This window comes from Megalops cyprinoides, chromosome 2, assembly GCF_013368585.1.
Source record: "Megalops cyprinoides isolate fMegCyp1 chromosome 2, fMegCyp1.pri, whole genome shotgun sequence".
Lineage (NCBI taxonomy): Eukaryota > Metazoa > Chordata > Actinopteri > Elopiformes > Megalopidae > Megalops > Megalops cyprinoides.
Genome location: NC_050584.1, coordinates 2,965,379 through 3,106,581, shown reverse-complemented (window position 1 = coordinate 3,106,581; position 141,203 = coordinate 2,965,379). Strand labels below are relative to the sequence as shown.

General features: G+C 45.6%; 4 protein-coding genes across 8 annotated transcripts; 2 read left to right on the top strand and 2 right to left on the bottom strand.

The window, feature by feature from the left end:
- Window positions 1–45,416: 45,416 nt before the first annotated feature.
- clocka (clock circadian regulator a) lies at window positions 45,417–68,011 on the top strand. 5 transcript variants are annotated; one of them, XM_036554175.1, is made up of 24 exons: window positions 45,417–45,496; window positions 51,833–51,908; window positions 58,317–58,384; window positions 58,708–58,913; window positions 59,166–59,257; window positions 60,078–60,137; window positions 60,568–60,716; window positions 61,014–61,105; window positions 61,347–61,436; window positions 62,750–62,870; window positions 62,998–63,111; window positions 63,261–63,379; window positions 64,146–64,228; window positions 64,390–64,496; window positions 64,599–64,746; window positions 64,870–64,945; window positions 65,035–65,179; window positions 65,389–65,489; window positions 65,592–65,681; window positions 66,145–66,291; window positions 66,501–66,734; window positions 66,832–66,992; window positions 67,083–67,341; window positions 67,779–68,011. In XM_036554175.1, the coding sequence occupies exons 5-24, from the start codon at window positions 59,238–59,240 to the stop codon at window positions 67,953–67,955; spliced, it is 2,493 nt and encodes an 830-aa protein (XP_036410068.1). In that variant the 5' UTR covers window positions 45,417–45,496; window positions 51,833–51,908; window positions 58,317–58,384; window positions 58,708–58,913; window positions 59,166–59,237; the 3' UTR covers window positions 67,956–68,011. The 5 variants fall into 5 exon arrangements, with proteins under 5 accessions (XP_036410068.1, XP_036410042.1, XP_036410059.1 ...); XM_036554149.1 differs by having other exon boundaries at window positions 65,589–65,681; XM_036554166.1 differs by having other exon boundaries at window positions 65,032–65,179.
- A 5,904-nt stretch (window positions 68,012–73,915) lies between these two features.
- Window positions 73,916–80,725, bottom strand: tmem165 (transmembrane protein 165). Its single transcript, XM_036554188.1, has 6 exons — window positions 80,398–80,725; window positions 77,212–77,437; window positions 75,428–75,603; window positions 75,134–75,313; window positions 74,819–74,924; window positions 73,916–74,637 (listed from the first exon to the last, which is right to left on the bottom strand). Exons 1-6 carry the CDS (start codon window positions 80,527–80,529, stop codon window positions 74,561–74,563), a joined length of 897 nt encoding a protein of 298 aa, XP_036410081.1. The 5' UTR covers window positions 80,530–80,725; the 3' UTR covers window positions 73,916–74,560.
- Window positions 80,726–83,155: 2,430 nt separating this feature from the next.
- On the bottom strand, window positions 83,156–94,567 carry srd5a3 (steroid 5 alpha-reductase 3). The gene is made up of 7 exons (XM_036522785.1): window positions 94,443–94,567; window positions 86,779–86,785; window positions 86,113–86,195; window positions 85,783–85,826; window positions 84,758–84,949; window positions 84,425–84,571; window positions 83,156–83,415 (listed from the first exon to the last, which is right to left on the bottom strand). The coding sequence occupies exons 1-7, from the start codon at window positions 94,565–94,567 to the stop codon at window positions 83,156–83,158; spliced, it is 858 nt and encodes a 285-aa protein (XP_036378678.1).
- A 4,911-nt stretch (window positions 94,568–99,478) lies between these two features.
- kdr (kinase insert domain receptor (a type III receptor tyrosine kinase)) lies at window positions 99,479–127,139 on the top strand. Its single transcript, XM_036521829.1, has 30 exons — window positions 99,479–99,649; window positions 101,545–101,641; window positions 102,089–102,303; window positions 102,815–102,936; window positions 103,228–103,396; window positions 103,891–104,027; window positions 104,482–104,656; window positions 108,019–108,136; window positions 108,512–108,687; window positions 108,913–109,069; window positions 113,858–113,978; window positions 114,507–114,615; window positions 114,841–115,188; window positions 115,702–115,848; window positions 116,086–116,217; window positions 118,249–118,355; window positions 118,556–118,691; window positions 118,944–119,048; window positions 119,132–119,245; window positions 120,628–120,716; window positions 121,249–121,402; window positions 121,728–121,825; window positions 122,282–122,404; window positions 122,571–122,682; window positions 123,338–123,437; window positions 124,304–124,409; window positions 125,022–125,149; window positions 126,010–126,094; window positions 126,390–126,475; window positions 126,878–127,139. The coding sequence occupies exons 1-30, from the start codon at window positions 99,556–99,558 to the stop codon at window positions 127,089–127,091; spliced, it is 4,074 nt and encodes a 1,357-aa protein (XP_036377722.1). The 5' UTR covers window positions 99,479–99,555; the 3' UTR covers window positions 127,092–127,139.
- Window positions 127,140–141,203: the final 14,064 nt, after the last annotated feature.

Genomic DNA, 141,203 nt, shown 5'->3' with positions numbered 1-141,203 from the left:
AAAAATACACTGTTCCATTCTCTGCTGGACTGGAATCTGGTAAACAAGCTGGTGATGTCAGGACGTGACTACAGAGGAGCAGGAAAAGGGAGGGGGGAGGAGGAAAAACTGAATAACTCCTGTCCTGCTGCTAAAGCCAGTGCAAAGCAGAAAAGGGAGAGAACAAGAGAGAAAGAAAGAATAAGAGAGAAGGAGAGCGGGTCTTTGTGCTTTACAGGATGGTCCCACCTGTGATCAAAGAGAGGTAAAGTGAAGCAGAGAGAGGGGTGCGGAGGGAAAGAGGGAGAGAAGAGAGAGGGGTGCGGAGGGAAAGAGGGAGAGAAGCAGAGAGAGGCGTGTGGAAGGAAAGAGGGAGAAAAGAGAGAGAGGGGTGCGGAGGTAAAGAGGGAGCGAAGCAGAGAGAGGGGTTTGGAGGTAAAGAGGGAGAGAATGAATTTGTAGAAAGAAGCACTCGAGCAGAGAGAGGCTGGTGCTTATGCTGGCCCTGGCCTGTCCTCCCCTTAGAGACCTGCACGCTGCCCTCTCTGCGATGGCAGGGAGAGGAGCTGCGCGGGTGTCACACATGATAATGATGTTTACTGTGTCAGTTTTGAGAGTCCCTCACTGATACCACTGCCGCTGGGAATCATGGGAGCTTTTTTATCTGAAGTACAAAGGGGTCACAGCTGTGAAGTGAGTGTTTGATTAACTCTGAACAGAGAGGGGGAGAGAGAGCACCCCTCTGGAGATTTACATCCACCCCAAGAAAAAAGCCTTTTTCGCAGGATGTTTGTTTTCTCAATATAAATTTAAATAAAAACGGTGCACGTATGAATTTGTTGTCTTGTCAGTTTTGTAACTCCGAAATGATCAGATTTATAACGTCATATTAGGGAAGACGTAGTCTTTGGAAAATAATGACGTGTTATTACGGCTATAAGTCCTCTATTCTTTCCAGGAACGAGGCAGTTATTTCTAAATGAAAAAAAAAAATGTGCCGCATTGTCAGATAAAATATCTGAACATGGATTTCTTCAAATAAAGGCCACGTGCAGGCCAATGATGGATTCATTCTATAAACCCCTCATAAAGGTTCCCATTTAGTGTGACACATTGTTCCAGGTGTGCTGCCGGATTCGGAACATCCCAAGCTTATCGCTTCATGTCAGGTCATTCCTACATGCAGAAATCGCTTTGTGTTCAGACGCAACCGCAGGCTGTCAGCCGCCGTGATTCACTTCACCCGGGCTTCTATTTCTGTGTTTAATTTCGTTCGACGTCCATCCCCTGCTGTTTAACGAAAAATAATAAAACATATTTTGAGAATGTCAGAGGGAAGCCGTCGGAATCCGTGTTGACACTCTTTCGATGCGATGAGGTGCCGTGATGACACGGACGGTAACCCGGCGGTTTTAATTGCGATCGATGTGTGAAGCGCTGTCCGCCAACGACGTGTGAAGATGCGTGTCACAGCCCGCCCGGCGCGGCCATGGTGCGCGGAGCCGCCAGGGCTAAGGGGAGCGCATCCACTGAGTGACGGGGGCCTGAGATTTCACACCTCAGCCGGCGAGGGGGCCCCTCGACACGCCCCGTAAGGGCAGGCAGACCTGAGTCACTGACAGGAGAGCTTCATTTTCACACGGGATGCGGGACACGGAGACAGAGATGGCAACATCTGTGTAATCTGCAGTGACATTCACAGTGCTGATGGCTGCGCTGACATAAATTCGATTTTATAAGAAAAGAAAAGGCTGCAACTATTATGTTGGGTGCTGATAAGTATTCCTCTCTCAGATGCCTCCTGAGATGGCCTTTACCTGGTCTGTAAGACATGGTGGAAAGTTCACTCGCATGATTGAGATAATAAAAAATATAAAATGTAATGACTGTTTTACATATAGCCTATTGAGGTAAAGTATGACTGGATTTGGGTGTAAATTCAGTCCTTTCGCCCTGTTCTGTCATGGTCTAAACTCCAGGTGGAAACCATATCAACAATAAAACAAAAACTGAGTTTAAATGAAACAATTTTGATAAATGCTCACTATTATCTATGCTGTCCAAACTCCCCCGTTTGTAGCAAGCTTAGAGTCCGGTGCTCTGTGTGTACATCCTAGTTTCTCCTTAATTTAACAGAAAAATAAAGTTAGAGGACAATCCAGCCCACATAGAGAGGAAACACTGCAGCAGCTGCAATGACCTCGGCAAGCATGTAGTGATGTGGTGCTCAGAGCTGAAAACAGTTCGCTGTATGTTGTCTAAAGCATTGTATAATGTTAGCATAGCCTTATATAATTTTAATCTGTGCTTTTTGCTATAAAATAAACTGTACAATTCTCCCTGCCTTTTTCACTGTTCAGTACAAAGCCAAGACCCTGCCTGAAATAAACGTACTCCATCTGTGTTTAATCACACGGCCTTTTGCTCTTGGCCTTTTTCACATTGTATGCACTCTGACTTTGCTCCCTCACAGAACAACCGTTGCCTTTTATTTTACACATCTGATAGTATTAATTTTAATGTGTCAGTTGGCTTCCAGTCTCTACACCTTATTGAAATCTTGTGTTATTTAAGGAAATTCCTTGATGTTGTTATGATCAGAAAGCAGATCCCCGAGGGAGGGCAGGAGCAGACAACCCCCCACTCTTAATGCCTGCACTGTACTCTCAGCAAACCAGTAATTTGGACAAAACCCTTTGGTTCCCACAGAATGGCCTATTTATGTGGCACACTCTCAGTGTTTTGCTGTTATAGTATGATGTGACGCAAATTGGGTGAATCTGGGTGTAAGGTCAGTGATTCATCAGTGAAACTGGGTGTAAGATCAGTGATTCAGCAGTGAAACTGGGTTTAAGATCAGGGATGGGAATCAGAGTGCACCCTGTTTGCCAATAGCTTCTTTTGCAGCTGTTTGGGTCTTACATAAGGCAAGGGCTAAGATCTGATTGTCAGGGTTTCAGGGACGGCTTCCTGCAACGACCAGCAGGCGTCCTCATGACAGCCTGTCTCTCCCAGTTGCCTGCTGCTTCCTTGAACATCCATCAGAGGGACTTTACTTCCTGTTTGTGTTTGCACTGTGTATGTCTAATCATTGTCTGATTGTTCACACCTGTTTGTAATAAGTTTTGAATGTTTGCTGTATTTAAACCTTGCCTGTTGTGGTGTTCCTTGCTCAGTCTTGAGCTTGCCTGCGTTCTGTGCCTTCCTGTGCCAAAGTTTGCGTGTTTTAGTTAAAAAGTCTTGCTGTAACCCTCCTGTGTTCTTTGAGTTATCTCTACATCTGGGTCCTTCCTGCTCACCGTTACACTGATATATTAACATATGATCTCAGTTGAGTGCATGCTGCTGTCAGATTGTACGTACTGCATAATGTTGTTTGGTTCACCATATTCTATTTCTCATGACATGTTTCTTTACTCATCTAACACATGCAAAAGGAAACTGAGATATTTCATGTACCTGTCAGTGTACCCTACCGAGAGCATTATGGGTGATTGCAATTCAGCGCTGTGCATTTTGAAGGGATGTTGCAGACTTGGAAGTTTTTAGTTTAAACTTTTGCTTTCTTGTATTCGTATTCATATTCATTTATTATCTCCATAATGCATGGGGCCCTGCAAGGCTGTGACTGGCCCTGAGGGTATATCCCCAGTTTATGGCCTTTGACCTCATGCTGCATGCTGGTGCTGTAGTGGAGAGGTTGGAGGACCATAATAATCATAAGCTTCCTGCTGTGTTACCTGGCAACATAACCTCTGACAAACCTGCCCTGCTAATCTTGTACACACACACATTACATTACATTACATTACATGCATTTAGCAGACACATAAGTGTATCCATTCAGTTTAAATGAGCAACAGTGTCAGACCAGGCTCACAACACTCCCAGACCAGTGAGTGTGAGCATAACACTATTCAAGCCCTACCACAAGTTAACTTGTGCACTCTGACAAAAGCCAAGTGTACTACAATACAACAGTCCCTAGAACACAAATTCATAATACATCATAATACTGCACATAAAATCAACATCAAATGCAAGAAGTAGCAGGAGTTAGGGGGTGGGGATGGAATTGGAATCTAGATGCAGTCTGAAGAGGTGGGTCCTCAGTCTGCGTCGGAAGACGGCCAGTGATTCTGCTGTCCTAACCACTGTGGGGAGTTAACCACTGAGGACCAGTACAGGCAGGGACTGTGTCTGAAAAGAGCGACCCTGTCAGGTTGGGACAGTAAGTTGCGCTGTGAATGCAGAGCGCAGCGATCCTACGGGATCGTAGGATTCGAAGAGGGGTCGTAGGTATGAGGGGGCTATCCCATTCACTGTCCTGTATGCCAGCGTCAAGGTTTTGAACTTGATGTGAACAATAACAGGAAGCCAGTGAAGAGAGATGAGGAGGGGAGTAGCTTGACTATGTTCAGGGATATTGTAGAAAAGTCATGCAGCTGCATTTTGGATTAGTTTTAGAGGTTTGATTGCACACACAGGAAGGCAAGCAGACAGAGCTGAGAGATTACATGTGAAGGGAGAAGAGGAGGGGGGCGAGTACAGAGCCGTGAAGGACACCCGTAGACAGGCTGTGGGGTGTGGACAACCCACGGTTCCAGGATACCCTGAAGGAACATCCAGAGAGGTAGGATTTAACCTAATGTAAAGTGGTGTCAGTAATCCTCAATGTAGCCAGGGTAGATAGAAGTAGAGAGTGATCCACTGTGTCAAAGGCTGCAGAGAGGTCTAGAAGAATCAAGACCGAGGAGTGGGAGGAAGCCTGGCTGTTTGAAGAGCCTCAATAATGGAGGATAGGGCAGTCCCCGTGAAATGACCAGCCCTGAAGGTGGGCTGTCATTCCACTCCACACACACATAGAAAAACAGAAAAACACATTGTTAGCCATTAAAATACTACAGTGAGCCTGCACTGCAATAAGGAAAGATATCACTGTCACAAACCCTCACCTGTCCCTCATCAAAAATGTGATGTTATTCTATGACTGCAGTCTGGATCCTGCCTTTGATAGATAGAAGTACAGCACCTGCATACCTCAGCGAGTTACTCACACACCAAACCACTGAGCATCTGAACCAGTTACTCACACACCAAACCACTGCTCATCTCAACCAGTTACTCACACACCAAACCACTGAGCATCTCAACCAGTTACTCACACACCAAACCACTGCTCAGCTCAACCAGTTACTCACACATCAAACCACTGCCCTTGGTATGTAAACAGTGATGAGCAATTAACAGAGCATAAGATAAGATTAGAAAAACACACAGAGAATATGAAAACACCAGTAATCATTTCACCTGAGTTAGAGCTCCAGGACTCTGAGGGTGTTAAATTTCATTTTGGATGTATGAGTGCAGAAGATTGTAGCTAGGTGTTATAGTGACTGATGAAGAGGCTGAGCACAGTCATCCTCACATCCTTCACTGTGCTGTTACTCTTCCCTCCTCTCTACACACTCAATGTAATGTGTCTGTGTGTGTGTGGGTGTATGTATGTGTGTATATGTGTCCACATGAGAATGTGTGACTGTAACTGTGTATACATGCAGGCATTTGCCCTTGGCTACATGTGTGTGTGTTTCTCAGTAAATGAAGCATTAGCATTTTTCAGTTTGGCTCTGTGAATCTGAAAGAGAGAATTTGTGTGGAAACCCTTGATAACCCCCTTTCAACTGAGAGAGATGCATAATATAATCATCAGGCTGAAATATCCACATCTGTTTCCTCTCTGATGGGCTAATGGGCGTGTCTCTCCCTCTCTGCCACAGAGCACCACTTTCTGTGTGCTAATTACAGCAGTATCAGCTCTTGTGCTTGTGCGGATAAGTGTGCTTTGTGTACAGCTGCTTTCTAATAATTGATTTTCCTGATTTGTGAGATTTGTAAATGTGATAATGTCAGTGACTTGCCATATTGATAAGGTTAACAACCCTCCCCAGCGCTTAACCCCCCTGATGTGTGTGTGAGAATCACACTCTGTGTTTATCTAGTCCTGTCTGTTCTCTGTGTGCATCTAATCATGTCTCTGTGCACATCTGCTTTTACTGTATTGAGCCACAAAATTTGACATCTAATGTGAGTCTATTCCTATTATGTACAGACTCTGTGGTTCATACCTGAATTTTAATGCAATCGTTTTCTCAGAGAAAGCTGTTTTCCTGGTGGTCAGACAGAATAAAAGTGCAGGGACTACTGTTACACTGCAGTTACACAGCAGAGTCAGTATTTATAAGCAAAATTCATAAATAAAAACAGGGAGTACAAACTGTTTGAGACACTGATGCCCAAGAACAGCACTCCTCAGCTTGTTGAGACTATAGCAGAGTCTGTGTAGCCTGTGTGTCATTGTTTCTGGCTGTGAAGTGCACTGGAAAATGATCACTGGCACTACAAGGAAGGAGGACTGTGTCTGTAAGCTGTATTACTGAGAGAAATATCTCCATATGAATTAACCGTAAGAATCATTTCACAATAATGCAATTTAACTCGTTTCAGTTACAAATTCATCTGCAGCCTGTGTGTGCAGCGTGGAGCTGAGCACTTTAGATCAGGTTCTGCATAGCTTATATTCATTATTAAAAACTTGAAGGTAATTTCTTAAAAGATGATAAGCATAAATGATGTGTTTATCATTATATTCAAACGGAATACACATTCATCATTATTAAAGAACCTCTTACTGACAGCTGTGTCAACACCTGAGAGAAGTGATACATCAGAGAGCAGAATTTGCCATAAACTCTGACTGCATACACTGGATATTATGATGTAAAAGATTAGAAAAATATGATTTTTCCTTGTATTAAAATTGCCCTTTCAGTGAAGCTGACACTGAAATCTGTTATTTTTCTTTGTTGAATTGTGTAAAAAATGTTTAAAAATGAGTATGGATTATTGGGAGACAGTGTTTTTTTTTTTCACCCGTTGTTTTTCTTGGCCGGGATTTCAATGACTGTCCTGGATATCAAGTGTGTTTCAGCTCTTGGTCGAGCTCTCACACAACACTCTGATTCACCCTATCCCACCACACTCTGTCTGATTCACCCTCTCACTCCACGCTCTGATTCACCCGCTCATACTACACTCTTTTTCACCCTCTCACGCCACACTCTTTTTCACCCTTTCATGCCGCACTCTGTCTGATTCACCCTCTCTTTCAGGACAAAGTAAAGCACAGCACAGCCAGATCAAAACATCAGTTGCAATATACTTGTATGAGGTGCTGAGAAAAGTGAATACTGTTATTGTCATTGTTATCCAGCATACTGAATACAGACCAAATGCTATAATTACCAATTTTGAGCAGCTAATGCCAAAGTGCAGTAATAACCCAAGGTTTTATACAAAAAGGCAAGCTTTAAGTGTAGCACACAGCTCGCTAAAGCCGTGAGTACCTCGCCAAGCTGAAGTCAAGGGGCCCCAGCTGAGGGAACAGATTTTTCTTTTGTTTTGACTCCATGTCACCTTCTGTAGCAGATGTTAGCGGGCTCTGCTGCACAGCAACCGGCCCCACACCAGAGGAAGAGGCCCACAGACAACATGCATGGGGATGCAGCAGGAAATGCCATCGCCTGCAGCCAAGTGTTAACCTGTGCGAGGCAGGAAGTATGATGCAAGGAAGACTGTGTCTGTGTCTCCAGGAGGAAGGGTGTGTGGTTTAACCCTGTTTCTCTCACTAAGGGACGTGCATGGCCTGTTCACATTTATGAATATGTCTGAGTTAAATATATGGCATTCCACAATACATACTACAACATATGCATCCAGTTGCACTGACTGTATTACATGACAATAATTCATGTGACAACAATTCATGTACTTCAAATATATGACACACATGTATTCCTCAAAGGCGTTCCCACTCATCAGTGAGAAATATGCATGCACTTCACAAATTCCCATACAGTAAACATGTATTTACATATTTACAGAGTGAAATATGCGGCACAGTACCAGCCATGGCTTTCTCACAGCCTTCTTTTGTCCCCAAAGAGGCCTACCTACAGACAGTGATGTTAAACTGAGGCCTGAGAGAGCTTCAGGATTTATATTACCTTCAGGGATTATATTACATAAGGCTGCAGGTGTAAGCTACAGGCCTCCACACCACCTCCATGCAGGGGAGCCCCTCAGGAAAGGAAGGGGGCCTGGGTCATAGTCTGATGTCCCATCATCCCACTGTCTCAGCATTTGAACATGGACCACACTTTTGAATCAGCATGGCAATAGCAATACATGAACATGAACTTAGCCTGGCTGTGCTGTTCATTACTCACTTGGTGCTGTTCATTACCTGCCTGGTACTGTTCATTATTCACCTGGTCCTGTTAATTGTCCACCTTGTGCTGTTCATTACCTGCCTGCTTCCTTTCATTACCCTCCTAGTCACACAGCTTTTAATAGCAGTGTGTGGGTGCTTTGTGTACAATGTTAGTGTATTAGTCATGAGCAGCATTTCAGAGTAAATAATGTTTCTGAACTGGTGAAGATCAAAAGCTCAAGAAGGCACTTGTGATGTTGTTAGTAGCCAGTATATTATATGAATTTTAATCTCTCTCCACCTGTCTGCATTCTCCAAATCAAAATGAAGAGAGATCATATCCTCTGAAATCTCGACAGTATTGACCCACTCAAGTCACTTAACAACATTCACTGCTCCCCACAACAACAGCCTCACTGTGTCAGTCCATACGCCTGATAGTACTGCAACAGCTACTGCTGCTGCCTGCACTACGACTATACTACAACCACTACTCCCAGAGTTAATGCTACTACAACCACTACTCCCAGAGTTAATGCTGCTACCACAACCACTGCTCCTAGAGGTAATGCTACTACGACCACTACTCCCAGAATTCGAGCTGCTACTACAACCACTACTCCCAGAGTTAATACTGCTACTATAACCACTACTCCCAGAATTAATGCTACTGCAACTACAACCACTACTACTAGAGCTAATGCTAATGCTCCGAGAGGTAATGCTACTACGACCACTACTCCCAGAATTCGAGCTGCTACTACAACCACTACTCCCAGAATTAGTGCTGCTACTACAACCACTACTCCCAGAGTTAATACTGCTACTATAACCACTACTCCCAGAATTAATGCTACTGCAACTACAACCACTACTACTAGAGCTAATGCTACCACCACAGATTACATTACATATCTTATTGTTATTTAGCAGATGCTTTACTCCGGGGGGATTTATACAGCCTATCTAATTGTGACGGGACGGCGAGCGGCAAACAGGTGACAACAACAGAGATTGGGGTGAACGAAGACAAGATGTTTAATTGTGCTACACAATAAACAAAAGCTAAACTATCTACAATAATAAACAAACAAAACATTTATTCCCAGGTGCCTCCTTCCTTCATAGGCTCACAGAGTTTATACTCTCCTACAGCCTTCTGCCCCAAATGACAGAACTTGGGTGCTTAAATAGCCTGAGCCCCGCCCTGGACTAACCATTACCTGGGTCAAAATATTAAAATCAATTTACAGAAATAAAATGACAAAGTTATAACAACAATTCATCCCACAATGAAATACACACGTTCCATTGACAAACCCACATGTTTTGTTCCAAATAAACAGATTCCTGCATAAAATTTACATTGGCAGCACATTCTCCCCCTTCCACGTTTCAACACATGGGAACTACGCTACCCATAATACTATATAATTCCCCTGCTCCGTGTACGCACTCCTTTTGCCTGTTCCTGGTCGCAGCTCTAACCCACAGGTGAGTCATTTCAAACTTAATTGCATTTATCACATTTGTTCCAAAGTGACAATAATAATTTCTATCTGTCAAATTAGCAAACCCGATCGCCTGTTTCGTGTGCACCCGAAACAACGCTTGTGTTCGCTACCTTAAAGTTTTAACAAATCCAAACAACAAACAAACAATCCAAACATATATGGCTGTAGCAATCCTGTATATAATGGTAACAGTCTTCTTTCCTCTTGCAGGACTGAACACATCTCACTAGCTGAAGAAATAAACCGAAGCCATTTAAACCGAGTCCGCGTATATTTAAACATTGCACAAAACACATGTATTGTCGCAGCCCCCCGCTTCCTCATAGCGAGGCGGATGCGCCCATTTGTGCGGAGAATTCTTTCTCCGTCACACTAATACAGTGGCACGAGAAGCTGCACAAACAGGACACCACTAACCACACATGAACGAGTGTCAGTGCCATGTAGTGCTGGGATCCCAAACATGAACCTAGGCTTACATGTAAGTGCAAAACAGCCGAAAGACTGTACCGTACAACCACAATGCTAACACATACACCGATGAGCCAAAACATTATGACCACTCACAGGTGAACCAAATAATGTTGATCATCTCCAAACAAGGGCACATGGCAAGGTCTGGGTAGATTAGATGGTAAGCGAACAATCAGTTCTCGTAGTCAACGTGTTGGATGCAGGAGAAATGGGCAGGAGTAAAGACCTGAGCGACTTTGACAAGGGCCAAATTGTTATAGCCAGACAACTGGGTCAGAGCATCTCTGAAATGGCAAGGCTTGTGGGGTGCTCCCGGTCAGCAGTGGTGAGTACTTACCGACAGTGGTCCAAGGAGGGACAAACCACAAACCGGCGACAGGGTGTTGGGTGCCCAAGGCTCATCGATGCGCGAGGGCAACGAAGGCTATCCCGTCTGGTCCGAACCGACAGAAGGTCTACCGTGGTACAAGTCACCGAAAATTTTAATGATGGTCACGGGAGGAATGTGTCACAACACACAGTGCATCACACCCTGCTGCATATGGGGCTGCGTAGCCGCTGACAGGTCAGAATGCCCATGATGACCCCTGTCCACCGTCGAAAGCGCCTACAATGGGCACGCGAGCATCGGAACTAGACCTTGGAGCAGTGGAAGAAGGTCGTCTGGTCCGATGAGTCCCGTTTTCTTTTAGATCACATGGATGGCCGTGTACGTGTGTGCCGTTTATCTGGGGAACTGATGGCACCCGGATGCACTGTGGGAAGACGACAAGCTGGTGGAGGGAGTGTGATGCTCTGTGCAATGTTCTGCTGGGAAACCCTGGGTCCGGCCATTCATGTGGACGTCAATTTGACACATGCTACCTAAACATCATTGCAGACCAGGTAACCTTCATGGCAATGGTATTCCCTGATGGCAGTGGCCTCTTTCAGCAGGATAATGCGCCCTGCCACACTGCATGCATTGTTCAGGAATGGTTTGAGGAACATGATGAAGTGTTCAAGGTGTTGCTCTGGCCTCAAATTCTCCAGATCTCAATCCGATTGAGCATCTATGGGATGTGCTGAACCAAAAAGTCTGATCTACGGCGGCTCCACCTCGCAACTTACAGGACTGGAAGGATCTGCTGCTAATGTTTTGGTGCCAGATACCACAGCACACCTTCAGGGGTCTTGCAGTGTCCATGCCTTGGCGGGTTGGCGCTGTTTTGGCGGCACATGGAGGACCAACAGCATATTAGGCAGGTGGTCATAATGTTTTGGCTCATTGGTATACTACACACATACAAGTAAACTCCACATATCTGATTAGATAAACCCTGCAGTACTCTTCCATATGAGGGGAGGGAAAGATCATGTTTGGGTAGCGGGGCTAAGGAGTAGCCTGAGGAGGTGGATCTTCAGTCTGTGATGAGAGATGACCAGTGTTTCAGTTGTTCTGACTGAAACAGGAAGCTCGTTCCACCACGTAGGGGCCAAGATGGACAGTTGACTTGACCGGGACGTGAGGTTGGGGGGGAGGGGACAGCCAAGCACACTGAAGAAGAAGGGGTAGGGCCATCATCTGACGAGAGCGCCATCCCCCTCACGGCTCAGGAGGCTAACAGCAGCTAATGCAGAAGCTGATCATGCAACCACTAGCTCTGCCGCTTCCGTCCCGCATTGCAGGCTGCAGCCCGACAGCCTTTCCACAGGCACCCGAGAGGAGGACACCTCCCATCATGCACTGCTTCCCACTGCCTAATTAGCCTCCATAAACAAATGCCAACCCACACCCTCACCTCCAACCCAACAAAACCCACCAAGGCACCTGCCCTTGTCTGTAAAGGTCATGGCATTTTGCAGCTTTTACCAGAGAAGAGTCAGCCCTCTCTCACATCTGTGAACAGACAGGTTTAACCCATCTCTGTCACACTGTGGAAACAGACAAGGCCCATCCCTATTACACTGTAAGCTTGCAGCATTTATCGTAAATAGAGTGGACACAGAAATTCTCAGATTAGATTACAAACACTCTACACTGACAGGATTCCACTGTAAATGGCCAGTTTGGGATTACTGTAGAAAGATGATGCATATGATGACCCTGTGGGTTAAACACTTGCTTTTAAATTAATTTGTTGTAGATTTAGTGGTGTTGTGGTGCATTGGACACAAGAAGATAGAGAAATGCTGTAACAGGCTTCTTTCTGGTAACAATTTAGACATGCTCTCTGAGACTTATAAACCCCATACTCCCTTTCTGTACCCTGGGCATCAGCACTGATAGATAGAGACCCTGTTGGTATAGTGTGAACGTGATTAGGGATTGGATCTGGGTTTGGTAAAATGGACTGGCACTTCTAGACATTATCTCCGCAGGGTTCTCAAGTCCTCCAAACCCTGCATCTGCTGGATGCTGTAATCTTGGCTGTGAGCTTGATAATGTTTTACTGGGAGCTGGGTACAGTTTTATTGAAGGAGTGAAAAATCCCTTCCTCTGGTATAAGGCATTCTGGCATTTGAGCAGAAGTGGTGCATTAATGTTACAGAAATATGTGTCTCACAGAAGGTTTCCCCCATTGGATCATATCCCAAATGCAGCTGCTGTGTGCAGAAACAAGAATGACATAGAGAGAGAGGTAGAGAGAAAATAAGACAAGGAGAGTGAGAGAGGGAGAGAGAGGGGAGTTAGAGAGACAGAGGGAGGGAGAGAGGGAGGGAGAGGGAGAGAGAAAAAGAGAGAGAGAGATGAGAGGCGTGCACTGACAGGAAACGCTCCCTCATTACCGTGCTGCACCCACTTCTCTCACAGCTGTCAATCACAGGTCACTCTGAGGTCACAATCAGAGCAGTTTAACATCACTGTGATGGAGACCGAACCATGCTATCCCTGACCATGGTGTCCCAGCACTCCTGTTCAGAGAACAGTGTCAATACTCAATAAGACTCAGACGGTCTCAATATGTAAATGGCCCTCCAACACCTGAAGACTGACAACAGAACTCTGCAGTGGTTGAAGTTCTGTTTTAGACAGCATCAAACCTCAGAGTGCAACATGAAACCAATCAGAGAGCCTCTCTCCTATATCTGACTAACACCAGTCATTTAGTCACCACTGAAATTGGTGCCAATAACAATATTTAATAGAATGTAATAAATATAATACAATTATCTAATATAATTCAATCAAATCAAATCTTCTTTTAGTCTTTCATCCCGATGTCTCTGCGCGATGACAGCTAATCTTCTTCCTCCTCTCCCTCCTCTTCCTCTTTTCTGTATCTCTGTCCGTCTGTGTCTCTCTCATGCTCTTACAGATCGGCTTGCTGTTCATGATTTTTCAGTGGTGATAGCTGTATCGAGAAGTTGTTGCTTTTTACACAAAAACCCATCATTCAAACCCACCCCCCAAACACACACTCACCCACAGTTTATTGTCTAAGCAATAACCAGGTTATACTGAGTATTCTAGATTTATTAGCTTTATTTCATGTCTTAAAGATGTGTCCTCCTGAGATTCGGCGGCCTGTATCTTGTCATCTTTTGCATCATGTAGAATGATGTAGTGAGTGTGATGCAGAGAAACTGCTTGGCAAGATGCTTCAGCCTTTCAGCATTCCCCTTTATTATACATCAGAGGAAAAGTGTGATAATTGTGTGATGAAGGGTTATCATAACAATTATAACGTAAGAATATTACATAGTAATGTGTCTGGAAAGTGAAAAGGTTTTGTACAATCCTCCCAAAAATGTAAAAGTCTACCATAATTCAATTGCAAATATTGAGAAATTGCATCTTGTGAAATATACTGTGGCCTAACAGTGCACACATAAAAATGTGCTCTTCTGAGTTAATTTAAAAAATGGACACAATCTCACTGCTGGAAGTTTCTTTATAAGGTGTCCTGCATCTCAGCTGACATTTGCTGGTCTTTTGGAAATTTCTGGAACTTTCGGACCTGGGACTCGGGTTTAGGGCCACAGGATCTTCACATGGTTTCATGCTCTCAGTTCTGTGAACTTCAACCCTAGTTCCAGCCCAGAGGAATATTGGTCATGGCCTATACTGTATTTTATTTTCTTATTCGATTATCTATGTTATAATTAATTAAGGATATTACTGAAATTTATTAAAAAATTCAAAATACATTATGATATTGAATCATACTGATCTATATTTGTACTAAATATGTATCTGCTGCAGACTTATTGTGTAAATGCTCAGAAAAGTATTAGCTCAGAAGAGTATTAACCCATCTCTCATGTGTAACAACCACAAACGTGTAAAGTGACAGAATGCTGAAAAATGTATTTCCTTTTCAATAATGTTTTCAGGTAAATCAAAGTGCTCTGTTTTCTCTGCAGTAAAATCAGAGGGATGTACAGCACAAAACATCAGCTTGAAATATAAGACCAATTAAAGATGTAGAGTTTCATTTAGATAAACAGCTACCGACATACAAATATTCACATATATTTTCCCAAAGTCCACTGATATGACATCAGCATTGATTTCATATCTTTTAAGGCCCTGAGCCAGCTTTTTGCATGGCTCAGACTGCCATCAATGAGGCCTGTATGCTCACAGAGCTGGATTATAAACTTACTCAAGGGAATGAAAGCAAATTGGTTCATCTGATCTCTGGAAAATATCGTGAAAGAGTTCATTTGTGTCTGTGATTACTGACCCCGGGCTTTATAGGACTACTGTGTTATATAATAGTTACACAGACAACTGGCAAAGATGTGTGTCTTTACTTAGGTTATATAATGTGTTTCAGCATTATTTCTCCTAATGTAGTTATCATAATATGATACCAATACCATAATACCTTCAAATAAAGTCTTTAATGATACTTTCCATGCAGAATCTACACTATAACAGTGAAGAGAAAAAGCTGTTTCAGCTATTATTCAGAGGAAGTCTGATCTATTGCAATGTTCTCATTTTGTGCTCCTAGAATGTTTTTTTTTTTAATGTGCTGTTTCATTATCCATCCAGGACAGCAGTCAGATCCACTGTGTGACGGGTGACTGATCAGTCCTCCTGGAATGTTTCGTCCTGAATTGAATTCAACCCATGTATTAATAGTATGTAAATTTTAATTAAACAGTCATATATTAAAATTTACACACTATTAATACATGGGTTGAATGGGTTCTCCATTAAAACCGGTACTTGCTGAACTGAAACAGGTACAGGAGCTCTAGCAATGAGATATTAGTGATGCTGCTTCTCTGCCAAAACCTTTGGAACCATGTGAGCCCTGTTTTTAACCAAGTTATATATATATATATATATATATATATATATATATATATATATATATATATATATATATTTATATATAACAACAAAATTAATAGAGGTTGTATTCATACAGTGTTTGTCTAGGTTATGAAAGCAAGTGTATGAAAGTTTCTCTCTCTCCTGCTCAGATGGTATATCTGAGCAACAATTTTGAACAACGAAATTGATTTCTTCTAATTAATTAATTAATTCACTGCTCACCTGCTGCTTAACCTGACTGTTTTCAGTCCGTATCTGCCCTTGATTCAGCTGGGTGTGGAAGCAGGGGAAAGGGCTAACTGAACATCAGCATAGGGAAGGGAGAGAGGCGAGATAGTGGGGCAGCTGACTGGGTAACCAGGCTGATTGCTGGCAGAGGAGTGGTGCCTGTAGAGTGGTCTGCAGCACACCTCTGTCCCCTGGACACATGGTGCTGTGTCGCTCTTTGTGTTATATCGCCTGTCAGAATTCAGCAGGGTCAGTGAAACTGTCAGTCTTTTAACGACTGCTTCAGGATAATTTAATTTAATGGAATCATTCATTTTAATATTTCATATTTAGACACCTGGCTGTTTAGTCCATTCTGCAGATTGTGAACAGGACTTTCACAAAAAGTTGCAAAACAAAACCAAACATAAGTGCTGCTGGACTCAGCATGACCCTTTGCAGCATGTGGACCCACACAGCAGAGATTTAAGTTTCCCCTGCGGCTGACTGCATCCTGAGGATGTGGGCTAATTCAAACTTCTCTCTGAAAGAATTCAGTCAAACCCACACGTAAATCTGGCTGCATGCACCCCAGTTACACACCCAGCGCTCAGGGCAGAAGAGACGTTCAGCTGAGGTGGTTACAAACCCTGTTTAAAACATCGCAGCTCATTTTCAGCATCAGAGAAACTCCTCTGTGCACAGCATCATACCCTAAAACAAGATAGAACAATAGATCAAGGAGCCGCTGTTTACAACCGTTATTCATGCGAAGTGTGGTGTAATTGCATCTGCTGTGCTGAGCCGCTGGCAGGATGACACACGCTTTTGCTGCACAGCTCTGTGAGGCACACGGTGCTGTATCTGCTCTGAGGAGCCATTATTTCCTGTACATTAAGCTTTTCGCTCTCTCACCCTCTCCACTCACTCTGTGCTGAGGGTCACTCCGCCGCCTCCTCACGCTGACGGTGCACCAGTCAGGAGAGACTGGGTGGCCCCCAAGGGGGTCTCAGTAAAGTCCGAATTTAATTGCATTCGACACCTAACTGCAGTGAGTACTACACTATGTTCAGTACCTAACTGCAGTCAATACTATATTGCATTCCGTATATAACTGCAACCAACATTTCATGGACTTACTGCCTTTATTTTTATCCGACTTCATCCATAATTAATTTGTGGTCAGTAGTGTTGAATGGTTTTCTATATTTTTTGTTTTAATGTTCAGTATTTATCTGTTTACTATTTTGGTGTGGCCATATTTAAACATTTAAAACATATTTAAACATTAGTATTATTTTGTGTTAGTATTTATGTGTAACACATATTGTAACACAGTGTAACAGTAACAGCAGTAGGTATCTTACTGTGTGTAGTATTTAATTTATTTCAGTAATTTTCTTCTTCATGGTTTTCAGTACACAGTTGTAATCTACATTTACACAGAGATGTGAAAATATAACAAAATGAAACCCTTATTCCTGAAAATAAAAGTCTGGACTGACCTGTAGCCACAGGATGCAAAGAGATCTGTCTGGCTGGTGTTTTAACCTACACCGTATACCAGTGTCTTTTAAAACTGGTGTCCAGTAAATAACTGCATATGTTTGAGTGTCCTGCCTCACACACCACACGATCTATGCAGAATCTGTTATTTTCTACAGCAATCTTGGCATTCTGGAGTCAGGCTGGCAGATGTTTACAGAAACTTTACTGTCACGGAATCTCTTAGTGAAGTGGTATACCTGCATGTGGAGAACCTGCTGACACTGAAACAGAAGGAACACAACCTACAAAAACAAATAATTTATTTTAAATCCACAGCCAAACCAACCCAGTCAGCTTCCAGCCACATCTGTATTTCAGATAGCTAGGTCTAGTTAAGCAGGTGTTAGTGCGAAATACAAAGACAAACAGACAATTACAAACTGACACTTAACATGTTAGGATTAAATTGATTGACAAGAACTCAAATATTGAAAAGGATGGAATAAAACAAGGATCCTATTAATATTCATTTAAGAAACTGACAAATAGCTAACAGTTGTGGGAGAAAGGAGAAGACTATCCTCCACACTGAACCAGTGGTGTAGTCTAGTTTGCAGTAGTGGGAATACTGTGATGATTCCCTCCACCCCCTCCCAACACACACAAGCACACCCCAGTGCAACACCCAACAACACCATAACCACCACCATAATCACCAACGTATACTGTACATGCATGCACACACAATTGAGGCCATTCCAAAGGACTGGGTATGTATTTTCAGAGGATGAAACCTATTTATTTCAAGCAACATTACATGTTTAAAGTAGTATAGTGTCTGTGGGGATGGGGTAAGGGGGAGTATCCAGACTACAAAGCTTTCCAGATGTGTTTGTACTCTGGCATCTTCACTTTGCTTTGCCTCCTTGCATCCATGGCAGAGCGATGGCAGAACTGTGTAGGAACACCAGAGTTTTTTTGAGCACACATAGGCCTACACAATGGACTGCCAGAGGACTGTGAGGAGAAATTAGCTGTTTGACAAAAAGTGCATTGGATTAGAATCGCGCAGCTTTAAAGTCCGTATTTAACCACCTGAACACTAACATTCACGGTTCAAAGGCTGGTCAATTGAATGCCTCCTAACAATAAAAAATCACAGCTATAGCAGACAGTGGGTAACAATCATACTTAGCAGTTACTTTAACTTAACTACACCTTGAAATTAAGTAGCCTACTTTTGCATTTACCAGCGTACAGTGTATATCTGAATAGTTATACTTTGACTAAAACAAAGTTCCCTACTTCATCCATCCACCCGTATCAATATCACGTGCAAGACTGATGTTAACCAGGCATGCCAAAGCTTTTCAACTCTGAGCACCGTCATTTGATTATTTATTTATCTAGCTACGTTTTCTTATGGTGATATTTAGTAGCCCAAAAGAGGAAGGTTGGGCGAACACGGGGGAAGAGGGAGATACTGCTATTGTGCTAATTTAGGTACTTGTTGGCTAGCTAGCCAATTTAATTAGCAAGACAGCTAGATTTTGTGGTTAAAACTATGACAACCATTGCTCACTAGCTAGCTTAAGGCACACACTAGACATGGCAGCAAATATAATTCAACACACGTATCGCACATCCCCTGCTGTTAGAGTAATATATACTAGCTAATCAGATAATGTTAATCTGTAAGAGATTTTCACTTAGGTCCTAAAAGTTGTAATGTTATCAGGCTCCTTCTCTGCAATCTCAGGTGCCAGTCTGCCAGTATCAGAAACTTCAGCTTCTGGCTTTTGATAATGTGTTTTTATACATTGCAAGTGTTACTTGTTTTTGTTTCATTTCGTTTTGTTTTATTTCATTTAACTTTATTTCAATATCCAAATTTTATTTTAAAATCCTGAAATCACACAGCTGCAGCATTCGCATGTGTACGCACTCTAGCTTCTGAAATGTGATTGTTGGTGCTCAGGGTGAGTGAGGTGGGGGATGGGGGGAGGGCTATCTGAATGGGCGATATGAAAGTTTTTTGTTTTTTGTTTTCATATTCGGCGATGTTTGCACAGTTTGTTGTCTCCCAATCCAGTGTTTGCGAAAACAATTAGCTCATGTGAAACTTCTGTCACAAAACTAAGGATATGTATACTTGCACATTTTTAAGTGGGTATACAGAAATCCTGGAACTTTCTTAGTGGGTATACGGTGTAGACCTGCGTATCATGTAGATCAATGTTTCTCAACCCTACTCCTGGCGGCCCACTGTCCTGCAAATCTTCTGTCTATCCTTGCTCTACTTACCTGACTGAACTCATCAGTGGCACTTTTGATTAGCTGAGCAGACCTGATTTAATCAAGCAGCAAGGATAGATAGAAGATGAGCAGGACAGTGGGCCTCCAGGAGAGGTTTGAGAAACGCTGACGTAGACTACATCACTGCACTGAATCTACATTCTCATCACCTTCATTGATGTGGGAACATGAATCTGGAATTCAGACGATAAAATGCTCCTTCGGTAAATCTGTGTGTACCGAACACTCCTGATCAGATTGCCTCAATAAGCCTGCTATCCAAACCCACAGGCGTAATGTAATGCTCTAATTACATTTCTTCATTTTGTCATTATCACCAGAATTAGCTTTCATTTTGGTGTTTAGGGGTGGGAATCACAGAGTAACTCAGGATACGTTGCCCACGATAACGATGGTATCACGATACAGCGATTCTGCGATACTCGATATAAAATGCAAGACAACCATCTACGATAAATCACCTGTGTAACTGAATTGGAAAAAATACCCCTAAAAGGGCAAAAAGCAGGAATTATGTATTTATTCACTGCATTGTGGTGTCAGTTTCACAGTATTGGACAATTAATTATCTAAACTTTGCAAATGAAACTCTGGAAGGCATCGGAAAATGCACCCGTTGTGTTACATATTTTGCGGCAATTAAAGTCATTCAAGTTCATTCTATATTTTACATTAGATGTTTTCTGTATGGCCTCCATGTGTATTGAAATACAGTGGTTAGGCTAGGTGTCAAGCTAGATCACATATTTCCCATTGTCAGCTGGCTTGTAGGGACACGTTGATGACAAGCTCCTGTGTGTCATGAATTACCTGGATTGGCTTGTAATGGTTACATCGTTCAGTCTAATTTCCGTATTAGAGCGCTACACAACCCCACACCATCAGTAGGAAACTGTTTTTACCGAATACACCCTTTCTCCGTTCTCGACTGATGTGGTGATGGTGTGTGTGGACGACCCTGAGCGTGAAGAGGCGTTTCCGAAGACAAGCCACAGTTCAAATTAGTTTTAGGAGTTGGGAGGTTGGCTAACCATAAGGGAAGACACAAACCACGGAAAGCCCTAAGCATTGCTGCTCATCCTTGTATAGTGAAAAGTTATCAAAATTCAACGTGACAATCACCGTGTACAACAACCGATATGTGTGGATACATTTTCAACTTCATTCTGGGAAATAGTACCAAGACATTGGATTACATCGTAAGAGGGAGTTAACGTTAGCTAGCACGCTATCTGATGTTTTTTTTAACCAGCTTTGGTAGAATAAAAGAAGTGTGATGACAGACCGGTTGGCTGACTTGACAGCCGTAATTGAAGATATATTTTTCCTCTTTAAATTGCATAACATTACTACTTTGCCAGCTAAGAAACGTTAGCTAACTTATCTCAGTTCAGTCGATGCCCTGTTTTCATAAACCCATGACATTATAGCTAGCCAACTATTTAGTACCACCAATGTGTAGGTGTCAGGCAGCACAGGTAGGACACAGTCGCAGACCCCAAAACGCGAGGGCAGAGAAAAAACACACGGCAGAATCAAAAAACGAGTATACAGGCAGGGTCAAAAACCAGAGAGGCAGTCCGAGGGCAAATCCAAAACGGGAAAGTCAGAACAGGCAGGGTCGGAAAACGGGAAGGCACGATCAGGCAAACAAGCAAAGCGGCAGGCAAAAACGGAGTCAGAAACAGGCAGGTCGAAAAATCACAAAATCAGCGAGCAAAGAAAACGCGGGGACGAAACAGGCAAAAAACACTGAGACGAACTAGCAATGACTGAACAGCGAGCAGGGCATATAAAGGGACAGACCGACGAGGGGATGAGATGCAGGTGCGCAGGTAATCAGGCGGGGAGACAGGGCGGAGAGAAGGGCCGGGCAGAAACACAAGGGAAAAAGGAAAAAAAAAACCCAAAAGCGCAGGGCTAGGAGGCGGGAGTACTGACAGTACCCCCCCCCCTACGAACGCCACCAGGCGTAACAGCAGGTGCACCAGGGTGTCGGCGGTGGAAGTCCCCGGATGAGGGCAGGGTCCAGGATGTCCTCTGGCGGGGACCCAACATCTCTCTTCGGGGCCGTAGCCCTCCCAGTCCACCAGGTATTGGAATCCACGTCCCCGGCGTCGAACCTTGAGCAGACGGCGCACAGTGTACGCCTCTGCTCCGTCGATCAGGCAAGGGTGGCGGCGGAGCCCGGGGAGGCAGGGCAGAGAGGGACTGCGGATGACGGGCTTGATCTTGGAGACGTGGAACGTGGGATGGATGCGACAGAGGGAGAGCGGGAGCTGAGCCGGACCGCTGCAGGACCAATAACCTTGGCGATAGGGAAGGGGCCGATAAAACGAGGAGCCAGCTTTCGGAGTCCACCTCCAAGGGAAGGTCCCGTGTGGAGAGCCACACTCGTTGGCCCTGGCGATAGCGAGGGGCTTTGGAGCGGTGACGATCAGCAAACTGCTTAATCCGGGCTGTGGAACGGAGCAGCGCGAGCCGAGCACGTCTCCAGGTACGGCGGCAGCGTCGTATCAGCGCCGCCGCCGAGGGTACGCCGACCTCCTCCTCCTGGGCCGGGAACAGGGGCGGCTGGTAGCCAACACAGCACTGAAAGGGGGACAGACCCGTGGATGCAGAGGGTAGGGAGTTTATGGCGTATTCCACCCAAGAAAGGTGTTGGCTCCACGCCGTGGGCTCCTTGGATGTCAGACATCGCAGCACCGTCTCCATTTGTTGATTCGCCCGCTCGGTCTGGCCGTTAGACTGGGGGTGGAAGCCGGACGACAGGCTGACAGTGGCGCCCAGTAGCCTGCAAAACGCCCTCCAAAAATGAGAAGTAAACTGGGGACCCCGGTCAGACACGACGTCGGTGGGCAGACCGTGTAAACGGAACACATGGTTCACCATTAGCTGGGCCGTCTCCTTGGCGGAGGGTAGTTTGGGCAGCGGAATAAGGTGAACAGCCTTGGAAAAACGGTCGACGACTGTGAGGATGGTGGTGTTACCGTCAGACAGGGGCAAACCGGTAACGAAGTCGAGGGCGATGTGAGACCAGGGTCGTCTGGGTACAGGCAGGGGTTGCAGCAGGCCGGCGGGTGGTCGGGTGGTAGTCTTATTCTGGGCACAGACCGAGCAGGCGGCTACGAAGTCCCGGATGTCTTTAGCCATGGTGGGCCACCAGAATCGTTGACTGATGAATGCCGTGGTGCGACGAGCACCGGGATGGCAGGCGAGTCTCGAGGAGTGCCCCCACTGCAGGACCTGAGAACGAACAGGACTGGGGAACAAAAAGACAGTTAGGGGGACAGGAGCTGGGACCCGGTTCGGTCCGGAGAGCGGTGCGCACGGTGGTCTCGATGTCCCAATGCGCCGCCCCGACGATACATCGGGCGGGCAGGATGGTGCTGGGCTCCTGGGTCTCATCTGCAGGGGTGAAATGACGGGAAAGAGCGTCTGGCTTACGGTTCTTGGCTCCCGGGCGGTAAGACAGGGTGAAGTGGAATCTGGAGAAAAACAGGGACCAGCGGGCTTGTCGAGGGTTAAGGCGCTTAGCCGACCTGATGTACTCTAGGTTTTTGTGATCCGTCCACACCAGGAACGGCAGGTTCGCCCCCTCTAGCCAGTGCCTCCACTCCTCCAGCGCCAGCTTGATGGCCAACAACTCCCGGTCGCCGATGTCGTAATTACGCTCCGTGGGCGAAAGGCGATGGGAGAAGTAGGCGCAGGGGTGGAGCTTGTTGTCAGCCGATGAGCGTTGCGACAAGACAGCTCCCACACCCACATCCGAAGCGTCCACCTCCACCAAAAACTGCCGGGCAGGGTCAGGCTGAGTCAGAATGGGCGCCGAGGTAAAACGGGTACTTCAGATTGCGGAACGCCCCTTCAGCTTCCGGGGACCAGGCGAACGCTCTGTTGACCGATGTTAGAGCCGTGAGGGGAGCTGCCACCGTGCTGTAGTCGCGAATAAAGCGTCGATAAAAGTTCGCGAATCCCAGAAAGCGTTGCAGCTCCCGACGGGAGGCGGGGCGAGGCCACTCCTCCACAGCCTGGACCTTCTGCCGGTCCATCTGCATGCTCCCTGCCGTGACGATGAAACCCAGGAAGGAGATAGTGCTACGGGTGAATTCGCACTTCTCCGCCTTGACGTACAGGTGGTTCTCCAGCAGGCGCTGGAGAACACGACGGACATGCTGGACATGTTCTGACAGGGAACGGGAAAAAACGAGGATGTCGTCCAGGTAAACGAACACGAACCTATTAAGCATGTCGCGAAGGATGTCATTATCCAGGGACTGGAACATGGCAGGGGCATTAGTTAAACCGAATGGCATAACGAGATATTCATAGTGCCCGGATGGAGTGTTGAAGGCCGTTTTCCACTCATCCCCCTCTCGGATCCTAACCAGATGGTAGGCGCTGCGAAGATCCAGTTTCGTAAAAACGGTAGCCCCCTGCAACGATTCAAATGCAGAAGTCAGAAGCGGCAGGGGATAGCGGTTCCCCTCCGTAATGGCGTTGAGGCCCCGATAATCAATGCAGGGACGGAGGGAGCCGTCTTTCTTGCCCACAAAGAAAAACCCGGCCCCGGCGGGTGAGGAGGACGGACGAATAATGCCGGCGGCGAGGGATTCCCGGATGTATTTATTCATTGCCTCGGTCTCCGGTGCAGACAGGGAATACAGGCGGCCCCTAGGAGGTGACGAACCGGGCAGGAGGTTAATGGCGCAGTCGTAAGGGCGATGCGGGGGCAGCGAGGTAGCGCGGGACTTGCTGAAGACCGGTTTGAGATCCATGTATTCCGGCGGCACAGCCGACAGGTCCGGGAACTCCTCAGGGGCTGGGGCAACCGGCGATACAGGGACCAGAGCGTCGCGAAGGCAGTTGGAGTGACAGAATTGACTCCAGCCCAGGATCTTGTTTCCCTCCCAGTCGATGTGGGGGTTGTGCTGGGCCAGCCATGGGTAACCCAGAACCACGGGAGCTTGAGGGGAGTCAATGATGTGCAGCACGATCGCCTCGCGGTGGTTGCCAGAAATGAGGAAATTCACCGGGGGAGTGGCGTGGGTGATGCGAATCAGCGGGGCTCCGGTGATGGCGTGGGCCTCCAGAGGTGAATGCAGCGGGATGCGGGGGAGACGCAGGCGGGCCACCAGGTCAGCGTCAATGAAGCTCCCGTCGGCCCCTGAATCGATCAAGACAGAGACCGCATGAGGCTGATCCCCGACGAGCAGGGAGGCAGAGAACAGGGGGCGGATTTCAGGGGACTGGCAGATAGGGGTAACGCTCACCTGTAATCCCCTCGCTACGGATGAGCGCCGGCTTTTACCGGACAGGTCGCCACAAAGTGACCAGTCTGCCCGCAGTACAGGCACGACCTGGTGCTGAGTCTCCTCTGACGTTCGGCGGGGGACAGGCGAGTGCGGTCGACCTGCATCGGCTCCGGGGAGGCAGGAAGCGGAGGCGTGGGGCTCGGTGCTGCGAGCGCTAACGGAAGGGCTCGAGAGGGACCAGGCAGTCCACCGACAGCTCTCTCCTTTCGTCGCTGCGTCAGGCGCTGGTCCACACGAACGGCCAGTTCCACCAAAGCGTCGAAGCTGGGGGGTAGCTCCCGGGTGGCCAGCTCATCCTTGATGGTCTCTGCAAGACCGTGGAGGAAGGCGTCGTACTGAGCCTCGGTGTTCCAACCGCTGGTGGCAGCCAGGGTGCGGAAATCGATGGCGTAGTCTGACACCGACCGGCGCCCCTGGCGGATCAGCAGCATCTCCCTGGCGGCCTCGCGCCCGTGCCTGGAGCGGTCGAACACCTTCTTCATCTCCTCGGCGAAGGCGGTGTAGACGTGGCAGAAGGGGGCATCGGCGTCCCAGACCGCAGTGCCCCACTCCCTGGCTCGGCCCGTCAACAAGGTGATGACGTACGCGATCCTCGCTCGGTCATGTAGGGAACGTGGAGGGCTGGAGCTCGAAGACCAAGGAGCACTGGGACAGAAACGATCGACAGGTTCCCGGATCCCCTGCGTACGACTCCGGAGGTGGCAATCGGGGCTCCCGGCTCGGAGGCGCGGGCAGGACAGGCGGGGAGGCTGCTGCGGACGGAGGGGAAGAGGAGCGGCTGCCCAGGTTGAGCTGCAGCTGCTGCAGCTGTGCAGTGACGCCAGCTAGGTTGGTCGCGAAGCTCTCCAGGGATCGACCGATGGCGTCCAACTGGTTCTGATGCCCCCCCAACAACGCACCTTGCAGCTCCAGTGCAGCCTTCAGGTGAGGTAGGTCTGCTGGGTCCATGATGGCTAGTTCGTACTGTCAGGCAGCACAGGTAGGACACAGTCGCAGACCCAAAAAACGCGAGGGCAGAGAAAACGCACGGCAGAATCAAAAACCAGTAATACAGGCAGGGTCAAAAACCAGAGAGGCAGTCCGAGGGCAAATCCAAAACGGGAAAGTCAGAACGGGCAGGGTCGGAAAACGGGAAGGCACGATCAGGCAAACAAAGCAAAGCGGCAGGCAAAAACGGAGTCAGAAACAGGCAGGTCGAAATCACAAGAATCAGCGAAGCAAAGAAAACGCGGGGACGAAACAGGCAAAAAACACTGAGACGAACTAGCAATGACTGCACAGCGAGCAGGGCATATAAAGGGACAGACCGACGAGGGGATGAGATGCAGGTGCGCAGGTAATCAGGCGGAGACAGGGCGGAGAGAAGGGCCGGGCAGAAACACAAGGGAAAAAAGGAAAAAAAAACCAAAAGCGCAGGGCTAGGAGGCGGGAGTCTGGAGCTACGTTCAGGGTGGCCAGGGAAAAGACTAGGTAACGTTAGTTCAGTAATTGCTAACGGGAACCAACGACGGATTCGAGTTGACACTGTGATGCTTCAACCACTTTTTTTTTGATAATGTTAGCTACCTAGCTAAGTTGGCTAACTACACAACTGAAGCTAGCTAGCCTACTTAAACATAAAACAAACTAAAAAACAACAGTTTCTGCCATCAAAACCGGTTAGTCAGCGTTACTTCCTGAAACTGAGTTGGACAGGTCTCATTTCCAGGGAGGACTGAGAACCGCAAGTTTACCCTCACTCATTTGGTAAGCGCCACCAGAGGAGTCATGAAGTTGTGACTCCGGTAACTCAAACTGGCGGGGAACTAGAGCGCCTGCATGTTTTAATAAAAATATCGATATTTGACGCCAATGTATCGATAACGTAAGTAATATGATATATTCCCCTATCGATATTTTGTCCCACCCCTATTGGTGTTATACAGACATTTCTCTAGGATTGAAATAAAAATGATATTTCTACATTAGGCCTATATCATTGTTTAGAGTTTTATACTGCGTAATTTTGCTGTCTAATTTTGTTTAGCAGCCATTTAATCATTTATTTTAATATTTGATATATCTAGATATTGGATTAACTTCTAGATATGACATATATCTAGATATAAGTTCTGTTGAAATTAGTCTTTGTATCTTCATCATCATATTTTTGGTTAGCTATTTCATAACTGAACGTAATGTGATGTATTGATTTTGCGTTTTGAAAACGTACTGTACGGATAAACTTGTTGGATCACCTTGTGAACGTTTACAAAGCACAGACCTTTGAGGTGACATGCTGAATAGGTGCTTTGGACAGTGTTCACAGTTTGTTCAGTAAGTACATTTTCAGTTTTTCCATCACAGTTGCTTTATTGCGTTCTTAGTGCATAAGGAAAACCCAGAGGGAGTTTGTGTGTAATTGCCGTGACGCAATTTAGTGGCACTGATGCAGAGGGAAGGGTGTGACGAACAGCTTTAAATTGTCCCGGTAGCTCGTTTGTCCGCACAGCCTAAGCGAGCAGGAGAGGAACTGGCATCCGCAGAGCAGAAGATCCCCGGGAGCGACGCCATGACCAAGACACCCCACTGCCACCAGGAAGGCACGCGCAGCTGCACAGGCTCGAGCTCCGCATGCAGCAGCGCGCGGAGGAGAGCGCACGGGGCCGCCGCGGTCACGGTCGCGCTCCTGCTCATCTCCGCGGTCTCGGTCTGCACAAGTAAGTCAGACCGGCGCGATTCCTGCTGTTTCTGAAAATCGACCACATCTCTTCGATCAAATATAGCTATTTAAGTTGAGCATGAACAAGAGCACTTTACTTTTGAAAATTGCTGCAAAGGTGATCGCGTTTAAAAGTATCTGAAACTTTCAAAAAGAAATTATTTAATAACGACGTCGCAACAGGTTATTCGCGTGTAAATGTGAAAAGCCTAGCGATCGGGTTTGTCTGAGAAACTCTCAGAATCTATACAGTTTGTGGTATTTTTGTTATTCAGCCCATCTTGTTTGATGGAATATCGATTTGTGCATCAGATGTCGCTTTAAAACACAAGCTGCCTGCTGTTATATCTGCTGCAGATTTTGTATGTTTAAATATCTTACAATCAGTAGAACAACAGCAGTGAGTGGACCTCGTGGAAGAGTATTATTTTTATTCGTCGTATTCCAACAATTTATTTTCGCAACGTTGCAGATTTTGGAATAAAGCGCGGTCATTAATAAATATATTATTATAATTGTTGTATTCAAATTACTTGTGAACAAATTATAATATCATCCATCGACCCGTAGGGCACTGAAGAGTCGCATTTGAATATTTTGACAAATGAGTATATTTATTCATTTTATTTGTTTATTCTATAATTCTGATTTATTATAATTTGGCAGGTGGGTAGACATATGTCTCCACCATGAGTTAATTACCTGATCAGCAGATGTTCCTGTCAACCTGACATATTTTTTTTTATGAATATTTGTCATGAATACATATTGTGACATAATTAATATTCTGGACGTGCTATGTTATGGACTGGTATATAATCTGAATGACAGACCATCTAAAGTTACTCCGAGGACCAGGGGTATAATGTTATTGTATAAACCAGTATCTAACGTTATTCATACAATGACTAAGGTCTACCAAAGTAGGGTCCACCTACTTTCAATCAAAAAATCAAAATCAAATTTTCTTTATTAAAAAGGCATTTTTACAATCATGATTGTCACAAAGTGCTGTACATAGAGCATTTTGTTGATTCACATAGAGTGAAATAAACAAATAGAAAACCCAAGCTACTGGGGTAAAAACTAGAAAATTATTCCCTGACACTGGGAAAAGGTGGTCGAGAGTCATATGGAAAGTAATAATAGAAGTGATGACATTGGTGTAACAAAAGGCATCAGTTCATCTGTTATTTCCATCAGAGTAGTATCATTCTATAGTCAGTGATGTGGACAGGAGGTAGAAATATTGGCAGGTTATGAGTGAGTGAGTGAATGAATAAAGGAATGAATGTAATGAGTGAGGTGAGTGGATGGTGCAGCAATGGTCCAATGTATTCATTGTGGCCAGCCAACATAGCTGCTAGCAGTGCTGGAGAGACGCTTGTTGCCTAGAGAGACAAGAGAGGGAGAGAAGGAAGGGATGAGAGAGAAAGAGAGGGAGAGAATGAAGTGGTTAGAATGGGATGACCAGTGAATTTAGGTGCAGAAAGTTATGAAGCAGTGCGACATTAGGTCACCCCAGCAGAGATAAACTACGACAGCATGCAAAGGGGTGGTGAGCAGAAAGGTTAGGACCCATGGCCATAAAGGGGATCTTAGACTGTCCCGTCCCATTTAGAGCAGGTACTAGACAATAACTCAGCACAGAGGGAATTCTGAGCAGAGTAGGCTACAGCTGGGGTCCCTGGCTGCAATAAAGTCTGAAGAAAGGAGGCTTGGTGGCTGAGGACAGACCTCAGGGAGCCTGGGACTGATTGAAGGCTTTGTTCACTGTTTGCTCATTTCTAATTTTAGAGGTGTTGAACACAGATTAACCAAAACCCCCTGTCCTCCAGTAAGGAGACACTGGTTATCTGCCACCAAGAGAGATGCAGATGAGCAACACAGCAAGTATAGACTAGCTTTTACCCCGCAAGATGATTGCTCCTTTTACAGAAAGCAGAAATGTAGCCATAAGTGATCAAAAATATGTAATTTACAGACAAGGGCCAGATTCAATTTAATTGCAATGTGTGTTTCCCTTATTGTTGAGTCTTTCATTTTGTTCATATTTGTCATCTATTTTGTTGTTTTTCAATTGTTAAAGTCAGAAGCCTCATTCATTTTAATTGCTTAAGATTTATTACATTACCATTAGATTGGTAGCAGTTAAAATATGTAAGTTACAAAAAACAGCAGCTGAAATAGAAAAGGTTATCAAATGAACTAGGTTAATGCTCCAAATAGTAGTCTAAATGATCAACAAGTACTGGACAGTCAAATTGACAAGCAGGGATGACAGCAAGGATGAGTTAATACCACCTTGGGATTTCCATAACCATGAGCCACTCCCCTCCTCAGCATCCAAACGCCTATAACACTTACTGCAAAGGTAGGTTTTTCGCTTAGCCTTAAAAACTGATGGTGCCGATTGTAATTGGATGTGTACAATAGAGCAGGTTAGAGTAATGACCAGCTCTACCTCAATGGCAGGGTCTGTGCTGTATGTATGTCCTCCATGTATAGCTTACCCAGGGCAAAGAGAACTCTCTCAGTAACTGCAGTTTATGTATTTTAGAAGCAGTGAGATACAGGTATTTGTGTTACTGCCAGCACACAGAAACCCTGAGGTGGGGCATCTGGACACCTGGGTCGGGGGGTAGAATCTTGTAAAATGAAATTATACTGGAGCCCAGCAACAGACATTTCAGTCACCTTCTGCCGCTTTGGTCCTGTAAGGGCTATGGGCTCACCATTACCAGCTGCCTCTCAGCTTGGTGCTGCCAGATGGATTGTGGATAACAAGCTTATGGTAGACAGGATGTCCTCTACAGGGGTGGGCATACTGAGACCTGTGCTGTCCATTGCAGTATGTCGTGCTCTGCCTCTCATACCTGCATCCATGGGACCTGCAGGCAGAGCCAGTGGCTCGTACAACCAGCGAGTCACTCTCAGTCACCAGGGAAAACAGTTCCTCCGTGACGGGGACTCAAACCAGACCAGCGGGGTCTAACTCTCAGCTAACAGGCAAGGACGCGCCCACACCTTGAGAAAACACATCAGTGAGGAGATGTTTGAGCAGAGAGGAAGAGAAGCTGCTAACTGCTCCAGGGAAGCACAGGCAGCAGCCCACCTCTACCCTCCCATCCTCACTTGCCCCCCTAGTGGTGGAATGAGAGAACTGCAGAATCACAGTCTCCCCATTCCCTGAGTGAGTCTGAGGCTGTTTTCACACTTGGACCGTTTTGCTAAACTCGAGTGCGAAATGGATATGGCAATATGGAAAGCCACACTATACTGTATTTGTTTTCTTATTCATCTTTTTATTAATATGGTGTCAGCACCAAAATAACCGTGTTCGGCATTTTCACTATGCCATAATTGCTTCCCGCTGTCTGAGAGTGATGCGAGCTGCTCGGATAAGGAGGTTTTTGCGGAGACAGGCGGCAATGCGAAATGAATTTGCAGCTTTGCTTGCAGAGCATACATGCATATTCTCAAGGTGAGCGAACAGTGTGGCTACCTGCAATTCATTTCAGAACAGTTTTTAGATGCGACAAGCGTGAACTGCCACGTAGCGCTTACTTCCTGGTTTTGGATGGGATAGCTTTCACACCAAATGCAAACTGCACTGGAGTTCAGGTGAACCGTACCCCAGACCCCCATTTTCTGGAGGACTTGGGTACGGTCCCTTGGTGCTCACCCAAAAGTCCGAAAACAGCTTTCACATCAACATAACAAACCGGAACGAACCGAAGTAACAGCTCAAGCGGACTCGGGTCCACACCAAAAGCTCTAGTGTGAAAGCACCCTGCGCCAGTGTAACTGCGCTGTCACAGATGACTGGCAGTGGCAGTTATTATTAGTTTGGTTTCCAGTGTCATGCTCTGTCACTGATCTTATAAGTGTAATTGCTGTCCTGATGGTGGAGGCCCCATGTCCCAGCACATGGCTGGACCCCCTGCTGTGGAGGGGAGTTGAAGGAATTGTAGAGGAATCAGAGTCTGTGCTGAGTGTGTGCTTATTGTGTGCTCAATGTGCGTTACCTGGTGTGAGGTTACTGAGGGGCTGAGATCACCCCCTTACACTCAATCACCTCTTTGTGCTGTGACACTCCATTTCTCTGGCAGGAAATGCTGAACTGATATGAGCTGTGAGTGCTGAGGTATCATGTGCGAGTGTTTAGGGGATCTGTCAGTGATGACAAGGGACATTTCAGAGTTTTTAGAGTTAATCATTAATATTAAGTAGGGGAGTGTTATGAAGAGTTCAGGTGTAGCTACCAGTGTGTCTGAATGTTGTGTATGCTGTGCAGTTCAGGTGTAAGTACCTGTGTGTGTGTGTTGTGTTTGTGGTGATGTTCAGGTGTAGTTACCTGTGTGTGTGAGCGTTGTGTATGCAGTGAAGTGTAGTTACCAGTGTCTCTGTGTGTCTGATTGGAAGGTGCCCCAGTGGTCCTGCAGGATCCAGCCATGCAGCAGGAGCTCCAGCTGCTGAACCAGGTAAGATGGGGTGAGAGGAACCGGAGCTAATTTCACTGATGAACAGTATGTTCAGTCACAGACACCAATAAACTATTTCTGTGTCTGATTCACTCAGGAAGAGCTTATACTTCAGTGAGTAGAAACAGTAAACACTTAACCCCCCGTCCATATTGTGAGGTAGTTCTATGACATTTCACTTCTGTTTCCCTGGACAACGGAGGGATTTGTCAGCTATGCTGAAATGCCCCGGAGCCGGGGGGTACGTCAGAGCACTGCCCCACGCCCCCGCCGCCCCCACCGCCATGCCCCCCGCCCTGGCACGCCGCTGATGTATTCACCCTATCCTCTCTTGCAGATAGAGCACCTCTGCTCCTCCATGCTCTCCCTGGGACGTCAGCCTCAGGTGAGCGGTATTCGAGATCAGCTGGTCGCCCCCTCCTGCATGATCCAAGAGGAACCTGCAGATGAGTCTGTAATCCCTCTTTGTGCTCTGACTCTTGTTGCTAGGCATCTGACTCACTTGGCGAGCTTTGCTACCTGATCATGGGAGCTGTGTGGAACTCAAAGGTACGGAAGCTGCCGCTGAATGAACACCTGCTCGGAGATCCCTGCAGGACGACAGGGCCAATTACACACATCCTGTTCCCTCTGCTCCTCTTTTTCATCTAAAATTAATAATCTGGGACTTTATTAGGTCATAATTTGAAAATGTTATGAACAGAAGTAAATCTGTCTTGTGATAATGAAAGGGCAAAAATCCATAAAAGCACTGAAACAGTGAAAAACAACAACAAAATATTTTTGCCCTGCTATTTTATTGTTTTCATTAATGCAAATATATAAATTTTTTCATTTTTCCCTTTTCATTAATTTTAGTATCATCCAATAATGCATTTTAAACTCATCATCAAAGCAGTGACAGCCACTGACCCATGTAGCAATCCCAGAGTTCAACAGCAGGCAAATATCAGCAGTTGCACACACAGCACCCACACAAGTCCCAGGGTGCTGAGGGTGGAGCCACTGCCCTACCCAACCCTAGCCCCAGCTAAACAAAGCCAGTCTGTGCTGCTGATGTGGGCTCTCCATCACTGTTAGCTAAGGAATGCAAGAAGTGTGGTAAAACATTACCCTGCACAGCATGTGTTTGGCGTGTAGGGGATGACGTGGAGACTCCAGGCACCACGTATCCCTGACCATTCACCATCAGCCTCACAGAAATCTCATGACAAAGAACTCCCTGACTTTCTGAGTCCTGCTGGTAAAGGACTCCCTATCAGACCAGTCATATTCTCCATGAGAAGTGTAACCTATCTCTGCGGCCCTTGCTGTGAATAAGGGATGCTGCTTTGGTTATGTCTCCACGCCACCCCTCCACTCAGTTCCTGATTTTTCTCTTTCTACTCTTTTTCAGGATGTGAAAGCGCGGGATGATGCTAAAAGGGTAAGATGCTGAAAGGCTGAGTTGTGGCTCCGTTAAACACTCATGTGCTCATAAAACCCTGTTTCAGCAAATCAAATCTTGTTTTTCGGCAGATAAAGACCCATTTTCAGTGAATAAGATCGCATTTTTCAGCAAATAAAGTGATTTTACATAAATGAAACGGGCATTTTCACAAGCATCATCAGTGTTTCCTGATCTTGTGTTCAGTTTTTATTCCATTACACTAAGCCCCAGGGCCCCACCCCTGCTGACCTGGCGGTAAGTCAGTCTCCCATGCTGCTGTGCCTAGCTGCTTATACACAAGACCCACTGTCCTCATACTTTTACCTGTGTATTTATTTAGTTTGTTTCTTTGGTTGGGGGTGTCAAACTAGTTAATTGCATAAATTGCATTTGGATTCCAGGGTGGAAACATGGAATGCCTTCTTTATTTTGCCATTCACTCACTCACTTACTCATTCACCCACCCACTTATTCACTTACTCACTCACGCACTCACTCACTTATTCACTCACTAAATTGATCAACCCACCAGTCCCACAGATCTCGACATTGTGCTGAATAGTGTGGCCCTTTGCAATAACGGCAGACTCACAGTGCTTTAATGTGTCCTGAAGGCCGGTTGTGGCCTTGATTTCCATTAAATTGTGCAAAGCATTGTAACATCCCGGAGCAGCTCAGACAGTACACCTCATCCTGGAGCAGCCTCCAGCTTCCTGTATTGACAGCACTGGAGTTATAATTATAATGATATAATTCCATTCCATTCAGTACTGCACTGCTCACACACACACCCCACAGCTTTGCCCTGCCCTGTTCCTGTGTGTGCATGCTGCCTGTATCTGTGAGTAAAATGTAATGTAAAATGTCTGTCTGAAGGGGTCAGGACTTCCCTCTCAGGTGTCATTTGTTGTCTCCTCACAGAGTAAATGATTCATCTCCTTTATTATACTCCACTGTGCCTGTTGTGAGGAATAGAGCCAGCAGGACACTGATAGACTATTATCACTCTGTCAATGAAAGGGACTAAATTAACATGCTGCATTACTCTTAGTGGTGAGGCCTCTGGGCAAAACCATATTTTACGAATATGAAAGTTTATTTATTTATTTCCGAATATTTGATTGATTCATTTTTGAATTGCTATAAGATTTGCCACTCATGTTCAACTGTTCATTGAGCAGTTTCAATACTTCAGTGATGGATTCAGAGACAGATGCCTGTGTCATGGTAATCTGTACATACCATGGAGACTACAGAAGGAATAACCACGTTGTAACCTTGTTTTAAACCAGATCTGTGATATTGTACTGTGATATTAAAATGTCTCTGTACAATCATAAACATAGGTGCATTACAGTGCAGAATACAAACATTCTACACAACACACAGCCATTCAGACACAAGTACTTGGACACTCTCGATACTGGAACACTACAGTACAGTATAAAACTCACAGTATAAAACTCACTAACCCAGTGCAATACACTATACCACAATGTACACACTACACATGTTCTACACTTTGGTTTAAGACACAAATACACCTTTAGCTAAGACCTACCCCAGCATGCAGAGGCAGTGTGGCTGTGGATCCTGTTAATCTTTGTATTGATGCACTGTGAACTCTGGGCCGCACTGAGGATCAGCATGTTGTGTGTGTGCGTGTGTGTGTGCTTGTGCGTGTGCTTGTGCGTGTGAGTGTGCGTGTGCGTGTGCGTGTGTGTGCGTGTGTGTGTGTGTGTGTGTTCCTGTCCTGCCCCTCCCTTGCTGGTATCCCTTCTGCGTTCCCAGCTGCAGTGTGGGAGATGCCAGGTCATCTCTGGAAAGAAGCTGATCATTCTCCATGTCTGTTGCCGTTTATTGTTGTCTTTGTGTGATGTTTTCCTGTATTTCTGTGTCTGTTGTTGTGCTGACGTTCTCTGTGTCTCTTTCCCTGTGGCTCTGTGTCTGTTGTTGTGCTGACGTTCTCTGTGTCTCTTTCCCTGTGGCTCTGTGTCTGTTGTTGTCCTGTGGTTGTCCACGTTCCCTTTTTCCTGTGATTCTCCATGTGTGTTGTTGTCCTGTGGTTCTCTGCGTTCGTCAATATTCTGTGGTTGTCCACATTTGTTGTCCTGTGGTTCTCTGTGTTGGTCATTGTTCTGTGGTTCTCTGTTGGCTGTTGTCCTGTGGTTCTCTGTGTTGGTCATTGTTCTGTGGTTCTGTCTGTTTGTTGTTGTCCTGTGGTTCTTGATGTCCGTCAGCCCTCTGTCCTGCACCCTCTGCTGCAGCTGGTCCCCCAGCTCCGTGTGCGAAGACCGAGGAGAATCAGCATTGACGTATGTAACCTTCAGCATGTCTTCATCTCTTTCCTCTAACCTCATCTGTCACTGTCCAGGGTTACAGGGAATCTTTACACTCAAGAGTTAAAAAGGAGACACTGCAATGCAGAATTTTCACATTCATCACATTCATCAGAAATCACAAAGAGCCAAGAGTGAGGTAATACCCATAATGCACTTAGCAGAAGGACTACCAAACACTATGTCTCATTGGAATGCAGCTTACATGTATGTCTCATATTTATATCCTCTACAATGCAAAAAATCCAAATCTCACCAAGCATACTTGTCTCTTTTCAAGTCAAAATATCTCTTTACACTTAATATAAGACACAGTCACCAAACAAGCAAAATGTCCTTGAGCTACAAGGACTTGTTTTTAGACGGTGCATCTTGAATATCTTGTTTGGTGAAACTGTCTTGAAAACATCTGACTTTGAGTGGTATATCAAATTAAGCAAGCCTTTTTGACAAGTCAGAAGGTTTTTAAACTGCATGACACAAAAACACTTCCTAATACCAGTTAAAAATGGATCAAAATTAGTCTTTTTCCACCTAATTTTAAGATCCCTTTCAAGAAATCTTAACAAGTGTATTTCCACTAGTTCCACTGGCAGATTTTTTCACTTATTACTAGCAAAAAACACCTTGTATTAATTATTTTGTTTCTTATTTTTGAAGGGCTATTTTTTGCAGTGTATGCGTTTTGTATTGTTAGGTTTTGAACTCCTTTCTGCTTCGAACGCTGTCACTGTGCGGTGTATGTGTGAAGCCCCTGACAGGGTGCAGAGAGATGGCTGCTCATTCAGAGCGCACTCACGGCAGCACATAGTGTCTTAGTGCCGGAGATGCAGGCGTGCCGCGCCGCTGCCACCGATGTTGCTGTGTGTGTGTGCGCGCATGTGTTTGCGTGTGTGTGTGCGTGTGTGTGCGCGCATGTGTTTGCGTGTGTGTGTGCATGTGTGCGTGTGTGTGTGTGCCTTTGAGTGCGCGCACGTGTTTTCTTACATTTTTACTGGACTCCATTTGCGAGCTGTGCTACATTAGCCGTTCTTTCCATCCCGGCCATAATTATCGGCTAAAATTAGTGGAACTCAGAGCTGCTGCTTTTCCTCCATGACGCTGCGCTCTAGCTTGGCCTGCCACTCTGAGCCCAAGTGAGTGCACATCACGTGGAGTTTCAATGCTCCTGCCAGAGCGCAGAAGCACACGCATAGCAACGCAGTGATACAGCCACGTCCAGCTATATCACAGCATAGCAACACTAGCCATGTCCAGCTATATCATAGCATGGCAGAAGAGTTTGCATGGTCTCTACAGAAACACTGAACAGTTTGCACTGTCTGTACAGATACACTGAATGTAGTTAGCTAGGTGTTCTCACTTCTCCGCTGCATCTTTCCGTCTTCATCCTAATGGAAAACATCAGTAATGTCCACACAGCCAGGCATAGCGGAGAGCCACCTTTGGCTGGCTCACTTGACGTTTCTCAGAGAGCAGGTCAGGTGGGGGAGGGAAGTGGTTCAGTTTTATTTTCATTTGCTTGATGGTTGAGATCATGGCTCTCTCTTTCTGCAGGAGGACCTCCAGGGGCCCGGAGGGATCCAGAGTCGAGGCTATTTCCTGTACCGGGTTGGTTTTCACTGCGTTCCGGCACGGACAGGGCGGGAAACAGCAGGGTTCCTCCACCCTGTCTCTCGGGGGGTCAGCGAGGGGGGACAGGCGGGGCAGTGATGCATACAGGAGTGAACTGAGAGTGATGCATGAAAGGTCATACAGGACTCCTGCTAAAATCCAGCAGCTGGATCTATATCTGGTGTTATGAACAAGCTAGAGAACAATTGATTGCCGTGGGCATCTAAATATGACTTCAGCGTTGTTCCTTGTAGATTTTAAAAGCAATTGAGCATTTGAAATAACACTACATAAAACAGTTATGTAGAAACTAGACCACCTTGTAGTGCACTCTTAAAGTAATAGCTACAGCTAGTAGCTGCAGCAGAAGCACTTCTCTGCAGAACACACCAGGCACTCGACAGCACTGCTGCTGCCATGCTGTTTGCTGCTGGTTGTGTCATTTGTGTAAACGGTTTCATTGGCTGGAGAAGCAAATTCTGCTTATTTGCATAAACAATTCCATTGGCTGGATTACCAAATGAAGGTCCTACTTCACCAGCCTCCCTCCACCTTTTGGCTCTGGGATGGTAACAGAGTGAAGGGAAACAACAGTTTAGACAGATAAACACACATCCAGTCTACTGACTGTCAGACAGTCACAGATACCCTGATTTGAAAATGGGAAAGCGATACTAACATGTCCTGTTTTTCCTTACAGCCGAGAAATGGAAGAAGATCAGCCATTTTTGTGTAAAGGTACGTGTTCATTCCTGATGCAGCCAGTGAGTGCAACTGGTGATGGAAGGGGATGTTGGTATCTTGGTGCAGGTAGCTCATTCCACCACTAGGGGGCAACAGATGAGTGTGAGCAGCCCATAGACTCACCTGTAAGGGGAGTTGGCCAGGGGTGGGGGAGGCGTGTAAGCTGCGGTCAGTAAGCAGTGGAGAGAGAGCAGGGGCAGGTGGCTGATCAGCCTGCAGAGCTGGAGCTGAAGAAGACAGGAGCATTACCAGTCAGGACAGAGGCCAGTGGTGCAGGTGGAGAGAGCACCCAGACCTGGACCAGCAGCTGTGTGCAGCAGGGCAGAGCAGATCCTCTCAGGTGGTAGTTTGAGAGACGAAGTGATGAGAATTATCTCACTGATCTGCATGGAACTGGTGACGATGATGATGATGATGATGATGATGATGATGATGATATTGTCCTATCAGAGCCTTCCTTGCCGAGGACCACTGAGCAGTGAGGGCTGGGACCCACCCAAACCTCCCGCCCGTCCCAACCTGGACCACACTTCCTGTACTGTTCTTTACAGATGTTGTATATTGATGTTGAATGTACACAAATACCAATAAATACATTTTGGTTTAAGTCTTGTTTGTTTAAAAAAAAAAATCTGTCATTTAAATTTAAAAAGTTTCTTGAGATTTGTGACTTTTGGAGTGGTGTAATTTCCCCAGGGCGACCGAGCCGCACTGACGCTCAGAGGTGAGTGGGGGGCGTGTGTGCGCACAGTCGCTCCTCTGACTCAGTGCGCTTGTAGCCAACCGCTGGTAAAGGCTAAAACTCGATTTTACACCAAGAAAAGGCCTTTCTGCGCCTTTAACCCTGTATTCTGCCAGATCGTATTTAGTGAAATCTGCGTGCGTGAATGATCATTCAGGACATTCCGGGTCACGTTGTTCTCACTGGTCATTATTTTTGATTAATTTCACACACAATTTTGAGAAACCAGTTTCTGTATATTTTCATAAACAGATATGTAAGATATATCAGAATATATATTCCATATGGGGAATATGAATTCTTCAGTTCAGCTTCATGACTGATCTGATATTCGGGAGATAGATTAATTTCCAGGGGCATGACACATAATTTATAAACTCTTCCTGTCTCATCATGCAGACACGATTTACAAACACAGCAATTTCACATAGACAAACAGAAGGATATTTTCAAATTCACATGTTTCTAAAAGTCAGTTCCTATATTTGATAAATTCACACAGATCTAAAACTGGTCTTGTACCCGCGCGTTACATTTCGCGAAGATAAAACATTTACTACGGGAGCGTATGGCATGACTTGTAGGGAATTCTTGCCACATCGTCTCAATGTACCGCAACGAGCCTGAAACGAACACATAGGAAGCTTCTCTGAGATGAAAATAATAGTATAGTAATTAATAAAGAAAACAATTTTGTTTGATGAAGTTTATCAAGGGTTTGTATAAATTAACGATGTACTGACACGCTTCACAGTTCAGTAGCCTATTTAAAGCTCACTTTTTTTTTTTTTTAAACATGATGACAGGACACACACTTTAAATATTGTCTTTTTGTTCATTTGTTAGAGATTCGATAACAAACTGTACACAAATCTGAACGATATGTCAATCAGTTATAGAAAAAAAAAGAATGGAGAAAGAACATCATGTCAATCTTTTAACGAGTCAGTCATTTTTTGAAGCACAAGGAAAAGCATAAACGTTCAGATGCATGATAAACATAAGCATGAACGTCTATGTACATAAACCGGAGCACGTGTGAATACGACCATTTACATGGCTACCATACCAAGTCACCGCATCCCGCCAAATTGTAACATCTACAGGCTCACTCCTGCTGGATTTGGGTTCTGAATCACGAATTTTCCATAAATTAGCACACAGCACAAGTCTCTAATGATAGAGGTATCATTTCCCCAAAATAGCAAGATTAAAGATTTTCATGCTCCCTTGATCTGTGTAAACATAGTGTAAATTCTGCGTGATTTGTTGAAGTGTGCAACTGTGTAAGATTTGTTTCTCACCATAAACACTACTGTGAATCAGAGATTTCATGTTTATGGCATGTACGGCTAATGTTTACACTTTAGCACATTTAAGATTAACCTTCCAGAACATTTGAAACTTCCTGCAGAAGGCTTGAAATCTGAGTTTCCAGAGGCAAATGTTACAGCTGGAGCGAGGGTCTTGAAGCAGGAGGAGCAGAGGAGGAGGAGCACTGCTGGAAGAGTTCTGCTGGAGGAAGCTGTTTGAGGTGTGTGTCTGTAAACAGTCAGGCACAGTGGTGTGAAAAGCAACTGGAAGGGACCCAGCCCTGTGAACTGAGTATCCCTCTGACTGAGGACACACACTGTGATTCCACAGATCAGTCCACTGATACACTGAGCTCTGTCACTTATGCAACCTATCTCGTAACACACCTGTGTCTGGACACGCCTGTCTCCTGACACACCGGGATGAGCTGGGATGAATGTACACGTGTGTGTGAATCATGACCTGAGAGTGGGCCTCAGCTGCTGATCCCAGAGCAGTAGAGGACACACAGCCCTCAATGCTGAGGAAGCCGTTGAACACGAACAGGAAGCACAGTCTGGGAGGCAGCGCAGTGCTCAGGAGGTGGAGCAGGGAGCTGTGCCCAGCGTGATCACTCAATACCATATCAGCATGCCACAGAAAAGTTGTAACCAGAGTGCCCTCTAGTGGTGGAATCAGGAATCAGACCTGTGCTTTCAAGAGAGCACTGTGGGGTGTAATGTCACTCTGTTCCCAGGAATGGTAGATGCTACAAACACACTGTCGTACCTGGATCTTAATGGTCTTCACCAGGACCAGCTGCTGTACCACGGGGGGGAGGGGGGGGGCTGGCAGCTGTAAATAAATGGATGTAAATATCCAGTTGTATAAATGGATAAAATTGTAACCTATGTAAGTTACTTTGGATAAGAATGTCTGCCAATTGGCAATAATGCAAAGTATGTGCCTGAGAATATTAAGTTTTATAAGGTGTGCACCATTGTGCAAAATTCAATGGAAATGGCAACATCTCTCTCAGCACTCAGCAGCACTCAACTCTACCTCAAGCACTTCCAACAGCTAAGCTGCAGTAGTTCTTCTAATATGTTAACAAGGTGGCAGGAGTACTTGTCCTTCACTGAATGGCTCCTCGATTGGAGCCACAGAAGTGATGAGCCGCAGTTTATTCTTAAATGAATTTCTTTCCTCATTTGGTTTTCACTCTCAAGCTGAAAGCAGGCATGAGGAGGGGCAGAGATGTGCTGAGGAGACCTACTCGGGCCCTTGAAGTGCATCTCATCACTTTATGGTGGAGTGTCACAAACGCTAGTTTTCACATTGCCGACGTGGTGAAATTCAAAACATGGATTACCTTTCCCAACATGCAAACGCATCCCTATTATGAAGAAGCAGCTCAATGAGGGAACACAGCACCCAGCGAAAGAGAGGAAGGGCAGCCAACACTCTCTGCTCCCTGAGTTTCTACAGGACAAGCTGCATCCCCTGCTTACTGTCAGGAGTTGCAGCTGAGCTCATTGGGCAGCAATAAAATCACCTGCTTGTACATTTCACATTTACAAATGATTAAAGAGCGTAATAACTGTCTGACAAGTAACTTTGCATTTTAATGAGAGCTCATCAGTATTGAAGAAATGGGGAGAAAGTGGACACTAATGGATGTTTACCTTCTTTTACAAAAGTTGTATCATAGGATCTCAAATTTAAAATTGTGTCATCTGTTTACAAGGAGCATACATACAGCGCAAGAGATGCAGTTTGTCTGAAAAAAGCGTATCTGCTCAACTCATGTCATAATAACGTAATGTAAGACAAGGAAAACACTGAACAGAAGAGGGCAGCAGTGAGCCACACAACAATAATGTGATACACTACAAAGATATGAGCAGCAGAGAGCAGCAATGAGCAACAATGAGAAACAGCACACAGTTATGAACAGCAGAGGGCAATGGTGAGCAGTAATGAGAAATATTGAACAGATATGAAACAGCAGAGGGCAGCAGTATGCAGTAATGAGAAACACTGCATAGACATGAACAGGAGAAGGCAACACTGGACAGTAATGAGAAAAAGTGCACAGATGAACAACAGCAGAGGGCAGCGGTGAGCAGTAATAAGAAACAGTGCCAAGATATGAACAGCAGAGGGCAGCAGCACACAGTGATGAGAAACACTGCACAGACAAGAAAGGTGGAAGGCAGCACTGGGCAGACTGTGCCTGCTCTGGTCATTTTCTTGATGGTTTAAGAAAGGATGCCCAAACAATATTCTAACTCAATTCCCCACCACTCTTTCACTTTGTGGGCGGAATCACTTTAACGCATGTGCAGAGAAATATTTGTAGAGAACTGCACAAAGGCAGCGTAATCTACAACATTCCTCACAGCGTTGCATCCAACCGAATGAACAACAGCAGCCAGTTTACCCCAGGCTGTCTCCAACTTCACCAGCAGCAGAAAAGGATGGATTTATTTAGCCAGTAAAAGTTGGGGATGCTAAAGTGGCCATGGCGCCAGGAACAACACCTGATCTTTGCAGTAAGGGATACTACATCTGTGTGGATTTATGACCACAGTAAATCAGGATCTCAGATTAATGTCTTGTGTTGCAGAGGGTATCTCCTACACCACAGTGTCCCCACTGGGATTAACTACACTGGTGGGAAGACTGCCCTTTACTGGCCCACCAACTGCGCCAGTTCCACCTCCGGCAACAGCCTGGCTGCTTGGTGCCACCCAAGCACTGAAGAAGCCTGCTCAGTTTTACTGTGGCTGTTTGCTCAGATAAGACTGCAGACTGCTGGAGTCTTTCCCTCTGCTCCACAGCAGTTCATATCAATGCCCTCTTGAACCTTTCAGTAGCAAACAAACAACGCAGGTCTTCATCTCCATTTTTAAGAAGTACTGATTTCTCACAGGTAGACTGTCCTTTCAACAGGACTCTATATTTATTGCGCTGTGTTATCTCCCACAGAGGAGGAGAGTGGGTCCAGACACACCCACACACCACTGATCTGCAGGCAGACATTTGTCCCATTTGAAACATAAATGGCTGAATGTTCTTCAGTCCATACTAATGAATTCACTGCGTTCAAAAGTCTTTAAACTGATTGATTGTAGCCAACATTAGCTAACATTTACATCAAGGTAAAAGATTCACATTGTTAAAACAGGGTATTATTTGAATAAGAACAGTCCAGACTAGGTTATATTTTAAAAGACCAGTTACCCTTCTACACAGCTAGCCAAAACTGCATACGGGTGTACTTGCATTTGGCTAATGTTTGACCAATTCCCTCTCTTCCTTTCCATAAATAATCGCAGTTGCACATAAAGGCCTGCATGGACCTGAAAGTTAAATCCATATCCGACCTACCCCGGGCCTTTAATACCCGAACCGAACCCAGCTAGAAGATGAAAAGTTTATTTGTTAGCCGATCCGGCCTCAACTGATTAGGCTGCAAAACCGGCTGATATGAAATCAAATCAAAACCCGCTTCAGCAGTTTGTAATAGTCAAAAAATCAATACATCTCAGGGGGCTAATCCGGCTAACATTCAGCAGTTTAAGAAATTGACGCAAGCATGCACAGGCAGATAAAAATCAAACAAATTCTGCTCAACATGTGAACAAAACGAAGTCATTTGGGGGGAAACGGAGGGCACTTAAGCGAAAATAAGTTCTTCTGTTTTTCATGCCGTTTTGTTTGCATGCACTTTGGTTCAGTTCAGTCCCTCTGGATAAGATCTTCTGGTGAATAGCAGCATGTGAATGTACATTTTTACAGTAGAAAACAGATTAATCTTCCGTAAGAGACCCGTATTTCCGGTAGCCATAGAAAAACCTTAATTCCATTTGACCGTATGTCATTCATTCAAATGAGATCTTAGCCCAGATTTTAGACAGTAGTGCATTCTCAACCCGACATCCAGAAACGGGCCTTTCCCGACCCGAACCCGAGCGCTATAAGGCAATCAGAGCCCAAAGCGGACAGATTCCGTCCGGTCTCGTCGGGTTCGGGGCTGAGCCATAGCTTGCTATCCACCATGCAGCCTCCAGCCAATGTGTCCACATAAGACATTTCTGTCGCGATAACTACGTAGGTAAAAGGTAACTGTAACTAGATTAACTAATTAAACCAACTAGTTTACCGATTTCAAAGCATTCGCAAGACAAAGTAAATTACATCGCTAAGTGACTACCGACGCGGTCCCCGTGTCACACAGTTAGAATTAGCTAAACATCCAGCTAGCCAGCTATTTGTTATCTCCCAGAACAATTGGATACCACATGACCAGCTAGCGCTACATGACTTTCTGCATGTGTTAATTAGCTATGAAGGATCAGAAGCGCGTTTATGTACACTCCTCCATGCACATCACTCCCTGTATAATTTATAGACAGAATCCAACGATCGTAGCAGGAATTCGATGATTGGACAACTCATCCGTCAATCATTTAGTCTCACAATAAAACATGTCATTTCATTGTAGAAGTTCTGTGATTGGGCAGTTTATCCGTCAATCATTTAGCTCTTCAACAAAAGACGTGTTTCATTGTAAAAATTCTGTGATTGGACAACTCGCCCATCAATCACTTAGTCCCCTGGCGCGCTCTCTGTGTGAAGTTTGGTTGACGTGCGTGTTTGACCTGATTGGAGTCATGCCAGCCGAGCGAGCGTCACATAAAGGCCAAAGATTTAGAACATTTGTGTAACACGAAATTAAAATGGCACGTATTCATAAAACCAGGTAATATAAACGAAATAAACAATATAGTACAAATTGCACCTAAAATTACGATTCATGTGACTAAATGTTTCAAAATGAAATAACGATAGTATACGCGGACCAAAACATACAACGATGTTTGTGTTGCAATAATAATATAACATGTACTTGTCCTGCAAAAAGTGTGTTACACGCTAATTTAATGTCAAACTCCCTGTTCGACGATGCAAAAAGAAGCTAGAGGTGCGTTTTGATACTTGATGTATGAACAACCATAGTTACAACACTGTAAATTTGACGGCACGCCGTACAGCTCTGTGGCTGTTGATTAAACGCTCAGAAGCAGAAGTTTCTTGGTCTTTTCTTATTGATCCAGCGAATAGTAAAATATTCCATCCGCGCCGCGCTCGCACGCACACTGCCAGATTGTGCGCTGCGCGGCGCCATTGCGCATGCGCACGGAACCCGGGCTCGGCCTGCTGTTTTTCTAAGCCCAGTCCAACCCAACGCAGCCTCCTAATTCAAAACAAGCACAGAAAAACACTGGGAAACGCTTTATTTGTAAGGTAAGGCGTGGATTTCGGCTCGTGAATGTTGCACTTTTCGGCGATCAGGTTGAGCAGTATTGCAGCGGGGGGGGTGGGGGGTTTGCGGCTGCGGTGGGCAGAGAGGGGAAACGGGGCTGTTTTTTCCCCAGCTGGGGCAGACTGGAGGCCCGCTGACCCACATTTATATTCGCTCGGAATTAGAGCCGAGTGCGCACTGTACTGCACCGCAAAAGGTTTGTTAACACCGATACACCAGCGTGGCCTTCGTGTTTAAGGTTTAACATTGGGTCCCGGGGACGGATCCGTGTAGTGTATGATTTTTACACTTTGCTTCTATATTTAGACGAAAGACTAGTTAGTGGAGTGACGGTGCGGGCTTCGCGCAGCGGGTGCGCATATGCAATGACATCAAACTTGCGCTTCTCTTATTCATTTTATCTTCGCAAGGCTAAGTGTGAATTTTCCGCACTTCGAGTCGTATTAAGGGCAGTCAGGCTTTCGGTGATTTTTATAGTTCACTTGGACGTTTTCATTTGGATTGGGATTGTGCGGAGATAATCGTCGGTTTAGTATCTTTACTGGTTTTGAACATCTCGGATCCACAAATGGTCGTATAAGAGCGGAGCAACCTGTGGCTCAGGCTGTATGGATCTGCTAGATCTCGCCAGTGTGTTTGTTAGCCAGCTAAAATAGCTGAATGGCTGCAGATTTCCACCACACTGGATTATTTTACGCAGTTCATCGTGTGCGGAGAACACATGTAGCTAGCCGGATAGCCAGATAGCTACTTTAAGCGAGCTGCTGGTTTTGAATATTTGGACATTTCTGCATTTCTAACGTTAGATTTAAGACAAGCCCAGCTAGCGGTGTGCTAATCGACCATTTTCTTCATCGGCCTTAGCGATAACAGCACATTATGCTGTAGTTAACCAGCATTGCCAGCTCGCTAACACACCTTATACGTTTAAATGAATCGAAAGTTAGCCAGCTAATGATAGCCAGTTGGCAATCTCACCAACTATAGTGAATCATTGCATTTAACTGGCTCGTCAGTTTCATGATTATCCTATTATTTGTAGATGGGTCTCGGAGTTACATCCGGACCCTGATTAGTTTGAATGAAGAATAACTGCAAGAGGGAAGTTAGTTTATGGCGGAAGTTGGCCATTTACACTCGAAGATTTTAATTAGCTGACTGGTGTCATTGTAAATTAGCTGTGTAATGGATAATATTGGCCATTTTCCCTCTCTGACCTTATGTTTTGCCGGAGTGAAATCTCAGCGTTTTGTGTTTTTATTTTACCTCAAACGGCAAATTTAAGAAGTAATCAGTTGTTTATTTGACTGTTCATTTGGATTTGTTTAGGTAGTTATCCGTTATTTAGCCTGCTAGCCCTGGCCGTCTAAGTAATAAACTTTTGTGCTTCCTGGACCGTGCAGACACCAGTGAACCTTAAAACTTCCCTCAAAAGGAGTGTGACATGACTTTCTGCTCATTAACCGGAAGATGTTGTTTAATTTAAATGATGTGTCTGGCTATGCCTTGCAGATTAATTTCAGTAACACCATGTTTACTATGTTAAACTTTGAATCACACCGCCTTGTGGAGTTGCTTCTCCCACTGTCAAATGTCTGATGCACACAGCACATGCTTTAAAAGAGACAGACCTGGACTTTCTACAGAACAGAGGTCAGGGAGGTCAAAGGTCAGATAGCACCAGTGTATTGCTTAAAGAAAATGGCAAGTAATGTGCTGTCACTGGTCTGGGTGTTCAGACGGTCACAGATTTGCAGGCATACGCTCACACTTGTATTCCTTTTTGGAAGCAGACCATTACATTACATTACAGGCATTTAGCAGATGCTCTTATCATCTGCTGATGTACATCAACTACAGTTTTTTTTGCAATGTTATTCATTTGTACAGCTGGATATTTATTGAGGCAATTGCGGGTTAAGTACTTTGCCCAAGGATAGAGCAGCAGTACCCCCCATGGGGAATTGAACCAGCAACGTTACGAGTCCTCCTCCTTAACCACTGTGCTACACTGCCGCCACAAACATTACTGAACTGTATTGATCAAAAGGCACAACAGGGGGCTCAAACCCAACTCTCCATGAAGATAGTGGCTTTAATGCAGCGTGTTATACCGCTTTAACGGGTTAACAGTTAGATCTGTGGCTGTAACCAAATAATAACCAATATAGTAATCGCCTGTCAGCAGGGAATCGCCCACACTACCATCTAACACAGCTGGAGAGGTTTAGTTCAGCTGATGCCCGACCGGGTTTAGAGCCCAAAGCCATATGGTCCCACAGTCCCTGAGCATGAGTTAACATTGATGCCTAAACCATATGGAAAGTGCAGTGTAATGCAGCTGAGACATTGTGTTTGAAAACCTGAACATGCGGGTATGTTATTTAGAGGCTAACATGAACAGTGTGTTGAAGAGTCTGCTGTAGGGAATAAAGAGGATATTAAGAATGGTTTGATTTTAACAGGGTTCCAGGCACCACATGGGAGAGCACAGAGAGGTCTTTTCACTGTTAGTACTCATGCTTTTTAAAATAAAAAAAAAACATGTTGCAACATACGTTTGTTTTTCTGCAGTACTGTAATACTTATACCGTAATACTTTAATACTAATAAGAGTTACTCGACAGTTTATTAAGTGCAATGTTTTCGGTAATCATAATGTACATTGTCTCAGTGTTATCATCTATTAACGTACAGCAGTGTGTTTTAACAGCCTGTCAGCCACTGCACAGTATGTCTCAAAATGATGTTAACTTTGCTGAATCTTAGCTGCAGGATCAGGTCAACAGCAAGTAAAATGCTGCTGTGTATTTATTTCAAGGTAACTAATAACAGACCATTGACCTTGAAAAAAAATAGGTTGACTTTACTGTCTGTAATCAAAGGCACAATAAACGTAGCTCAGAATGATCTAACCTAATGCAATTCCACTCATATAGCTGCTTAAGACACTTTAATTGTTAAAAAGACAAATGAAATGCACTGCTGGACATGCACTCTCAGCTCTCTGAGGGCAGGAAGCGGAAGCTCTCAGGGTTACTGATGAGTGACACTCGTGCCCAGTGAGTCTGCCGCAGTTTTTCCACACCAGCACTGCAGTCATAACCCTGAAAATGGCCAGCGATGCAGCTAGCAGCGCAGCTAGTGACTGTCCCAACTGCTGAGTCTTGACTGGCCTCAGAAAAAAAAAAAAGCGGGAAGTTTGCTTTAAAATGTGTGCGTTGTTGCATCATGCTGAGCGAGAGTATAGCCACAATGAGCCATGTGAAGCTCATTGTACAGGGCCAGTTTAGCTGATGATGTCCTTTGGATGGTCATTCACAACACTGCTGTTTTCAGTGGTCCTACAGCTAAATGTGCCACTGTTGGTTACATCAATTACTTTTAAACAATACACCTGGGCAAAGAAAGTCTAATGGGCTATGCTGAAGATGGCAATCCATAGGTTTCCATTTATAGTTGGTGTCCATAGAAAAGTTTTTTGGGGGGAAAAAAAAAACAAAATGTGGAAATTAAGAGGGTTGGGATATTAAGCACAATGGCCAGGTTCACCTGTATTGTGCAGTTTTGTACATTAAAATGTTTGTATTTCCATTTTGTTTCAAATGATGATCTTCCCAAACTCAGTAACTAGGCATTCATATTATTAAGATTTTATACCTTTGAAAATGAGTGAAAAAACCTTCTTAAAAAGTTTATGGAAGAAATGGCAGAGACAAGTATGTTTTTTCCCATCAAGTTACTTCCTGTTTGTGAAGTGGTGTCTTCTGATTGGCCCAGTGTGTGGGCGTGGTGGAGCGGTTCTGTGACCGGAAGAGGTAGAGCAGCTCTGATTGGTTCTGTGAGGTGTGTGCACATGATTTCAATCAAATTGAAATTAATTAAATTAAAATAATGAGTCCTTATTCTCAGTCTGGAAAAACAATGCGTACACATCTGGGCAATAGCAAAACATTGCTGAAATGAGAAACCCGAAGCCTGCTGTCTGAATTCGTGCCTGATGGGTGTTTCAGCTGGCAGGCCATTCTCGTGCATCAGAATCACACAATGCTTTCACAGTGAGCATGTGTAGTGTTCATGCTGCCAGGAACACTGATAATCACTACCCATTGTATACAATGATGAAAAGCCTGGATTAAATGCTTTCACAGGTATGCACAAATAAGTGTATGTATATATTAGATCAGTATTTTTTTTTTTTTTAGAGCTCAGCAGTTTAAATGCAATATCTAAAGCCCAGGAGGCTGCAGGTTTTATTTATTTAAGTGTGATAAAGATGAGACTCGGATGCAGTTCAACAAGTAGAATGGATGTGGGCAGATGTACAGGACATCAGCAGTTATTTATGGACAAATCATTTTCCATATACAGAGACCCCCCTTCCTGATAGTGTGCCAGGAAACTATGGGACAAGAGCAGTAGTTTGCAATGGCAACATTAACGAGCTTATAAACATGTAATTTGTGGCAATGCACGGAAAATCAGCTAAAGCTGAAAAATCTAAACATCCACACTTATTTTACAGCCCAAGAGACACATTCCCCTCCTTGGGTCTCGTTGTCATCAGTATTGGGGTAGAATCTTGTGCGATCAAAATTATCAGAGCACACTAGGGTGATGCTTACTGCTCTTTGGTAATGTTATTTAAGATTTACTGACGATATCACTGGGAAACAGCAATAAGGAAGTGCAAATAGTAATTTTGGAACTGGAGCAAAATTGGTATGATACACGTTTTTGGGTTGCCTTGTTTTAAACAGCTAGCTTGGGTCTGCATTATAGTGTGTTAAGGTGTTCCCCATTGGCTGTTTCAGACAGGGACTTTTCCATGGCTTTAGATATATGCTCCGTGATGGGGAACCGTCTCCATGACAGCCACCCCCTTATTGACACGCAGCCCATTACCATTTCCATTAAATGAGCTAAAAGGCAACAAAACTGTACATCTTAACGATATTCAGATTTTTTGGAGGTGGGAGTGCAGAGAACTTTTCATTCAGTTCCATTCCATTCTTTTATTTTCCATTCTTTTCTCTCCTAATCTATCCTCTGTTATTCCATTCTGTTCTATTTCATTGTGTTCTGTTCCATTCTGATCCATTTCATTCTATTCTGGTCTATTCCATTTCATTCCCCTCCATTCTCTTCTTTTTGGGTCTGTTCCATTCTGTCCCATTCCATTCTCCTTCCCATTCCATTCTGTTCATTCTCTTCTCTCTTCCATTCCATTCCATGCTCTTCTTGTCCATTCCATTCTATACTATTCCATGATCTGTTCATAATGTGCTTTAATCTGCGGTGATATTTTGTGTGATATGCAGTCCGGTGCTGAGAGAGCCCAAGCAGCTGGAGAGCATTTGTTCAGTCTGAAAAATTGTGTACGGATATACACTCCGCTGAAAGCTGGGTAAATCTGTCCTGAATCCAGTCTGATTAGACAGTGAGGCAGCATGAATCAGTGCTGATTGGGCAGTAAGCCAGTGTGAGTCAGTGCTGATTGGATGTTGATTGGGTTGTGGAGCTGACCCTGTACCCAGGTGAGCTTAATATTTCACTGTTTAGATTCAAACCTCCATGTCACCTCCGAACAGACAAATGCATATCTTTATGAATAAGTAATATTAATCTCAGCATTCCCCAAGTACTGTCAGTGCGGTGTGGTTATTGCTGGGATGTCTCCACCTGCAGGTGGCACCTGGAGCCTTGTGGACAGGGGCATCCAGGTCAGGTGAGGGGGCAGTGCCACCTAGTCTAGTGCCGGGCTGCAGGCTGAACCAAGAGGCAGGAGGGTTGTCTGTTGGTGTGTCCTGTCAGTAACGTGGGTGAACACTCTCTCCTCAGGCTGTTACATCAGCTTACATTTGCTCAGCAGACACTCTTATCCAGAGCAACTCACCTGGAGTACAATTCTTACATTTTGTATATTCATACAGCTGGATATTTACAGAGGCATTGTGGGTAAGCAGCCTGGCTGAGGACACAACAGCAGGCTGCTGAAAGGGAGACACAGGTGTAGAGCTTTACCTGTAGGAGTGACGTACACACAAGTGTAGAGTGCTTTACCTGTATGAGTGAAGTACACACAGGTGAATTGGTGCAGACCCTGAACTCCAGTAGAAACAGGGTGGTTTATATTGATTGCATTATGTTTCACTCATATTGATTACATCAGTGCCTAAATTCTGACACACATGTACACACACTGTGCAAACACTGATGCACAATCACACACTCTTACACACACATATTCTGCACACTTACAACTGTGTTGTATGGAGGCACTTCCCACATGTAAATGTGCTGTATGTCTTCCACAGAGGGCAGTCTCCACCAGCGGACTCTGAGCTGACGTCACTCGCCGCTGCACAGTTTGGCCTCCTGCACAGGGAAAAGGTACGATCACAGCTTTAGTCTTTGTATTTATGCACCCACTTCAGGAGACGCATCAGAGGCCTCTGTCTCTGTTCTGGGATATGTGTGTGAGCGTGTGTGCGCGTGCGTGTGCACGCGTGTGTGTTCGCATGTGTGTGTATGTGCGAGTGAGACTTTAACATCACTGGTAATTAAACATAACGCTTTTGGATAACCTGCTGATTAAGCTGCGCTCTTTTGGATATCATGCTAATTAAACATCACTGCGCGAGATGTCATGGTAATTAAAAATCCACACATTGGGCACTGCACAGCTGATACTGAAGATGCTTTTGAAGCACATTTTAAATGTTTTTACATAAACATTGGGTTTAATTTGTCTAAAATATGTGTTTGATGTTGCTGTGGAGAGTGGGGATTTGGTCTTGAGTGTTCGATGAATAATGTGATCAGTCTTGCAGACTAGGTATAACAGGTAGGTATAGCAGGTGCTGATTACTCTGAGCTGTAGCAGGTGAAGCAGGTGTTGGGGCTGTTCTAAAGAGTGGAAAGATCTCTAGTGAAGGTGTGACTTTAATCCTGTTGAGCAGAAATGTAAATGTGGTGAATTTTAGAATAACAGTGTAATTAAGGGTCTTTGACTGTGGTGTAGCTGTCCCATGGAGGCTGTCAGAGTGCGGGGAGGGGGACACCCCTGTGGGCTGAAGTGTCGATCGCTAAGAGGGCCGCTGTTCTCAGCCTCTCTCTGCTGCCCCCTCCTGTGCAGCAGACTCTCCTGAGGTTATCCCCCACCTCCCCCACCGGGTGATCTCATTATCTGGGCTGCAGACGGCTGTGGAAACTCCCCATGCTGTTCTCCCCAAAATGGTGTTTCCCTGCATTTGAAAAATGAGAAAATTCAATCAAATACATTAACAAATAAAACAGGCTGGAATGAAGAGTGAAGAGTCTCACTCACTGCCCAAACTTCACTTCTGTGTGCTTATAGAATACTCCCTGAAAAGAGGGAGAGAGAGAAGGAAATGGGGGGGACTGAGAGAGAGTGAGAGAGAGTGAGAGAGAGTGAGAGAGAGTGAGAGAGAGTGAGAGTGAGAGAGAGTGAGAGAGAGTGAGAGAGAGTGAGAGAGAGTGAGAGAGAGTGAGAGAGAGTGAGAGAGAGTGAGAGAGAGAGAGCGAGAGAAGGAGGGGGAGTAAGAGAGAGGGAGCAAAGCATGGGGGGAGATGGAGAGGGTGAGAGAGAGGGAGAGCAAGAGAGAGGGTGGGGGGGATCCCCAGCACAGCAACAGAGAGCAGGAGGTCTGTATTGTGCTCCTCCTGGATGTGTACTTCACTGGAGAAAACAGTGCTTTAGTCTCCTAAACTTCTCAGCTGTGATTCTTGCTCATATTAATGAAATATTGCTACACTGTCCACTGTAATACAGGTAAACTTCAGTGGAGCTGAGTTACAAGCTTCTTTATAACGTTTTCAGATTTTTTATTCAAAACTGAATTGTATTGAATTGTATTGTCTTGCACTGTAGAGCATTACTGTATTGTATTGTGAGAATGTTTGATAGTTAACAATTAAAAGTTAACTGGGTGTGTTTTTATTTATCTGTATATGTATACACACACACACACACACACACACACACACACACACACGATTGTTTAGTACTCACCACCACGGTCCAATTGCTGTGTGGAGTAGGGAACAGCGCTCGGGCCTCCCACGCGCGTGCACACACTCGCACACACACACGCACACACACACACTCGCACACATGCGCATACACACACTGAGTCAGACTCTCATATTCTCTCCTACTGAAGCAGACTGACCTACTTGGCATGCTGCTGTTTCCTGTTGCAACGGGGCGGCAGCTCTTTTTATAGAGCAGATTCCAGCCCTGCTAGTGCTGCGCCAGGGACAGCCTGCGCATTCCAGCGCACTCCAACGCAGACTGTGACGCACTCCATCGCAGACTGTAATGCACACTCACGCTCTAACGCGCTCCAGCACACTGTAACGCACACTCACGCTCCAACACACTTCAGTACACTGTAGCACAGATTGTAACTGACTGTAATGCAAACTGTAACACAAACTGTAACATGCGCTCACACTCTAACGCACTCCAGTGCTCTTTAACCCAGCATGTAAAGCACTCCTGTGCCCACACTTGCACACTAACGCACTCTAAAACATTTTAACACACACTAATACAGACTCTCAGTCTAACACACACTCTAACACACTGTAACTTTCTAACACACATTAACAAACCCCAAACCCAAATGCACACTCTAACACACAGTAACACACTTTCTAATGCCCACATGCATTCACACACACACACACACACACACAGTTACAGTTGGATTCCTGTGTAGTGAGGCATAGCTCCATTTGTCAGCGGGATTGTGGACATGTGCATGGGCAGCTTCTGCTATGACTTTGTGTGTGTGTGTGTGAGAGAGAGTGTGAATGAGAGTGTGTGTGTTTGTGTGCATGTGCGCACACTTGATCTTTCAGTACATAAGCAGCTGTATTTGCGGTTGTAAATGTGTGGAGGCTGTTATCTTTGACTGGATTGGGTTCAGGGTGTCTGCAGATTATTATGGGATTGAAGACATCTTTAGGAGTAGGCAGTGAACCCGTCCATAGTGTGCAGAGATTACTGTCTGGGCCTGGATTTTGCCTGTGTGTGTGTGAGAGAGACACTTGTCTGTGTGCCATGCAGTGTTTGTTTATGGTGTGTATGGTGGATGTGTGTGTATGTGTGGTGTGTATGGTCTTACGTAGTGTGTGTGTACTCAGCTGTAAAGCACCATTTATTCTCTCACAGGGTGCAGGGTTGGCATGTGATTGGCTGGAGGGAGCTGGGAGGGGTGCAGGGTTTTCATGTGATTGCCTGGAGGGAGCTGGGAGGGGTGCAGGGTTTTCATGTGATTGCCTGGAGGGAGCTGGGAGGGGTTCAGGACTGTCGTGCGATTGACTGGAGGGAGCTGGGAATGGTGCAGGGCTGGCGTGCAATTGGCTGGAGGGAGCTGGGAATGGTGCAGGGCTGGCGTGCAATTGGCTGGAGGGAGCTGGGAATGGTGCAGGGGTGGCGTGCGATTGGCTGGAGGGAGCTGGGAATGGTGCAGGGCTGGCGTGCAATTGGCTGGAGGGAGCTGGGAATGGTGCAGGGCTGGCGTGCAATTGGCTGGAGGGAGCTGGGTATGGTGCAGGGGTGGCGTGCGATTGGCTGGAGGGAGCTGGGAATGGTGCAGGGGTGGCGTGCGATTGGCTGGAGGGAGCTGGGAATGGTGCAGGGGTGGCGTGCGATTGGCTGGAGGGAGCTGGGAATGGTGCAGGGGTGGCGTGCAATTGGCTGGAGGGAGCTGGGAATGGTGCAGGGGTGGCGTGTGATTGGCTGGAGGGAGCTGGGAATGGTGCAGGGCTGGCGTGCGATTGGCTGGAGGGAGCTGGGAATGGTGCAGGGGTGGCGTGTGATTGGCTGGAGGGAGCTGGGAATGGTGCAGGGGTGGCGTGCGATTGGCTTTGCAGTAAAGAGTGAAGTAGGTCAGTGGGTCATCAGGGCACTGGGACGATGATGACATCACAGTTACACAAGCATTACTGCTGCTGCTGTTTCTCTCTCTCTTTCCCTCTCTCTGTCTCTTCTGTCTTTCTTTCCCTCGCTCTCCTTCTCTCTCTCTATCCCTCTTTCTGTCCCCTTCTCTTTATCCCTCTCTCTATCCCTGTCTCTCTTCTTTCTCTCCCTCTCCCCCCTCCTGCTCTATCGCTCTCTGTCCCTCTCCCTCTCTATTCCTCTCTCTCTTCTCTGTCTTTCTCTCCCTCTGTCAGTTCAGTTCAGTTTGAAATCAAAGTGCTTTATTGGCATGGCACATGTAAACATTGGTATTTCTAGAGCAGTTTACAGCAGTGTAACCAGTGGAAGTAACACAGTAATAGACATGTAAAGAGAGGACATGTGAAGTTTGCATTTCCAGTTTTCATAATGGTAGCAATCAAAATAAAATTAAGATATAATTACATAAATTCCTCCCTCTCCTGTCCTGGTCTGTCCTCTCTCTGCATCTTCTCTGTTCTGCTGTTTAAATTCAAATAAACTTTATTGGCATTACCACTCTGACATGCAGTGTTGCAAAAGCAGTTTTCACAAAAATATGATATTATACAAAAGTACTATTAAACTTCTCAACGTAATTGATTACCAAAACAAGAATTATAGTGGATAAAAATTGAAGAATAGCAAAAAATTCTCCATATTTGAAATTACTGAGTTGATGCTTCCTGCCCAGTGTTGCTCGGGCACTCTGAAGCATGCTGTGCTGTCAGACATGGAGTGGTATCCCTCCCCTAGAATTAATAACTTCTCTTTATAGTTTATTTTTTTTTAAATGCAGGGAGACATTTAAAATATTGAAAGCATTTGTATGCGGTTGTGTGGAATATATGACAGCGCAGGAGTGTGGAATATATGACAGCGCAGCCTCCCTTCCACCTCGCCTGTATCACACTGACCACCAGTTCTCTGATGGCAGTCTTTCTCTGTGGCCAGGTACTCTGGGTGGCAGCAGTGAGCAGTGGACACAGAACTTAACTGCATTTCAGAGACATCTTTTTCTCTCACGGTGGGGCACCAGGCAATACTACACATGTCTGCTGTTTATACTTTGTGCTCAATGTGCAAATACAGTGTAGCTGCTCAGAATTCGTATGGTCGCATTGTTTCAGTGCTGTACTGCATTTCAGTAATATAATCACATGAAACAAGTTTATCATACATAGAGTCCCAATTGTCCCTTTCCTTTATTACCGCTTTCCCCAATCTGATAACATTTAGTAACATTCGTTCTGCAGAGAAGCACTTTTAGTAATAAATGCAAAATTAAATAAATTAGATTGTCCTACTCGTAGCCTTTTGGACAGTGAAAGAGGCTCAGTGTCGCGCGCTCATTGTCTTTATGAAACGTTATAGTTGCATTGGTCCTGAAGAGGGTACACGGTGAACAGAGACACATGCCTCGTGAGCTAGTTAGGTTTGTGCTCTCTGTGGTGTTGATAGAACATCAGTGAGTGCACAGTTAGTGTACATGTTCCGTTATTTAACTGGCGTTCCAAATTTAAATCACTCTGGGCTTATTTAACTGGCATGCAGTAAACTGCTTGTTGAAACTGTAGCAACTGTTAAAATGCTGTTAGAAAGGAAATTCCACTTCAGAGAGTGAATTCCATCAGTGATTTTGCCACGGTGAACATTAGGGCACCCTGCATGTGTTGACCTGATGTTGTTGGGGTCTGGAGTATTCTGATGTGTAGTGGAGACATTCTTACTGTGGTGTGATGCTCCAATTCTACATTTACATTTATTCATTTGGCAGAAGCTTTTATCCAAAGCGACTTACAAGTGAGGCAGACTACAACACAAGCGAAAGTCATACAGGGAGTCACGATATTAGAAGTGCTGCGTGACCAAGTTTCAACATATGGCTAGACAAGTGTAGCGAAGGGCGAGAGCAGTCGCCCCGCCCGGCCTTGAACCCGGGTCTATGGGGTACCAAACTGCAGCTTTGACCGCAACGCTAAAGAGCCAGGCTCGTTGGTATGGCAGTCAGAGCACATACTCAACCGTAGTGACGGCACTCCGTCACACTGCCCTCCCCTTCGGGAAGCGCACCCATACGCTTCACGCACCATGGCGTCCCTCACGCATCCCCCACCGCACTTCTCCCATCCCAGGGTGCCCCACTCACCAGTGCTTCACCTATCTCTGGGGTCCCTCACACCGTGCTTCACCCATCTCTGGGGTCCCTCACACACCGGGGTCAACTGAACCTGGGGGTCCCTCATACGGCTCACACACCGGGCACGCCTCCGATGACCTCGTGGCCAGCCATCCCACTTCTGACACCATTTGTAGCGAAGGGCAAGAGCAGTAGCATGGTTGGTACCCTGTAGACCCGGGTTCAAGGCTGGGTGGGGTGACTGCTCTCGCCCTTCGCTACACAAGGTATAAATGAACTGGTAGAGATAAAGGTGCATGAAATCATAGATTTGGAATATTTTAAGGAAAACAAAGATTAAGACATGAGAAAGTGCTTTAGGTAGTAGTGTTCAGGTGCGAGTGTAAGAGCTGTGTCTTCCGATGTTTCTTGAAGATAGTGCGGGACAAAGGAGAAAGTTCTGGTCAGTGATTTTATGCCGCAGTGTGACGGGACCACCAGAACACCAGCTCCTCGGTAGCAGAACATAGTGGTTGGGAGGGAACATAGGTTTGAGAGAGTGGACCTGATTCTAACCCTGTAGAATTACTCATGAGTGACACTGTGATTGACAAGCATGCCCATTTCATTTTGTTGTACTCAACATGTGTTCTGGTACTGTGTTTTGTTCAGATTTAATGATAAAGTGAATATGTGTGTTGTCCTGTTTTAGGCTGGACAGGGAAGATACTTTGTGAGGAATCTGATCCACAGCTTCTCTAAACAGATCCTGCCACATTGGTGAGTGCCTCCCTCTCCGCTGCACTGTTTCACCCCAAATCCCTAACCCCTAACCCTAACCCCTCTGTGCTGCACTGTTTCAACCCTAATCCTTAACCCATAACCCTAACCCCTCTCTGCTGCACCCTGTTTCAACCCTAACCCCACTCAACTGCTGTGTAAACGTTAGCACGATGTTTCAGTGTTCATGTACAGGTGTTTTAAATGACAGGAGTGATACTTTTCGCATTAATTCTCATTAATGACAGAGCCAAGTGTTTTTTGGTGTGTGTGACAGGTGTGTTTTTGGCTGTGTGCTCATTTGCTGGTGTGTTATCTGACAGGTGTGCTTGCTGCCTGTCATGTGGCACCTTCACACACGGACCCGCAGGAAACTAGAGCGCTGCGCGGGCTCCCGATAACCCGGATTCTGATTGGCTCTTCCAGCCCAAGACTCCGCCCCTCCCAGCACTCCCTGATCTGACCCCGCCCATCTGAGCCAGAACAGCATCTGCTTCGACCCACACACACCACACCGGTTGCACTGCTGGTGAGGACCTGGACAGAACCCAGTGTGTAGTGGGTCAAAACCCCACACAGTGTGCAGTAGGGTAGAGAGGGACCCTATTGGGTCAGAGCCCCACACAGTGTGCAGTAGGGTAGTGAGAGACCCTATTGGGTCAGAACCCCATATAGTGTGCGTTAGGGCACAGAAAGGCTGTATTGGGTCAGAACTGTACACAGTGTTCAATAGGGTGTGGCTCAGCCCTCCAGGTTTACCTGCTTCTCTGTATTCCCGCAGGGCTATTCACAGATGTCTACCTCACGCTTAAAGGGACTTTCACTACCACAGCGACCCTGAACTAGCAACACCATGACCTCCAGCATAGACCGGTAAGTATCTGCCTGGCCTTCCCATCATCCACTGTGAACATCAGGTGCTGTTGACAGTTTCCATGGTGATGCACTAATTAAATTGTTGAAGTTTGCAAAAAACCAGTTGTTGAGAGGGGGTGGTAGCAGAGACGCAGCTATGTTTTATTTTCTAAAGCAAACAGAAAGTGTGCACAATTACCCATAATTCTCCTGATCGTGTGGGGTCAGAATATGATTATTGCCACAGCTCAATGGGCAAACAGTGACTGAAGTAAGCATGTCATTTGGATAGGTGCTTACTTTGTGTGTAGCTTGCAGTGTTACGCAGCCTTCCATTGTTATTCTGTTGGAATACTTGTAGTATTAGTAGCTGAGAGAAGTATTTATAATTATTGTAGTTATTAGTCATCAGCCGGCAGAGAAGGTGCAAGTTTGACCGGCTCAGTGAGGGTGCTTCCTCCACCTGACTGCTGAGTCATGGAACAGTGAGCTGACCAGCACCCCCTGCTGTCCTGGCTCCTATAGTGCAGCCCATTCAATATTTGACCTAGTTTTTTCTGAATACAGTAAGGGTGGTGACGCAGGTTTGCAGCGTGGCCACGGCGTGCTTTGGCTCACATCTGTGGTGTTCAGTGCTACAGACAGCAGAGCAAACTGACCGACAGTGTTCTCTTGGGAATATGTCTGTTTGTGGAGGAACTGATTCCGATTGGATAGTATACGTTGTGATCATCGTTTGTAGAGGAGCCTGAGCTGTGATGTGTCTGATTTGTGAAGTGTGATAATTCTTCACAATTATTCACAATACGTATAACTTGATCTGTGGTGTGTGTTACAGAGATGATAGCAGCATTTTTGATGGGTTGATGGAAGAAGATGAGAAAGATAAAGCTAAACGGTGAGTTGGTGTGTGTGTGTGTGTGTGTGTGTGTGTGTGTGTGTGGTGGGCGGGGGGGGGGGGGGGTGCAGACTTTGTCTGGGGAGTTATCAGCTCCAGGGTAAACGAGGAAAGGATGTGTGGTGAGCCCAGTCACTGACTCACACTCTTTTTTATAGTTTATTATATACTTACATACTTACAGCTGGTGATGATTTTTCACTGTGCTACGTGAACAGAGCTTTGTGATGATCTTGATTGTATAACGTGCTGTAGCAGGTAAAATTTGATGGATTGATTTGGTTTTTAAAATTTGAAAAGGGTTCATGGTAATATTTGGTAGTATTTTTGATACGTTGTCATACAGAAGTGTTGTAAATGTTGTTATTTCTGGGGAGGGGGATGCTGTTTCAGCCCCAGTATGCTTACTGCTGGTGTTCGATCCCTGCAGAGTGTCCAGGAACAAGTCGGAGAAGAAGCGCAGAGACCAGTTTAATGTGCTCATTAAGGAACTGGGCACCATGTTGCCCGGCAACACACGCAAAATGGACAAGTCCACCATCCTGCAGAAAAGCATCGACTTCCTGCGCAAGCACAAAGGTAAGTCTCCACCCCCTATGAGGCCCCGCCCCTATGCGAGACCCTGCCCCTCTGTGAGACTCCATCCCTCTTTAAGGCTTCACTCCCTGTGCTGTCCTTTCTACAGAAGCACACTGTTAAACCCCGCCCCCTCGCTCTGCAGGGTCCCACACAGGCATCCAGTCGGTGCTCTTCCTGATCCAGGCCTGAGCGAAGGCCTAGCTCATACTTGCGTACACACACACACACGGGCGCTTACTGGCCTGCTCTCCATCTGTCCCTGCCCTCCATTATCTCACGCCTCTCTCTGTCCGGCAGAAATTGCTGCGCAGTCTGAGTCCAGTGAGATCAGGCAGGACTGGAAACCCCCGTTCCTTAGCAATGAGGAGTTTACACAGCTGATGCTGGAGGTGAGTGAGTAGAGTTTACAGTGTGTCTGTTCATTTACACAGTGAGTATCACTATTCACACTCTGTGTGTTTACATAGTCAGTGTGTAGAAGTTTACACTCAGTGTTTAGCAGTTTACGCAATTGGTCTGCTGTCAGTAGTCAGACTGTTCTGAAACCTTAACCCATAACCCAAAGCTCTCAGCGAATCAGGGTGAAGTATGACTGCTGTTTTTTTTCCTTTTCTCATTTTAACCCTGCAGGCGCTGGATGGCTTCTTCCTGGCGATAATGACAGATGGGAATATAATCTATGTGTCAGAGAGCGTTACCTCCTTACTGGAACACCTCCCTGTGAGTGTGTTTGTGTGTGTGTGTGTGTGTGTGTGTGTGTGTGCGTGCGCACGCAAGCATGTATTTATATAAATGTAGAAATATATCTTTTGAAATTGAATTGAAATTCACAATACAATTCAGTTTGACTGTATTGTGGTCGGTCTGGTATTTGTGTTTCCATATAGCTGCTAATCAGGCGCTCTTATCCACAGAGACTTACAAAGGTTACAATTTTATCCATTTATACAGCTGGATATTTACTTAAGCAACTGTGGGTTAAGTACCTTGCTCAAGGGTACAACAACAGTATCCCAGCAAGGAATAAAATAGGCAACCTTTCGGCTAGAAGTCCTGCCCCTTAATCACTGCCACCCAGATTTAGGGACAGAAGTCAAGGAGTTGTGTACTAAGGAAAAGCAGATTTCGAAGATGCTGATTGGCTGAGAGGTGAAGCAGGATCTGTCTGAGTTGATTGGTTTGTTGCGCTGTGATCCCTGACCTAGAGGGCGTTCCCTCTTGTCTTTCCGCATGGGGGGGCAAGAGTGTAGCATAGTGGTTAAGGAGCAGGACTTGTAACCGAAAGGTTGCCGTTTCGATTCCCTGTTTGAGCCTACTGCTGTACCCTTTGGCAAGGTACTTAACCCACCATCCACCACCACCGATATTGACTCAGTAAATATCCAGCTGTATAAATGGGTAACATTGTAAAAAATCTCTAACTGATGTAAGTCGCTCTGGATAAGAGCGTCTGCTAAATGCCAATATTAATTAATGTTGCCTGTTAGAATAGCAGCAGGACAGAACCCTCACCTTTCAGATTAATATTAAAAAATCAAATCTGTGGCCAAAAATCATATGTAGCTACATTGTGGAGACTGAGAAGTTTCCCTGAAACAGTCACCATGGTGAAGCTTCCTGAGGTTTTATTGTGTTGTGCTGGACAGCCCTGCCCCTGGCCACGCCCCTTCCCACCCTCCTGGTGGTCTCACATTCCCTCAGGCTGTATTTGCTGTTGTGTAAGATGCAATGTTTCTGCTCTGGAATGCCCTATAGCCCTGAGTAATAATGGAGTTAGTGGAATATGAACATTATTCTGGTAATTACCATATACTGCTGTTCAAATAAATATTTGTTGTCTGCTTCATTGATGTTTGTTTCCAATTTAATAAGGATAAACATTAATAACTACAAGGAATTCATTAAAACCTTTCTTTCCTTATTACTATATTTTATACACATTTATTTATTAGTATATTTTATATACCAGTAAATATTGCTCTTACTCTCTGAGTCACTCACTCGCTACTGTCTGTCTGTGTCTCTGTCTCTAGTCGGACCTGGTGGACCAGAACCTGTTGAATTTTCTCCCACTGGGAGAGCACTCGGAGGTGTACAAAGTCCTCTCCACTCAGATGCTGGAGGGCGAGACCCTAACCCCTGAGTATCTGAAAAGTAAGTACTTTTCCTCCCCTTGGACTCCCATCTCTCTCTCCCTAAGAGCACTGGTTGTTGTGCTGGTTTATGTTTCCTGTAAAGCATGCAGGTGTTCAGCTGTAACTGCATGAGTTGATTTTTGCAGCTAAAAACCAGCTGGAGTTCTGCTGCCACATGCTGAGGGGGACCATCGACCCCAAAGAGCCGCCCGTGTACGAGTATGTCAAGTTCATCGGGAACTTCAAATCCCTCAACAAGGGTGAGTCCTCCCTGACACGCTCTCACAGGATGCTGTGTGACGCTGCCACCTGCAGGGGGTGGTGTGCATTGCAGACTGTGGTGCTGCGTAACACTGCCACCTGCAGGGCATGGTGTGCATAGCAGACGGTCTGCCTCCTGTCCCCGCAGTGTCCAACTCCACGCGAAACGGGCTAGAGGGAGTGATCCAGCGCTCGCTGTGTCCTGCCTTCGAGGACCGCGTCTGCTTCATCGCCACCGTCAGACTTGCCAAGCCGCAGTTCATCAAGGTGCCTATCGCACCACCACGCGTGTGCGCGCACACACACACACACACACACAGACAGACCGTATACATCCACACATCACCACACACACACTTTGACTGTATCTTACCGCATAAAATCACACGTGCACACTCCTCTGACCATGTACAATTTCACATACACACTCCTTTCTGACCATATACAATTTCACATACACACTCCTTTCTGACCATATACAATTTCACATACACACTCCTCTGACCATGTACAATTTCACATACACACTCCTCTGACTATGTACAATTTCACATACACACTCCTCTGACTATGTACAATTTCACATACACACTCCTCTGACCATGTACAATTTCACATACACACTCCTCTGACCATGTACAATTTCACATACACACTCCTTTCTGACCATGTACAATTTCACATACACACTCCTTTCTGACCATGTACAATTTCACATACACACTCCTCTGACCATGTACAATTTCACATACACACTCCTCTGACCATGTACAATTTCACATACACACTCCTCTGACCATGTACAATTTCACATACACACTCCTTTCTGACCATGTACAATTTCACATACACACTCCTCTGACCATGTACAATTTCACATACACACTCCTCTGACCATATACAATCTCACATACACACTCCTTTCTGACTGTATACAATCAGGTGTGTGTGTTGCAGTGTGTTTTCCCTCCTTGCTGAATGTTTTCAGGGTAAATGTGTGACTCTCTGCTCTCTCTCCTCTTTGCTTCTGCAGGAGATGTGCACAGTGGAGGAACCCAATGAAGAATTCACCTCCAGGCACAGCTTAGAATGGAAGTTTCTCTTTCTGGATCACAGGTAAAGCTGTCACTGCGTGTGTGTGTGTGTGTGTGTGTGTGTGTGTGTGTGTGTGTGTGTGGGGGGGGGGGGGGGGGGGTTCTTTCCTCTCTAGCTGAAGGGAAGACAGATGGATGGACAGTGTAATTTGAGTAATGCATTGATGTCATTTTTGTGCACAGGGCTCCCCCGATTATTGGTTACCTGCCGTTCGAGGTTCTGGGCACATCTGGCTATGATTACTACCATGTGGATGACCTGGAAACCCTGGCAAAATGCCACGAGCACTGTGAGTGCCCCACCCACCTCCACAGGGGAGGAGTGTCCGAGTGTGTCCTTGTGTAGAGTCTGTTTGTCGCGCATGTGTGTGACATGTCTCTCTGCCCTGCAGTGATGCAGTATGGGAAAGGGAAGTCCTGCTACTACAGATTCCTCACTAAAGGACAGCAGTGGATCTGGCTGCAGACTCACTACTACATCACCTACCACCAGTGGAACTCGCGCCCCGAATTCATCGTCTGCACCCACACCGTCGTGAGGTAAACGCCCCCTTTATTCTGAAACACCTTTCAGCACTGCTGCTGCACAGTGAGTGTGTGCAGGGCGTGCGCAGGGCGTGCAAGCCGTCCTGATTGGTTGACTGTTTTGCTCTCCTGGTTCAGCTATGCAGAGGTGCGGGCGGAGCAGCGCAGAGAGCTGGGCATTGAGGAGTCTCCCCCTGAAACAGCTGCAGAGAAGGTGAGTGTCTGACTCTTTCTCTCTGTAGTGACTGACTCTCTGGTTTCTGCTGTGACTCACTCTTCATTGACTCTTTCCTCCCTCAGCAGAGTCAGGACTCGGGCTCTGAGTCTCAGCTAAACACCTCCAGCCTGAAGGAGGCGCTGGAGCGCTTTGACCACAGCCGCACCCCCTCCGCTTCATCCCGAAGCTCGAGGAAGTCCTCCTCCCATACAGCTGTGTCTGACCCCGCCTGTACGTATCAAACCCCTCCCCTTCCTGTCAGTAAGCATTAAACCCCTCCCCTTCCTGCCTGTGTGTATGGGTACCTTCCTGTATGCTGTACATAGCTCATAAACACTCGCATAGCTTTTCAGAGATGACAGCTGCTGATTGCGTAGTCTGCCCGTGAGTGCGGTCTCTGCTGTGACTCGTGACTCTGACTCGGTGTTTCTGTTCTGCAGCGACTCAGACGAAGCTGCTGACAGACCAGAGCACGCCGCCGCGGCAGTCCCTGTCGGCGATTGAGATGACCTCACAGCGGAGATCGTCCATAAGCAGCCAGGTGAGTCACTGCGCAGCAGCAGCAGGAAGAAGAGCTGACACCATTCCTGTTCCTGTTGTGTGTGTTTTTACACACCTGTGTGCCGCTTCTGTTTCCCAGCAGTCTATGAGCTCCCAGAACACAGGTCAGAATCTGGCGCAGCCGATGATCTCCCAGCCTCAACCCCAGCAGCAGGTGCAGCCCAGCGTTCAGGTGAGGACCGCGACCGCACTCACTGACCACACACTTTCACTGACCGCACACTCTCACTGCAACCGCACACACACACTCTCGCTGACTGCACACTCTCACAGTCACCGCACGCGCACTCTCATTGACCACACACACTCTCACTGACCGCACACCCTCACAGTGACCACAGACTCTCACTGATGACTCTTCTCGTAAGACTTCACATTGATATGAGTACACCACCACCACATTGTAGTGATTCTACTGTAGTGTATAGCATTGCCTACCGTATTACTGTACTGTAGTGTATTATACTCTGTACTGTAATTCACTATACTGTGTATTAGATTACTATACTGCACTGAGTTCTGTGTTCCTCCACCACGCTGTGTGCTGTATTGCTGCACTATACTCTGCACTGTACTCCGCACTACACTCTGGACTGTAGTATGCTGTACTGATGGGTTGTCCACCTGCGCTGCAGTTCTCCGCCCAGCTGGGCGCCATGCAGCACCTGAAAGACCAGCTGGAGCAGAGGACCAGGATGATCGAGGCCAACATCCAGAGACAGCAGGAGGAGCTGCGCAAGATCCAGGAGCAGCTGCACATGGTGCAGGGCCAGGGCCTCCACGTGAGTTAGCATGTCCCGCATGCACATCAGTGCCGCGTGGGTTTCGCTTACGCGTTCCCGTTTAGCTTCTGATTGGCTGAGGGCAGGGTTTTAAACGCATTGATATAAACGTGCGCATCCTGTCAGTGCTGTTAGAGAGCGCGTGTCTCAGATCTGTTCAGCATTGCCGTGGAGATGGAGCTCCTCCTCACTGTGTGTGATGTGTGCAGATGTTCTCCCAGCAGGCGGGCGGGGCTTTGAGCCTGAGCTCTGCCCTCACCATGCAGGGCCAGGTCCTCCCGGCGGCCGCGCTCGGGGGCAGCCTGGCGCCCGCCCACGTCGGCACGCCGCACACCATACAGCAGCAGCAGCAGGCCCAACCCCAGCAGCAGCAGGCTCCGCCTCAAGCACAGCAGGCCACACCCCAAAACCTCCTGCGAGAACAGAGCTCCACCCATACGCAGGTAAGACACACCCCTCACTCTGATACACACACATATACACACACACACACTCTCTCTCTCTCTCTCTCTGACTGCGCTGTGTGTCTCCTCTGTCCAGCAGTCTCAACGGCCCTCCAGCGCGCTGCCCGCATCTCTCTATAACACCATGATGATCTCCCCTCCCGGCTCGGCCAGCGTGGTCCAGATCGCCACCAGTCTGGCGCAGAGCAACAGCCAGAGTGGTGCTGTGGCAACCTTCACCCAGGACCGGCAGATCCGGTACTCAGCACCCCTCACTGTGTGAGGCTTTCTCCCCCACCCCCCCCCTGTAAATGTCACTGAGTGTCCCTTCTTCCCCCCCCCCCCTAGGTTTCCCGGAGGGCAGCCCCTCCTGACGAAGCTGGTGACCGCTCCGATGGCGTGCGGCGCAGTCATGGTTCCCACAACGATGTTCATGGGGCAGGTGGTGACGGCGTACAACACGTTTGCCCCGCAGCAGGGCCAGGCGCAGGCCATCAGCATCACGCCCCAGCAGCAGCCTGCACAGGGGTCGCAGACGCAGTCCGCAACACCGCAGCCCGGACAGCCGACTGCGCAGATCGCTCAGCAGCCGCAGCAGTTCCTACAGGTAACCAGCAAGGGCAGCACTGTGCTGGCTGTGAGTCCTCTGTGGGTGTTACTCACTCTCTCTCTCTCTCTCTCACTCTGTGACTCTGTCTCTGACTCTGCTCTCTCTCTCTCTCTCTCTTTCTGTCTCTCTCTCTCTCTGTGACTCTGTCTCTGACTCTGCTCTCTCTCTCTGTGTCTCTCTCTCTCTCTCTCTCTCTCTCTCTCTCTCTCTCTCTCTCTGTGACTGTCTCTGACTCTGCTCTCTCTCTCTCTCTGTGACTCTGTCTCTGACTCTGCTCTCTCTCTCTCTCTGTGACTCTGTCTCTGACTCTGCTCTCTCTCTCTGACTCTGTCTCTGACTCTGCTCTCTCTCTCTGACTCTGTCTCTGACTCCGCTCTCTCTCTCTCTGTGACTCTGTCTCTGACTCTGCTCTCTCTCTCTCTGTGACTTGGCAGGCGCCGCGGCTGCTGCAGGGCAGCCAGTCAACACAGCTGATCCTGCAGGCGGCGTTCCCGCTGCACCAGCAGAGCAGCTTCACTGCTACACAGCCGCAGACTCAGCAGCAGCCGCAGCAGCTGGCCTCTCACAGGACTGACAGCCTGTCGGACCGCTCCAGTGCCCAGCCCCAGTAACCCCCCAACCTGGACTAACCCAAACATCAATGCAGTATTGGGACTGTACCTCGGTGGTCACCCCCATCTCAGGTGGTACTCACTATGTGTGTGGGGGGGGTTGGGTGGGGGGTGGGGTGGGGGTTTCGTTGACCTCGCCAGGGCAGCTGGCTGTTTGCACTGAATTCTGGGAAGAAGGAAGGAACTGCCAAGCATCACAAGGACACAACTCACCACCATGGTAACAGTACTGAACTGTTCACCACAGCAGCAGTGGAGAACTCCTCACCATGGTAACGTACAGTACTCTTTCACCGTGGTAACCAGAGAAGCAGCGCTCATATTCCCTCTCCCCTTCGTGTGGTTTTTTTTCTCATGCTGCCTGCGCAGCTGAGACCGTGACTGCAGCTGAGGCCAGCTGACATTCTCACTCTGACTGCGCAGCTGCTTTAGAGGGGTGAAGGATGGGGCTGCTTGTGTCAGATAATTATGGGTCAGGAAATATTTTTAAGAATGTCATGTGGATTCAACGTTATTGTACAGACACCTGTAAGATAATATGTAAATATCTGGACAAAACGAAAGAGAACTAATATTTTATATGATGCATGAAAAGTGTAATCTGTTATTTGCAGCTTTGAATTTTCCTTTTTGTAGGATTCTGAGAAAAAAGAAAACTAAAACGCTAAGACTTCCTTTCCCTCAGGCGTCTTCACCTGTACGGAGCAGATTGTGTCACAGTTTGTTTAATGGGGTGATCTGTCTTTTTGTAGAACTCCTGTCATAAACTTCAGAAAAAAACATATTTTTAAGAAATTTTTTAAATGTGTTCCAAAGAAACACAAAAAAATGGAAATATAAAAATTTAAGCTTAATGTGACAAAGTCAAATTTTAAATGTGTAAATAGGATGATTAGAAAGCTTTGCATGCTAATGTAGAGTTTACGGTAAAACTTTACTTGAAGCGAGTTGTTATGAAGTGGAGTAGCCATTCCTGTCCCTTTCACAGCTTCATCCTAATGATCTATAACACATGCCGTAAGATTCATAAGCATTCATAACTGTTTATCTGCAATGTATGTTTAAGATGAGTGACACTTGTCTCCTGTCTATCTGCCGGCACTGTCAGCGTCGGCTGTTGTGATCAGTTAGGAATGCTTATGATCAGTTATGAGCTTAATGAGGAATGAAGCATTATTGAGGTTATGCTACTGCAGTATGAATGGCTACATAATGCTGAATAACAAAACACTTCAAGTTCTCACCGACTTTATTCATCGGAGTGCCAAGTCAGTAGGATGTTAGTTTTAAGACTTAAAAAGTTTATAGCGGTCTTGATATTTTCAAAGAAAATTACCCTAACAGAGCGTTATATTAAAAGTAGTTTTAAATTTTAAAGTAAACAAGTACCTTGAAATACTAAACAGTATATTCCCTTTTGTAATTTTCAGTACATAATAATGCATTTGCACAATACGTCGTATACATATGCGTACACACACACACACACACACACTCATATCTCTGCTCGGTATGAATGGCCAACATGGCTCTGTATCCAGCATCTCTCCTCAGTGACCACGCCCACCATGCTATCTCCGCTCAGCAAAACTCTGGGACTGCTCATATGCTGCAGGGTGGATACATCTTGTGTTCGTTTTTACGTTAAAAAGTTGAGATTTTGTTAGATGTAGAGAGAATAAACAGATGCTTTCAGACTTATTGGAAGGAAGAAATCTGAAAGACATGGTGAGAAAGTGAGATTAGTTGCTGTGATGTTGAAGGACAGTTTATGCTCTGTCTCAGTGTTTTTCACCTTGATGGTAGACAGGATCTAGAGCCCAAACACAGGGAATTATGGGAGAAAGCTCAGGAGAGGGGGATATAGAGGAGAAACCAAAGCGTCTGGACCCTCAAACACAGGTGATGTGGTCGTACCTTTGGTGGTTTTCTCTGCAGCTGTGAAAGGGGTGGTTTCCCCTGCAGGCATTAGGGAGTGGTTTTATTGGCACTTTTAGAGTCATGATGATTGTGTCAGGAAAAAAAAAAGTCTGTGAGGTAATTATTTTGGCAGGAATTGTTTTGCCTTTTTCCAGTGAGTGACAATCATTTGGTCTGAAGTTGGAAGCACTTCTGTTTTACTCAAAATCTGAAACGTTGTATTTTGCCTTCTGTCTATAGTCTATTTTTGGGGAATTGTTTTTTACATACATAGATATCACCTCTATTGGCAGTGACCATGAGCATAACTAAGTTGTCTTTTTTTATTGTGAATGGATAGTCAGGACATGATGAGTGCTTTTAAGTTCATGTTTGGTGCGGGAAAATGTTTGGTACACAAAATAACACTACATACTCCACCAAGAGGCTTACTTACTTTCACCAGCTAGCGCAGTGCTTCTGGTCTTACCTGATTGCTCAGTAAACGAATTTACCTGACGGAAGGTTGGCAGCCTTCATTCCTGACTAACTCAGAATCGCATCTGTAAGGACAATTCTGCATGTGCACCTACCTCCTTCTGTGGGATGAGATGAGGAGGTCAGTGGATGAGCTTGATTCATTGTATATTATTCGTTTTTTTTTTTTTAATGGGGTCTGTTTATCTTAATGTTAAATTGAAGTGTTTTGTTGGTTGAACTTGAATGACGTAGTGAACCTAGCTGATGAAATTTTATCCATTTTGACTGTCGGGTTTCGGTAAACCGGTCGCCTGGTTTCAGTAACATTCTGGCTACTTCGTGCCGTGTTCCCTGGTGTCTGGCACGAGTCCGCTTACATTCATATCCGTTATGCTCAATCCACTGAGGCCTCTCAGCTCTCTCACCTCAAAGCTGCTTTGCGTTGTTGCTTTTGCAAATCCTGTTTTTCATGTTGCAACAACTGATCACTTGTGGTCAGGAACCCAGTCTTTTCTTCTCTGGAGCCAGGATGAAGAGCCAAAAAAAAAACTAAGAAAAAACAGTTCCCTACAGCACCCCCTGGAGACAGGACAGCAATAGGACATAGAGGAACTATAGCCCCAAAGTGCTTTGACACTCACCAGTCAAATGCGATCTTAGTGTGTCTTCCCTGACCAATTACACGTAATACTCAGATAGCCGAGATCCCTTCAGTTTGATTTGTGGTATGTTCGGTGTGCAGTTGAGGGATAGACTGCTCAGGTCTTGCTTTTATTTAAAAAAAAATATATATATATATATCATTTCAGTCAATTTTTAATGGACCAGTTTTATGAACACGCAGGGATGGATCCCCATGGTTTAGAGTGTGGATGCCCTGTGTCTCTAGCAACTTTAGTGTTGTTTTTTATTGCTGGAATCTATGCCAGTTAGATTACGCGTTGCCTTTCCACTCAGAAAACATACTTCAGTAAAGACAGTGAACTAATTGGCTCCTATTATTACAGAGGGAAAATGCTTCTCATTGAATGTGTACTGGTATGAATCCTGTAGTGTCCCCGAATGCAGTGTGCATGTCCATATTCAGAAACTTCAGAGGATTTCATACTTTTATTTAGAATGAAATATATATAAAAGGTATTTTATTTTTTTATGGCCAAGCCAGAATTATAAAATGAATAGATATATTATTAAATCTTTAGCTGAAAGACAGTCATTTCCGCAGGGAAGGGAGGGCTGTGAGGGTAGATATGTGTGTACGATAAAAACTCGTATCCGATGCTGAAGGAGTTAAACAAACTGTGACACAGAGAGAGGAGGAGCGCAGCCCGTTCCTCCGGAGTCCAGCATGAGTCGTAGATATTTTTATCATCACCTTCACTGCAGGTAGGGGGTGGGGCTAAAGCAGGCTGGGCGGGACGTTTGACACAGACCGTGTGCCGTCAGCATGTTCTCAAAGTTTCTGAGCTCAGCCTTTTCAGATCACAGAAGCGGCAACATGCTGCTGCCTCTCCTCGCATTTTTCAGATGGTTTGCAGATGTTGCAATTCCACAGAAGGTCCCCCTCAGGTTGGACAGTTCAACCACAGATTATCATGAGGAAAATTTATATCCGAATCCAAAGAGTCGTAACTAACGACAGGAAAAACAAACTAATCTTCTGAGAGAAGAAGGTGGAGCCTGAGGAAAGGAGAGTGTTGAATCATGTTATATGTTCTGTAGTTCTGATGTAAGCACTAGAAGTTCTGAATGTTTATCTGTGTTTTTCTGTATCATTTAATCTGTGTATAATGTTCTTCGCTTGGCTTGTGAAACACCAGCCTTTGTGCACATTGACCACAGAGCTGATGAGTCGGTCCCGTTTTCCTGGAATCTGGCAGAATCGGCTGAACAATTGAAATCCCGGCACCTTCTCATTTCAGAAAATGAACGGAGTCCTGGCTGGAAGTTCATTGTTTCATGGTGCTGTACAGTATCGCTCGAGTGTACTAAAGAGCAGTGCTTTCATGAGCTAAGCCCTACTTACATTAACAAAAACATAATGGAACCTTTTTAAGCAAACCTTGGGGTTTGCTCCCCTTATTAAATTTTGAAAATAAATGTAAAAAAATGTTAAAAAGATTTTGTTGTCAGTGTGGGAATTATCTGTTCGGTGTCAGAGAGACTAGAGGTCTGGCACCACTCACAATCCTGTTTATTAATAAACCACATTTTAATGGATTGCATTGATATAGTGCCTTTCGTGGATTTCAGAGTGCCTCTGACTGAGGGAGGAGAAACTCACCTCCGCTGTCCCTTGCCCACAGCACCCACCTGAGTGATGCCAGAACACTGCACACCACTGGAGGTGCTGAATGTGCCATTGTGAAGCTTAGCTTCATGTCATACCTCACAACAGGTCTGGTGACAAGTGATCTCCAAGCTGAGATAATATGCATCACAGCCAACCAGTCACAAGCAGCAAGTGGTCTTCCCTGTCAAATCAGCAGGCAGTGAGCCTTTCTCGTGGAATGTAGGGTTTGTTTCACTGGGTTGTGATCGGTGGTGAAAATGTTCCGCCCTGCGGTTCAGGACGGTATGTGCCTGCTTACAAGCAGCACAAACTCCAGCATCTGAGAAATTCAGCGAATGCCATCAGCTTTTAATGATCGATATATATATATATATTCACCACCCGGTCACTACACAGCTGTGATTTTGTGTAACTGCATACACAGGCTACACGTGTACTGTAGTGCTGTAAGCACACATTCAGGACACACATACGCTGAATGTCCTCTGCTGCTGTGATGTCAGCCAGATCCATGCGAAGGCAGTTTCTGATTTTGAACAAAAAGAGGTGAATAATTACCCTCATTGCCGACAGCCATCACAAACATGGCTGACATGGAGAAACTCCCTTCCCATCCAGAATCACCTGGAAAACTAGTGAGACTGACCTCAGAAGGGGACTGCTAAAAGGTCTGTTAAGTGTTTAGTGGCAAAACATTCACATTTCAGAAACTGAACCATAAAGAAGACATGATGCATGTCTTCTTTATGGTTCAGTGCTGCTAGCCATTCCTTATCTGGACAGGGCACAAACAACCACACAGGAATTTCTCCACAAGACACAGAACCACACAGTCAGCACTCGACCACGTGGTCGTGTTCAGGGTGATCTCCACCAGACACAGAACCACACGGTCATCTCTCCACCCTGAACATGACTGCAGTCATCTCTCCACCAGGCAGAGAAACCGGTGTGATTAGCCCTTTCAGGTGTACTGTCAAACTGGATTGGAACTAGAACTAGATTGGAAAAATTCTAGCTAACGTTAGCTTTGAGGAAACAGTGATTCAAAGTTGCAAAGTATAGCAAATGTGGCAGTGGAAACTATGAGAAGCTTAATAATGCTAATGAAAACATAATGAACCATGTAACGTAACACCCATGCTACATGGCATAAAAGTTACGTGCGAAAGGGTTAAAATGGGTGTTTTGCATAAATGGCCTGTCAGAACCATGCAAGCTCTGAATTGTCCAATCAGTGTTGATTCACACAGAGTGCAGTGGTGTCACGCAGGTACTGAGACTGGAACAGACTTTATTGAGTATTTACATCAATCAGGGCTTACAATCGTCTCTGTTCATTCAGCAAATGGCACACCAGCACACTTCCCGTCAAATACCGACGATGTCGTAACCTTGAACCCAGCAGTGTCGGAGATCCCTGATGTGTACAGTACGTGATCTAAAAACAATCTTAATCCTAAGAAAAATATCAATCTCTGAACTAATGTTAAATAAATACACACCACTGTCAGGGCCATCGCAACCACGGTTGCTTCCTGGAAAAGCCGGTCTGTGAATGATCTTGACGCTGTTGTTCCATCTATGAAACTTCCCGCAGCTTGTGGTCGAGGTGCTGTGGAACCGCAACGTTTAGCCTGTTCCGAGTGGTGTACAGGGAGGGGAAGTGTCTACCCCACAGCACAGGGACCAATAAGAGCGACCGATGGCTCTGAGTGACACGATTCAGATTGAGGAGGAGGGGTGGCTACCATGTCATGAAGACCACACAGAGGCAGTTTTTGCTTGCTCGCGTACATACTCCCTGTCTTCCACAGACACACTCTCTCACACACATACACACACACACGAGCCTGAGAGCATAACCTCCCCTATAATAAAACAGCTGAATTGTACATGTATTTACAAGTGAAACCCAAAGTCTTTTGTCCAATCAGAACCCGGCATCTGGCTTTATGAAGAGAGCAGAGAAGGCAAAGGCCAGGAACACCACGCCGCCGATGATGGTCACTGTGGGCAGGAAAGCACAGTCAGAGCCAGAGTAGCGTATTCACATCGCACCCACACCGTACTCACCATACTCACCACACTCACACCGTACTCACACTGTACTCACACCACACTCACACAGCATGGTTCTGTCTCTCCTAACAGCTTTTCGGCTCTGAGGGGAAGGTGGGGGAAGATTTACCAGTTCTGACGGAAATTTTCTGAGCGATCATCCTCCCTCCAATTACAGCCAGACCTGTGCACAGGCAGTGCCCCAGAGTCCCGCCCACTGCCACGCCAAATGGGTCCTGAGAAAGAGAGAGCTCACTAAACACACAGCCAACCACAGATGAGCAGCCATTCCGGCTCAGTCAGTTACAGACGCAGACGGCCATTCTGGCTCAGTCAGTCACAGATGCATGCAGCCATTCCAATCAGTCACAGACATAAGCAGCCATTCAGGCTCAGTCAGTCAGAGTTTGCGCCGTTTCGGCTGAGGGACAGTTTGGATCTTGACCTCTCTGGCTGCCAGGACGATGGTGGTGAGCTGCGAACGGTCACCCCACTCGGCGAGGAATGTGAGGGTGAGCGCCTGGATGAAGACGGGCGAGATGAAGCTCTGCCACTTCCTCTGGGGGACTGCACCTGACCCCGCCTCCACATCCACCGCCCCGTTCATCAGCTTCGAGCGCTGCAGCTGCAGGAGATAACAAATCAGCCAATCAGAGGAGAGAAGCCTCACAGGAGTGTCAAATGACAGAAACCAGTCTGAGGGTGTGTTTGTGTGTGTGTGCGCGTGGAGACAGTGCACCTCCTCGTCCTTCTTCTTGATTTCGGCCTGCACCTCCTCCAGCTCCTCCTGGCCCTCATCGGGACTCATCTTCAGCCCCTCCCGCAGCATGCGCACACCGAAGATGGCGAAGAGTGCTGTGGAAACGTAGTAGGTGTAGATCCTAGGGATGATGGTGGTGGCGTAGCCAAACAGCACTGCAGGGAGAACGGAGGAGTGAGCGGCACACACCAGCTCTGTCACTCTCAACATACATGCAGCCTCAAACACACACTCTTACACACAAACACAGTCACACACATATGCACACACGCATACACTAACTTTCTCATTCACTCACTTGTTCACCCATTTCACCTGGTCCCTTCAGAACCTCCAAAGTTCAGAGCAGAACAAAGACTTACAAAGAGCTACAGCACTGTCCAATTCTGCAGGTGTAACTGTATATTCCTGTGGCTTTTGCATGCATGAATCACCCACTGAAGGCTGTTTTAGGGTATTGGGGTGGTACTAATTAGTAGGGGTGGGGAAAAAAATTGATTCATGATATTGCGGTTTTTTATAGCACGATACTAAATATTGATACTTCTTCCCAGAATCGATACTTTCTGTGACGTCATATGCATAATAGTGGCGCTGCACTGCTGTATTGCTTTCACTGACAAATGTAAGCCAAGAGTGGCCGAGAATTCCACCAGGCCTGTAGCGGGTGCTTCTAAAAGCTTGGGCTGCTGATTACTGTGAAACGAATAAAAATAGTGCCAGAAAAATTGCAATAATCAATACTATCGAATCGCAATACTTGTAGAATCGCAATATATCGTAATCGCAATACGAATCGAATCGGCACCAAAGTATCGTGATAATATCGTATCGTGACAAAAGCATATTGTCCCAGCCCTACTAATTAGGGATGGGCGATATGGCAAAAATATCACATCATGAATTTTTCAGGCAGGATGACGATCCACAATCTTATCACGATTCTTTTTCATGTTGGTTTTTAAGACTATTTTGCAAGTTACTGAACAGTACAGCCAAACTAATTTCCCTACCATAAATCATGTAGCAAAAACTGGACGTTTTGAATTTTGTGTCGAATCTTGTCGCAGCATTCGGAGTACAGCCGTGGAATGGCTGTGTTGGAAAAATATTTGCAGCTGGGTATCTCGTACCCTGGATCAACTATTTTTAGCAGTCTTTTGAAACCCTCATTTTCCACGGTTTTTATGGGAATCATATCCTTGGGAAGGTAAAATGTCACTGCATCAGTTACCTCTTTCCAGCGCTTACTTGTCCTGTCATACGGAGTGCCCTTCTCAAACGCCTTCGTTATTAAGGTGTGTTTTAACCAAACACGACGCGAAATTTACAAGTGACGCAAATGCATGAAAAGTCAATGGCAGGACGCGAGTGGGCGGAGTTAATTGCAGTTTATTGGTGTGTCGAAACGGATTTGGCTGACAAAACAACTTTGGATGCGTGTATGAGCCATAGAACTACAACTGATAGAATATGCACATAGCATGATACTAACGATCTCTCTGTAAAGGCAGATTGTAGAGACATTTTAATCGTTCACAATCAAATATCGTCATATTGCACACCTCTAGTACTAATCACCCACTGAGGCCGTTCTGCGTGTGGGGTAATGGCTTGCCGCATCTAAATATTCATAAAGAGGAAAAGGCCAAATAAGGCAGATCCATAGCTAGTGAGACAACACAGGAACACTCCAATGCCAGCAGGGATGCCCAAGACTGACCCCCCCCCCCCCGGATGGAGCAGTGCCCAGCGCTACCCACCTGATAGACAGGTCATGAGGGCCAGTGCTAGCATGGCCCCCGCCAGCACGGTCAGTCGGTTGTAGCGCATTGCCATGATGGCGGCAATGAAGAAAGTCTTGTCGCCGAGCTCGGACACAATGATGACGGAGATGGAGGCCACAAAGGCATGGATGAAGCCCAGGTTCCCTGAGACGGGGGCCGTTTCGCTCAGAATGGGGCCCACAGGATGTGCTGAGGGGGCTTTCTGAGGGAGGGAGACACACACACACACACGGCTCACTGGCCAATCCCATCACAGCCTCTACACACTGCACCTTTTTCACAACCCTCATCACAGACCAAGCTAAACGACTGGACAAAGTCAGGGTGTCATAATGCCAGCGTTAAGGGAATGACATTAAGCTTTTATCAGGTTAATCTGTTTAATTATTTACGTTTTCCAAGTGTACCCTCAGATTAGTACAGTGGAACAGCAGCTTTCCTCAGCAGAGTAGGATTGTTGTGGACTTGCTGTATGGGGCCTTACGGACATCTTGCCATTCTGAAGCCTGGACTAACATGCAGATTTTGGGGTTGCTGGAGGTAAACAGGTTTCAGCACAACAAACTAGAGCTGCAATGCCACTGAGGCGGTCACTTACCTGCCCAGATCACTATCACTGTGAGCAAGAACACCTGAGGGTGGCGACTGTGGGAGGGGACAGGTGATTACCTTACTGTTTCAAACATGTCACTTGACCTTCAAACGTAGACAACTTTGTTCTGATGCCTGTTACAAGGAACACACCTCAGGTGTTTAGGGGGGTCTGGGGCGAAGCTGACCCTTTCTGCTGAAAAGTTTAACAAAACCTGAACATTCTTTAGGCCCAATCAGAAAGCTCTGTTCAGTTAGAAAGTGCTGCAGATCCTCTACTCAATTTAAGCACAACACGTTTATTTGCATTCATATTCAAAGCATCTTGAATGTCATGGTCCAACTCTTGTAAACCCAGACTGATTTTTAAGTATTTTACACCAATGAAACTCCAGTGAAAAGCACGGATCTCAAATGCTCAGTAAAGTGTCACCACCTCACAGGACACTCAGGAGGCATCAGAAGAACATTCTGGCAGATGCCTTTTTTTTTTTTTTTTTTTACATTTTTTACATTAGATGTTTTCTGTTTGGCCTCCATGTGCATTGAAATACAGTGGTTAGGCTAGGTGTCAAGCTAGATCACGTATTTCCCATTATCAGCTGGCTTGTAGGGACGTTGATGACAAGCTCCTATGTGTCATGAATTACCTGGATTGGCTTGTAATGGTTACATCGTTAAGTCTATTTTGCATATTAGAGCGCTACACAACCCCACACCATCAGTAGGAAACTGTTTTTACCGAATACACCCTTTCTCCGTTCTCGACTGATGTGGTGATGGTGTGTGTGGACGACCCTGAGCGTGAAGAGGCGTTTCCGAAGACAAGCCACAGTTCAAATTAGTTTTAGGAGTTGGGAGGTTGGCTAACCATAAGGGAAGACACAAACCACGGAAAGCCCTAAGCATTGCTGCTCATCCTTGTATAGTGAAAAGTTATCAAAATTCAACGTGACAATCACCGTATACAACAACCGATATGTGTGGATACATTTTCAACTTCATTCTCGGAAATAGTACCAAGACATTGGATTACATTGTAAGAGGGCGTTAACGTTAGCTAGCACGCTTTTTAAACCAGCTTTGGTAGAAAAAAAAGGAAGTGTGATGACAGACCGGTTGGCCAACTTGACAGCCGTAATTGAAGATATATTTTTCCTCTTTAAATTGCATAACGTTACTACTTCGCCAGCAAAGAAACGAGTCGATACCCTGTTCACATCAACCCATGACATTATAGCTAACCAACTAGCTGGCTAGCTAGTTGATCCTACAGTTGTTACATCTTTATGGCGGTCAGTTGTCCGATAATAACATAACTAAGTAGGTCATCAAATTAACCATAAAGCAAGTTATTAAAATGAACGTCTGCAAGTTTAAGGATTATGCAACGTAACGGTGTAAATTCGCGAGCTAACCGTTAGCTAGCTAGTACCACCAATGTGTAGGTCTGGAGCTACGTTCAGGGTGGTCAGGGAAGACTAGGTAACGTTAGTTAGTAATTGCTAACGGGAACCAACACGAATTCGAGCTGAGACTGATGCTTTAACCACTTTGTTTTTCGGATAATGTTAGGTAGATAAGCTTTTGTTTAAATGCTTAATCACGCAGAATACTAGCGATATAATTGTAAAGTACCTTTCAATTTAGACAATTTTGTAAGTAGGCGCTACCTAGCTAAGTTGGCTAACTACGCAACTGAAGCTAGATACTTAAAAAACACAACACTCTCTGCCATCCAAACCGTCAGCGTTACTTCCTGAAATTGAGTTGGACAGGTCTCATTTCCAGGGAGGACTGGGAACCGCAAGTTTACCCTCATTCATTTGATAAGCGCCATCACGAAGAGTCATGAAGTAATAACTGGTAACTCAAACTGGCGGGGGAATCCGTTTAGAGCGCCTGCATGTTTTAATAAAAATATCGATATTTGACGCCAAGGTATCGATAACGTATCGCAAGAAGTAGTAATAAGATATAATCACGTATCGATGTTTTGTCCCACAACTAATCAACTTATTCTGGAATTACTAAAGAGAGGCGACAAATAAAAGTTACATAGCTAGACAAGCTACCATGAAACAATTTCAACCAAAGACGAAGGCAAGGGGCTCTCAGGATTTCTCGCTTAGCCAGGCAGCTAACGCTAGCAACTAAACATTCGATGAAACCTTGGTGAGGACCTGGGTCGTTGTTTTAGACAGGCTTTGACGGATTTCACGCAGAATGGCCGTAAGTCATAAACACTTCATAAGTTTATTGTATTAAACATTATTAGCACGACGGTAGCAGGGAATCTAAGCACTACATCTACATGCAGCGGAACTGAGGATAAATGTTTAAGCCTGAAATGTTGAGCAAAGTCGGAACAAAACACGACGGATTAGCAGCTAGCGAACTTGCTGAAGGAAAACTGTTAGCTGATAGCCAGTTAGCTCGCCCTACTTGATGCATAGTAGCTAAATTAGGTTAGCTAGCTATATACACAAATTGTGGTCGGCTCCGCGTTGGATAATTAGCCATAACTCTGAGCGATCAGAGTCTAAGCAGGCACTTTCCCGATCTCCGCACCTCATGAGGCGGCTGCTCCGGCGCCGGTTTCTGCTCCTCTTGGATACCAGAGGCTCCGTCCAGCCGCGACGCGACCAGCAGCAGGGCCAGAATCACCGAACCCCGCAGCCTGGTGCTGGCCCGGGCGTTCATCTTACAGCCGGAGCGAGCGCTTCAAGGATCAAATAACACACAGATATCTAAACAGCTAATCAGCTATATGTACAATGCTTATGCGTATGTAAAACTAATTAGTTTGGCTAACTAGCTACGAATGCATGTTTAGCTCCGTAGCTAGTAGCTAGCGTTTCAAACTCCGTTCGTTTCCATAGGAGGGAGTTCGTCTCACATGAACTTGCTATCACAAGAAGTCCCACTTTCCTCTAAAGTTATTGGATAACTTTAGGGAAGACGTGTACATATTTGGTGACGTGATAAAAATACAGTCTTCTATTGGATAATTCGCCCGTCTTTCTAAACGTCATGAAAAATTTTCGGTTTACAGAGTAGGAAACAGGAAGTATCCCACAGGAAAGGGAAGAGAGTGGGTACGTGTGGGTCACGTGGCTGCAGAAGGCGATGGTGCGAGTCAGCAAAAACCTGATATCGTTTACAGTCAGTGTTGTGTTATAGATGTATATGAAAGTATGTAGTGTCACCAGTAATTAAAATAGCGTTACTGTAACTAATATAAAGTGACGCACGCGTGATTATGTCGCTCACTTATGTCTAAGTAGATAGGTTGAATTTATAGCTAAAAGTGACACGTATTAAACCTCACAGAATTTGAGCTTAGTCATTGTTTTCCCCGGTATCTCGATAATAACCATAAACACACCGTGGCCGGTCATGTTATCCGTCTGGGATGTGCCCATGGGGAGCAGGAAATGTTTTATTTATGCATGATGTACTGAAGACACACCCGCAAACGCATTTTAACCATGACAATGGTGGATCATCCTCAAAACCTTTTAAAAGGAAATGCAGCCTATATTTAACTTTAAGACGTAGTAAAAATTGTTTATATAGTTAGTTTCAGGCTGTAATCATCATGATCCCAATTACTGAAATAGTTTCTCTGTGGGGACAAGAGACATGTACCCACTTAACTGGACTAAATTGTAACCCTGTGGCTACAGGAGCATGCATCACTTCATTGCTGACCCCCCCTCCCCTGGATGGCACCCTTCACAGGATCCTCCATACTAGTCTTACTTTTCCTCCTGCCCTTAGTCTCCCATGGAAACAGGAAGCATCCATTCCCCCAGTGTTTCTCAATCCTACTCCTGGAGCCCTCCTGTCCAGCATCTCTTCAGTCTATCCTTGCTCCAAACACACCTGATTGAAATAATTAACATGCTCTTTATTAAATCAGGTGTGTTCGGCTAATCGAAAGTGCCACTGATGAGTTTAGTCAGGTAGGTAGAGCAGGGAAAGATGGAAAACGTGCAGAGCAGGGGGGCCCCAGGAGCAGGATTGAGAATCAGTGCGGCCTAATCTCATAGACGGATTACTGCATGGGCAAAGTGGGCACATGCCCAGGGCCCTGGAGCCAATGGGGGCCCTTGGCCTTAAGATTTATTATCTTTTTTTAATGTGTAAAATATTTTTGTTTTTAAAATATTTGGTTAAATGTGATTTTGAAAATGTAGTATGATTATGAAATTGTTTGAATGTTTTGCAAATTAGCCGATAAATCACCTAATGTCGTAATGATGTAGGCTATAGGTCAAAATTCAATTTTGCGGTCAACATGGAGAAACCTGCGCTTAGGTGTGTGTTTCGCTCCTAAAGATGTACTGTATACACTGTGCTGTACATGGCATTTATAGAACCAAACGGACCTAAAATGGCAGTAATTTAACATGTCAAAATAACGAATATAATTTCAAAGTAATACATGCTGTGTGGTTGTGGGTTGCCCTGTGCTATTGTGTTACCAAACTCTGTGTGCTTGGGGACAGCACATGCAGTGCACGTGTACTATTTGTGTGTGTACGTAGGGGCCCGTGGTCATGATAATCCGACCATGCCTAATCTGCAGGCTAACAGGTCTCCAATGGGTCACTGTCACATGAAGTACATCCAGGTGTGTCGTCATCACCCACTGAGGTTTAACCAGGAAACTTCCACTCTGTCCCAGTGCCCTCCATACTGTATAGCTGCTGATGAGAAATATTACTAATTAGAAGCTGCTCTTACCTGCAGTCACCTGCGCAGCTTACAAATTTTACAACATACCTATGACCAGTTGGATATTGACAGCTGCAGGAGATTCAGGTTATATACCACGGCCAAACCCGGGAACAGAGCCAGCAGTCATTGGGTTATGAGCTGTGCTTCTAACAATTACTCAGAACTGCTGACCCTACCGACCAACAGGACACTCACTGGAGTTTAGGCTGCTAAGTACTGAAACCAGCTGATTAATGCTGAAGTTTCGCTTAAGAACAGCTCTGTGGCACTGAATCCTATACGCCTGCCACAATTGCTGCATTTCTGAAAAACTGTGCATGTGTTGAGTGAGGGCAAGCATAGTAACCTATAAATGCCTTTTGGCACTTGGTAAAAATCCATTTAACAGTTTTAGACTTTTAGTTTGTTTCAAACTGCTGATTGTCTTTGACCTCACAGAAGAACTTGTGTTGTCATTACCAGTCATTTGAGAGGATCATTTTTACAGAAAAAGATGATGGAAAAAAGTGACAAGTGTCATATTTCATGAAATTTAATTTTTGAAATAAAACAATAATTACACAGTGTATAAACAGCAAGGGAATCAGAGGAGGAAGGGAACAAAGGCTTTGCGTTGCTGAGGGTAAGACTGGAACCTGCTGCAGTAGAACTCGTGACAAAGTTGTGCAGCTAACGCCTGGTTGAAGAAGACGTACAGCACCACAAGCCACCAGGTGAGGGCGCCACCCCTGCAGGTGATGCCGAGGGACACGTAGATCAGCAGCTCGGCAAAATAGTGTGGGCAGGACACCACCTCGAACCACCCTCCATGGGGAACCTTATGGCCCAGTGTTACCAACTCACCTGTGAACAGTGGCACAAGTGAAAACACAGCACCATACTGCAACCAGACACACTGCAACCCAACACAACTCAACCAAACACACTGACACGCAACACACTGTGTGCCCACCACACTGCCTCACACTGACACCCAGTAAACAGGCCAATGTGTATGTCATGCAAACATCACTTCTGCCATATGAAGGAGACAATATACACATATTACACACTATATATGGACAGAATTGTGTGCTGTGTGTCAGCAAGTGAAATTCAACTTCAGTTTTCTAAATAAAACATGGAGTTTACTGCACTCAGCTTTACTGCAGTAGCAATGCACACCAAAAAGCCATTATGCATATCACTATGAATTATTAATAATTCAAAATTATCTCATGGTTCAGTTACGAACTCTACAACAGTCAGTCAAATACAGATTCAGAATCCATTCCCCCTCTCTCTCCCTCTCTCTTGAATGAATGACCTTGCTTTGAATGCTGGGAACCGGAGGCAGAGAGGAGTGACATTAAAGGATTCTCTTTCAACTGAAATCTTACAAAATGGTAGCTTTCAGGTAAAAATATAAACAGCTTAACAGCCACCTGAAGAAGCCTTGATGACTCCAACTGAGATAATTAAAATACTGACTTGACTGGGGTTAGAATCAATTCCCTTCTGATTCACTAGAGTGGGGAACTGTAAAGTTCTGACATCAGAGCGAGTCAAAACTGAAACATGAAAGGAAAGGTTTTGCCAGATTACATTTAAAGAAAAGGCACAATACAAAAGGCAAGAGAATAAACCCCCGGGTAAATAAAAAAAATCTTAGCATCTTTTAAGCTCAAACGTCTTTGCATGCTCTTGCTGTCAGTACCTAAAGGAGTAGAACCCCATACTGGGTGGAGTTATCACAAACTGTCAATCACCACTCATGTGGGCCAATCAAAGGGCTTTGCTACACATATCAAAACAATATGATTCAGTTTCATCCCTGTTTTGCTGCTGTGTTTTTTGGGGTTCATTAGAGCACCTGCAGAAGCTTCACCTGAGTTTTCCGTCCGCAGTTGGGCCAGAAGACGCAGGCAGCGGTGCTGGTGCAGTGAGGCCCAGAGAAAGAGCAGAACCCCCGCAGCATGGAACCACTGCAGCTGAGAGAGGAGTGAGGAAGCTGGCCCTCCTGCAGCACGACCACACCTTTGTTAGGAAAGCGCTGACAGAACACAGCACTGACTACTGGTCAGACTGTACCTCAGATGTACTGTTTGCATGACTATTTTATTTTTAGAGTTTAATGCCTTGTGAAAGCACAGAATATTACAGAGTATTTATTGTTTGAAAAGGCGATGCCCGCAGGAGGCCTTGCCTGTTTGGGGGTGCAGAGCGTCTGCACACAGCACTGTCAGCCCCAGGATGACGTAGTAGCCCAGGCCGAAGACGTACTGCACAGCGTGTATGACGCCGTCGGAGAACACGCTGACCCGCACACACTCCCACAGCCGTCTGAGCGAGTGTGTCCACAGCAGTACCTGCACCAGCACGGCTGACGCCGACACACCTGGAGAGGAGACGTGCAGCATGGACAGCGTCAAAGATACACACACACACACACACACACACATCATCTGTACAGGAGCGCTTCCTGAAGCTGAGGCAGCCCTGTCAGAGAGGATTTAGTGTCTCATTCAGCCCTCAGTCATCCGCTCTGTCGGCCAGGGGGAAGGGATCCTACAGTGCTCTGTGCACTGGGCACCAGGTTCACAGGTTGGAGGAGATCAAAGAGAACAGAGTAGAAGAGCCCCCCGCTGATGTTTAATTCAGGCCCTTATGAGGCGGGGTTCAGAACAAACCCAAACGGAGGACAGTCTCTCCTGTTTTACAGTCAATAACAGACTGTCTAGGTTTGTTCAAAGCTATGGGGCTCACTATCCAAAGGCACAGGGGATGAAATTAACCACAGAGACCCTGGGTACAACATGAGCATGTGAGCTGACGAGGCTGTTAAGTGGTGGAGAGGTAACCTTTACCTGCAACGCTCATCATCTGCATAACTATTAGTGCTGCTACTACTATTATATCTGTTATTATGGATAATTCTTTTTTTCTGGGTACATATTCTTGTCCTTACTTCGCTAACATGTATACAAATAGACAACTCCTTTTTTGCTCAAATAAAATATGTAAAATGTTGATATTACCAGCAGTGCAGAGAGCCTTGACGTCTGCACGCGCATGCGCAGAAATACGTCAGATGCTACCGAAGAATCGAATCGTTCCAACGTTTGACTCTTCACTGACAACGAAACATCAAACCCAATACAACGATATACAAATTAGCTACTGTGCCCCAGAGCGGATTAACTGAACACACGAGTAACCCAATAAATGTACCTAAAACCTCGTAGCCCTCCACCCACGCTGGAATAGCACAGCACCTTTAGCAGCAGATCGGGGGTCAGCGGTCAGGAACCGGAGAGTTTCATTCAGCCACACTGGGAGCTCCTGTCCTAGGACCGCCGATCGCAGTGACAGCGCGATTAGCAGCCCGTTCCAAAGCACCGAAACCGCGTAGAAATGCGAGAACCATCTGCAGGGAAAGGAAACAACATGTTCTGTTAGCTGCACGTTTATGGATTAATCACTTACTAAAAATGATCGACGTAACACGATCTAACATACGGCGGTAGAAATGAATCACTGGTTAAGCGGCCAGCTCGCTACCTTTTGGGAACATCAAAAACACGCAGCGCGCCTGGTCGCTGCAGGTTTTTGGTTTTTCCGTATCTGATCAGATCCTGGAACACCTGAAACGCATGAGACCGCGCAGCTTCGGGAGGACAGCGAGAAAAACGTCTGTGAATACAAAAAGCGAGGAAGAAAGATAACGCTAAAGAAAACCACAAAAAATCAATTACACGAAAGTCAAAACGTATCATGATTACATGGTGGTACGCTCTAAAAATATCCGACGGACAGCACTATGTTGAACACAAGAGTTCCGTTGTGCAAATGATTTTCCATCGTTTTTCAGGGATCACAGATGCAAATGGAATTTTTAATGTACTTGAAGTTTATTGTGTAAAACTTGTAAAAGCACATGCAGGACATGGTAATGACCTAATACTTACCTAAAATACTTACCTAAGAATACGCAGGTGCTCACATGTGATCCCACTTCCAGCAGGCGGCAGCACTAAAACAAATTTTTTTATTGGACGTTACACTTCTGCTCTTGCAGCAATTAACACTAAATGACAGAACCAAGTATCAGGGCTTGTTGGGTGTTACTAAAGACGTTTTTCTGGCATTTCTTGAGAGTGGATAAATGTGTGAGCTCAGTAACTGTTTGTTTGGTTTAGGAATGTAGCTGGAGACCTGCAGCCGTACCTTAGTGCTGTGGAAAAAGAAAAGTCACCCGACACCACAGAGCACTAAAGAGCACCTAAAACAGTAAACATCTGATAAATTAGCAAAACGTGATTAACAATTTGAGATTTGGATAATATGAGATTCTCTAATGAGAGAACTTACTGTCATCTGATCTAACACTCTGAAGTCTGACAATGGGGTGTGTCACATCGCCTGTCTGAAAAGCGGTGTGGCACTTGTGCCAAACAGGAAATAGCACCAGAGAACACTGCACATTCTGTTTCAGGCCAAGGGCTCCGTGTTTTTACCTGGATCAGGTGCTCTGTGTTTTTACCTGCACTGGGTGCTCCGTGTTTTTACCTGGGCTGAGGGCAATATTTATGCAGTTTTCCAGTGTATCATTTTCAAAGATCAGATTGCTAATATTTCATAACACATGCATAATACTAATCCTCATTTTTCTTTGGGAAAAGCTCACCAGAGAAATTGTGGGCATCAACTGCCCTATTACCATGGTAGTGTGGGAGGGGCTAGTGGGCATGGCTTGTCTCTGCTTTTACCTCCCCTGTTGTTTCCAAGAAACAGGATGAGATTTTAGCTTGTCGGGAACATAAAAGTTCTTCCTGAGATGATCCCAGGACACGTTTCTGCTCAGAGCTGTATGGAGAGTAGTCCCTCTCTCACAATGGTAACGCTGACTGTGTGGATGCAATTGCATGATACTTGGGGACATTTGTGTAAAGATGGGGCATGACTGGGCTCACACTCAGCCTCACAGCTCAGATCCCCTCTGACTCATGTCTCCTCCTATGGCTGTCTTCATAATACAAAAGGGTGTTTGTGAGAGACAGTTTATGTGAGAGAGAGTGTGAGAGAGGCAGAGTGGGTGTGTGCTCATTTGTGTGTGTGTATGTATGCGTTTGTCTGCATGTGCTTGTTTTTGTGTATGAGTGATGGTGTGTGTGTTTTTGTGTATGTATGTATTTGTGTGTGTGTGTGTATGTGTGTGTGTGTGTGTGTGTGTGTGTGTGTGTGTAATCCAGGATGCGCCTGAAAGATGTGTGGTATCCTGCCTGAGGAAGTGTGTTCTGTTTCCTGCACCCCCTTTCCCCCCTCACCACCCTTGCTCCCCTCACACCCCCATTGCCATACCAACTGCTGGACCCTTATTAGTGCCTGTGTGATAAGAGTCGGCCATTGTCTCTGAGAGCAGCATTAATTACAGCTGACAGTCTGTACCAATCCCAGCTTGCACTGCAGCACTGTGTGCAGGAACACTGAGCCACAGTGGAGACAGATACAGTTTCCACAGTTCCCTGTCTGTCCATAAATCTCCCTCTTCCCACCACCCCCTTCTCTCTCTGTCTCACTTTCTCTGTCTCTCCCTCTCTGTCTTTCTCTCCCTCTCTCCTTCCCTCTCTCCCTTTCTCTCTCCCTCAGTCATGAGTGTTAATACTCTCTCACATAGCACAGTTGTGAAAAAACAGCCGATCAGTGTCTGAGTCCCTTTTGCCAGGCTTTGGGTTTGGTTCATAATGGGCTTCACAGGAAATGAAGTGCGCTGGGAAAGTGTGGCGTAACCTTGCAGTAGCTACAGGCATTGGCACTGTCCTGGAGATTAACACAGGTCAGCGCTCTGATTCTCCACACAGAGTCCTGAAACTTCTCCCATTTTCCATGTCAGGGGCTGAGAAGAACGATGGAGGCTTTTATGTTTCATACCAATAGCTGCCAACTAGCCAGCCAGTTAATAAACTCACCAGAGCAAACAGCAAACTCGTCTACTGAATAGGATACCTGTCCCTGTGCCAGTAAAGCTTGCTATTCTTTGCTGTTGCTGTTCAGAGAGGGAAATAAATATATTGATTAAAGATGGCAGAAGGAGGGATACGTATTGGTAGTTTTAGCTAGGTGGTATGTTTTGAGAACAGCGGTGAAAGGTCTTCTTACTGTAGTCTTGATATTTAGTGCTCTTTGTTTGACACACACATATTTAGCTATTTAGCAAAACCAGTTTGGATGTAGAAGAGATTTCATAATTAGCTAGTTATCTCAATATCCAACCCACCTTCAGCTGACTAGTATGGTTAAGCTCAAATTACATCTGTTTTACAAACACCCAAACTTTGAAATTTTAAATACTTTATCAATTCAATTTGATTCAGTTTTATTTATATAGTGCTTTTTACAACATGAGTTGTCACAAAGCAGATTTACACTGGTACTCCAGGCCTGATAACCCCTCAGAGCAAGCCAAAGGCGACAGTGGCAAGGAAAAACTCCCTGACTAATAGGAAGAAACCTTGAGCAGAACTCGGGTCAGAGGGGGAGCCCATCTGCTTCTGGCTGGCACTGGGTGGACAACTGAGTAGAAAAGAGTTTCTTAAGAAATTCTTAACAGTACTTAAGAATGATGAAACATGTAGGTAGTAAGACACAGCAATATACAGTGTGTAAAACATAATGAGTCTGGTAAATCTTAAATCTTAAAAGTTATACAGCAGAACATGCATAGCATGTAGTCCTGGAGGGTCCAGTTCTTGGTACATGGAGAGCTCCACAGGAATGGATGATTAAAATGGCAGGAATGTACAGCAGAGAGGCAGGAGAGGAGGGGCAGGGAAAAAGGTGCCAGTGTGCAACAAGGAAAAAACCCCAGCAGACTAACATTATGGCAGTATACTTAGGGGACGGGAGGCAAGGGACTGGCATAATCATGAGGACGACCCTAAGGCAGTCAACACCAGATCACGGCACAGAGTCCATGCCATGATAAAGTGGCAACAATGACCACTTTAGTCCACCAGATACTGTATGATCCATGGCAGCACCAGGTCATGTCTCTCAGCTGAAGCATTTACTGTATAGATATGTTTTGAGCCTAGGCTTAAAGGTCAAGAGAGAGTCTGCTCCCCAAACCTCAGTGGCTAATCTGTTCCGCAAGAGAGGGGCTCGATAGGAAAAGGCTCTACTGCCTATAGTAGTTTTGCCCACTCTTGGAATGATGAGAAGCCCGGCATTTTGGGAACGAAGGGCTCTTTGTGGAAGGTATGGGTGAAGAAGGTCCTTAAGATAGGGAAGGGCAAGCCCATTTAAAGCCTTAAAATCAATCCAGTATTTAATGGGTAGCCAATGGAGAGAAGCTAGAACTGGGGTAATGTGCTCAAAGCATTTTCTTCTAGTTAAGATACGAGCAGCTGCATTTTGTACCAGCTGAAGGGGTTTTAGTGAGACATTTGCACATCCTGAGAAGAGGGCATTGCAGTAGTCCAATCTGGATGTTACAAAAGCGTGGATTAGCTTTTCAGCATCATTAATTGATACAATTTTCCTGATTTTTGCTATATTTCTCAAATGAAAGAAGGCTCTTCTAGAAGTGTTAGTTATATGTGTTTCAAAAGAGAGCTCAGGGTCAATAATGACGCCAAGGTTTTTGATAGCTGATTGACTTTGGGCCAACAACAAATATTTCGGTTTTGTCTGAGTTAAGGAGGAAAAAATTTCGGGCCATCCATTTCTTTACATCTGTCAGGCAGGCCTCCATGTTTGATATATTCAAAGGGACATCAGGTTTGACTGATATGTATAACTGAGTGTCATCCATGTAACAGTGGAAGCTAATGCCATATTTACGGATGATATCACCAAGAGGCAACATGTATTACGAGAAGAGCAGAGGCCCAAGCACGGATCCTTGTGGTACATCATATCTTACTCTGGAACGAGTGGAAGATTCATTGTTAATGAAGACAAACTGATATTGTTCTGATAAATAGGACCCAAACCAAGATAGAGCCTGTCCACTTACTCCAACCAGGTTTTTGAGGTGGTCAAGGAGGATACAATGATCGATGGTATCAAAGGCTGTGCTTAAGTCTAGTAACACAAGAAGAGAGATACAGCCATTGCCAGTAGATCGTTGAGCACTTTCAGAAATGTTGTTAGAGTGTAAAAATGCACAGAGTTACTTTGATACTGCTTTTTCCAGGATTTTTGAGAGGAATGGAAGATTCGAGATGGGTCTGTAGTTTGACAGGTCATTGTGATCTAGATTGGGCTTCTTCAGAATAGGCTTGATAACTGCTACTTTCAAGGACTGTGGTACGTGTCCAGACGTAAGGGAGGCGTTGATAAGATTTAATAATGGTGTGCCAATTGCAGGTAGCAGCTGGAGGGAAAGAAGGTAGGAAGCCGGTTGGTATGGGGTGTAGTTGGCTGGTAAGAGTTTTTAGAATAGATGAATTGATAATGGGTATAAAAGAGTCAAAGCACGAGATAGGCCTAATAGACATACCTACATTGTCTGGGAAGGGACTGGCCAGGCAGGAAGCAGAAGTCGATGAAAAATTTTTGTATTGTGTCTCTTATCTTTGTGATTTTCCTATCAAAGAAGTTCATAAAGTCATCACTACTATGAATTGCTGGCATGTTAGAGTTAACTGATGCAGGACTCTTAGTTAATCTGGCAATAGTTCTAAACAGATACCTAGGATCTTTATTTTTCTCTATAAGGGTAGAGAAATATTTGGATCTGGCAGCTTTTTGCCTGTGGTTTTCTTCCTTTTAAGAGGAGCAATGGCATCCAGAGTTTTACGTAGAGTCGATACTGTCTGCAAGTTGATTAATTTCAGTTAAACTAGGGTTTGAACATAGGCTAGAGGAGATTTCATTGTACAGGCTGTATGATGTATGGGATTGAAAGAGTTGAGAAAATGGGATTTTGTGGCATAATTTCTACATGGTTAATATCTGCTCCATATGTGAGGACCAAATCTAGAGTATGGTTACAGTAATGTGTAGTTTTATCCACAGCTTGATAGAGTCCAATAGATTTGATGATAAACAAAAATGCTGTGCTGAATGAATCGTTCATTATCCATATGTACATTAAAATTACCTGCTATCACAGCCTTTTCTGTATTAACAACCAGATCGGATAAAAAGTTGGCAAATTCCGATAAGAAAATAATACAAGGGCCAGGTGGCCTGTAAACTATTACAAGGGTAAATAGCTGAAATGCAGTCTTGTCAGGATGTGCAAAGCTAAGTACTAACAGTTCAAACGAATGAAAGTTATAGCCAGGTTTGAAAGTGGCACAGAGTTTGGAGCTGTGTACAGCAGCAACACTGCCACCTCTGCCAGTAGGTTGAGGGACCTGGTGATTACTGTAACTGGGAGGAGTTGATTCAGTAGGAGCAATAAAGTCATTAATTTTAAGCCAAGTTTAAGTCAGGCATAAGATATCAAATTGATGATCAGTAATCAATTAGTTTACTAACGTAACTTTAGGTTTTAACGGCCTAATATTTATTAACCCAATCTCAAGGACCATTTGTCTGCAAATACTACTTTCAGATTTGTCAAATTTAATTTTTATCAGGTTATCAGCACAAATGTCCCTAGATGTTTTTAAGAAGTTTGGAACCGAAAGTTGGGGAACAGACACTGTCTCTGTGGGAATGAGTTTAAGTGGCGGTTCAATGGAAAAAGCAGACATCTGTGTAGGACAGAAAGTCTGCTGCCTGGCCTTGGCCCTGTGAAGGCCAAGGTTTAGAGTAATTTAGACTATATACTGAATGCTGCACACAATCACTGCATTAGTGAAAATATGTGAAAATGTGAGCAGAACACAGAAAAATCTCTCTGCACATGCAATAAAGCTCATCCCCTCTGAAACCTCACTGAAGGGCTGCTGTGAACTAACAGTGGATGCGGTTTTGTTTGGCCTTGCTGGTACTGACTTCTGTGTGGGTAAAATTGTTACTAGGAAGTGTGAGTGTGTGTGTGTGTACACAAATCACGCACACATACACACACACACGCACATGCACACATAAGCAATGCCAATAAGAAGCAATTGCATTTGCAAGGCAGAAGTTGAGGCATCAGAAACAGCAGTTTTCTTGAGAAATGCATCTCTGAAGTGATAAAAGCTTTGGTCCTGCTCACTCCACCCCTTCTGGGAATGAGGGTTTGTTTACCCTCCCATTATGATTTGCTGGAACAACATGACACAGAAGAACAGAGGACTTCAGAGCAGAGTTTCACGTACGAGATGTTTTAATGGGCCTGTTGCTGCAGCTGCCTTCTCCCTAACCCTAACCCTAACCCTTCACCCGCCCTAACCCTAGCCCTAACCCAAATCCTAACCCTACCCTCCACCCACCCTCACCCTTTGCCTCCCTCCATGAGCCGTAGGCCTAACCCTCCCTCTACCAGCTCTTACCCTAACTGTAACACTAACCCCAACCCTAACCCTAACCTTCTACCCGCCTCTTACAAACATTTGCCTGGGAGGAGACACTGATCCCAACAGCCGTCAGAGTGACCCAGACGCAACCTTCAGAGTGACTCACACCCAGAACACCGCCTGCTTCTTAGGATGTTTCAGTTTCATGCCAACCGGTACAGATTTTACCCTGGTATTTAAAACAGCATTTGGGTGGTCCCTTCCCACTGCAGCTGTCTTTGTGCAGATATTCTGGAAGTATCCTCATTCACACAGAAAGCTGAGCTCTCAGTGATGACAGACTGCAGTGTGCTCCTCCATGACACACAGTGCCTCAGACGGCTCTTACAAGTCGTTGTGTCATAGGTCAATCTCATAGACAGGAGGACACTGAGAGGATGATGGTTTTGTGAAGAAGACATCTGGCTGCATGCCTCTGAACAGCACATACTGTAGTCCTGTTACCCCTCAGAGCCAGACAACATAATGTCCATCTGTGTGTGAGTGTGTGTTCCTGTGTGTGTGTGTGTGTGTTTGTGTGTGTGCGTGTGTGTGTGCCTGTGTGTGTGTGTGTGTCTGCACGCGTGTGTGTCTGTCTGTGTGTGTGAGTGTGTGTCTGCATGTGTGTGTGACTGTGTGTATGTATATGTATGTATATATATATATATATATATATATATATATATATATGTGTGTGTGTGTATGAGAGAGAGAGAGAGAAAGTATCTATGTGTGTTTATGATTGTGTGTGTGTGTGTGTGTGTGTGTGTGAGTATGTTTGTGAGAGTAAGTATGTGTGCATATGATTGTGTGTGTGTGTGTGTGTGTGTGTGTGTGTGTGTGTGTGTGAGACATTAACTTTATCCAAGACCCCCAAACTACAGGTTTTAATCACACCCTGATCAGAACCTGCTGATACCAGGACAGGCAGCAGAAAGAGTCACGTTTAATTAATGGAAAACATGACAATAAATCTGCTAACTGGCTGGCTGCTCCCACCACACCCTCTTGGGGTGTCCCTCTCACCCCTGCTTTCCACTTAAAATGCCAAGCACATCTGTGACCTCTGTCACTGCAAATCTTTCTGCCCCAGTCAAAAACCCAGCTGGATCTGCAAGCCAATTTGGTTTCTCTTTATTTTATTTTTTTTCTGTCTGGACACCTTGCTATCCTTGGTCATGTAGACCCAGATACCTTATCGTGAGGATGGTTGCACTCTGGGAGAGCACTTCCTGTGAGTGTGAGTGCCACTTCCTGTGAGTGTGACGGGTGCTGCAGCACAAAGACCAGGCGCTGCGCAGAAAAACAGGGAAAATGGATCTTTCCAGTGCTGGCACCAGCCGGCAGGAAGCGCATATCAGAGCAGGGCGAGGGGCCAGTGCCGGGGGTCCCAGCAGGGCTGACCAGGACAGGAAACATGTGGAGGAGTGAGAGGCCCCCAGCACGTCTCACCACGAGTAGAGGAAGACCTCGGCCCGTCCTCCGATGGAGATCCACATTGCAGAGGGAGTCTGCTCCATGCCCTTCACAGGGAAAAAGTTCCCAGCAGAGCCAGTCTGGGGCTGGCACTCTGACATGGTCATGTGCTTTAATGAGGACCAATCACAAGGCTGCCCCCACTAAGGCACATCACCATGATGAGAGCTGGGGAAAAGATCCATATGATAACACTCTGTCGTCAAAATGAGTACTTTCAAATCAACCCATGTGATAACACTGTCATCAAAATGAGTACTTTCAAATCAACCCATGTGATAACACTGTCATGAAAATGAGTACTCACAAATCAACCTGTGTGATAACACTGTCATGAAAATGAGTACTTATAAATCAAGCTGTTATGATATATTTTATATGCTGCGTTGCTATAACCATTATGAGTACTCATCATTTAGGTATGTTAAAATTGTCGCTCACCATTATGAGTACTTTGAAATTGGATATGTTGAAAAACTGTCGCTCACCATAATGAGTGCTCATGGATTGGGTGCATCATAACAGTCTCTCATGACTTCTTTGACTTGAATTTTGATCCATTATCATACCATATGCACCAGAACTGAAGCCTACAGTGGCCTTCCCATGTTCACTTTTCCACCTACTTACCAAACAGGCCTTTTAAAAAGGGTTTTTCCTCTTTTCCTCCCAGTTTAAGCACACAGCTGTATCCCAGACATGCTGTTGATTGCCACAGCCCCCAGGATCAGCATGGGAGCACTCAGGCAGACACAAACTCTCCTTTGAAACACATGATACCCAGCACTGCTACTTTTCACATGGCACAGACTGAGTCACATCTGTACAGCTCTGTACAGGCTCACTGTGGGTGCCCCACTGACCAGAGGGAGCTGCAAGTTTGTGCCCCTCTCCCCTGGCTGGCTGAAGCCAGATTGAACCTGAGCCACAGAGCTCAGGCAGGCTCAAAGTGAATGCCTTGACCGCTAAGATATTCCAAAGAAACTGAGCAAACAATTTTTTAAAATTCATCTTTATTCATTTGTCCTTCATTACCAGTTGAGATATAACATTTCTTTTACAAGGGAGACCTGACCAAGAGAGTGGTTCCTATACTGTCCAGACAAAGCAGCATCGATGAAATCTTACCCATAGTGTAAGGGGAAAACAAATATATAAAATGAACATATAAATAATAAAGAATTTTCGATTCTGAGACCGTGAACCGTGAGTTCCAGCAAGGCTACTTGCTTTGTTGTTCCTGAGCTCAGGACGATGTCTGGTCTCAACGACGTCTCCATGATGTACTCGGGGAATTTAAGTTGCTTCCCAAGATTCACCCTCATCTGCCAGTCCTGAGCTGTACTAGGAGGCCTGCTTGGACTTTGGGTCGAGGAATGGGAGGGTCGCCTGCTCGAATAAACGTGATTACACGTCTTGCTGGTTGGAGCCATTTGACCTGGTCGATGGTGCTACAGATGGATTCAGCGATTACCTGGTCATGACGCCACCTATAGCGTCCCTCTGCGAGCGCTTTTGGACAGCTGCTGTGGATGTGTTCCAAGCTCCCTTTTCCTGGGCACAGGGGGCATGATGGTGATTCCGCCCTGCCCCAGCAGAAGAGGTTAGCTGGGCTGGGCAAAACGTCATAGACAGACTGAATGAGGAATTTCACACGGGAGGACTCTGCCTTCCATAGTTCTGACCAAGAGATCTTACGGTCCATCGCCTCTTCCGATCTAGTCCAGGCCCCTTGTTGCTGCAGGCCCACAGACTTGCTCATGCGCAGCTCCTCAACCTGTTGCCACGGGCCCCACCACCACTCTGTGCCTTAATCGCGCTTCCGCTTGGTCCACTGCATGTTCGGCACTCCACTTCCTTCCAGTTCTCACTTCGATCCCTGCCTTCAAGATTTTTGGGTCACTTGACTCCCTGAATAGCAACACCTCCCTAGCACGAGTCACCATGAACTCCTCACTCAGGCTTTTGAAGGGGAGACTCAGCTTGTTCCTGTGGCCATAAAGGGCAATGCTGCTTAAGCTCCTTGGCAACCCCAACCATCTTCGGAGATGGCTGCTGATCTTTCTCTCCATCCCTTCCACGGTTGACAATGGGAACTCATACACCAGCAGTGGCCAGAGGACCCTAGGCGGGATGCCATGCTGGTATATCCAGGACTTTCCTGGCAAACCCAATTTGTCCACGGCTGTCAACCACCCTTCTAGCTCTTTAATTGCTGTTGAAATGGCAGTGGTGTCTCTCAGGGTGGAGTCAAAGTATTTCCCAAAGCTCTTCACTTTCTGTGAACTTCACTGTTCACAGAAACTTCTTTTCTCACATTAGTTGACGAATGTGGTGCTATATGGATCTATCCTTGGGCCCTTTCTTACCTCACTGTGAATTCTGTTCCTTGATAACGTTATCTATCAATATGGAGCAATTACATGTGTGTATAAATCAAGATTAAGTCACACTTTTTGCTGCCTTGCTGCCTTACTTAGTTCCCAAAATCCTGGCCCATCAGTTCCTGAAATTGTCGCACTGGGATGACAGAATAAACGGTGATGGTTGTTTCTGATTCTGCCTCTTCATCTGAAACTCACATTTCCACAGAAGTAAGCTTCCACCCATGAGACGCAGCAAAGCACAGTCAGCCTGATGGTCAGTTTCAGGCCAATCTGTCAAAAAACACAGCAAAACTGAACTGACAGGTCCTTGAACCTCACGAATTATTAAAGGTGGGCATCTGAGAGCGATGGGTTTGTGTCAGAGGCCATTAGTGAGGTATGCATGACTGCAGGCCGTATGAGCTCCCCTGGCCTCTCAGCGCCCAGCAGTGGCTGAAGGTCAGGCCCCTTTGCTGGAACGATCATACAATATGGCCTCTCATTCTTTCCAGCCTCCAAACATCCAGCACTACCAAGTGCTGATGCTTGTTTAGCTCAAACTTCCCTGTGCTTCAGTACGCACGCACCCCCCCCCCCCCCCACCACACATACACACCCACACCCCTCATTCACATGACCACTTCACACACAGCATCACCCATCTTGTTTGGGAAACCAAAGCAGTGTACTTCCAGAGAGGAAAAAAAACAAGAATAACAACAGTGCTGTTTACAGTTCCAGGCCTCTGAGCCTAGCAGCACAGGACTGATACTCAGCACTGACAGAGCTACTATTGAGCATGCTACTGACGCCTGGATACTTCAGAAAATGTCCTGCTGTATAGATTACCAGAATGCTAGCTGTTTAAATAAGTGCTGTAACTACCTGTCGCAGCACCAGGTGAGGAAACAAGCTTTCTTCTCTTGCAGTAACACAGCAACCAATCAAGTTTTATTTGTTATAGCACATTTTTACAATGAGGATTGTCACAAAGCACTGTACGCAGTACACTTCCCAGAGGGAATTTTAAAAAACCCCAGAAAACCCAGGCTAATTGGAAGAAAAAACTGGAAAATTATTCCCTGACACCAGGAAAAGGAAGTTGAGAAACTCCTGGTAAATAATAATAGAAAAGATGACATTAGTATAAGCCATCAGTTCATCTCATCACATACAGAAATAATACAAAAAACAATGCATACAGAAATACTCTTCCAAGAAGTGTATATTACCAGAGTATTACATGGTATAATTCCATATTTTCCAATGTCTTTTCTTTTGACGTGGGTGGATTAAGATGCCTGACCATTTTCAATGGATTCATCCCATCATATCTTAAAATGATTTGATGGACTACACACTACAGTTTTGGGGTTGCAGTCATAGCCAGGATAGCATATTAGCGTCACTGTTTTCACTGTGCTAAGGCTCCCATATAAACTAAGTGGTCAGTGCAAGCTTGTATTGCTGTGCCACCACTGCATGTATGTATGTGTGTGTGTGACTTGCACACAGACTAAGTGAGATTCAACTAATGTTCCTTTATTAGTTGGTATCACTATATAAAATAAACAGTAACAAACTATATAAAGTAAACAGTAACACTCACCCTTAATACCACCAAACAATGTAAACAGCGCATACTGATCCTTAATCAGTGCTGCCAGGGCACCATCTCTACCCCTGAACAGGAGTGTGTGTTTGCAGCTGTGTGCGTGGGGGTACAGCCAGATGTGTGTGGACAGCTGTAGTCATGGACACAAACTGTCCTTCAGTCTGTTGGAGGGACAGCAACCCCACAGATTCGGCCTGCGGAGTCCCAGGTGAGAGGGTTACAAGGCGAGAGAGAATACAGGTGTTTTTGTGGAAGCCCAGGGAGCGTTGCTCTCAGCTGAGGCCTGACACATACATGTGTAGCACACATCACCTGCTTCCCAGAGCAAAGCTCACTCTGGGGTTAGATGTTATACACCCTCATTCATATATCCCCACCAAGCTGCTCACTCATTTACGAGTTTATTTGTTTTCTGTTTTACTTTTATGCCAGTTATTTAAGTATCATTCACTACTATTTTTTCTCATTATCTCATGTAATTACAAATAAATCCAAGCCTCCCTGGATGTACAGGTAGCTTTTTGATGTGTGGGTAGGGGGGTTGCTTGCTTGTTTTGTCATGCGTGCCTGCCATTCTCTCCGGCGATGTGAAAAATAACTTTTACAAACGGAGAGGCCGTCGGCCCTCAAAATAAAAGACAAAATCTTAAATCCTAGGTAACGTTGCGTTCATGACACATATTACAGCATAAAAACATAACGATTTTACCCCGACATCGGCAATCCAACTGCAAGCCTGAATTATATCAGGAGATGGCATAACTGTTTCCAATGGAATGGAGCTGCAGGGTAACACAGGACGGAAACCTGCACAACCCCCCCCCCCGCCACCCCCCCACCCCCCCGGCCGCCCCACCTACCCCCTCGAGTTCCAGTGCCAGCGTCCATCTAACCGCGGACCGCGAGCCGCACCGGACAGGACCGCGAGACCAACAGCTTCGTATCAAATTCTTCATTTTAAACCCCGGGATCTACTTTTTATTACTTTGGTTTCCCCCAAATATTCTTTTTTTTATACGGTGGAATAAAAAAATAACAGTAATAATAATAAAAAAAAACAATTTTATCCAACTCACTTGAGATGAAGAGATAAAACTTGCTCTCTTGCATGAGTTGTGGAAGTGCTTTTTCATGTGGTCGGAAGATGACTCTGGTACTGGTCATTTTTCTGCTGGGCCTTTTGCGAAGAACCAGCGTGATGGGTAAGAATTATGGATAATTTACTTTAACCAATCATACTTATAGACTATATAAGGATTAATGAACCTTTCATAAAATGTGTTTTATCTGTCTTTATTTGATGTTCGCCCCCTCTTCGTCGTCATAAGATAAAAAGAAAAAAAAAAAACAAAACAAATATCGGTGTATCAAAAACGTATTTTTGTCAATAACTTTTTCTACCTTGCATAAGGCACGAAATTATTCTCATTATTCTCAAATTATTCTCTCATTATTCTTGGGGTCATGACGTAATGGATTTCATTTCAAGGAAACATGACTTCGATGGAGTACCAGAAAAAAATACCATGCAAACTTTTGTCTAAAATTTCTGTTTGCCTTTATAATATTGCTACTAATCGATATCTATTGTAATTTCACTTGTCACTTGTCCTTCAAAATGGCGAGGAGAGTAAGGTGAGCTCTGGAACTATATAAACGATATATAATAAACTCTTTAGGGATCCATTCCACTGAGTGATTGAATCCGTAATATTAAAAATAAATTGCACTATTGACCACATATTTCTCGGAGAAAACAGAATGGAATCCAAAGCCTTGACTTGACTAAAACACAGATTTCAATATATTTTTCTATGTTAAATTTTCAAAGAGCTTAGAGAAGTGGCATTTCTCTGATCTCGGTAGAAAAAGACGGTCACTGACGCTTTGCATGGGCATTTAAGTTGCGGAACATTCTGAAAAAAATCTGGGAATTACATTTAGCTGTTCTGAGATCCTCAGTCCAAATAAATATGCAGCACTGTTTTTCCCAGCTCCTATTAATACTCCGGTAATTAATGCCATCTTATACTTAAGCTATTCAAGAATATTTTCTACATCAATCCAAATTTGATTTGGATCTCACTGAAACTGTTTCTATCAATACTGAGAAAACATTGCCGATATTCCTGATTTATTAAAGTTTGGGGAGGTAAAACAATAGTTTGGAAGGCTTTGGATTCCATTCTGTTTTCTCCCAGAAATATGTAGTTTTTGTTTTAATATAACGGATTCAATCACTCAGTGGAATGGATCCCCAAAGAGTTTCATTATATATCGTTTATATAGTTCCAGAGCTCACCTTACTCTCCTGAATAAAACTTTATATGCGCTTAGATGTGATAAGACATGTGACATTCCCGGGAACGGCGCGGTCCCTTGAAGGTTTGTCCGCTGTGCGGTCCGTATCCTTTCCCCTGAATCCTCTGGAACAGGAACCCCACCTCAGTCCCAGAACAGCGTGCCGTGGGGTGAACCCTGGGACATCTGCCGCCGCTTCCTGTTTTGACAGAATAACGCAGTTTGCTTCTGTTGCGGAAAGTGGCCCTGAGTGCGCAGTGCGCGCTGGATACGAACTTTTCATCCCTCTTGCTGGGTGAATCTTAAAACGCCCAGGGCGTCAGGGAGAGAGAGCTTTCAGGGACCAACGACCCTCGATATGTGTGGAATGTCCAGAGTTTAAAGACGACTTTTTGAGTGATCTGCTCATAGCGGATGTTTTGAGCGACATGTTGCTTTGAGTGATGTGGTGAATACGGTTTTTTATTTTTTTTTGCTTTGAGTGATGTTACTTTAAAATATATTATTAACATTTAGCAGATTCTCTTATGCAGAGCGACTGACATAGGTTGCATACTGACATAGGTTGCATAGGTTACAGCTATATGAATGCATATTATCCATTCATATAGCTGTATTCACTTGTACGTTAAGTGCCTTGCCCAAGCGTACAACAGCAGTAGCCAAACAAAGAATTGAACTAGCAACCTTTTGGCGCTGCTACTTACCACTAGACCACATTTTGGGTGAGGTGATGAATAAGGGGGTTCTTCTCTGTGAGAGAGTTGTTGATTGATGGGTTTCTCGTGCGTTTCAGGAATAGAGCTGAAGTTTATTCCCGACCCCCCGAGACTGAACATCCCAGGTAGCGTTCACAAGATCAACGTGAGCGATGCGCTGGAGCTCAGGTGCAGGTGAGAGGGAGGAGCATTGGCGGGTACAGTGTGGGACAGGCAGACAGTGTGAGTGCGTGGCTCTGACTGTGCTGTGCCGTACACAGAAGCATCAGTCCTGCATGTAGTGTAACGCAGGGTGCTCAATGTGTTCATCTGTGAAGATCTAGCGAACTGCATTTACTGAGGCAGTTCTGGGTTAAGTACCTTAAGTACCTTGCCTAAGGGTGCAACAGCAGTGCCCAAGTGGGAAACTGAACCAGCAACCTTTTGGTTACAAACCCTGCTCCTTACCACTGTGCTACAGTGCTGTAATTTCTCAAAATCAGTGAACGAGTTAATAATCCATTTGAACACAATGGGCTCACCCTTCAGACATGGGAGGAGAGAGGTCTCCTCCAGCTCCAGCTCCTGCGTTATGCTTGAACATGGTTGGCATGTCTCCCTAACGCGTCTCTCTGGCTGCAGTGGCCGACAGCATGTGGAGTGGAAGACCCCCTACAATCGCAGCTACGCCGAAGGCCGGCTGGCTCTGGCTGACTGCAGTGGCTCAGGCCTCTTCTGCACCTTTCTGGTCCTCACCAAGGCCACTGCTAATGAGACGGGGGAGTACAGGTGCTCCTACAGGGACCTGCCTGCTGAGGACGGGAAGACTTCTGTGGCGGTTTATGTCTTTGTCCAAGGTGACCGCTCTCACATATTGCTGACAGTATCAAAAGACACTTTTACACATGCATTCACATACTCCTGACTGTACTTACACACTCCTGACCACACTTACATACTCCTGACTGCACTCACACACCCCTGACTGTACTTACACAGTCCTGACTGCAGTTACACGCTCCTGACCGCAGTTACACACTCCTGACCACACTTACACACTCTTGACCACACTTACACACTGGCATTTGTACTCACACAGTTTTAACCGTAGTTACACATCGTTAGTCAGACTCACATGCTCCCTACTTTACCTGTCTCCTGTGGAAGTGAATGCCTTTGCCTGTCTTTCAGTTTCGGTCTTTGGTGTGACTGTTGACTGCCTGTGTGACTCAGATGCCCTTTCTGTTTGAACTCTGCTAGTTGTTTGTAATGTAATGTAATGTTGTTTTGGTTTCAGGGTGTAGTGATGATTTTTAACTATGAGCTGCTGTGCTGACGGTCAGCTTCTCTCTCTCTGGAACATTCCAGACTATAAGGTGCCATTTGTGCGATCCTCCCAGAATTACGATGTGGTGTTCATCCGGGAGGGACAGCAGGTGGTCATACCTTGCCTGGTGTCTGTGGAGGATCTGAACGTCACTCTCTACACGGTATGAGCCCTCACTGTGTCGGTGTGTAAGCTCAGTGCATATTTTCAGTGTGTAAGCTCAGTGCGTATTTTCAGTGTCTGTAACTACAGCACACTTTCTGTAGGGCTCAGAGCTGCTCAGGGTTTAGGTCAGATGGCCTATAGAGCATCTCGCTAGTTTCTACTCTGCCCAGTACTGCTAAGAGGGTGGCGTGTGTGTGGGCCCAGTTCTGCTGGGTCGCTGGTGCCTGTGCGGGCCTGGTTCTGCCCTGTCTCTGATCTGCAGCTCTGCGTGATTCTCTCTGTCTCTCAGAAGTATCCAAAGAAGGAGCTGACCCCCAATGGCCGCGAGGTTGTGTGGGACAGCCGCAAGGGCTTCACTGTGCCCAGCCACCTGATCAGCTATGCAGGCGTGGTCTTCTGCCAGACACGCATCCACAATGACACCTTCCAGTCCTCCCTCTACATAGTGGCAGTCGTGGGTAAGACGCGGCTCTAGCCTCCTGTTTGACCTGTGAGTCTTCATCCTCCTCATGCCTCACAGCAACATGAAATGGGTTGTTCTCCCTGTATTTGGAGTGGTGTGGTTATTACATTGACAGGGGACCAGTGTGTAATGTAATGGCTGTTAACTGCATGGGCAGAGGTAATGAGGATCTGTGGCACAGGGAAACTGATTGCTGCTGCTGATGAGTGTGTGTATGTGCGCGCATGTGTGTGTGAGTGTGTGTGTGAGTGTGTGTGTGTGTGTGTGTCTGTGTGTGTGTGAGTGGTGAGTATGGGTGTGTGTGTGTGAGAGTGTGTGTGTGTGTGTGAGTGTGTGTGTGTGTGTCTGTGTGTGTGTGAGTGGTGAGTATGGGTGTGTGTGTGTGAGAGTGTGTGTTTTCTGTGTGTGTGTGTAGTTGAGTAACAGCACTGATCAGGCTGTATTGTAGAACAATAGCTGCTCACTGCTGCGGCTCCTCCCTTCCTGCAGGGTATAAAATCTACGATCTGACGCTCAGCCCCTCCCAGCAGCGGCTAGCAGTGGGGGAGCGGCTGCTGCTGAACTGCACCGCCCACACCGAGCTCAACGTGGGCCTTGAGTTCCAGTGGACCTGCCCGCAGGGCAAGGTGAGGGGAAGGGAGGAGTGCATAGGGCCTGGGGGTGCCTTTCGGAAGGATAACGGTATGGAACATCTGATGTGGTGGCATCACATTCCTGAACTTTGTGCACCTCAAATGAGAGTTAACTATAACAAAAAGTAAAGAAAAAACTGTAAGTTGCAGTAAAAGACAGTAAGTTTTACGTAGATGACAGTAAATTTCAGTAAAAGACATTAAGTTTTAGTAAAACTCCAGCAATGGTAAGACAGATCTCCAGTCTCTTTCACATTGTACCTTGTACCCTTGGGCAAGGTACCCCAGAATTTCTTCAGTAAATATCCAGCTGCATAAATGGATAAAATCCATTTATATCTACATACCTTATATGTTATATCTATTATCCATTTATAACTGGATAAGAGCAGGTGCAAAATGACAACAATGTCATGTCATGTAATGTAATGTCTGTGGCATGCATCAGGTGCTGGCGAATGGCTCAGAGACTCGGTCTCATAAGAAGAAGCTGTGGGACTCTTTGGAGCTGTCCAGCACCCTGACAGTTGAAAATGTCACCGTCAATGACACGGGAGAGTACACCTGCCTTGCGTCCAGCGGGAAAATGTCCCGAACCGCCAGGGCCTCTCTGGTGGTGTACGGTATGTGAGCATTGCTCTCTGATGGCCCGTCCAGCATAATGTAACAGATGGTTTAGAGTGAGGCTGCAGCTGTGTTTTGTCTGATGAGTTGTGTCATTCTGCCGTTTCTTTTTACAAGTGATTCACTGTTGTGTGATGAGTTTGTGGTTGTGATGTTTTGTGCCGTGTCTTACCCCCTGGTGAATTTATTGTTCTTTTTTGTGTTGTTTTATCTATTCACATGTGTTGGTGGGTGACTTGCTGTTGTGTGATGAGTTTGTTGTTCTGTTTTGTGTTGGTGTAACTTTGATGAAGTTGTTATATTTTGTTGGCGTTGTTTTAACTCTGCTGAGGTCACTGTTGTATTAGTTGTGTTGTTGTTGCGTTGGTTGTTTAGCTGAAGTTCTGGGGCCTGTTTCAGAAAGCAGGTTTAACAAACTCTGAGTTTAAACCTGAACTCTGGGTTGACTAACTCTGAACTGTCAAACTCAGAGTTTTTGGTTTCAGAACAGGTGATAACATTTAGTTCAATCAACTCTGAGTTAAGTTAACCCCGAGTAAAGCACGTGCATGAGGAGATAAAAAGCCCTCATCAATGGAATTCAGATAACATGATTCATCATGGCAACAGGAGAAAAAAGGGCTCGATCCTCCCACTTCTCCCCAGTGGAGTTAGAAATATTAATGAATGCATATGCAGAATATGAGTATATATAGCATAGTAGCAGCAGAAAATTGCTGACCGAGTCAATGCGTGTGTATTAATTGAAAAAAAGAAAAGTTTTATCTCGAGTGTTCCACACATTTTTTATAATGTGTGTGTGTGTGTGTTTGTGTGTGTGTGTGCGTGTGTGTTTAATATTTATGTTGGTGCAACCCAACAGGCACAAAACCTAGTTGGCAGCAACTGAAGATGAAATATAAAAATATAGTTCTAACAGTTAAGGTATAATTTCATTACAAGCAATTGTGATGTTGTTTAGCCTGATTAAACAGAACAGCATATTACAGTTTTTTACAATCAATACCATGTCCACTTTTTCAAAACACTTAACACATTCACCATATCAGTAGACTATGTGAACTAAACTGTGAATACTTTGATATACTTTGCATGGCTTTGATACAAAATGCATTCAATCACCACTTCTTCCGAAATTCATGAATACCTCTCTCAGTCAATGTTCACCACCAGAAAAATTCTGTATAACTACAGCAAATTTTGCAGACATTAAGATACTCTGTTCAAAACAGTTAACTTTCTGTTCAAAACCTAATGAAATTTAGATCACTGTAGATGAAAATATGCTGCATTTTGACAGACAAATGAAACTATATGCTTGAAATAAGACAGATTATTCTGATTTTAGCAGAAAGTTTATTCAGTTTTTTGTGAGAGAAAGTGACCCAAGAATGCAACTACAGTAAATTTACCACACTCAATAGTAGTATCTAAAGTATTGTGACAGGCAAAACAACAGATCAAAAAGTTTGTTCTTGGTGTCATGATAGCTGCTTGGCTTCAAATATTTATGGGGCGTGGGGGATTGTAGGGGTGGATAAAATATGCTAAAGATTTTTTTCTAAATGTTCAAGGCAAGGGAGAATGTTGCAGTAAATGCGAATGTAGCAAAGGGTGAGAGCAGTCACCCCACCTAGCCTCAAAGCCGGGTCTACGGGGTACCAACCATGCAACTTTGACCACGACACCAAAGAGCCAACCGCATTGATATAGCAGTCAGAGCGCACACTCAACCGTAGTGACAGCACTCTGTCACAGTGAAAATCATAAAAATTTGACCCAAAATACATGTACACCATGGATCAGCATTAGGACTACAGCAGACTTCTAGTGGTAGTATCATGTGTTGTTGTTTCACTTACTGTACTAGAAATGAAAAGCATCTGCAGACTTTTTGTTGTACTATAGTATACCTCAGAAATTGTAGCATAGAGCTGCCATGAGGCATATTGCAGTATTTCAGATTTGTTTGGTATTACAACATGTACTCTAAAGAGGTGTCATTCTTTTTTTCTTTTTTTTTAAATGCAACACTACAGTAATCTATGCTAAAACAGAGGATACGGCAAATATATTTAATATATAATATATATACTTATAAATATAATATATATATATATATATATACATAATATATGCATTTTGCAATGCTTCAAGTTGTTCCTGTTTTTCAGTCCATTGTACTTTGAGTGACAAAGTAGTCTGCTGGGAGAGAGCATTTGCTATAGTTATGGCAACATGAGTCACTTTTGGGTGAATTATGAAGTATTTTGGTGGTTGTAGTGCATTTTGCATGAAAGATTAACTGATATGCATGGTTGTTAAGCACACTGTGTTAAGAGTTTTGAAAAAGTGGCCACGGTATTGACCTAAGTGTGAAAACGGTTGTAAAAAACTGTAAACAGCAAATCTGCTCAGCGTCACAGATGTTATATAGCCTAGAAAACTCCCGTTGGCAATAAAAAAACAAAAAAAAACGAAATACAACACAAAGAATTTGTTCTGAACTGAGAGCATGTCCACAATGTGTCATATGAACGATATGAGGGCTGAGAATATTGTTCAGATAAATGATCGATTGTGCAGAAAAACAGAAACACTCAAACAGATAATCATCAGGGAATGATAAAACATCCAAGCGGGGTCTGATCACCCTCTCCCGATGGAGATTTCTGCGTATCTGAGTATTTGTGCTTCAATATCAACTGGCTCTTCAAGAAAAGGACACGCCATGTCTGACACCTCCTTCAGTCTGCAGGCTTCAGCTAAAGAAGAGGAGAAACTCAGGGTTAGTTGAAGAAATCCTGCCAGCGAGCAGGTTAGCTTCACGGAGTATGCTGCCGTAGTAACTGACTCAGAGTTAAGCTGAACTGGCTTTGTGAAACCAAAAACCCAGAGTTTCCTTCAACTCTGAGTCAACTAACTCTGAGTTTTCACTAAACCTGCTTTCTGAAACAGGGCCCTGCTGTTGTGTTGGTTGTGTTGTTGTTGGGTTGGTTGTGTTGCTTGTTGTCATAGTTGTGTTGCTGAGTCCATAGTTGTGTTGTTGTATTGGTTGTATTGCTTGTTGTGTTGGTTGTGTTGCTGAGGTGTTAGTTGTGTTGGTTGTATAGCTGAGCTGAAATGCTGCCATTGTTTTGATTGTGTTGTGTTGGTTGTGTAGCTGAGGTGCTGCTGTTGTGTTAGCTGTGTTGTTATTTTGTTGGTTGTGTTGATGGTGTCGTGTTGTGTAGTTTTGGTTGTGTTGTTGTTGTGTTAGTTGTGTGGCTGAGGTGCTGCTGTTGGGTTGTTGTTGTGATGGTTGTGTTGTTGTTGTGTTGGTTGTGTAGCTGAGGTGCTACTGTTGTGTTGCTCTCTGCAGAGAAACCCTTTATCTTGCTGAATGGGGTGTGGCCACAGACTGTCGAGACCACCGTAAGCGACCGAGTGCTGAAGGTCCCTGTGAAGTACCTGGCCTATCCACAACCAGAACTGAAGTGGTGAGATACCCTCTGTGTGTGTGCGTGTGTGTGTGTGTGTGTGTGTGTGTGTGTGTGTGTGTGTGTGAAACTCCTCGGTGTATGTGTGTGTGTAACTTCTCCTCTGTGGGTGTGTGTGTGCAACTCCTCCTTCTCGGTGTGTGTGTGTGTGTGTGTGTGTGTGTGTGTGTGTGTGTATGTGTGAGTGAGTGTGTGTAACTCCTCCTTGGTGTGTGTGTGTGTGTGTGTGTGTGTAACTCCTCAATGTGTATATGTGTGTGTGTGTGTGTATGTGTATGTGTGTGTAACTCCTTGGTGTGTGTGTAATGTGAGTATGTGTGTGTGTGTTTATATGTGAGTGTGTGTGTAACTCTTCCTCGGTGTGTGTGTGTGCAGGTATAAGAATGGGCAGCCTCTGAGCAGGGAGGAGCTGAAGTACCGGGTGCGGGTTGGGAGGGACATGATCACCATCCATGACATTGCTGAAAAGGATGCTGGGAATTATACAGTGGTGCTGAGGAATCCCACAACCAAGGAGGAGCAACAGCGCTCCTTCCAGCTGCTGGTCAATGGTAACATCCCCCTCTCCCCTCCTCTCTCCTTAATCCTGCTCTGCTCTCCTCTCCCCTCCTTTACTCTCCTTCCACAGTCTGCTGTATTTGGGCAACAGTCACTCCTTTTAAATACAAATAAGACAAAAGTAAAAGAAGGCGCTGAATGTTTTATGAAAATGCAGAAATGATTAACACACAGAGTGTACTACTCATTTGTGATTACATGCTGTCCTTTGCATGCAGTTCCTCCTCAGATCCTGGAGAAGGAGGTGGCACAGGACAGTGACGTGCACATGTATGGGAGCAGCCCCACGCTGCGGTGCACGGCGCGAGGACTCCCCTCTCCTGTGCACATCCAGTGGCAGTGGATGCCCCGCGAGGACTGCCCCTTCAGCTTCCTGTGAGTTCCACGTCACATGATCAGGGTGTGCATGCACACGTGTGGGAATTACAATGTATGTGTCCTCCTCAGCAGAGATTTACTTTGCAGCCGAAGATCAGCTGTAGTCCTTAGCTTATTGTGTGTAGTTGGTTATATTCTATGGTTTATCATGTATTGTAGTTTGTCATTTGTGTAATGTATAGTGTTCAGTTTCTGTACAGTTCATGTAGTTTGTAGTGTTCAGTGTGTGTATAGTTTGTGTAGTTTATAGTTTTCAGTATATGTATAGTTTTTATAGTTTATAATGTTCAGTTTGTGTATAGTTAGTGTGGTTTATAATGTTCAAGTTGTGTATAGTTTGTGTAGCTTATAATGATCAGTTTATGTTTGTTTTGTTTATAATGTTAAGTGTATGTATAGTTTGTGTTGTTTATAGTGTTCAGTGTGTATATAGTTTTTGTTTATTGTTCTGAGTTTGTGTATAGTTTGTGTGGTTTACGATCTTGTGTATAGCTTGTGGTTTACAATCTTGTTTATAGCTTGTGTAGTTTACAGTGTTCAGTGTGTGTATGGTTTCTGTAGTTTATAGTGTTCAGTTTGTGTAATTTGAAGTGTTGAGTTTGTGTATATTTTGTGCAGTTTATAATGTTTACCAGGTTCAGATTGTTGCAATTAGTGTTTTCAGTCAATGAAAACATACAACACTTTTCCATTCAGCAAGCCTGCAGACAGGACTGTAGATGCTGGAATTTTAGACAGAGAGAGGGGGGGACAGGGAGAGATTGGGGGGGGGGGGGGGGGGGGATAGAGAGACAGAGAGAGAGGCAGGGGGGCAGAGAGAGGTAGAGGCAGAGAGGGACAGTGAGAGGGAGAGAGGAGATGGGGAGAGAGGCAGGGGGGCAGAGAGAGGTAGAGGCAGAGAGGGACAGTGAGAGGGAGAGAGGAGATGGGGAGAGAGGCAGGGGGGCAGAGAGAGGTAGAGGCAGAGAGGGACAGTGAGAGGGAGAGAGGAGATGGGGAGAGAGGCAGGGGGGCAGAGAGAGGTAGAGGCAGAGAGGGACAGTGAGAGGGAGAGAGGAGATGGGGAGAGAGGCAGGGGGGCAGAGAGAGGTAGAGGCAGAGAGGGACAGTGAGAGGGAGAGAGGAGATGGGGAGAGAGGCAGGGGGGCAGAGAGAGGTAGAGGCAGAGAGGGACAGTGAGAGGGAGAGAGGAGATGGGGAGAGAGGCAGGGGGGCAGAGAGAGGTAGAGGCAGAGAGGGACAGTGAGAGGGAGAGAGGAGATGGGGAGAGAGGCAGGGGGGCAGAGAGAGGTAGAGGCAGAGAGGGACAGTGAGAGGGAGAGAGGAGATGGGGAGAGAGGCAGGGGGGCAGAGAGAGGTAGAGGCAGAGAGGGACAGTGAGAGGGAGAGAGGAGATGGGGAGAGAGGCAGAAGTCTGATGCAGGAGTTGGGCAGCCGCATACAGTCTGAACACAATGGACCAAACTGCCTGTTTAAAACACAGCAGTGAAATGAGAAGTGAGAAATGTCAGGCACCCCCACAGATCTCTCCCCCATGTCCTCTGTGTGTTCTCTTCCTGTTCTCTGTGTGTTCTCTGTGTTTCCTCTTCCTGTTCTCTGTGTTTCCTCTGTGTTTCCTCTGTGTGTCCTCTGCCTGTTCTCTGTGTGTTCTCTGTGTTTCCTCTTCCTGTTCTCTGTGTTTCCTCTGTGTGCCCTCTTCCTGTTCTCTGTGTTTCCTCTGTGTTTCCTCTGTGTCCTCTGTCTGTTCTCTGTGTATTCTCTGTGTATTCTCTGTCTGTTCTCTGTGTTTCCTCTGTGTGTTCTCTGTCTGTTCTCTGTGTATTCTCTGTGTATTCTCTGTCTGTTCTCTGTGTGTCCTCTGCCTGTTCTCTGTGTATTCTCTGTCTGTTCTCTATCTGTTCTCTGTGTGTTCTCTGCCTGTTCTCTGTGTTTCCTCTGTGTGTTCTCTGTGTGTTCTCTGTGTTTCCTCTGTGTGTTCTCTGCCTGTTCTCTGTGTTTCCTCTGTGTGTCCTCTGCCTGTTCTCTGTGTATTCTCTGTGTTTCCTCTGTGTGTTCTCTGTGTGTCCTCTGTGTGTTCTCTGCCTGTTCTCTGTGTATTCTCTGTGTGTTCTCTGCCTGTTCTCTGTGTTTCCTCTGTGTGTTCTCTGTGTATTCTCTGTCTGTTCTCTATCTGTTCTCTGTGTGTTCTCTGCCTGTTCTCTGTGTGTCCTCTGTGTGTTCTATGCCTGTTCTCTGTGTTTCCTCTGTCTGTTCTCTGTGTATTCTCTGTGTTTCCTCTGTGTATTCTCTGTGTATTCTCTGTGTGTTCTCTGTGTTTCCTCTGTGTGTTCTCTGTGTATTCTCTGTGTTTCCTCTGTGTGCTCTCTGCTTGTTCTCTGTGTCTTCTCTGTGTGTTCTCTGTCTGTTCTCTATGTATTCTCTGTGTTTCCTCTGTGTATTCTCCATGTCTTCTCTGTGTGTTCTCTGTGTTTCCTCTGTGTGTTCTCTGTGTATTCTCTGTGTGTTCTCTGTGTTTCCTCTTCCTGTTCTCTGTGTTTCCTCTGTGTGTTCTCTGTCTGTTCTCTGTGTATTCTCTGTGTGTTCTCTGTGTTTCCTCTGCCTGTTCTCTGTGTATTCTCTGTGTTTCCTCTGTGTGTTCTCTGCCTGTTCTCTGTGTGTTCTCTGTGTATTCTCTGTGTATTCTCTGTGTGTTCTCTGCTTGTTCTCTGTGTCTTCTCTGTGTGTTCTCTGCCTGTTCTCTGTGTATTCTCCATGTCTTCTCTGTGTGTTCTCTGTGTATTCTCTGTGTGTTCTCTGCTTGTTCTCTGTGTCTTCTCTGTGTGTTCTCTGCTTGTTCTCTGCCTGTTCTCTGTGTGTTCTCTGCCTGTTCTCTGTGTGTTCTCTGCCTGTTCTCTGTGTTTCCTCTGTGTGTTCTCTGCCTGTTCTCTGTGTGTTCTCTGCCTGTTCTCTGTGTGTTCTCTGCCTGTTCTCTGTGTTTCCTCTGTGTGTTCTCTGCCTGTTCTCTGTGTGTTCTCCATGTTTCCTCTCTGTTCTCTGCTTGTTCTGTGTTTTCCTGGTGTGTTCTCTCCATGTTGTTGCCAGGATTTCTGGGATATCTGTGTGAGTGGAGCCCCCCCGCCCCTCCTCTCAGGAGACCCTTATCTATGCCCCACACACAGCCTCACTTCCTCCTCACTGTCCTGCTCCACTTCCTGTTGTTCTCATACAGTGCGCTCTCGAGACGGCTCCTTCCTGCAACTCCCATCTCTCCCTCTCTCCCGCTTTTCACTCCCTTTCTTTCTCCCTTTCTCTCTCCCTCTCGTTCCCTCTTTCTCTCTCCCTTTCTTTCTCCTGCTGTCTCTCTCTCTCTCCCTCTCTCTCTCTACCTCCCTGTCTTTCGTTCATCTCTCTCTGTCCCCCCTCAGTTCAGTTGGAGATTCAGGTGGAAACTCCCTTAGCAGCTCCCTGTTTTGGAAATATGTGTAAGCAGACCCCAGATTTCACTGGCAGTATAACGCAGTTAGTGCAGTTTGTTCAAATCCTGGCGCATCTGCTTGAAATTGTCTCTTTATGGTAAAAAAATGATGTGCAAACTTTCATTTGCAGTTCAGTTACAGCAAGGCTGAAACTGTCTGTTGAGCTTATCTTTAGCTCCAGGTATTATTAGTTTGCAGGCTGCTCTGTATTTTCTGTTTTGGAAGATCACTTAGTCTGTCTTAGGTTTACTGTCAGAGCCTGTGTCTGGCAGTATTGCTCCAGCAAAGCCAAATTCTACTGAGTTCTCTGTTTAGTGGATAACGGCAAAACCCTGCACCACTTTTCAGAAGTTTCTACAGCAGCCCATATTTGCCTGTTAGGGTGTTTATGGTGTTAATATGGTCAGTTGGGAGGTGATATGGTGAAAAGCCTATTTGACTTCTACTTGGGACATTCTCACTCTCTTTCTCTCCTCCTCTCCTTCAGTCACTGTATCTCACTCAGTCCCAATCTCTGTATGTTGTATATTGACGTTTGTGTTTCAGTAGGTGATGCTGGGGTGTATTTTTTATGTTTTAATGTGGTTTCGGCTGATAGCTTTAATGAGGCTGTATGTGGTTAGTGGTTGATGCAGGGAGCCCCAGAGCTGGCTGTCTGAGGAGGGTCTTTTCTGCATTCGGCTTTTAGCATTTTTTTTAGGTGTTTCCAAAACTGCCCTTTTTGAAAAATAACAAATGCTGGGTTTTGGCCAATTTCTGCCCTGCATGCATTGTTCTGTATTTGAATTCTTGCAATGCTTTCACAGAACTCTGCAGCAGGGTTAAGCTGGGTGTTGCTGGACCTATGTTCATTGCAATGTAGGACGATTGTTTAAGTAGCTGATTATATTTTTAGGCAAATTTTCTTTCAACATGAATTCTTCTCCCACATGTAAAATGTTCCTTCTTTATTATTGTATATTTTCTTTATCAGTTTGTTCATCACCACTTGTGAATGAACTCATTTCAGTTTGTGCTGATTTGATTTCTTACTCTCCCTCCCTCTCTCTCTCTCTTCCTCCCCCTCTTTCTCACCCCTCTGGGTTTCTGTCTTTCATGATCTTTTGTTCTTCTCCAAGCCCCACTGTGTGAGAACCTCATCCACCCAAAGCTATAAATACACACATACAATATGCCCTGTGCTCCCTGCCCCATGGGTCTGGTGTGTGTACGTGTGTGTGCGCCAGTGTGTATGTTTGTGTGTGTGTATGTGAGTGGGTTTGTTAAGTCGTGTGTGTGTGTGTGTGTGTGTGTGTTGCCTGATCTCAGCTGTATCTGCTTGGTTCTGCAGGTCAGCGGGATGGAAATCAGGAATGAGTCAGAAGGAGTGCAGCAAATGGAGGGACATTGCAAATAACACCGGGAAGAACCCGGTCGACAGCCTGACCACAGACACTGACCGCTCCCACAAGGCAAGGACCGAACACGTTGACCGCTCACACATCTTCAACCACACCATGACCACAGACACTGACTGCTCACACAACCGTAACCACACCCTGACCACAGACACTGACCACTCTCATAAAGCAGGTCCCAAACAGCCTTTTTTCTCAGTCAGGTACCTTGATAAACAGGAAGTTGCAGCAGAACTAGATCATTTCTTGTTGTCTTGTTTTGTAAGGCCTTCAGTCAATTTTGTTTATGAATCATAAATGAACAATGCATTAATTTTGTTTACAATTAATCTAGCTCAAAATAGATGTATATCTTTTTGTGTGGGGTTGTATGTAGTTTATATGTATATCTGAACAGTGCAAGAGAGGGATAGTTTGGCCTTGTAGGGGTATATGTGTATATATGTAAAGCATTATCTTTCTCTGTATATGGTAATGCATTATCTGTGTGTGTGTACAGTAATGCATTTCCTCTGGTTGTGTGTATGGTAATACATTGCCTCTCTCTGGGTGCATAGAGTAATGCATTATCTCTGTGTGTAGACTGTCAGCTCGCTGAAGATCCAGAGGGCAGAGGTGCATGCTCTCTACAGGTGTGTGGCGTCAAACAAAGTCGGCCATGATGAAAGGGTCATCTTCTTTCACGTGACACGTGAGTGTACCTCTGTGTATGTGTGTAACATGTATATGTGTATGTAATATAAATGTATGTATACAGTGACAGTGTAGAAGCTTGTATGTGGCGTATACTTGTAAGTTAAAGTATGTGTGTGCATGTGTAGCTAATGGCTGTATGTACAGTTAAAGTGAGTGTGAGTGTGTGTATATGTGTTGGTGTGTAGTTAATGAGAGTGTGTGTGTGTGTGTGTGTGTGCAGGTGGCCTGGAGCTCAGTGTGTGGCCGTCCCGGGAGCCACTGGTGCAGGACAGTGTGGTTCTGAAGTGTAAGGCCGACCAGCTGATTTACACCAACCTGCACTGGTTCTGGGTAGGAACCAATGTCACGAACCCAGCTCAGTACCCCCCAGTGCAGCCCTGCCGCGCCCTCACCCTGCCCAAACAGCCCCTCCCCCAAGCTGTGCTCTCCGGCCTGCAGGGCCCCAACCTCACCCTGGAACTGCCCCTCACCAACGTCTCCCACCGAGACCAGGGCCTCTACGTCTGCCAGGTGGAGAACATCAAAACCCATGAGAGGACTTGCCTGCTGCATAACCTGGCTCTCAGAGGTATTGCTCACCTGAGCACCACTGGGGAGAGTGCTCTGAACCTCACTCCCGTGACCTATGGCCATGCTTTCATGGTTTATTCTTTTATAGAAATAATGTTCTGTTTCATACAAACTATGATCTAGTGATTGATGTATGGTAGTATATTTGGTAGTATACTTGGCTTCCCTTGTCTAGTCAGGTTGCACAAGTTAACTTGTGGTAGTGTTTGAATGGTGTTATGCTCACACTCACCGGTCTGGGAGTGTTGTTTGCTTGGTCTGACACTGTTGCTCATTTAAATTGAATGGATACACTTATGTTCTGTTGTGCTGGAAGTCGCTCTGGATAAGAGCGTTTGCTAAATGAATGCAATGTAAGGGAACAGGTGCTGTTGGTTTTAGGGTCTCTTTCCTTTGGCAGAAGTGGGCGGTCTATTAGTGGGGTATTAGGTTCGTAAGTGTCCCCTTTAGGACCCTTTGTAAGGCGCTGTTCTGCACCGCTCAGGAGAAACCGCTGTCTCTCCTCTTATAGCCCTTCAGGTGTCGAAGATCTTGGCGAATCTCACTGACCAGAGAGTGAATGTGAGTGATACAACCTCGTTCGTGTGTGAAGTGACCGGAACACCAGCTCCAACGGTCCTGTGGATCAAAAACAACAAGACCCTGGCGGAGGGATCAGGTAAGGGATGGCACAGGTGCAATCCAGTGTCGATCGCAGTCAATCGATCGGTCCATCACCACCATTTACTGTACCATTTAGGAAATTTCTCACTGAAATGCAGTCCTAGGACTCTCGTAGCCTCTCAGAACCTTTGTGTTTTCAAAATTCACAGTCATCCCAAGGGGAAGATGAGCACCTGTTAGTGCTCCTCCTGATCAGGGATTAGCCTCACCTGTGCAGCTGTCTCTCCCGCAGGTGTGGTTCTGAGCAAGGGGAACCGGACACTGACTATCCAGCGAGTGAAGAAGGAAGACAACGGCCGCTACACCTGCCTGGCCTGTAACAGCCAGGGCTGTGACTACTCCAGCGCCTCTCTCTCTGTGGAAGGTCAGTCTCAGTCCTCACAGGAAATGCCTGCAATCAAGCTCAGGCATGGACGGGTTGATGTCCGTTTCCTGTGTTCAGTTGTACAGGGTTACCTGAGCACCAAGGAACCTGGTGAATTCACTAACACTGTCACTGTGACTGATGCACCGTCGTTGCAGGTTTTGATTTTTCAGAATTCATATTCCTTTGAATGTTACACCCAGAATATGTCCCATTATTGTTTTTCCTATTTTGTCCTTTATTTTCAGTGCCTGAGGTCAAAAATAGCTTTGAAACAAAGCAGAGGGAGGGCCTGTTAGCCTGTATCCCCGTGGGAACAGAGAAAACAAAGCAGGTCTGAGCACAATGGGAGCACTGCAGTCTCTCCAGCCCAGCCCTCTGCTGTGACGCCCATTACTGCCCACAGACTGGCACTAATGAGGGGACAGAGCCACTAATGAGGGCTGTCTTTTCCCTGTATGAGGGCCTGTATGAGTGTGAGGGCCATCTCCATGCGCGGTCATTAACACGGTTAGGGCCAGAGCAGTGGCTGGCCGCCCGCATGTTTCGGATGCTGGTGTCCACCCCAGCTTAGCTCTCAGTGAATTTGCATTAATTAAGCTTTTATTTGAATACCAATCACATTTTTGCATCTCTGTGATTATGCAACTGTTACTTATTTTCAAAAGAAATGCTGTTTACAGTGCTAATACTAATACTGATATAATTTGAATCTGCTTAAGTTTGTTTACATTTATTGATATTGGCCCCAATTCTGAGCAGCTGTTTGGATTATCTGTAAACAAAACAACTACCCCCAGATACATAATAAATCACATAAATTGTGTATCAGTGGTCAGTTAAGAGCTTAATCAGATAAAATTAATTAATGATTGTAATGGAATTAAGAGTTTAAGATGAATCCCACAGTGGCTGGGGCTACCATGTACTGTCAGTCACTCACTATCAGCACTGTTTTACTCCCTGTGGCTGAACTCTGTGATTGGTTCAGGTCGGGATTCGGGGGTCTCTCTCTCCCTTCGCAGATGCAGAGGGCGGAGCCGTTAGGGAGGGCTGGGGTTGGGTGAGGAGTGTGATGTGATGCATACCGCGGGGTTGAGCTCATTACCGTCATCACCGCAATTTAGTATTTCATTTTTTTTGCTGATGAAAGTTACAGGAGTGCATATGGTGTGTGATATGAAATGTAAACACAATAGTCATTGTTTAGTTATCATCATTGACTGCCTTCCATCCAGAGCTTCTGGAGAAACAAAACTTTTCACTTTCTGTTTGCTTCAGCTTCGCGCGTGAGGGGGAGGGACAGTCCATTAAACAGATAGGGGATTTCATATGTGTGTGTCTGATTATTATTAATTATTTCTAGGCTTGAGTACTTGTGATATCTAGAGATAACGTTCAATTAAATTATCACTCACAATACACAGACATAAAAGACAGAAGCATAACGTAAACCGTTTGGCTTAGATTTTAAATGCAAGTCAAGTCATGTCGCCAATTTGGGCACATTTTGGCTTTGAGCCAGACGACAAGGGGCAGCCGGCGAATTTGGACGAGGCACTATGCCGCATTTGTAGGAAAAAAGGATCCGTCTCGCGAGGAAATACGTCTAATCTACAATCACGTTTTAGAATTAACCATCCTGCGGCGTTTGCAATTTTGCAACTTTTTATGTTGCACTTTGAAAAAGCCAAATCAGGCTATAGCCTAATTATTATTATTATAGCTGTAATTTTGCCTAAAGCATATCATTTGCTGTTTGAAGAATAAAGAAGACTGTTTTATTACTTATCCACATTAATTTACAAGCTGCATGCGTTCTTGACCTTTTGTTTAGTTTTTAAAGACACCGTAATTTTTTTTTTTTTTGGTGGGGGCTGGGGGGGGGGGGGGGGGGTGTTGGCGGCTAAACCGCCGAACTGCGGGGATACGTAGATAAGAAAAAATCCATACCGTAACAGCCCTAGCCGCTAAGGGGGACTGGGTTTGGGTGAGGGAGTGGAGCTGTTAAGGTGTTGGGCTTTGTTTCAGGTGCAGAGGAGAAGACCAACGTGGAGCTGATTGTGCCCATTGGTGCCGTGGTCATCGCCATGTTCTTCTGGCTGCTCATTGTTTTTGTGATCCGCAGCAGAAAGAGGGTAATGTCCCCCCTGACTCCCCCTCTGACCCCCCCCCCCCCCGACCCTATCTCCCCCACTGGCATGGTTCTCAGCACCACTGATTGCGGAGAGAGGCCTCTGAAAGCCTAATGAAGGTGGCTGTGTGGGACAGTGTGTGGAACAAGAGTTGTGACACGTAGGCGTTATGTAACCCCCCCCCCCCCACCCCCGCCTTCCAGCCCACCCGAGGAGAGCTGAAGACAGGCTACCTGTCCATCATCGTGGACTCAGAGGACCTGCCCATGGACGAGCACTGTGAGAGGCTCACCTACGACTCCAGCAAGTGGGAGTTTCCTCGAGACCGTCTGAAGCTGGGTGAGAGTCAGTACACTGAAGCAGAGGCCGTTACACACTGAAGCAAGACACAGCTCCTCTGTGAGATGTAAATGTTTGGAGAATGTGAGGTGAATTATAGCCATGTTCAGCCTTCAGCTCTGGCTGCACGGTTCCCCAGATTGTGGACGGTAATGCTTGGACCTTTGCAGGTCCCTCACTCACTCACTGGGAATATGATTCACGCAGTGTTAGATTCAGGGGTGAGGCATTGACACACTCTGGTGTTTTTAGGGGAGCCTTTGGGGCGAGGAGCGTTCGGGCAGGTTGTGGAGGCGGCTGCGTTCGGCATCGAGAAGGCTGCCACTTGCACCACAGTTGCGGTGAAGATGCTGAAAGGTACCGCACCTCACACACACCTGCCCTCTCTGATCTCAGAAGCACCTTCTGAATGTGCTAATTTATACCTCTCCCTGCCACAGAGGGTGCCACCTCCAGCGAGTACAGAGCCCTGATGTCTGAGCTGAAGATCCTCATTCACATCGGGCATCACCTGAACGTGGTCAACCTGCTGGGAGCCTGCACCAAACCTGGAGGTGATGACCACCACTGGCCACTCTGAGCAAAAGGGAAAAGGGAATTATGCTCAGATAATTATGGCAAAGAGATACTCACTCTTAGCCAGTGATGAGAGAGAGAGAGAGAGACTCACTCTTAGCTGGTGCTGGGAAAGAGAGACTCACTGTTAATGATGGGAGAGACTCACTCTTAGCCAATGATGGGACAGACTCACTCTTCACACCTGGCATTAACATCTGTATTGGGTGATCCGATCACAAGTGGACAGCGCTAAGTACAGGTGTAAACGCACCCAAGACGCATAACACCTGTGGACGCTATTTTGGAACATTAAGCCACGTTAAGCTTTTTCCTTATAATGGGCATCAAAGGAAAGGAAAACGCTCGATGTAAGATAACATCCATACTCATAGGATTTCGGTTTTGATTTTTTTGACAGGTGGAAATGTTTACGATAAGAGATGTCCCAGAGAAATTTGGTGATCATTGATCGCTGTTTCGGAACATTAAGCCACATTAAGCCTTCTCACGTTAAGTGTTTTAGAATGTCCCTTCTTCCATAACAAGCGCGCTTCAGTTTTAGAAAAGTAATTCACAAATGTATTCACAATACTAGCAAACCAGCAAACACCCTTTGATATTAAACCACATTATGAAACATTTTCATTGCAGTGAATAATGTAACTATCTTGCTCAGTCTATTTAATTCAACCATACTGGCAAGGTGCCAGACAAATACAGTGAGGTTCAAAATGTTCTAATCTAGGGTTTCTGCTTTTTCCAACCATAAACAGAATTTAACAAAAGATCAGCTGCAACTGAGTTAAGGGTATTTAATTTCAGTGATGAACAGAATCTAGCTTGCTAGTCAACTAGGTTTTCATTTACAGATACAACACACATTATTTCATAGTGACAGTCCTAACAAAATTCGTTCAAACAGACCTTTAAATGATGCCTAAACTTACATTTGCAAATGGAAATGATGTACGTGTTTATTTATGTATATAGAGTGGGGACACATTTTAATGCCAGGTGTGAACAGGGCCTTAGCCAGTGATGGGAGAGACTCTCTCTTAGGCAGTGATGAGAGAGACTCTTTGCCAGTGATGGGAGATATTCACTCTTAGCTAGTGATGGGAGAGACTCACTCGTAGCTAGCGACAGGAAAGAGAGGCTCACTCTTAGCTAGTGATGGGAGAGAGAGACTCACTCTTAGTGATGACACTCTTAGTGATGAAGACAGACTCACTCTTAGTTAAAAATGGGTAACACTGGTTGCCTTAGCAATATAGTATGATAATTTGGCTGATGATTTGATCATTGGTGTGAAACCTGGAGCGACAGGAACTGATGTACAGTCCTCTGACACCTGCTCTTTCTCTCTCACCCACTGCAGGTCCGCTGATGGTCATTGTGGAGTACTGCAAGTATGGAAACCTTTCCAGCTACCTAAAGAGCCAGCGTGGATCATACAGCCCCTTCAAGGTGATCAGAGTGTGTCTCTGCCCAGCATTGCTCTCTGATGCGCTGCTGTGATGTGTATGCTTCCATTGCCATTGTGTCGACCTAAGAAGACATGACTACTACCCCGCCCCCCCCCCCCCCCCCCCCCCCCCCCCCCCCCCCCGCTTTGGCTGCAGTGAGGTCTCTGAGCAGCCAGCTGTGTGCAGAATCCTCCTGGCCACAATAATCCATACATTCCCAACATGAACATTAGACTGAAGTAACTTAATAACTACCTTCTTCGTACCCTGGCAAAAAAATGTAGGTTCATCTCTAGTGCCTCTGTGCATGCGCTGTGAATCAGCTGTTCTGATTGGACGCGTGTCAGCGAATGGGAGCAGAGTTCTGTGTGTCAGAACCAACCCTACAGGAAGAGAGGAAGGAGGAGCAGAGCTGTTTGATTGATGGCTCAGAGCCATGTGTGATAGGTGCAGAGCTGGTTGCTTGACCGTTCAGAGCCTTCCTTTGCTCCATTTGGGGGTGAATGTGTTTTCTGTCTCTTTGGGGGTGACAGAGGAAGCCCCTGCAGTCCTGGAAGGACAGTCCCCAGGTGAAAGAGGACCTGAGCGAGGGGGATCTGGGTTTGGGGACAAGCGCTCACCTGGACACCTACAGAGGGGGCTCCTGTTTCCTGGAGGACCCCTCAGAGGCACACCTGCAGCTCCAAGGTACCGATTCTCGCTCAGCAGACTGACTCCGCCTGTGACAGATCAGATCCTCATCAATGTGTCATTGTTTGTTCCTGCTTGTGATTTTATGTATGTACGCGTTTTTGCGTGTGTGTGTGTAGGTGTTCATTTTTTGTGATTTGTATTTTTTGTGTGAGTGTGTTACAGGTATGAATTAGTGTATGTATGTGTTTAAGTGTATGTGCAACAGCTGTGAGTTTCCCTGTGTGCGTGTTACGAGTGTAAGTGTGATACAAGTTTGTATATGGGTGTGTTGTCTGTGTCTCATAGTGAATGTGTGTGTCTCATGGTCTGTGTTCTGCAGGAAGTGATACCACAGAGAAGAGCCACCTCACCATGGAGGACCTGATCAGCTACAGCTTCCAGGTGGCCAGGGGCATGGAGTTCCTGTCCTCACGCAAGGTTAGCATCACTGCTAGTGTATGAAAGCTCTACACCATGATACATATGTAAGCCCAGTACTGCAGTCAGAGAAATGCTGGAAACACCAGATCTCTCTGATGTGCCTGTGTGGCTTAGCAGTTTGATCATTTCATTGTGTATGAGTGTGTCTGTTGTGTGCTTAATATGTCACTAGTGTGTTCTGTTGTGAATGTGACTGGTGTGGTGTGTTAGGTATGTGACTAGTAAGTTGTGTGTTTTTGGTGTTGTTATGTTTTTTATTGTAACAGGTTGTGTTTTGCATATAACAGGTGTGTGTGATTTAGTGTAACAGGAGTGATGTGTGTTTCAGTGTAACAGGTGTGTGTTTCAGTGTAACGGGAGTGATGTGTGTTTCAGTGTAACAGGTGTGATGTGTGTTTCAGTGTTGCAGTTGTGGTGTGTGTTTCAGTGTAACAGATGTGGTGTGTGTTTCAGTGTATTCACCGTGACCTGGCCGCCAGGAACATCCTTCTCTCTGAGAACAATGTGGTGAAGATCTGTGACTTTGGCCTGGCGCGAGACATCTATAAAGACCCCGATTATGTCAGGAAGGGAGACGTGAGTACGCTCCAGATCCACACGTTCCAAACACTCACCTTCTCATAGTACTGCTTCCATTGAAGGACAGCCTAATGAGAGAGACCTCCTTCACCAAAGAGTGACTCTCTCTCTCCCTCTCTCTTTCATCCTCTCTCTCCCTCTTTCTCTCCCTATTTCCTCACAGGCTCGATTGCCTCTGAAGTGGATGGCTCCGGAGACCATCTTTGACCGGGTTTACACCACACAGAGTGACGTCTGGTCCTTTGGAGTGCTGCTGTGGGAGATTTTCTCTCTGGGTGAGCTTCAGCCAAATCAGCTAAAGTATGACCGCAATGTGACCGCTGGAGTGTGACTGCTGCTGTGGCCGTGCTGTGACCATGCTGTGACTGTGTTGCGGTGGAGCTAAGACCGTGCTGTGACCAAACAATCCCTTTGTCATTGACACTCATCCCTCTTATTCTGAATGTGTCCAGCTTTCACTTACCTCAAACTGTCCTTCTGCCTCACCTAAACTTTACCTGAAACAGCGCCTCTGCCTCACCTAAACTTCACCTCAGAGTGTCCCTCTGCCTCACCTAAACTTTACCTGAAACAGCGCCTCTTCCTCACCCAAACTTTACCAGAAACAGTGCCTCTGCCTCACCTAAACTTCACCTCAGAGTGTCCCTCTGCCTCACCTAAACTTTACCTGAAACAGCGCCTCTTCCTCACCCAAACTTTACCAGAAACAGTGCCCCTGCCTCACCTAAACTTCACCTCAGAGTGTCCCTCTGCCTCACCTAAACTTTACCCCACTTCCTCTGAACTGTGAAACCTGAACTGAACCATGAACCATCTGTCTACCTGAACTGTGAAGCAGTCTCTCTCTTCCCTGCATTGTGTCTCTGTCTTTGCTGCACTGTGACTCTCCCGTTACCTGGCCTGACATGTGGTTCGTACCCGTGTTTGCAGGCGCGTCTCCATACCCAGGCGTGGCCATAGACGAGGCCTTCTGCAGGAGGCTGAAGGAGGGCACCCGTATGAGGGCCCCTGAGTATGCCAGCGCTGAGATGTGAGTCTTACTGCAGCACGATTTAAGTGTGTGTAGGTGTGTGTGGGTGAGTGTGTGTGTGTGTGTGTTTGTGTGTGTGGGTGAGTGTGTGTGTGTGTGTGTTTGTGTGTGTGTGAGTGTGTGTGTGTGTGTGTAGGTGTGTGTGGGTGAGTGTGTGTGTGTGTGTGTTTGTGTGTGTGGGTGAGTGTGTGTGTGTGTGTGTTTGTGTGTGTGGGTGAGTGTGTGTGTGTGTGTGTTTGTGTGTGTGTGAGTGTGTGTGTGTGTGTGTTTGTGTGTGTGGGTGAGTGTGTGTGTGTGTGTGTTTGTGTGTGTGGGTGAGTGTGTGTGTGTGTGTGTTTGTGTGTGTGGGTGAGTGTGTGTGTGTGTGTGTTTGTGTGTGTGTGAGTGTGTGTGTGTGTGTGTTTGTGTGTGTGGGTGAGTGTGTGTGTGTGTGTGTTTGTGTGTGTGTGTGTGTGTGTGTGTGTGTTTGTGTGTGTGTGAGTGTGTGCGTGTTCATTCGTGTTTGTGTTGTTTTGTATGTGTTCATAAGTGCATTCATGCTTATGTGCAAAGCATGTATTTGTTCTATACATCTTTATGCATGTGTCTGTATGTTCATTTACAATGATGTGTATATGTGGTTGTACTTTCTATACTGATGTGTGTGCATGTGTGTGTTTGCACATGTTCTTGCGTGTATACATATGTCTTTTCATACACGTTGATGCACGTGTATCTGTGTGTTCATATGTGGTAATGTGTGTGTATCTGTGTTCATGTGTGTCTATGTGTGTGTATCTGAGTATTCATACCTGTTGATGTGTGTGTAATCTGTGTGCTCATATGTGTTGATGTGCGTGTATCTGTGTATCTGTGTGTTTCGGCAGATATCAGACCATGCTGGACTGCTGGTTGGACAGACCCACAGACAGACCCACCTTCTCTGAGCTGGTCGAACACTTAGGGAACCTGCTCCAGGCCAGCGCGCAACAGGTGGGTGAAATACTCAACACCACACTGAACACCAGACTAACCCTTCACTGAACACAGCACTAAACACAGCTAAATTGCTCACAAAACAGCACAATGAGCACAGATCAATGCCCTCACTGAACACCACTCAGAACATAAACACCCCCCCCCAAACACACACATGAACACAGCACTGCGCTGAACACCACACTTAACACAGACCTACAGAAATCTGATCCACAGCCTGGTGTGCCCAAGGTAAGACTGTGTTTATCTGGATCTGTTTGGCTTCCTACTGATGTGATTACATGTGTTATTATTTTCTGTGATAGTTTATGTTTGCATAGATGGGATTGTGGCAATGTGTGTCTGTTTCTGTGATTGTCTATATGTGTGTGTACTGTGGTTAAAAGCGGAATGTCGCTGTGTGTGTTGACGTTACAGTGTTGATGTGAGGATGTGTATTGGTGTTACAGTGTTGATGTTACAGTATTGATATGAGGATGTGTGCTGATGTTGTAACAGTATTGATGTTAGTATGTATTGTTGTTGCAGTTTTGATGTGAGGATGTGTGTTTATAATGCAGTACCAATGTGTAGTTGTGGTTTGTGGTTTTCTTTTGACCCTTGCAGGGTGGGAAGGACTACATCCCTGTGACAGAGGTGCAGCTGGAGGCAGTGTCTGAAGCATCTTACTCCTGCAAGCCCTTGGAGGACGGCACTGACGTTCAGTTCCACTACGACAACGCTCCCACCCTGAGGTCAGTGCTGTGTACCCTAATATACCATTACTACAGAGAGTAAAAGCACTGTATACCCTAATATACCCTTACTACAAAGAGTTCAGACACTGTATACCCTAATGTTCCCTTACTACAGAGAGTAAAAGCACTATATACCCTAATATACCCTTACTACGGAAAGTATAGACACTGTATACCCTAATATACCTTACTACAGAGAGTACAGACTCTGTATACCCTAGTATACCCATACTACAGAGAGTACAGGCACTGTATATCTTAATATACCCTCACTACAGAGAGTACGGACACTGTATTCCCTAATATACCCTTTCTGCAGAGAGTACATTCACTGTGTACCCTAATATACTCTCACCATGGAGAGTACAGGCACTACATACCCTGATATACTGTCACTACAAAGAGTGCAGGTGCAGTGTGCTGTAGCAGGTGAATCTGATGGACAGGAATGTGGCAGCTGGCGGTGCTGTTATCTAAGCGCTGCTGAATGTGAGGAATGTCTTTCCCAGGGCCTGGAAGCAGTAGTTTCATATGCTGCCTGGAGCCACTCATACCGAAGAGGGTCAGTCCCTCCCTGGGGTTCTGAACTTACAGTTCATACCGAAGGGAGTCAGTCCCTCCCGGGGATACTGAGTACAGCTCATACCAAAGGGAACCAGTTCCTCCCTGGGATATTGAGTACAGCTCATACTGAAGGGAGCCGGTCCCTCCCCAGGATACAGAGCGTAGCTGAGTGTAAATGCTGCTGAATGTGGTCTCTGGAAACATGGCCTAGGCACAGTGTAAAGCGGTGGATGTGTGGATGTATCGTGGAATAACTGTACATCTCCCCCCACCCCCCCACCACGCCCACACAGATTCACCCCTCATAGCGAGAGATGCAGGGGAGTGGTCACAGCCAAGGTGCTGGAGGACATCATGGCGGAACACAGCGTCGTCATGGTGAATGTCGCCAGGGTCGCAATCTCATTCTACCGTCCTCATCTATCTCAGGAGCACTTTCCAGACTGCTTTCATGCAATGCATCAATCACACTGCACATTTCCTCTCACTGACTAATGAGACTTAGCTCCTCGCCTGTGTCTTGCTATCGCCTGTCTTAGTCACTCTGTGCCTCTCTCTGATTGGCTGTCCCACCCATCCACTCGCACTGTGTCATCTAACAGACTCACTCTTCTGCTGAAATGCCTGCACTGAAAGCTGCTCTGTGATATTCATGCTGTGCTCTCGCTGGCAGGATGGGCAGGCAGACAGCAGGATGGACTTTTCACCTGAGGAGATGAAGAACCTGAATCCCCAGCTGTCCCAAACTCCCACCTTCAGGTGAGCCCCACCTCCCACACCATCAAAAATACTCTCCCAGATACCCCTTGCAGCACCATGTGTTACACTTTTACACACTGACCCAGCCTCAATATGCTTTCCGTCATACTCGCCACCATACTCACCATTGTACTCATCACCATACTCTCCACCGTACTCACCACCAGTGTGCTCATTACCATACCCATTACCATGCTTGCTAATATACTCATCATATTTCCTATCATACTCACCACTATATTCATCACCATAGTTACCAGTGTACTTGTCACCATACTCTCCACCATGCTCATCAGTATATTCATTATCATACTCTCAATTATACTTACTGTCATCCCCACATGCTTACCCCATCATGTGCTCAGAACATTTATTCTGATTGGCTTACCCATTTACCCACAGTCCTCTGCTGCGCTCCAAGAGCAGGGAGTCTCTGGCTTCTGAGTCGTCCAACCAGACCAGCGGATATCAGTCGGGGTATCACTCAGACGACACTGACACCCCGATCTATGCCAATGAGGAGATGATCCTGAAGAAGAGTGTCATGATGAAGGCCCCTTTGAAGACCTCACAGAAGTATGGTGTGGAGGTGCGCTACAGTGCACCCCCAGTGTAGACACCCCCTCCACCCCCAGACTCTCCCTCTGCCCCCAGTACCACAGACTCTCCCTCTGACCCCAGTACCCCCCACTGTCCCTCTGACCCCAGCACCCCCCACTCTCCCTTTGACCCCAATACCCCCCATTCTCCCTCTGACCCCAATACCCCCCACTCTCCCTCTGACACCAGTACCAGACTCTCCCTCTGACCTCAGTATCCCCCACTGTCCCTCTGACCCCAGCACCCCCCACTCTCCCTTTGACCCCAATACCCCCCATTCTCCCTCTGACCCCAATACCCCCCACTCTCCCTCTGACACCAGTACCAGACTCTCCCTCTGACCTCAGTATCCCCCACTGTCCCTCTGACCCCAGCACCCCCTACTCTCCCTTTGACCCCAATACCCCCCATTCTCCCTCTGACCCCAATACCCCCCACTCTCCCTCTGACACCAGTACCAGACTCTCCCTCTGACCTCAGTATCCCCCACTGTCCCTCTGACCCCAGCACCCCCCACTCTCCCTTTGACCCCAATACCCCCCATTCTCCCTCTGACCCCAATACCCCCCACTCTCCCTCTTACACCAGTACCAGACTCTCCCTTTGACTTCAATACCCCCCACTGTCCCTCTGACCCCAGCACCCCCTACTCTCCCTCTGACCTCAGTACCCCCCACTGTCCCTCTGACCCAAATACCCCCCACTCTCCCTCTGACCCCAGCACCACAGACTCTCCCTCTAACCCCAGTACCACATTCTGACCCCTGCACTAACCCCCAGACCTAACTTATTCCCTGTGTGACAGGAGACGGTGAAAGGGATGCAGAGTGTAAATGAACACTGAGGAATCTATTCTGTTTCTGAAGCTGACTTTCTGTAGCGATGCCAGTGTGGATCTGAGGGTTTGATGCCCAGTGTGAAGGTGTGCTCCTGGGGTGTGTGACGCAGTGAGGATGAGCTGAAGGTGTCAGATATCAGGGGCACACGCATGTGCCAGCAAACAGCTTTAGAGGGCACCTGATCCAGCTGACTCAGCTCAGACATACTTAGTATTATTGCCTTAGCATTACTTTATGATACAATCTTCAGGGTTGCCATAGCAATCTTTTTCTCCAATCCACGCGAAGCTTCACAACAACGGGAAAGAGTGGGGTGTACATCTCTGTGAACGGAAGAGAGCCGATTCCTCTGTAAACTCACACAGCCAATCTAGGTGACCTCACACCGAGTCCTTTATGAATACTTTTTATTTTAGAAACAAATGTAATATATTCTGTGAAAAAATAAATATATGTAATTCTTTTAAATGTTCCATTTTCAAAGTGCATGGAGGTGTAGTCATGTTTACACAGAAACTGGAAAGTTGGAGGAGTTGCTGGAGTGGACACACGGACTTCCTCTCAAAGGAAGCGTCTGCCTGCACAGGAATCTGACAATCAACTCGCTAATGTTTTCTTTTCAATTGTGTTTGTCAGGGCAAGGTCAGTGCCCTCTGCCATGTGGGGCATTTATGAAAGATTTTGCTTTAGATCAGAGGTTTTAATCATTTTTTCAGTTTATTATTTTTCTCTTTCAAAATGTCTGCATGCCTGTACAGTTTATTATAAGGACTTATTTTGGTGTGAAAGGAAACAGCCCTGTGTTATTACTGTTAACTGAACTGTAATAAATATAATTAGTTTTATAAAATAAATGTATCTACTGTTTAAGTCAGAAGTGTGGCTCTGCTTTTGGTCCTTTCAGTGAGTTAGAAAAGGAACAATCCACTACTTGAAGCCACTGTAAAACAAGGTCACAGAGAGTGCCCCCTTCTTGACATTATTTGGTTGGTGAAGCTTAGGAGACCCCTTATAAAACAAAGGATTACATTTTTGTGTGTTATCTATTCATGAAGCTGGAACATTTCTGCAGGAAATCAAGGTTTTCAAGGGCAGAAGATCAGTGCGCCACCTGACACTGCTGCCCCTGCACTTAGACATGCACTTAGAACTTTCAACATTGGCTAAACTATCACACACAACTATGAGAACACTGCACACCTCATGGTACACAAAACCTGCCATACACGTGCCATGTCTTTATGCCTCTAACCTTAAACACTATTACAGGGGTTTGAAATGTAATATTAGGATGTTTTAAAAAAATGTTCAAACTGAATGTATAAATTGAAGAGGGTTATGGACAGGTGTAAGAGTTATAATTCCTTGGGGAATCATATCTCTACAGAGAGGATGTTTTTCAATTTGTTAATATTTTGCATCAATTAACAGTTTATATTATTTTTGTATAATGTGCACGTGGAAGAATGTATAGTTTTGTAAATTAGGGTGTAACTTCATGCTTGCTTTGGTATCATTAGTTGTGTGTTGAGGGGGTTCTGTCTGCATTGGTTATATACTGAGTCATTACAGAGACAACACACAAATATGATATTATTGTATTATTGTTCTGGTATTGATTTATGCTGTTGAGTTCTGCAGATAATTTGCACGTAATTTCTGAGGGATTTTGCACTATAATTCCCTGTAATTTTTCCAGGTAAGATGTGTATAGTGATGCACAGTTGTGGGAAAGAGCTCTCAGAGCAGAGTAGTGTTCTGTATGGAGTTATTATTATTGTGAGGATAGTGGACAGTATTCTGTATTGAGCTGGTATTGTGAGGTCAGATGACAGTGTTCTGTATTGTGACAACTGTGTGGGAGACACTCAGGTTTCCTGTATTTGTAACCCTGAGGAGACAATAGAGTCAGCCTTGGATAGTCCTATCTCTATTTCACAGAGACAAGGACAGAACTGGGGGGGGGGGGGGGTGTCACAGGGTCAGAGTGGGAACAGCACAGGTGAGAGTAGGTGCGGTCCTGGGCAGCACTGTCAGGATGAGGCTGCTATGGAGACCTTGGTAGGAATGTGAGGATATAGATGAAATGTAGAGTCCGGTTGCCAGCTCTGTAAAAATCACCTTCTCAAAAATCCCCAATAGCCACAGCATCGTGGATAGCTTTCTAAAACAAGTAAATTCTTTTAACATGTTGCTTTCACAGTTGGGTGAATTTACTAGCACATTTCCTTAGATTTCACAGCGTTGCCACAGTATGTGTGCGTGAGTGTGTGTGTGTGCGTGTGTGTGTGTGCGTGTGTGTGTGTGTGCGTGTGTGTGTGTGTCTGCGTGTATGTATGAGACACAGATGCAGTGTGTGTACTATGGGTATAGGGGATATTTGTGTTATTTCTGTTTTCCCTGTGAATCTGTGCTCTTCATTCGCAGTTCTCACTCTTTTTGTAGCAGCTGTACATTCTATATCTCAGCTCTCTGGTCATCATTTACTCCATTAGGAAACAGCTTTACAGTGCCAGGCTGTTTGAGACCTGTGTAAACCTGGAAGGTTAGAGTTTGAATAGTTAACATTTATACAGCTGGATATTTAGCAAGGCAATTCTGAGTTAAGCACCTTGCCCAAGGGTACAGCAGCAGCGTTCTGGGGGAATTGAACCAGCAACCTTTCAATTATGAGCCTTGCTCCTTACCACTATGCTACACTGCTGCCCCTAAATATTTAACACTTTCTTTATATTCAACATTTAACAATTCTGGAAATGCCACAGCACTCCCATTAACACAGATAACCATTCAGCATTCTGACCCAATATAAACCGACTTGTTTAGATGAACCCCAACTGTCGTGCAGAGATTCAAACGTTTGTGGTGAAGTTGCAGGGTCACATTATTCACTGTTCTGCTGTTTACTCATATGAAATAAGCCTGTGTTAATTACAGAGTAAAAGCCAGGTGCAAAATCCTTCAAAAGGAACTGCAGGGGTTGTTCACATGCCCAGAACTACACATCACACACAGCACAAAACCACCGAACAAGGCCAGGCTGGGATGTGCATGCTTGTGTAGATGTGCATAAACATCATTTTGTCAATATTTTTGTTCATAATCAAGGACAGTAGATGTTAAATTTAGCCAGCGGGAGGAAACGGCTCTTTGCCTCAGAGAGAGCTGTTTCCCTCTCACACACACTGCGCTGGGGTAATTATAACCTCAGATTTCCTGATCACGCCCAGGGAGGGACACGAGGAAACCCTTTATCCCTGCTGAGTTTTCACAGGCACTATAACTGATCTGCTCTGCTGTAAGCTGTGGGACTATAGACCCTCTTTCCTGCAGGGTGTGGGACTATAAGGCCTCTCTCCCACAGGCTGTGGGACTAAAGGGCCTCTCTCCCACAGGCTGTGGGACTAAAGGGCCTCTCTCCTGCAGGTTGTGGGACTATAGGGCCTCTCTCCTGCAGGCTGTGGGACTATAAGGCCTCTTTCCTACAGGCTGTGGGACTAAAGGGCCTCTCTCCTGCAGGCTGTGGGACTATAGAGCCTCTCTCCCGCAGCCTGTGGGACTATAGGGCCTCTCTCCTGCAGATTGTGGCATTATAGAGCCTCTCTCCTGCAGGTTGTGGGACTATAGGGCCTCTCTCCTGCAGGTTGTGGGACTATAGGGCCTCTCTCCTGCAGGTTGTGGGACTATAGGGCCTCTCTCCCGCAGCCTGTGGGACTATAGGGCCTCTCTCCTGTAGCCTGTGGGACTATAGGGCCTCTCTCCCGCAGCCTATGGGACTATAGGGCCTCTCTCCCGCAGCCTGTGGGACTATAGGGCCTCTCTCCCGCAGGCTGTGGGACTATAGAGCCTCTCTCCTGCAGGTTGTGGGACTATAGAGCCTCTCTCCTGTAGGCTGTGGGACTATAGGGCCTCTTTCCTGCAGGCTGTGGGACTATAGAGCCTCTCTCCTGCAGGCTGTGGGACTATAGAGCCTCTCTCCTGCAGGCTGTGGGACTATAGAGCCTCTCTCCTGCAGGTTGTGGGACTATAAGGCCTCTCTCCTATAGGCTGTGGGACTAAAGGGCCTCTCTCCCACAGGCTGTGAGACTATAGGGCCTCTCTCCTGCAGTTTGTGGGACTATAGAGCCTCTCTCCTGCAGGTTGTGGGACTATAGGGCCTCTCTCCTGCAGGCTGTGGGACTATAGGGCCTCTCTCCCGCAGCCTGTGGGACTATAGGGCCTCTCTCCTGCAGGTTGTGGGACTATAAGGCCTCTCTCCTACAGGCTGTGGGACTAAAGGGCCTCTATCCCACAGGCTGTGGGACTGTAGGGCCTCTCTCCTGCAGGTTGTGGGACTATAGGGCCTCTCTCCTGCAGGTTGTGGGACTATAAGGCCTCTTTCCTACAGGCTGTGGGACTAAAGGGCCTCTCTCCTGTAGGTTGTGGGACTATAGGGCCTCTCTCCTGTAGGCTGTGGGACTATAGGGCCTCTCTCCTGCAGGCTGTGGGACTATAGAGCCTCTCTCCTGTAGGCTGTGGGACTATAGGGCCTCTCTCCTGCAGGCTGTGGGACTATAGAGCCTCTCTCCTGCAGGCTGTGGGACTATAGAGCCTCTCTCCTGTAGGTTGTGGGACTATAGGGCCTCTCTCCTGTAGGCTGTGGGACTATAGGGCCTCTCTCCTGCAGGTTGTGGGACTAAAGGGCCTCTCTCCCACAGGCTGTGGGACTATAGGGCCTCTCTCCTGTAGGTTGTGGGACTATAGGGCCTCTCTCCTGCAGGTTGTGGGACTAAAGGGCCTCTCTCCCACAGGCTGTGGGACTATAGGGCCTCTCTCCTGTAGGTTGTGGGACTATAGGGCCTCTCTCCTGCAGGTTGTGGGACTATAAGGCCTCTCTCCTATAGGCTGTGGGACTAAAGGGCCTCTCTCCCACAGGCTGTGAGACTATAGGGCCTCTCTCCTGCAGGTTGTGGGACTATAGGGCCTCTCTCCTGCAGGTTGTGGGACTATAAGGCCTCTCTCCTGCAGGTTGTGGGACTCTCCTATAAACAAAAGGCTAAAAAATGCAAATAATAAGAAAAATTGTAGGACAAATACCTACACGATTCATGTTCAAGTTAGATTATCACAAAATGAGCTGCTTAGTACATCTGTGCCATAATACAACATTCCACACACTGTACTAAAGTAGAGCACCCCACACACTGCTATAGTACAGCTCCCCACAGACTGTGCTATAGTACAGAGAAATTCTCTGTGAAGAGGAGAGGATGGGGTACCATGGTGCTGAAATTCAATGAATGAGTGCCATGTTGGATTTTTGCATATTAAATTAATAGCATCAGTGTGTTCCATGTTCAAATATAAACTGACAGTGTGTGAATGAGGAACTTGATAACTGTTATAAGTATAAGGGAGTCATGCTCTTTATTGGGCATGATATAATACTAATGTATTATAGTATGTTCAGTCCCAGCCCCTCAGCCCCTTTTTAGACCTGGGTTTATTGTAATGCTGATATTTAACTGCTGACAGTGGTTATAACCACAACCCCTGACTAATGAGGAGCTGTCTTTTAGCTGTTTATAAAAACATCCACAGTAATTATTCTAAGACACAAAATCCAGATTTACCTTGAGAGGGAGACTGGATAGTGAGAGAACAGTACTGAGGGTTGAAAATGCCACAACAAAAGAACAAAAAAACCCAGAGATTTTCCCTGTGAGTGCTGTAGCATTCTTTCATTTTGACTTGTGACAGGGGTCTGAGGGAGGTCCCTCTCACCCTCTGAGTGTGAGTGCTCTCTCCCTCACTCTGGAGCTTCACTTCACTGAAGTCAGCTTCACTGCACTTCTCCATGTGGTGACAGACAGTTTCAGAGATAACTGAAAATGTGTGACAGAAAGGCGGGACAGACTAGATGGCCAGTGACAATTTTTCAATTTTACCTTTCTATTTTCTTTTATTCTTTTAAGGTTTGGGACACTTGTCTTTGCTGACTTTTTGCATTTACTCTATATAAAACAACATTACTGTTTATACGGTAATAACATTGTTTTACTTAATGTATTTGCCTTTGTTTCATTTTACTATACAAAAAGAAACATAATTTGGGAAGCCCATTCCTCAATAAAACATTTCTTCTGAGAATTTTGTGCGTGGCAACATAATTATTGATAGCAACACTTTATATGTACACAATATAATTACAGTAACTTTTCATTCACCAGCATCAATAAGCTTATGGGGTAAAGGAGCAAGCACAGAGGATTGGCAGTGTTGTACTGAGGAATGCCACCTGGTATTTTGGGTGCCTTCTGTTACACACTGATAAAGACATTTCCATTATGGGACACCGTTGTGTTGATTGATTGAATCCATGTTGATTGACTCAACATGGATTAAATATTCAACCAAGATGACAAAAAAAAATCATTTCCAGTGATAAGCCTGTGAGAAAAGTGTGATCTGTGAGAACAGAAGTGTGATCAATGAAAGGAGAATTGTGGCCTGTAAAACTAGAAACTGTAGTCCCTACATGTCAGCATAGTATATTTCTTTTGTGTACAGAGTTGAAGGGAGATCTTCTGGTGTTAGTCTCTTCACTGTACAGCAGGAGACTGCAACATGGACATGATATTGGCACACAACGCAATTAGACAGAGAGATGCTTAAATACGAATAATAAACAACAATGACATTCCTCTACATATACCATATTAGAACCATGTTTTTTTTGGATCAAGTCTTTCTTATCTGGGAAAAAGGTTTGAAAAGAATTAATACTTTCATAATATATTGCAGTAGTATTTATGTCTATTTTATAATTGAAAACATATGAATATCATCCATAATAAGGTATGATCAGGCTATAAACACAAATAAACCCTGATGCTAGTGCTGTCTATTTATCATTGCTGTGAGAAATTGGTGTTCAGTGAGAGCTATTCACATGATGATATGTGCATATTAATTTGATGCAGATATTTGATTCTGAGGGGGGTTAACATTGTTTTGAAGCCAGTGTTTCATTTTGAACAGGATTTGTGAGGCTTGGCTGAGTTAACAAACTGTTATGTATTGTGTTATATTTCTGAGAACATGAGATATATTTTCAAGTAGTGTGTGTAAGTAATTTAGAAAAACTAATAGAGAAGAGTAAAGTGCAAAGGGCAACAGAAGGACTGAAAGATGCATCTGAATATAGTCCTCCGGCTTATGATTTCAGCTGTGATTTTTTCAACTGAGATGCTGTTCTGACAGGTAACCTTTGATTATCAGATCTGTGTCCCATGTGACGAGACTGTTCCTCTTTCCAGCTCTGCCCTCCCCATTCTGTAGATCCTGTCCTGTGATAGTGTCATTGGGGAAGGGGGTGGGGTGGGGTTGATCTTTTTGATATAACTGAGTAATCATTCTGAGATTAAAAACCTCTCGGTCTTTTTTCCTTTCATTGACAGTTACAACATGAATAATGCTGTGTTCAAACCTTTCCAAACATCAGTGATGAGGTCACAGACAGATTGCTCCAAGACCTGTAACAGGTGTTTATCGGGGGAGAACATGCCAAAGTGAGATGCAGAGAGGACAGAGACAGGGTGGAGAGACAGAGGGAAGAGACAGAGAGTGAGGGACAGAGGAAAGAGAGAGTGGAGAGACAGAGGGGAGAGACAGAGAGTGAGGATAGAGAGACAGTGAAGGTAGAAGGACAGAGTGGAGACAGAGAGAGAGAGAGAGCTGCAATCTCCCTCCAGAGACAGAGCCACTGAATCCCCCACTCTGCTGCTGTACATCTGCTGATCAGCCCTGGAACAGACACAAGTCATGTAAAGATCCTAATGAATATGAATTTTTGTATTTGTATTTGTAATAAATCTTTCCTGCTGAGGGGTGTGTCAGACTGGCATGTGCTGGAAATAGACAGAAACATTTGAGAAAGAAATACAGCCACTGTGCCTGCAGTGGGATGAGTGAGTTTTGGCTCATATGACATTTGTGAGGATCCATGGGGGAAATTCCACATCATCACACAGCCTTAAAAGGGCAACTATGCACCAGATCTGCGGGCCCGCTTCTCTATATTACAGCCTATAAAACCCTTTTAAACTCTGAGGGTCATCTTTTACCCCAGTGTTTACATGTGTGCGTTCTAATACCCAATAACCCCAAGCTGACTGGATTCTGGATGCTTTTACAGGACAGTACCAACACTCTACGCACAGTATGAGTGTGTGTGTGTGTGTGTGTGTGAGAGAGAGAGAGAGAGAGAGAGAGAAAGAGAGAGGAAGAGAGTGTGTGTGGGCGTGCTAAAGAGAGTCATTTTCTAGGTTGCTGTTCTTGAAACTGCAGTGTTGTCCTCTGTCTCCAGGGGGCGCTGTAGCTCTTTGCTTGCGATCAGTGGAATGTAGAACGCTTCAGGCTCCCATTCCACAGGTCTCCGCAGACAGGTGAGCTCATCTGCAGGCCCGGATGGGAGCTGCAGATCCGGGGTGGGGGGGGGGGACACTTCCACAGCACACACAGCAGCCAGAAACACCATGGATACTGTGTTATAATAGCTGGGAAATGAACTACAGAGTACGTGTAGTGTTTGCAGTGTACGTGCAGCGTGTGTGTACTGTAAATTTAGTGTGTGTTGTGTGTGTGCAGTATATGTGTAGTGTATATGCAGTGTGTGTGTGTGTGTAACATATGTGCAGACACATACATATACTGCAGACACACACACAAACACACACACACTGCAGGCACACACACACAAACACGCACACACTGCAGGCACACACACACAGACAAACATACTGCAGGCACACACACACACACACTACTGCACACACACACACACACACACACTACTGCACACACACAAACACACACACTACTGCACACACACACACACACACACACACACACACACACACTACTGCACACACACACACACACACACACACTACTGCACACACACACACACACACACACACACACACACGCACACACTACTGCACACACACACACACACACACACTACTGCACACACACAAACACACACACACACGCAGTGTCTCATTACATGTTCCTCACAGGGAAAATAAAGGAGGCTGAGTTCCTGCCTCTTCCAGACCAGCAGGTTTGCATATTTATCAAATAAAAAATTGTCTCTGATTCCATGTGCAGGTCCTGGTGTCATGTTTGATCAAGGCATAACATCAGTCTGAGAGAGCATTAGCACTGATGGATCTCAGATGACTCAGTTCATCTCATAAAAGCAGCACAATGGAGACATATTGAAAGATTAGATTTTAATTATATACTTCGGAGAGATAAAGGGAAATAAGATGGATTTCAAATAATTTGAAAACAATATAATTAAACAGGATTGATATCTGAAGCAATAACGTGAAGTGAAGCTGTGGAACAGAGAGACGATGGGGAAAATGTCCTGTAATCCGGTTAGGAAGCACTGGACACTCGAACATTACCATGATCTATTCAATGGCTCCCACAGAACCATGTCTCTCTGTCTGCAGATGGCCCAGGGGAGACATGTAGAGGGGAAGTTTGGGGGAGACAGGGGCAGTTAGTGGCAGGTGGAGGTGGCTTGTAGGAGGGAGGGGAAATTTGTAGCAGGGAGAGGGAACTTTGTAGGGGTAGAGGGAGCAATTTGTAGAAGGGATGGGGAAGTTTATAGGAAGGAAGGGGCAGTTTTAAGGAGGTTTGTAGGGAAGGGGGGGGGGTAGTTTTGTAGGGTAGATTGAGTGAGTGTACACTCATGCATTTTACACCCTGATATGATGATTAGAATGTCTGATCTGAGAGAAAAACTGAAAGTGTGACACAGCGAACATTTCCACACTGAGGTGTGGACACACCAAACCTCTGAAGCTGAAGAGGGCTGTGCTGCAGCATCAGTGTCTCTGGGAATAAAGCCAGTTGGAAGCTGACCTGAAGCCAGACTTCAGATGCATCAGATTTCATACCAAACCAGTCTCAGACTGCCACAGCTTTATTAGATACCATTGGTTCTCTGGCAACCAAAATTCCCCAATGCTGGCAGGGGCGGTCAGTCCACACACCAATGCACACAGTGTACACCCCAAAACATAGACTCAGCCCCCCCCCATGCACACGGTCAGTCTACTCCCCAACACACACAGTCAGTCTACACCCCAATGCACAGGCAGTGTCATCGCTGCTGTTACTGTGTTTCCAGCCCATGTGGAAAGCACATTTAAGACAGGAAGACGTCTGTCCTGAGCGTGGTGCGTTATCTGTGTGATGGAAGCTGGCCCTGCTTGCGGTGATGTCACCCACAGGGAGAGTCCTTATCAGGCAGCTTTTTTTTTCTGAATGAAGGATGTTTTTCCCTCAGCATAGCATCAACACGGCCTTTCCTGCGCTGGGAACAATCGACCCGCTGATGCATTCGCTGGAAAACAAGCCTGAACACAATGCAAACAGCCCCATCCTCTCACAGCCACACAGCTGTGCAGGAAGCAGCGGCTTGTCCCCGCGTAACCAGCCCCACTTACACCCGGAACTGCTCCCACCTGCACAGACCAGCACACACTGACCACAGCCTGCACAAATACCCAGCCTCACCACAACCTTCCCAAATAACCAAAACCTTTCGCTACACACACACACACACACACACAGGAGTAAATAATATTCATACATACAGTATATACATACATGGTGATGTCACTGTGTTCAGGTCAGTTTTGGGGTTAGGATTAGGATTAGAGTTAGGGTTAGGGTTAAGGTTAGGGTCAGAGTTAAAGTTAGGGTTAGGGTTACTCTTTGACTCCAGCACAAATCCAGGCTCAGAATGCTCTGTGTGAAGAAATCTTTTGAACATCATTGTGAAATTTCCTTTGAAGTCATTTCCTACTGTGCCCTCTGGCTCTGTCAAAAGAACTTGGCATAAAATAGACTCTGTGATCCTACCTGTTAATTGCTGCATGTTATTAATATACCGTATGTTGCTGTTTGTACTATTAAATGTATTGATATTTCAGTCAAATCCTCCCGAGGCCACTTTTGGTGAGACTCATTGCCTTATGTCTTAAAAAGTCACCAGTAATTGAGGGTTTACGTAAAAATTGATTTATGCAGATGCATTGAACAGTTTTCAGGATCACCCAGGGGGATCTGCTCTCCTCATCTTCTCTCTCCCTCTCTCTCCACCTCTTCTCCTCTGCTATCTCTCTCCCTCTTCTCTGTGTTGACTAAAACACTGCGCTCTTTGCCTTAAACACTTTTGAGGGTTAACCGAGCCACAGAGAGGCGCTCAGTGCTGTTTCTGTAAAACAAAACAAGGTTGAGTTCACACTAGCACTGAAAGGCTCAAAATGGAAGCAGAAGTTTGTCTTTATCTTCTGTGAGATCAGAGATTGTGGATAACTTTGTGCTTGAGGTGGAGATAGGTTGAATTTCTCAGGCGATTTTGAGAGATTTGACATCTCTAACTTGCCCTAAACTCTGATAAACTTCTGCAGCAAGGCCAGCCATTTGTACACAATAATAACTTTGATGATACCAAACCTCACTAGATCCAAAAATATGTATAGTATCCATATCTTTGTAAAATGTCTGAAGTTTAAGATCTGAAACAAGGCGGAACATGCAAAACACCACCACTATCATTGGATTATTTCTTTGAAAATGGAGTCAGACTGTCTGATCTGATCTGTCAGTGAAGTCAAAGTGCCATATGGCACCTGGATTGCATGGCTTGTTTTCCCATGGCTCTTTCTGAGGGCTATGGGGATGTCAGGAGCTGTGTGCAGATTCACTGATTGGATCTTGTGTTGAATGCATGGTGGGCATGGTGGGTTAGGATTATATACAGATCATATTGTGCAGCATGATGCTCCTGAATGCTCGGGATACCGCATTTTCTTTTACAACAGATGTAAGATGAGTTTGACCACTCCCAGTCACAATTTCAATCATTCGGGGTGTAACCTCAGTTCTGATCCAGGACAATTCATGGTAGGAATCCTCCTTTGCCTGCTTGTTTTTTTTCCTGGTTAGTGAATACAGTGGAGTTCCCTGCCCAGAGTTCCACCCCAGATATGCTGTCAGTAACTGTATCAGTACTGATGGTCATTACTGTCACACACTGTCATTATTATCACTGACAGAATTTTAACAGGGCTCACCTGTGATGGTCTGATAGCCACCACTGTTGCCTTGTTTAAGCATGCCAGAATCACACTAACGCAAGCAGTTCTTGGGCAGGTCAGGGAGTTGTTTCATGAGAACTGCCAAACTTCTCAGGTGATCTGAGAGAAAGCAAATCGAGCTGGGTGATTGTGTAGCAGGAATAGAGAGGCAGTGGCATGTCACACCAGGGCTGGACACGAGGTCTCAATGGTTTGCACAAATGGTTTGCAACAAAGGTTTCAGTGACGTTTGGTAACTTTAATATCCAGACAACCATCAGGTAAAATAACACTTCCTGCTTGAGGTGACTGAAACTGACCTTTGACCCTTGACATATAGGATAACCCCATTCTAAATCTGCATTTCAGAGAAGTGTCATCAAAACAGAGGAATGGTTTCAAAAATACTGAAAACCATTGAAGCAAAGGAACCATTGATCCAGTGCAACTTTGTGTGGAATTGTACCTCCGGGCAAGTTTTACAACCATACAATAAAAATGGATCAACAGAGGAAAATCGATTTGACTATTTACATCACAAAACCATTAAAGGCGTCTAAACTGTGCTTAGAATGTACACACAACCACAGAGCTGAACACTGCTCTGCCCAGTCACATCACTGCAATCAGAGCAGTGCTGACTGGGACAGAGGGAGTGATCCCCATGCATCTGCACACTCTGATGCTCTCTCAGCACCCATCCTGCCCCACACGACTGCTGTCTGGTGTTTCAGAGCAGGAGATTCACACGACTCACCCTCTGGGGTTTCCCTAGTGAGTCACACTCTGCTCTGTGATGACTGTAGCCCATTTTCCAGTGTGTGAATCAGGGTTATGCTGGCACTGGAGCTAAGAAAGCATCACCGTTTCCTCTAGAAACGTGCAGTGATGAAAGCATGAAGGCTGCAGAAGAGCAGGCTGAGGAGAGGGGAGCTTTGCCACAGAAGAGTCACAGAGAGACAGCCAGGTTCACACTCTTCTCGGCCCAAACCAGAAATTTCTCCCTAAACACGTAATAAAGTAGGCTACCTCCTGTGTTTTACTGGTTCTGAAATAACCATGGTTTTGGCAACGGACACATTACATTACTATACACTACATTACGGTACATTACATTATCATCATTCAGCAGACAGTCTTACC

Bases quoted from the DNA above. Each gene is read 5' to 3' on its own strand.
- clocka (XM_036554140.1), top strand. From the start codon at position 59,238: ATGACCTCCAGCATAGACCG. The intron at 59,258-60,077 runs GTAAGTATCTGC...TGTGTGTTACAG, and splicing joins ATGACCTCCAGCATAGACCG to AGATGATAGCAGCATTTTTG. The intron at 63,112-63,260 runs GTGAGTCCTCCC...CTGTCCCCGCAG, and splicing joins CTTCAAATCCCTCAACAAGG to TGTCCAACTCCACGCGAAAC.
- tmem165 (XM_036554188.1), bottom strand. From the start codon at position 80,529: ATGAACGCCCGGGCCAGCACCAGGCTGCGGGGTTCGGTGATTCTGGCC. The intron at 75,604-77,211 runs GTGGGTAGCGCT...TTCTCCCTGCAG, and splicing joins CCTCATGACCTGTCTATCAG to TGCTGTTTGGCTACGCCACC. The intron at 74,925-75,133 runs GTCAAGATCCAA...TCTCTTTCTCAG, and splicing joins TCGTCCTGGCAGCCAGAGAG to GACCCATTTGGCGTGGCAGT.
- srd5a3 (XM_036522785.1), bottom strand. From the start codon at position 94,567: ATGTCAGAGTGCCAGCCCCAGACTGGCTCTGCTGGGAACTTTTTCCCT. The intron at 85,827-86,112 runs GTAGCGAGCTGG...CTGCTGCTAAAG, and splicing joins GTTTTTGATGTTCCCAAAAG to GTGCTGTGCTATTCCAGCGT. The intron at 84,950-85,782 runs GTACATTTATTG...TCTCCTCTCCAG, and splicing joins GGAGGGCTACGAGGTTTTAG to GTGTGTCGGCGTCAGCCGTG.
- kdr (XM_036521829.1), top strand. From the start codon at position 99,556: ATGAGTTGTGGAAGTGCTTTTTCATGTGGTCGGAAGATGACTCTGGTA. The intron at 113,979-114,506 runs GCAAGGACCGAA...CTCTGTGTGTAG, and splicing joins ACACTGACCGCTCCCACAAG to ACTGTCAGCTCGCTGAAGAT. The intron at 126,095-126,389 runs GTGAATGTCGCC...TCTCGCTGGCAG, and splicing joins CGGAACACAGCGTCGTCATG to GATGGGCAGGCAGACAGCAG.